This window comes from Corvus hawaiiensis, chromosome 6, assembly GCF_020740725.1.
Source record: "Corvus hawaiiensis isolate bCorHaw1 chromosome 6, bCorHaw1.pri.cur, whole genome shotgun sequence".
Taxonomy (NCBI): domain Eukaryota; kingdom Metazoa; phylum Chordata; class Aves; order Passeriformes; family Corvidae; genus Corvus; species Corvus hawaiiensis.
In genome coordinates, this window is record NC_063218.1 from 14,525,285 (window position 1) to 14,669,463 (window position 144,179).

The window sequence follows — 144,179 nt, forward strand, 5'->3', positions numbered from 1 at the left end:
CAAAGCAGTGGTGACTTCTGGGAATGAGGATGGCACCAGGTGCTCCCAAGGGCCCTTCAAAGCTCCTGAGAGCTTTCTAAAAAGATGTATTTTGAGGAGAGACATTCAGGACCACCTTAAGAAATCACTGGCTGCTTTTCTGTTTTATGTTAGGCTACTACTCGGTGATGGTTTTTTTTCTCTGGACCAGTGAAACCAGACAGAAAATGGTGACATTTCAAATTTTGGGATGTTAATTACTTGACTATTATTTCCTTTCATCAGGTGTAGAGGGCACTGAACGCTTGGTCTGTCAGGGTACACCAAGGGCTGCTGCCCCATGGGAGAAGGTCAGCCAGGAGCTGAGCACTGGCTGTGGTCATCAGATTTTTTGCCTTGCTCTGTAAATTGCAACTATAGTGCAATGCACTGCTTCAAGGAGTTTCACAGCTGGACTCTTTTTTTTCTAAAAACAAAAGAATGTAATATTGTATGCAGCACCATATCAGGGTCACTTGGGCCATATGAAGAGTCTCAAGAAACAACACCCGTGTTTTGTGTAAATGGTCATATACTTTCAATCTAAGCTTGTAGTGAGGTTTGCATAATTGTATAGTACTTTAGGATGTGGTCTATTTCTCCTCTTGATCTTTAAAACAGGAGATGGGTATGTACTAGAAAGAGGCTTATAAAACTTAAAAAGCAACAAAGGATGCAAAATCCATTTGCTGGTGTTTGCACAGCTCAGTGAAAGTGGACATAAATATTATTATACAATCAAATAGAAACAGTATGTTGGCTGATGATGAAATATAAAGGAAAATGTAAAACATTCAGCACTGAGATTTTTTTAAAACCCTTTTAGGGAAATGCTTAGTTTCTGATAGAAAATGTAGATGTAATATTCCTCCGTGGTGTTTATTCTTTCATCGGTTAGGCAAGCTTTAGCATCATTCTCATCCATCACTCAATCTGAAACAAATCAACTGACTTAAGGTAAGGTCAATGAGACAAAGAGAAAAAGCTCATTGTACAGGAAATTTCTTATTTTTCCCTGTTTGATTAGCTGCATTTTTGCGGCAGCTGAATTGTCAGCTAACTGTCAACTAATGCCCCAAACCTGTAAATACATATTCATATGCATATTAACTGTGAAGGAACTGAGCCCCTTAGTCTGAGTTATGTACATGAATAGTCTTAGCAGAGTGAGCTTCTAAATTATGTCCTGGTGTGCATTATACAATGTCAGTAGGGGTGTAAGAATGATAGTTGTGAGGTCTCACTTTTGAGTTTGAATCTGCTCAAAATATACGTGTCTGACATTGTTTTCTTTCAGCTAATGCAAACATTTCATATACTTCTCAGTTTGCTGACTTTTGTTTGAATATACACAGCTCTAAATGATGGAACTTTGTCCCACAGAATTCCAGAAATAATGGTATCAAATTATAAAAATACTGCTAACTATGTGCACTGGATGCAAAGAAAACCACTATCTTTTCCTGCTCACAAGAACAGAATAATACAACACTGACAATATAATAATTCCTTCCTTTTTCATCCAGTACCAATGCTTTTGTATTAGCTATCATTATTACAGAAACAAGAATAGCATCTGCAAAACTAAAATTGAATTTGTCGGTAAGTGGGAAAAAAAAGCAGCACATTAAAATTTGAAAACATATATAGTAAATTTTAATCCATATTTTAAGTTGACAAAGCCAGAATTCTTTATAAAGCCTTTCCCATTAATTTTGCAGGAAGTAAAGGTGAGAAATCACACCCTGCTACACAAACATTTTATTACATTTACCCACCACCAATATCAATCCACCATAACACCACTGCTCCTCAGGAGGGTAAGTGCTGGGGAAAGCAGCCCCTGTGCATTACCTCTGGCTGCCCATGGCTCCCATATGGTGTCCCTTGCTAATGCTTTTCCCTTAACACCTTGTTGGCAGAGATGGACAATGCCCAAGACTTGTTACAATGACACCTTCACGATACCGAGGCCAGATTAAGGTAACACGATATTTGATATGTTCCTGCAGACCTGGCTCCAGGAGCCATTTGAGTTCAACAAAGTCTCAGCATCATGAAAGAAATCTGCCTGAGTCTAAATGGTGACTGAGCCTGTGGAGAAGAACCTGGAGTCCAGGTAATTAACTTGCATTTCCCAGAGTATGAGGAATGATGGGTGGGAAAAGGGTTCCCATCAGCACTCTAGACAGGTGGCTTTGTCATTGTCAGCCAGAAATGGATGGTCCTGCTGCTATTTCTGCCGTGCAAAAGTCACTTTGCTCCCTGTTCTAGGAGATCAGGAAAGTCCAGAGCTGTTTACTTCCCTCAGGGGAAGGAAGTTCTGCAGCTGCCACAAGAGGGTCAGTGTGGTGCATGGGTCACCTTCAGCTGAACTGGGACAGGTTGCAGAAGGGTCCCGGTGGACACAGCTATGTGCCTTTCTGTGAACAAGGCAGAATGTCCTTTCACTCCACAGAGCTTGACTTGGGATCCAGGCTTTTGCACAGAACACTCTCTCTTGCACACTTTTTTGGCTATATGGGCCAGTTACAGCCCAGCCCCACCCCCTGGGTGTCACAGAGGCTGGGTCAGTGTGAGACCACACAAGGAGGATGGTGTGTGGTGTGCTATGCACGTGAACAGCCACCCTCCAGGTGACAGCTCCATTATGTACAGCTAGATCATTGGAAACAGTTGGGTGCTTTCAGCTCTACAAATTGCCTTTCACTCTCTGAGTCCCCAGGTGAAATGCAGATAAGCAAACCTAATGCCTAAGACAAGGAAAGTCTTATTGGATACCAGATGGCTCATATGTAGATAAATGCAGATGGAAGCATGTGGCATTTCAGTCTGGTGTGGAGGTTTTCACATTGAATAGGTTTTGTTTCTCTTGGATCAGTGGTGGGGAAAGAAACACTGAGTTTATAAGACCTTTTGGGATGAGCCTCCAAAACACACAGCCAGGCATAGAAGCAGTGCAGGTTCTGCAGAGTGCCTGCAGTGTATCTGCTGGAAATAAAGGTAAACAGATTTCTTCGTTATTGATGTTGCATAATGTGCTATTTCATACACTTGTAAATCTCTGTAAATCTGTGCATTCTGTTCCAAAGACAAAGCATCTAAGTAAACAAGAGGTGCTTGCATGTATGTGCACTGTGTTCCTGGGCTGCCAAACAGTACTCTTGGGAAGCAAGCCACTCACAGTTCTGGTCAGTGTTTTCTTCAGAAGATTGCTGCTGAAATATTTTCAATGTGGTTCTTTCAATTAGACATATTTCTTCCAGAAACTTTCTAGGGAACAATAACATCTTTTCTCCAGAATACTGGCTATCCAGAAACAAAGTACTCCAGCTAAACCTCAAACTAATTAGTAAATTGTGCAGTGCTGCCTCCCTGGAGTTTTAACTCAGTTAATTTTTATCCTTTCCTTCTATGGACCAAGTTCTCTGCATATGCCGTAATTCACACAGAAATGGTAGTTCTGACTCAGAAGAGATGAGACCTCTTGACACATATTAGATCTTGGGGCATTTGGGGTGAGCTCCAGTGTACAGATTAAGTGGAAATATAAGACACATGGATTTAAGCAACGCTTCATACTGAAGTTCGGTTGTGATGTAACTGAAGCTTTCTTTCGTATTTTGATGCCTACTGAACAAAATTTTACCTGTGGGCCAGGGGTGGGATTTTTCTGGGAATTCAACAAGTGATGTATTCCCAAGATTGTCAGACAGTAACATGATGATGATTACTGACTGTCCTTAAAATAATAAATCTCAGGCCCGTAGTAGACTGTTACATCACAGTAAAGCAAAACTACTGCTTCCAGAGGCTGCCAGGCTGGGTTTGTGTTCAAACTCTCCTCAGGCACAATGAGCCACACACTGCTGCAGAGGTGCAGGTGGAAGGAGCAGAAGGTACATAACTGAAAGGACTGCCCTGACAGCCAACACACAGGATGATACATTCCAGTATAAAGATGTGGTTCCTGAGAGTCAAGTTTTCAATATCAGTTGTAGGAACCAGAGAGGAGGGCAGTAGCTTGTTTGTCTTCTTTCTCCCCATGTTGTTGTGTGTAAAATGAATAATTTTATCTTCTCCCTTCTTGAAAGTCTTCTGTACCCACCAGCCAACACACCAGATACCAGTGGGGACAATGTCACCTTTCTGTCACCTCATGAAAATATTTTTCATTCCCATGACACAAACCATCAAACTACATATCATATGTAATCATATTCTTAGTTGACTGAAGCAAAAGGTGATGCTTTAATATCTTTTTATGATATTGGATATTAATTTCCTTCTACTCAAATGCAAAGATGGAAGTTCCTGTCACTAATGGACTAACATTCCATTTTTTAAAATTTACTTTAGAAACTATTTGCATTATGTACAAGTCAAGCCAAAAATGAGACAGTTGGATTTTTCCTTGCCAAAGTAGATTTGCAATTCAACTCTTGAAGTTTTATTCAACTGTTTATAGAGCAGCTATTGACTATAATATATTCATGACATATATGTTACCTAGTTGAATAGTTCTTACAGGTGCATTCAAAAAAAAGCATGAGGGTAATTTGGCTCCAGCTGTCACTGAGCGAAGAGCAGGCCTGCCCACAACTTCCTGGGTAGGCACACCTTCAGGTCCTTGTATAAAATATTCCTCTTCCACTGTCATTCTCGAAAAAATACTTTTCCCCCATCAGTGTTCATGAATACCAAATAAAAGGTAAAGAAATTGCCCTCGAAGGAAACTCTTCATTTTTATTTAAATGAATACTTAATGAATCTACTTAAGAATAACTTGCCCCAGGATATTTCTAGAACTATCTGTGAACAGAAACCTGTAAAGCTAAAATATTAAGTGTTAAACTTTTTATGGAATGGGATAAACCTTTCTTCCTCTTTCAGAGGAATAAAAGTCCTGTGGCAAAGCACACTGCACAGGGCTGCTGCTGGGGTAGGATGATAGTATACCTGGACACACTGCCTACATCAAGACTAACAGGCAAAGTACAGCAGAGGAAACATGGAATCCTTAGGCTCTTGATCCACCATTTCAGCTTATTTGGGCTATTTGCAGTGCCTGTCTTGTTGAAGGTGCTGGCCCGTGTCTGAATAAGTGCAACTGCGATGAGCAGCAAAAGTTCCTACTTTACTTTAGTGGGTGAGGTATCCTATGCTGTTTTACAATGCAGAGCTTTAATTTGTAATATTAGTATAAGCCCTTAATGAGATTTGATTCATTAAGCATCTTCATGCCCACAAGAGGATGACAGGTACTACCATTTGATGCAGAGGGAGACAAAGAAGTATCTGGCATGAGAGCTCATCTTTTGACTCAGAGGCTGACCCTCTAGAAGATGAGCACGAGCCTCAGGCAGATTGCTGTGGTGTTTGCTGGGAAATGGAGGGGGAGAAATTCAAGAGAAATATCTGCAGAGAAGGTCCTGGCAGGCAGGGGGTGGCCTGAAGTTAGGCTGGTGCCTGGAGCATGTGCAGGTGCTCAGAGCCGCAGGCTGTGAGCAGCAATAGTTTAAACAGAAGAAAAAATGCCTAGTGGAGCAAAATATATTTTAGCCATCAGGATGATCAAAAAGTAGAGTTTTCTGATTCCTTAAAATTATCAATAAGTAACTATAAATTAAAAAACAAGATCACCTTCACTGAGCTACACTATCATGTGCCACTACTGTTTCTTGTCTTCTCTGAGACCTGCAGCTCTACCAGCACCATGCAAACACAAATGTTTCCTCAGCCATGCTGGAGTGCATGGCACTGGCTTTCTGTGCTGTTTTCTGCTTCAAATCTCTGCTCATTTTCTCACCTCTCTCATCTGTCATGTTTTCATTAACATAAGATTATTTTTGCTCTACTTTCCTTCAGTCTTCATATTGGATTTCATTGTAATTTATTTACTGACCTTTTTTCTACTCTTAATGGTTTTGTTATTGACTGTACGATACCACAAGAGACTGAACACCTCTGTTATAAGAGGTGCCCCTCAGAATTTTCCAGGCTTGGTTTTATATCCTGCAGTGAAAGTCTGTATTTTTGAGACCATTCCTAGAGCCTGGAAAATGGTGAAAAACTCATTCTTGATTCCGGAGGGACAGGTCTGATCGCTAAAATTAATGAGACTCTAGGGTCAAAATTTTCACAGCTCTAGCTGACTTCAATACCAGCTCTCCTTGTGCATCTGAGGACGCAATCCAAATCACAAGTCAGTAAACAATTAATTGACCTATTTTTAAGAGGATATGTCAGAGTTAGTGGGCAATGTACTTAGGCAGCTTGAGGCAGAATTGAGGTCTCATATTTTTAATGCTTCGTATAGTTATAGGTACTGAACTCTGAAGAAAAATGATGATCATCATCATTGTACATTCCTGTCAAAAACACAAGTCAGAGAATTTCACTGCACCAACTCAGTTAAAGCACATGTCAGAGAAGCATAAAGAGTTAACGATCCTCACATTTAAAATACACTCTGTATTTACAATCTGGATTTCACTTAAGCCCCTCACTATAGGCTCTATAAATTTCTCTTTTCAGCTGTATAGACCTCTGCTCACTTCTCTCAGCAAAAGTACTTAGAGAGCGTGACCAGATTTTGAAAGCCACAAATTCTATGAATTTTACAATATTTTGTGAGATGCCTCAATATTCCTTACATTTGCTTTTTCTTTTTTATCTATAAATAGAGCCTTCTTTCTGCAACCAGTCTCCAAAGGTCACCTTACAATGTTTTGCTATTTCCCGTATTAAGCAGCAATGCTTTTCAGCTGACATTCCAACTTCAAGTCATGCATATGAGCATGATGTGAGCTTGCTTCAGACCACAGTGAGAGGGCTGCAAACAAGACTGCTGTATAATTGCTGAGAAAAATAACATCCATTGTCAAAAGGGGCACTTCATCAAACAAAATTTAGCTGCATGAATACAAGTGTCTCCAAATATTTGGTTCATGCTAAAAATATAGCACATTTATTAAAAATATATATTTATAAACATTGGTATGAACAGACACAGATGTTAAGCAAATGAGAAAGGAAAAATAACCATGTAGTGTATTTCTCCCAACATTTTATCAGGTTTAGGCAGACCTTGCTCAATGGGATTGTTTTTTTCATGATCGCACCATATGTTCATTCTAAATAAAAAGCTTGTCAGATTCAATGTAAGTAAAAGCAAAAACCAAGAGAAAAATCCATTTGACCTAACAGACACGTGATCTGTGCTATGAAGCTATCTTTGAGTTCAATCTTTGTGGGTATACAGCATACATTTCTAATTATATATAGTGTACAGTTTCTTTCTTTTCCTTTTTTTTTTTCCTTTCTTTTTTTTTTTCTTTTTTTTTAAATTGTGTTAAAACAACATATCCCTGGTGGATTTCTTCAAAGCTACAACTTATATAACTGCAGTCATTCTCCCCCAAACTGAAAACCAAACCGAAAGGGAGAGGGCAGGAGAGAAGAATTAAGCTTATTACTGTGTGAAAAAGTCTTGTTAAATTAATTGTGCTTCAGTCTTCGTTGCCTGCAGGCAGTGCTTTTATGATGTGTTAATATAATACAGAGTCAATTCTGATTAAAGAACTTGTCAATAGTCAGCAATGTTTGTTGTCACTCTTAATGGCCATTTTATCTGGTCTATTTGCATGCCTTCTAGTTTACAACGTTGTGTAAATATACACAAAAATGATCACAATGAGGTTCAGAATTGTCCCAATAATTCCAAGCATTGCCAAGATGGTTTCTTCTTTGCTTTCCTTTTCTTGACTGCCTTTATCTTCTTCATTTCCACTAGTGATTACCATCTTGGTGGCCAGTTTCTTTATCCTTCCCTTCAGGATAACCTAGATTTAGGAACAAAAACATCAAAATCGATTATTAGTTGGAGTATCCAAACTCATATTAATAGTGGAGCCAACTGCAGAATTTATGCCCCACAACACATTATATTAAGAATTCACTTGAAAAGGATTAGTATTTTTATTAGCTTTTTAGTAAATACTTAATTAAAATGATAGTTCAGCTAGTCTGTGGTTTACTTATAACCCTCTGTTTATGTGCCAGCAATCACTCCTAGCACACATAACTCCTCCACAATGTCATTATAAAACTGCTCAGAAAAGTACCATGAAGTGTGATTCCTCCAGCATCAGTGGGGACTTTTCCTGCACTGGGACTGCAGGAGGTCATCTTGCCATGCTGAAAACCCCATTTACACTCCAGTACCAGGAAATGAGTGCGGGAAATAAAACTGGGAAGACCTTGCTTCTTTTTAATAGAAAAAAATCATTAAAGACAAAGGCATTTTGTCTCCCAACAAGAAGGAAGACAGCAGTGACTTCTTAATAAATAATTCAAAATAAAAGCAAAACCAAAATAACATCCATCTTGGCTTTCATTTTCCTCATTCTTAATGTACGATGAGAAGTTACTTGCAGTGCAGTGAGCTGAAATGTATCGATCTGCCTGCAGGGAGAATACAGCCATTTCCCAAGCAACAGCCTGAGTCTGAAAAAAAGAAGATTCTTCAAATGTGGGACAAGCCCTGACTCCCAGCACAGCTGAAGCCACAAGGAAGCTCCTTGGGTCTTCCTGCCATGGGTAAACATCTGATTGTTCAAATTAGAAATGGATAAATTCTTATCTGTGTTTATCTAACACTGCAAATTTTAATCACATGGGCAAACCAGAGTGTCCCAGAAAACTGAAAACGGTTGGCTGGTTTCCCAATGCCAACTGATCTGCCAAAATCTGGGTTCAGGCAATGCCCTGCTGCTGTATCCCAAGCTGCAGACCACATCCCATTGTGTTTCTGCAGCAGAAAGGAGTAGGAGGGTGTAGAAAAAAAATTCCTCGCCAACAGCTCCCACCTAAAAGAGGGATTTAATTTGGTCCTTTAGTGGACCCTAATTCCTTCCTCCTCTAACTCACCGAGCAAAACCAGTAGCTCCCAGGCAGTGTACATGTTCAGGGTGATGAGGGCTCCCCAGGAATGCACCACCACCTCTTTGGGCATGTCCCCTCCAGCAGGTATCATCAGAGGAGAGTCCTGACCTGCAGCTCCTCTGAGCTGCTCCTGCACTGCACAGCCACAGAGCAGCAGCCAGAGTACTGAAAGGAAGGAGGGGACTGGGAGAGGTAAGGAAATTGTGCGATAGAGAAACTGAAAGGAAAAACTGAGGATCCAGACAAAACAGCCTGTATTTTTGTCACATCTGCATGTTGTTCATATATAAGACAGCGAGTTACTGCTGGCAACTTCCTAGGAAGCGTTTGATTCCCAGCAGGTATAAGTGATTAGTGGCAAGCAAGGCAGAAGTCAGGCTCTGCAGAAGCCTTTGTACTTATACTTGTGTTAGCAGTTATGCGTTTTGTCTTACTATAACCAGTGGATCAGAGGAAAAAATAACAAGGGAGCCAGTAACCCGAGGGTATCCACAGCAAACAGCAGCCAGCAGGGGCAGGGGGCACCAAGGAGAAGGGCATCAAGCCCCAGGGCATCAAACATCAGAGCATGATCATCCAGAAGGTTTTTGGATAACCTGTCCTGGGAAAGCAAATCTTCACAGGCATCAGGTACCTCACAGGGATATGGCTCCTGCCGTCCCTCTCCAGATTCCCTTCCAGCCCTCAGAAACTCTGTCTCCAGAGTTCCTTCAGCCACAGCCATCTCCAACTCTTCCTGCAGGACCTAACACCTTCTAGTATCGGAAAGGTTTTGTCATATTTGCCCCAGCTGGTGTCCAGAGGAGGGTTTGGCTGCACCTGGTGGCTGTCCTCCCTATCTTGTTAATTGCCACCGTGCAGTCAATGGTATCCTAACAAGCAACTTGTCTCTGGGAAATCACAGGAGAATTTCTACCAAAGCCATTTCATTAACGTCACAACCTAAGTTCATCCACTCCATGTGGCATCAGACCACAAACCCACATCCCAGGCTATGACATGCAGCCATTACTTCACCCAAAGAACCATGAGTCATTTGGATACTGTGTTCTTTTCCCCTTCAGTAACTGGAAGTTTTTCCCTCTGGTCAACTGTTTGCGTTTCACTGTTCATTTGAGAAATCAAGTAGGATTACAAATATAGTCTGATAAAATCCCAGGCCTGGAATGCAAGGATTTGAGGGGAGAGTGAAGTTCTTCTGGCTGGTTCCCACGAGAGCTGAACACTCTTCATTCAGCACTCTGGTTCCCACAGAAATATGATCATACTCAAGCATTTTGTGGGTCAAGCCTTTCTGGCTTGAAAAAAGCCAGAGAAGGTGTAATTTGACTCTGCATCCCGTGGTTTGGGCAGAGTTTCCCATTCACATCAAAAAACCCACAGAGAGTGGTGCAGAGCCCCAGCTGGGGTGGCTTTGCACTGCAGCCACTGGCACTCTTAACTTTGGTACAGTGACCCTGCACCACATACGCTAGGAAATCCTGATTCCAGCATCTGACCTCCTGTTATTAGCATCCCTATTCTTTTCTTAATAACCTTTGCAGCATGAAGTCAATATCAAATTCTCTCCTGCAGAACGCTAGATCCTAAAATTAACATCAATCTAAAAGGTAGCTAAATAATTCACAAACGAAGGAGACATATCAAAGGCCATTAGCTATAAAGACAAAGCCTCTGGCTTAGCAAATCCTTGAGTAGTGAATTTTTTGTAAGCTAAGAAATTATTCTGGGGAAGTACCACCACATCTTTGCCTTATTATTAAGGTCTCTCCCAGGCACCCATTACTGGCTAATGAGAAAGGCAGAGGTCCTTGGGCTGCACAATCTCTGATCTGACATTATACAATCACATTTTTCCTCTTTGCAAGTTGTATTTATTAGCAAGGAGAGAGTGAGTGGTTTCAAATCAGGTAACATGAATCAGAGTGCCAGGTTATTTCTGTCCCACTAAGGGGCCTTAACTGAGGGAGAAGTCCTCAGTGTGATGCAATGAAATATGCACAGAGAAACTGGTGTCTGGAATGTGATGAACATGAAGGAACAACAAAGGGACATCAGCAGTTAAGAGTTTACACATGGGGTGATGCACAGTATGATTTGTTGGAGGTCATCTCTATGTCCCTATGTGCTGTATTTGGCTCATGTATGGTGTAGCCTGGGACTGCATAAACTGCATCTTTTTTGGATGAAACTACACCCAAAAAAGTGCTGCAGGAGTTCTTCATGTGCTGTAAAAACAATGAAAGAAATTTTCAGCCCATGGCAGTAGAGTTCCAGACAAAAGCTAGTGTGAAGTAAAAACCCCAAAACACACATGGTGTGGGCACTGGCAGCACTGGTTTCCCTGGAGGGATTGCTCCAGCGGGTCGGCACTGCTCGCTATTTTATACACCACCTAAGCTACAAGAGAGACCACACAATGGCTTGGTATTAAGAGGAATTTCACATTCAACCAGGACATGACTGGGACCAAATACAATTATATTAGTACTTTGCCAAATATAGCACTGTTGAAATCAAGGTAAGCATTGACTTTGTACAGTGGGAGACTAGAATCAAAATTACTTCTCCATATGTAAGGACTGACCTTGGGAGAAGAGTAGCACTCTCCTAATGGCAGACTCAAGCCTTCAACCTTCACAGATCTTATGCCCAGAGCGGTATTTTTGCTGGCTGGGGTTTGTGGGTGTTTTTTGCTGCTGGGGAAAGACTTGCTGTCAGTTTTAGTATAATTACCCCAATTAAGAAAATAGAAAAGTCATCTAGCTTTCTGAGTACCTTTTCTCAGTCTTTATTATTCTCTTCTAGATATTGATTTTATTTATTTGACATTATTTAATATTTTTATGATTCTTATGACACATTTTTCCTTTTATATTTTTCTGGTGGTACTTCGTGCTTGACAGAAACATTCCTTTTCCTTACCCAGAACCGCTGCTAGAACTGCTGAGATACGAGGGATAGAGAACACTAAATTTACCATTTTTTTAAATAACTATCCTTCTTATTTAATTACTACCTCATTAGGAAAGAACTTTCTTGCCCAATCAAAATTAATTTTTCTACATAAGATTCGTCATTAACCTAACATCAGCCTTTTGAAAGTATATGTATTCTAAAAAGCTATCCATTAAAAGATAAATATTCTGTGTATTCTGCACTGCACATGGGAGACAAGGACAGTTCAGTAGTTAGGACACTCCTTGCACTATTTATCTCCTTGCACTTCTGCTGGCTTCTATATATCTACAGGAAATCCACGTAGTCTCTCTCTGCCTTAGTTTTTCATCCGTGGGATTCTTTGAAGAATACGTTATTCAGCCTACAGCAGAAAATTGTCCATAACAAAAGTGAGGCCTCACAAATATTTCCAAAAGAGGGACATGCTAACACGAAAAGTTTCAAATCCAGCTGTGCTATGAAATAGACCCACTACCATCTCCCCAAATCTGTGGGACATGCTGCACATCACTGCCACTGCAAACAGTCTGATGAACCAAGAACAGCATTTCTGGCAAAAGATCCTTTTTGCATCTCTTCACTCAACAAGACTGATCTAAAGGTGATGGCTTGAAGGCAGGGCTTTGGAAAAGGCAGCAGCAAGTGCACGTTTGTGAATTTACTGCAGTGTTTTTGTCACATCAAAGATACAAAGCACATCCCTCACAAAGCACCTGCCCTGACATATCTGACAGCTTTTGAATATGCTGGCACCTTGACTTGATCTTGAAAAAGTTTCATAATCTTAAATCATTTCTCCTCTAAGTCATTATTTATGAGCTCCCCAAAGAGGCTGTGAGTGGAGGGCTCAGCCAGCAGAATCTGAACTCCTGGGAACCCAGAGAAGGGGGAGATCGTCCAGGCTCTCCCAGGGCCTTCAGTGCTCCTCCTGATCAGCCCTGTTCTGTCATGTATTATCTTGAAAACCTTGAAAAACAAGAATGGAAATCTCTGCAAACCTCCCAGGGTCAGATGCTCAGCTGGTACAAAGCAGCCTTCCTTGCCCCGTTCAGCTCAGCCACCTCTGTTTACACCAGTTGAGGATCTGGCTCCTTGTTTTCAATCTACCTTGAATATCAGTGAGCACAAATTTTGTATTCTTAATCCATAATCACAGACAATCACCAGCCAAATTGTTTTGATATTTAAACTTGTTTACAGTCCCCAGGCTATTAGTTGTGATGACACATTAAGAGCTAAGAGAGCTTTAATTTTCTGAGGATAGTTCCACCCTCTGGGGATAAGAAACATGCAGCGGAAACTTGTTTTGATTAGCAAACTGAAGAGGGCACAGAAATCATACAAAGAGGAGTGTGAGTTCCCATATCTCACAAACAAGTGCTCTAATTACCAAACAGGAAGGAGAAGCTCCTCGAGGATTTAACCCCACCTGAACATCACAGCCAAGTGCATTTTTTTTCCTTTCCTCCTTATAAGAACTTCTAATCTCCTTTTCCTCCAAGGGCAAACTTGGGAAGTTGGGTGATTGGCTCAAGTCCTGGACAGTCCCCAAGCAAGATGCTGAGCAGGGCATTAATTGCTGCTGCTTGTGATGTGCGGGAGGAAGGCACGCTTGGCACACACATTCGTGCTTGTTTGCTGTTCTTTTTCTAGGGGTTACATTGTCACATCCTCACTTCTGTGATGACTTTGTATCTGCTCTTGATCCTTGTGCTGTTTTTACCAGACAGTCCTCTCCTAAACTCCAGTAACACAGGATGCTGTCAGCTATCAAGATCCTGCTCAGAGAAGCACTGGTAGGTGCAGGGAAACACATTTGCATTTATTCTTGGAATTGGATTTCAGGGAACTGAAAGGCATCATGTAAATGCAAGATAAGGCCAAGAAAAGCTCTGGGGTCATCAGAAGCTTGACTAAAAGCTCATTCAGACACAGCAGTGTGCCCAGAATATATGAATAGCAGAGGAATTGAAATGGAATGAGCAGAAATTAATAAACAGTAGAAATCAGTATACCCAAGAGAAGCAAAGACCTGCTATAAGAGAAGGGAGAGGGGAAACTAGGAAAGGTGCCCATGGGGAGGTCTTTCATTAGAGGAAAAAAGATCAGAAAGAGCAGGAATGTGAGCCAGGTTCAATAACACTCCCCAGCAGTGAGCAGAGAGACCAGTGCCTAAAGTGAAGGGATGTCTCAGCGGAGAGAGGACACAAGCACTTGTGTAGTCCTCAAGCAGGAAAATAAACCCACATCAGACTGCTGCTATGCTGCAGGTTTTAGTCAGTGGGAAATACTTGCTATTTATAGCACTACAGTCAGGATATTTCCAAAGATCTCAGCAATGTGAGACCCCCTCTAGAATAAAGGGAAGCACTCGGCAGCAAAGAGGTTATTCTGAGAGGGCAGAATTTAAATAAGTAATGTATTACAGGGCTCATCCTGCTCTCCACCTTGGGTCTGATCCAGTTTGTTTTGGCAGCAGTTTTTGTCCCCCAGGCAGCTTAGAACTCAGGAGTGGGAAAGGACTTGCAGCAATTTTTGCAGTTTTACCTTCCTTCTCCGCATTTATGTTTCTGGGACTACTCACAGCCCTGATATGCTCAGGATACCTAAGCTCTGTTGTAAAGAAACCAAGTATTTTCAATACAGATATCCTTATCTTAGAAACAAAGCTATGCTCCATAGCAGAAAAATAATTCTCAAGCACCAAACTGTTACTACTGTGCAGGCAGTGCCATCCCCAGACTCGCTGACAGCCTTTGGTTCCTCCACCTACAGCAAGGCTTCCCACGTCAGGATTCATAAGGCTTCATGAGTCCTGGTTTCCTAGATTCTGAAAGGAACAAACCTGACCAAAGGGAGAGCAAGTTACCCTTTAACCCACAGCCCTTTCCCCTTTGGTATGAGATGCACTATGAAGAATGAATTGTCATAGATCAAAATTAACAGTCTATATAAAACACAACCAGAAGAAGCATTTATGATTAAACGTCCAAATTTAACAAGTCCAGAGGTTATTAATTTTCTGTTTCAACCTAAACAGTGGTGAAAATTCAATGTGTTTCTGTTTGGTTTAGACTGGCCTATTTTGTGTTCACAACCCATTTTCCTGATAGCACTTTGCGTGGTTGCTCAGTGCCACTGCTCAGAAGCAGAATTGTTTGACTCTCAGTGGTACTGCAGCACACACTTGCCATTTTCCTCCTTTTACATACTCATTATTTCTTTTCAGACCTTTAGATTTCCTCAGTAATACTTGGGTAAGCATTGCTCAGTTTTGTAAGAAAAACTCTAGTGGTCCAACTTCTACTTCTATTTGTTGCTCAGTAAAGTGAAAATTAAATCCTGGCTTGTTGGAAGTTAGTGACAATATTCTCTCACATTCACTGAAATCAGAGTTCATGGGTTGCGTTTCACTTTAGGAGGCAACAAGAAAGTCTTTAAGCTAAATAAATATAAGCATTGATTGAATAAATGAAAAGCAATCACTTTATGCCAGGAGTAGTCAGTAGTTAAATTAGTGTATGAATGCAGCTATTTTTAGTAACGTCTTATTCTTTGACTTTGGTACCTGATATTGTTGTCTTTCTGGTTTGGTATTCTGCAATCCAGACTCTTCAGTGAACCTGTCATTACAGTGTCCTCTAGCAACGAGGTCAAAAGATAACTAAGGGACTTCTGAAGAAGTATCCATTTGTTGTTTGAACTTGTTTTTCGTTCCTCATTAGGCAATTCCGGACAAAATGAGTAATTGGCTTTCTTTCTTCAGGCCACCTAGAATGCTGTAAGTCTCTTACCATATCCCTGTAGCCATCTTTTTTCAAGACTGACAAATCCCAGTCTGTCTAGTGGTATCCTCATACAGAAGCTATTCCACACTTTTGATTATTTTTCTTGCCTTTCTTGCTGGCTTTTCTATTAATATGAAGGAGTTTTAAGCAGCAGATGGCAAAACCTTTCTGTGCTTCAGGTATTCATGTCCAGCCTGTCAGCTGAAGATGTACTGTCCTTACTCCAAATATTTTTTCCTTTACACATATCAAGGTTGGCAGAAAGGACACTTTTCATTCAAAGATTAAAAAAAGAAAAGAAAAGAAAAGAAAAGAAAAGAAAAGAAAAGAAAAGAAAAGAAAAGAAAAGAAAAGAGAAAAAAGGCTAACATTTCTCCCTCCCACACAATGGAAGTTATGATAAAGAGTAGAAGTTTGAAGCCAGAGCTCTCTCTTCTAGTCTTTTGCCCATCTTTCCTGAGATTAACAAAGCAGAACAATAAAAATCTATCACGAGCACATTTGGATGCTGAAAAATTCAGATATAAAAAGTAAATAAATGAATAAATAAGCAAATAAATAAATAAAAAGTGTAGAAGTCCTAAAATTTGCAACTTTTTTCTGGATTAAAGTAGTATTAGCTGAAAAATCTTTGTGAAAGAATGAGATGCTGAAGTATCACTATAATTTCAGACCTATTTTTCTGTTTCAAGGGCATCTCCAGGCTTCTGTTTTAGGAGCAAAAATGCATTGAAGCCCTGTACAAGAAAAAATGCAATATCCAAGTCTCAGAGAAAGATAGGTCTCTGTTATCTGCCAGAAGGCACATAACCTCTGTCATAAGCTATTTGAAGATCTGCCCTCACAACTGCATGTTGGAATGGAAACTGAGCTGCTTCAAAGACATTTAAGAAATATTAAGATAAGGGAAAGTGATATAAATTTATATTAATTTTTTGCTATATAATATCTCCAAGTTTATCCAAGGCCAGGAGATAATTTGGCCTGTAATGGATCAAACTACCTTTAGCTCAGATGTGACCCCTCCTTACAAAACATATGTGCACCAGAAGAGCGTTCAGAAGCTTGAGGGATCTAGAAGAAGAGTTTCTCTAGGAAAGAGCTGTTAGTGTGTGGGTAAAACAACAATCTGTAAAGCCTAAAATCTCTGCTTTTACTTCCATCTGTATTTTTATTCCAAAATTGATTAGTAATTATGGCTACATTAAGGGACACTACAAATAAATCCAACTGACGCTTTCTGATTTAGGAAAGTTGTGTTCAGGGGTTTTTTTATAATTTTAAAATTATAACTGTTTGGTTTGAAATTATACTCACCAGCCATTTATCTCAGGAAAAATATTTTTTTGGAAAAAAATTCACCCAGTTTTGCTGTTTATAAGAATGATACTTGTAAACCATTTGTTTTATCCTATAAAAACCTGACAAACATTTCTGTGAAATACTCAAGTATCTTTACTTTGAAGCAAGGACTGCATTCTCAATTTTATTGTGGCTGAGATGGTTTGATATAAGTGCTGAAGAAGGTTTTGTGAGCCTGAAAATATGTTTAAGTGATAAATTTTGTAAAAGAAATTACCTCTCTTGTAATTTCTTTTCCTATGTAATTACTCTGCTAGCTTGGTGCATCCTTGCAGCACTCCAATAGGTTGAAATGACATTGATAGTTTTCAGTAAGAAAATTTGAACAGCAGAAGGTTATCATTTTGCTTTTAAAAATAAATTCTTTGCAGGTTTTTGTAATTAACTTACAAAGACCACCCAAAAATGCCACAATTAAAGGTGATCCAGAATGAATTCAGCCTCCATCTCTTCATGCGTTATCAGGTAGGCTTTAGCAAAGCAGCAAATTTCAGCTTCAGTCAGAGCATCACACGTTTGCCATAGAACAAGAGAAAAAAAAAGCTTTCTCTTGTAGAATGGTTGAATTTTTTTTTTTTTTTGGTCAGAATTAAAGGTGTCAAGAGAATCTGAGAACAGGAACAGCAGTCTTTTGTCTGCAAATGTTAGACACTGCTCTGAGGAACAGGACAAGTTGCTCACACCATGCTTTTCAAACCTGTTCCCTGGTCTGTGTTTCTGGGAGCCTGCCTTGGGCCTGGGGGGTTGGAATACATGAAAGTGGAAACTACTGGCCAGTAGTGCAGGGGAAGGTAATAAGAGCTGCAAGATGTGCTGCCAGGTCCTCTGAAAAATTTACATTAGACACCCACAATTATGGATACTTTTAATCTTGCTCTTTTTTTTGCCTTAGGTTACCAGCTGTACTAGGGAGCCATGATACTCAGAATTGCTATTAAGATGCTATAAATGGAAATTAGTCAGTGTTTGCACGTGGCAAGGACCCACACGGTGGAACACCCCGGAATGCCCCAGCGGGAAATAATTTTGCCTTCACAGCAGAGTCTGAACTATGCCTTGAAAAGAAAATCAAGTATTGAACTCACGAACTGAGTCATTTATTATGCACACCAAGTGAGACTCGGACCCTGTGCAAAAATAGTCTGTGACTGATGCACCTGTGCAAGGTGGCAAATTAATGGAGTAGAGACAATTTTGCTTACAGCATTTCTTAGCTTCAAGTGCTGAGCTGTGCAACCTTGATAATGTTCTTTTCACATACTGTTTAGTGTGTAATTATTACCTGTATCAGCCCAAATTTAAAAATAGAGCACTTCTCTATTGAATGCCTCTTTTAGGACACAGTTGCAGCTGACTTTTAAAGGTTCCAATACCCTGAAACTCATGCTGAAGGCTACTGGCACTGTCACAGCAACACCATCCAAACTTTGAAAATTTCAAAGCCTCTTTCAAAGCCCTTGGACGAGCACTCTAAAATGGAGGCAGCTGAGAATCCCTTGCCACTTGTAAAATATTAGATGTAATAAGATAAAATAGCAGATAATTTGAGGAAGAAGCTAGTTTCTAAAACAAAGTTATCAAAGTAGGGTAACACTCCAGGCAACCAACTCCCACACCTTTTATCATCATCATTAGTCATTTATATTGCAGCAGCATGCAGCAACCCCTGCTGACGTCTGGGCTAGAAACCAGACACAGATAGTGAGAATGATACCTAGCCCAAGCAGCTTGCAAAGTTACAACAGTAAGAAGTATAAGAAAGGGAGGGAGGAAGAACAGAAGGTTGAACTGGGTTGCTGAAGGTCGATTTGCACAAACTGGCACAGCCGGGAGAGTCAGGGCTTCAATCCACGGGAGCAGCTGCCCCTCTGGCTCATCCTCTGAGTGAGCATGGCATGGGAGAGAGATGGTAGCTCAACTTGTGCAGGTCCCCTGCTCCTGGGGAAATGAGCTGGCTGTGCTGGGAGTAACACATTGGGGAAAGCACAAGGGCAAGGTGACACATGTCCTCTTCAGGTCTTGGGGTAGAACTCTGTGGTACAGTAGAGAACTGGGATTTGGGAGTGAAAAGGTTACAATTAACTCACAAAATGGTTTGGCAAGGCCATTGGGATGAGCAGTGAAGAAAATATCATGGGAAGAGCTGGTTTTCCTAACCCCTGTGCGCTGGCACATTGCTTTTGCACTGGCAGCAGGTGTTTGCTGCAGGGAGTTGTGGGTATCACAGGGTCACAGGCTGAGGTTGGGAGGAACCTCTGCAGGTCACCTGGTCCAACCCCCTGGTCAGGCAGGATCACCTACAGCCAGTTGCCCAGGACCATGTCCAGGGAGTTTTTCAATATCTCAAAGATGGAGACTCCACAACCTCTCTGTGCAACCTGTTCCCCTGCTTGGTCACCCTCAGGGTTACATGCTTCCTGAGGTGCAGAAGTTTCCATGGTTTAGCAAAAGATTTCACCTCACCTATGAAGCAGAGCCACTTGGATCCATTTCTTTTTTCTTATAGCTTATTCTTATTCTCTTTAAAAAGATACTACTGACGTGGCCATGGATCTGGAGAGATTATTTGCATATGTCTTCCAACTCTGTATAGTATGCCTAACAACCCAAATCTCTGTCTGCAGTGGGTACTGTACTATATAAGGAACATATTTTGATAGCTAATGTAATGCAATGTACACATCATGTGGCCTCAAGGTCATGGTAAATTGTATCTGTTTATATGATGCATCTTAACACACTCTAATGTAGTGCTAGTAATTTAAAACAGTGACCATATAAAATGTGAATTAAGACCAAGAACACAGCCACAAATTTCACTGACTTTCTGTATTAGGAGTATTCACTAGCGTATTGGTAATTCTTCATTAGGATTTAGAGTAAAGAATGTATATTTTGCCACATTTTTCTTCAATGGACACCAAGTCAAATTCCATTCACAAAACCTTGAGTAAAATTACTGCTAAAAAGAAAGCTAATCCGGATTTATGACCCCAGAACAGAGAGCCAAGTTTAATCCTGATTTTTTTTAACATATAATGGATTCATTAAAAATATTGCTTGCAATAAAGAGGCTGCTAACATAAATAAAATATTCATAGTATCTGAATTATGCAAAACTGGTCATTGGAAATGATTAAGTCTCAGAATCCTTATAACACATAGGGAAAGCACTGAGTCCCACTGAACTGGTGTGATAAGTAAATAAATAGCAACTTGCCTGGAAACAGTAGATTGGATAATGTTTATTTTCAAAATAAAGTGTTTATGTGTTATGAATTGTTGCCCAAGGTGTTCTGCGTATTCACACAGACCTGGATTTTATTCTAGCAGCTGTCATATCATCTCTGTAGGATTGATGCTTTCTCCATTAAGATACTTTGCTCACATTTGTAAAGTATCCATTTGGCTTTACTTGTATTTTTAAAGCCAGATGATCCTCTAGGGAGATTTTGATCCATTTCTTTCCCTTTCATGCTCTAAGGCAGCATCAAGGAGTGCGGGGATGAGCTGCCTTGGAGAACTGACCATACCAGTGGAAAAAAAAGCTTATGGTCATGAGCCATCTAAAACCCATGGAAAATGATAGCTCTGTTCTTCAGGCTCTGGTGAGAAAAAGGACTTTCCTCAGGAAACAAATCTGGGAAGTGAACACTTATCATAGCAGAGATATTCAGGTGTTTTCAGTTCATGACATTTGAAGAAATTCTAACAAATAGAAAAAAATCAAAGATTAAAAAAACCCCCAACCACTTAGGCCAAATTTCTCCAAAGGCTATTTGAAGGCTGAACTAAATATTAATTCAGGTTAACCTGAAAATGCTGATCAGAATCATTCATACTCTAAGTGAAGGTTTGGGTTCTCTTCACTATGTAGGAAAGAAATGGAAGGCTGCTTGATGGATAAAAGTCAGTGCTGCTCTGCTGCTGCTTCTGGACTGAGAAATGGCCCCTCCTAGTGAATACTCACACTGGTAAAGATGATTAACCTATTTGAGGACACCATAGTATTTCTAGACATTATGATTTTATAATCTATCTGTAACATAGATTAAGCAGGCAATCATACTGATAAATGTTAGAAAGGAAAAAGATTGCGTGACTGAAAAATTGAATGTGCAAAGTGCTTTAAAATACAGTGTCGCTCTACCACCAATCCAGAAAACCTGAGGCAGACGAAGGTGAAAAATTTTGAGAAGCAAACCCTTTTTCTTGGTTTCCAGATCAGCACCCTGTTCTTTGGACCACATTTTGTCTCTGTACCATCTGGTTTAAACTGATGCAGCTCAGCTTCGGTTTATACTGGTTGAAGACTTGCAGCATAAGCTTTTTAAGAAGTCACTTTGCAGCACCAACAATTTAATTCAGCTTAACAGAAACATAGAAATAGAAACAGTAACATGGCTTTTGACCTTTGCTGTTGGCTACAATCAAACCCATGCAACAAAGAGAGCAGAGAGAAAATGTTGGACATACACTCAAGAGGAAAATAAATGTTTGGGCATGTAACAAAGTACACTGGAGAAAACATTCAAGAACAATTCATCGTGCTGAGAATATTATTCCTATAAGGCTGAAAGGGTCAGTGTCATCTTAGACATTATGTGCTGCACAAGTGCCAGCCATAGAAGAAGACCTACCCACAGGCCCTACACCCTTGGGCAGGTCACTAAACACTAACAATTGATCTGTGGCTCTAGAGACTCCAAGGAGGGGCACAAAAAACCACCAAATAAAATGTGCAAAATGTCTTTTTGCTGTTACACAGACTACCTTGCTGAAGATGATGAATAAAGCCTTAATAATGACACTGTCCTGTCAATCCAGTGTTAATCAATGCCAATGATGAATGAAAATAAATTAACTCAGAAAAACATCCTTAAGTTTCCTCTCTATTTCCTCCTGATACAAGCTTCCAAATATTTGTCTTTGTTTGAAGTAATTTTTCTCCAAAGAATTCCCAGCTGGTTAATTGCTTTCACACAAGCCTGTCTAACTTAAGAACTCAAGCTAAGTCCTACTTTGCTTGTCCTATCAGTCCTTAGTTCCAAACTTCACTGACACATATGGCACATATGGCACCGACCCTTGTGCTCCTCGCAGGGATTTTGTGTCACCCTCTAAACCACTCTTTTTTAGCCTGACACCAAAAGCCGTGTTGTGCATGCCGTGGGTCCAATGGGTGATCGCTTTTGTCGCCCAGCCACCTTTTCTGTTGAGTTTGGCATGGGCATTGCCTCAGCCAGACCACAGACCTAGCTCTGCATCTCCGTAAGCCTTTCAAGCTGCTGTCTGAGATTTGAACCATACTTCTCATTTCTTAAGAACTCCAGATGTCAAGCACACTCTAATAATTCACATGGAAACACTGCACAGTGACTGGTGACTGAAGTACAGCCAGTTTTGGAGTGCAGTACAGGCAGTGACAAACCAGAGAGCCATGCCAAATGGTCCAGAGGAGAGGAAGGGATGCAGATTTTTCGTGAAGAGAGACTATGGCAAATTTGTACTGAGAAATATCTTATTTCATGAATCCAAAGACGCAACCCTTCTTTGCCAAAAACTGGGGAGCCTAAAAGCTCGTAACTCTACATTAGTGCAGCAATTATACTAGCTTTCCTGTACTTTAAAAACCAGAGACAAAAGTTTAATGTTTCTGGCTTTGCTTCTTAAACAGAAAGTGAGAGTTACACTAGACAAACTCCAATTTAAAATCTCAGCGGGGCTGACAGCTGTGTTGAAGAAGAAAGCTTTTCACAGTACTAGCTTGTGGATTGATTTTAATAATGGACATTTTCTTTCCATAGATCCAGTATTTATACTCTTGTTGTTACTTTAAAACCTGCCTGGGGACACATAAATCTGCCTGTATCATAATTACATTTACCTATATTTCATGCCTATAATCAGACTAGGACCTATGGCAGAAGCCATAGGAATATTGGGCAATCTATTCTGTATGGATAAGAAAGACTCCAGGTATTTTTCCAAAAAGATAACCTATTTTATGGATATTAAATTAACTTTGTCAGTTTTTCAGGAATGTAAGGTTTTGTCAGGAGAAGTTTTTGGCTTATTTCTGAAAGTAAACATTATGGGGACTCCTGAGTCTTTTTTCTTGAGTTCATGTGTCTCTTTCTTCCAGTTGCTCCCAAATTCTTGTTCCTTTCTCCAGTCCTTGCTTCCCTGGAGCTTGCAGCACTGCTGCAGTTCACTCTGGTAGCAGTGGAAAAGAAGACAGATGCAGACTGGTCAAGTGCTTCCAAGAGAAAGCTTAGGGTAGTACAGCTCATAGCTACACTGAAACCCCCAGAAATAATCCAAGAATCAGGCTTTTTATGGAAACCCACTGGCAGTGTTTTACTTTTCATACTGCTGCTACTTGAACTACAAATGTCAGAAGCATATCTGTAGTGCTGCACTGCTGCAGGCTGGCTTTGGGAAACCCTTCATAAAAATCTGTCAGTGAGGCTGGGTAAGTTCCCTCCTCTCATGAAGTCATCCATTCTGGTCACAGCTACACTCTGCACTGTCCCTGGGGCTAAAGTAAACATTACTGAAGAGAAAATGTGCATGACTTACAAATCCACATCACTTTGCCACATGCAGATATTTGCAAATATTTAAGAACAGAACAGCTTTCTCATAGGTACCTGCATGTACACCATGCTTAACCAACAGGTGCCACCTTCTGTACACTGCACAACCAGTTAAGAACAAGTTCTTCTACACTGCACTTGCTATTAGAATTTTGGTGGACACTGTTGCCTATCACAGGAAGGATGTTTGTGTGGCCAGAGCACCAGGTGGGGACTGAGGAATCAGGGTCTCTGGGGTCCTAAGGACACCTTTATGAGCATAGGGACACCTTTTGCTGTTGGGAAGTTGGTCAGCATGAACAATTCTGGCTCTGAGAAATGGTGTCTTTCTCCTCCCTGCACAGCAGCACTCTCTCTCCAGTTTTATGTTGCTTGGACAATGCTGTGCAGAGCTACTAAACATTTTATTAAAGCACGTGATTGCCATCTTGTCAAAGCAGTGTATGGGCTGCTTCTTCCTCACTGTTGCCAGGAAAACAGGGATTTGCAGAAATTACTGTGCTTTATAGATGGCATATTGCCCTTTATCAAAAGCCATAATCCCTCTGTTAGCACAAATCTCTGTTGCCTTCCTTCTGTTTTCTCATTCCTGACTTCTTGTAAATGCTAATTTTGATTTTTTTCCTGTGTCATTTTACTGTCAAAACTGTAAACACTAGAATATTACTAGGCATCACATCAAAGAAAGATTTACAGATGATTGGTCTTCATTGTTCTTTAAAATTTTAGCTTTTTTTTAATAGCACAGTAAACAAGATATTTAAAGCTTCCCAAACAATGCTTATAAATTCATCCTGTTGCAACTTTTCCAACTTGCAGTCACTTATAATTGACATCAGCTATTTCTCTGCTACAGTTACAGGACTGCTGTGCACAGGACTGTGCCTGAGGTAACTCCCACCTGACCAGGTGGGAGCAGAAGTCTCCTAGAAAATAAAAGGCCTGCAACCCCATGAGGAACAGCTATCTCAAACCACAGCCACAGTCCTGCTACACCCTTTAGGTGCACTCTGAAACTCATGCCCTACCCTCTTTCCTCTGCCTGTTGCTTGATCCAACTAGATCAATGCCAGCTGGGTACATTTATACATATTGTTTAGTGCAAGTGTAAACAAAGACCTAAAATGGAGTTGTGCTGTCATTTTACAAGGAGAAAGAAGAAATCAGTTCCTTTCATTATCGATCATTTTCATGGAGTTTTGTGGCTGACAAACAGGCTGCTTGAGAGAAACAAAACAAGAGGTACGTTAAATCTTGGAGATACCTAGCTGCGGAGCAGTAATTCTCATACCAGTGGAGACGTGTATGCAAAGGCACTGTGCAGAGACACATTTGCTGAAGCCCCAGATATGTGGCAGATAAATATCTGAAACAGGAAAGGAATGGAAAGTAACTTTCAGGTGAAGACACAAAGTGCAAAGCCAAGGTATATTCGTATTTTCTACCACAGCAACTTGTACGAGTGGTGAAGATGAAACCAGCCAATGATGTGATCCAGCTGTGGAAGAAATCAATGGCACAATTCTCACTGACGACCACCAGATATTGGACTAGGCTTTGAAATCAAAAATTGTCCAGATGAGCAACTGTGAGAGAAAAAAATGTAGTTTGTTGTAACCTAGTCACCCAAATTGCTAGTGTATGTACCCTACAGCCCTGTGTTAGTCCCTGAAAATGACCCACCTAGTAAGTTGTCAGCTCCAGTAACCTCAAAGAAGAAGACCATGCAACAATGAAGATTCACAGGAAGTCCCATTCTCTTGTCAGTCCTACTCTTGTTTAGTAACAGCTTATACAGAGAACAGCCCCTGCACCATGCTGCAGCATGGCTTTCTAGCTGAAGTAGTTAAGGAAAAGCACAGATAGACCCAGAGAAACATCAGTAAAGATCAGTGGCAAGCGATCCTCTCTGCAAAAGGCTTTAAAGATAATGAAAGTATTAATCATTAATTCCAAAAATCAACATAAAAATCCACATGTAATTCTGCTAACTGGGACCAAGTATGTAGTAAAGCAGACAGTGAAATCAGTTAGTATCTTTTTGGCATTCTGTGCTTGCAGAATTAGTTATGGGAGTTGCATTCACTCAGCATTTAATTCTCTAGAAGAGGCTGTTTCTCTTATCATTTCTTCAATATCTACCCCTGTCAGACCCTGATCTCAGTAACTGATATTAGCTGCAATCTATGTGATAAGCACAGGACAAAAAGGTTCCCAAATTTCAAGTGCATCCTACTCTTGGTAGGATTCACTTTCTCGGATGAGCTTGTGCCAAGCCTCGCAGCCATTCAGAGCTTCTGCAGCTCCTGCAGGTACAGCAGGGCCAAATCCTGCCAGTGGCTCACAAAAGCAGCTGCTGCTGCTGCCTTCTGCCCACAGCCGAGGACAGCACAGAGCTCTGCTCGCCTTCACTGCTTTCCATGTGTCCTTCAGGACATGAACTGCACATGTACTGTAATAGATCCAAGAAGTTTTCTTCGAGTCCATGGTCTGTACAAGCATAAATCAACATCTGTGTTGGATTCTAGGTTATGTGAAAAGCACCAGCTTTGCATATTTGTGCTTTATCACCCAATCAGTAGGCTAGAAGTAGTAAGTCCAAATCCTGAGAGGGTTAAGCCAGTCAAACTACATCAGTGAACACAGTCTGACAGGGTAGGCATTGTTTGGCATGTATCTTAAGCTGTCAGGAAGAGCAGCCAGTGAGCAATGCAGTACTTGACCTGTCAGCATGGTACAGATCATTTACATAGCTTTTCACAAACATTAACAGATTAATCCTCACCTTGGGACGCACAAGCAAGGTTCAGTAGTCCTGACAAACAGATCTGGAAGCTGTCTCCCACTGTGATTGTAACCTGATTTCCAGGAGGATCAGCATCTTTACATCTTGTAAAAGCAAAGAGGATGGGACGTCATACCTCCAGACCAGGAGAAAAAGAAGTGTGAAACAGATAGCAGCTTTGGCCCAACCTCTTGTGTTTGTGGGGGACTGGGGCTGTGGGGACTTTCTTAAGTGCTCTATCCTGGCTCCTGTTCAGTTCACACCAGCTGTGACAATCACAAGCAGGATGGTATCTCTCACCCTGGCACTGAGGACATGGGCGCGTTCATGTGCAAAGTGCTGTGTTTCATGCCCAAATCGTAAAGCAAACCAAGCAGCTGAAGTGGAAATGTCCTACCTGGTTGCAATTTCCCTACCCAAACAGCTACCCAAAGCATCTCAGCTCATCTCAGTGGGATTGTTTCATAAAAGTAGTAGTCATCATATGAGTGAAAACTGAATTCTGAGCACAGAGCTTGGGCTTTGCATTGAGGAGCAGGGAGGATCTGTGATGGATACGGCCCACAAGATCTTACTGACATGCCTCATAGACCTAGAGACAAAGTGGCCCATAAGGCCATGCTGGCTGGGTTTTTTTAATTTCCTGAGAGACCTGTGCACACATCACTTATGCAGCTGAGAGGTCTGGTCTTAGCAGTGTTACTGAGGGCTGAGGAGCTGTCTGTAAGCCACAGGGGACTGGGAGATCAGGTCCCTGGTGAGGCAGGACAGGGTGTGATCCCACAGGTGTGTCCCCTCACAGGAGGGACATGTGCATGTATGCACTGAGGGGGTGAGAATTTTGGTTTATATCCACATGCAATGCATGGATGTACCCAGATGCACTGTCGTGGGGTTTAGACATGTGTGTCCACATGGACTGGGATAGACACAAAAAGGATCAAGGGAAGATGAATCCATACAGGCATCTGATAGAGATGTGGGCAAGGAGGACAGGACACCAGATTCTTTAGACATACAGTAATTCATGTGCTGTAACTTGGTAAAAATTTTTAGCTGATTTTAACTGAAGGTCTCTGTTTTATGAAGGAAATTGCTTATTGATCCTGTCTGTCTACATCATATTCACACTGGGCTATTCATATGCTTAACCTGGAGGGACTCGGAAAGGTTGTTTCTCTCTTCACACACAACTTGACTTCTGCAGGGAGACAATGCACCTCCATGTGAGGCTGCAGCAAAGGGTAGGAAGAGTTTGTGAGATAGGGAACATTAGTGTTCCTGATATTGAAATCCCTGTGGTGCCAATTTGGTGTGCCTTCTTCATATACTCAGAATATCTACTGAAAGCCAGATGAGCGGTCACAAATTAATTTGGAGATAGATTCAGCAAAAGCATTGTAGGATTCTCTCTGTACCATTACACATGGTCTGCTTATGGTTTTTTTGGGTTTTTTTAGTGATGCTTTTGATCTCTCTCCTCTTTTGAGACATTGCAGATGTGATTTGTGGCTTTTACTAGCTGACTGAAATTCAGTGAGGAATGGAGCAGATACTCTGGACCCTTTGGCATTAAACGTCCATTGTGTGGTTTTCAGGGTGGAGACAACAACTAGACTGAAAGAGAACAGTGATCCCTTAAAATTCCTTTTGAAAGCACATGAAGAGATGCAGAATTTGTGGGGTAACAGTTAGGAACAGAAATAATCGACAAGCCCTTCTTCAACCCCCTCTAAAGCACTTGTGATATTAAAACCATGCAGTGAGGTACATCACATTACACAGTCAGGGTGTTCCCAGTGATACGACACATTAAAACATGCTGAGCATTACATGAAGTAATGTCAAAGATGTCATTACCCTTATGCTGACCCAGTAATACTTCAAAATTTCTCCAGAGGAGCAGGTAGAGTGTAGATTGTCATACATTTCCACAGCAGTGTTTTCAGAACACATCCAGCTGTGCCAGGCTTCAAAGCATTTTGGTGCAACATAAAGCATTTGCTATGGAATGAGGCCACAGGAACCCAAACCAAATGGATATGACATCACTGAAACTCTTCCTTATAGGAAAGGTTTGTTTTCTAGCTTTTCTTAATACATATAGAGGACAAGTACTGTGTTCAGCAGCACAGAAACAATACTATCCTAAGGCCCATTGTGTTCATCCATTAAGAGCCACTTTCAAGAATGCTTTAAAAGCCCTTCTGAAATCCTACCTTCTCCTGCTAAGTATTTTGTAGTGCTTCTGTATTCAGTGAACAGTTACATTTACTGTGAAAACCTCGACAAACTCCCTTTTACCCAGTGTTTTGTTTAGATGCAAGCTACGGAAAGGAATTCCAACACACAGCTCTTAGACAGGCTTGTCATCAGCTTTCCCATTCAAAAAGTTACATGGTTTTGTTTTCAAACATTAGGCTTGTCTTCCTTAAAGGAAAGTTTCTTGCATTCTTAGTAGTTCAGTAATATCTCACTTTGCAGACAGTATTGCTAGGTTTTGGGATGTGTCAAAATAAAGTCCTAATTTTTTTCATCAAATGTATCACTGTTTCACATGGAGGAGAAAGTGTTGCTTTTCAGTATCTAAAGACATATGCATAAAATGATTAATCTCAAATTTTCAGAAGTTAAGAATATGGACCGCATTAATATTCTCTGGAGCTCTTACAATGAATGAAATTCATTATTTATTTTTCATTATTTATGTTGATGGGCTTAAGTTGTTCTCCAATATTTCTTAGCTGAATAAAAACCACTTTACCTGTCAAAGTTAGGCAATTACTCAACTCCAATAATTAGATTTACTTTCCTGACTCTTAATGTTGTAGAAAATAGGCATATATTATAAATCTCATGGTCAGATCCTCAAAGGTATTTGGATCCCTTACTCCCTCTGATTTTAAAAATAAGTAGAGGCCATGTGATACATTAAGTTCTTAAGCACCAGTATGTGTTTGAACTTAAACATCTTAATGTACTCTAATACCCAAGGTTCCAGGGAAAAAATTGCCAGCTTAGCTAGAAAAGACTTTCAGAACTTCCTTTATGATATTTACAGATAACATTAGGTCTAGTTTAGTATGGAAGGTTGAGGTAGGCTGGGGATGACCCTCTGCACCATCACTGTGGATGAAATTAGATTGCAGGTGATCCTTCTGGCTGCCCTGAGCTCTGTGCACTGGAGAACATTATTTTGAAGCAATTTGTGTAAATCCTTACTATAATGGAGTATGTATTGACAAAAGCATTCCTTTCTAACATTTTTCCATTATAAGCCAGTAAAAATAAAAAAATGTCAGAAAAAATAAAAGAGCATACTTGGTGCAGTAGGGTCCATTCTAAGTTCTCTTCTTAACACTTCTCAGAAATAAAACCAAAGTGAGATGAGATTTCCAGTAAAGTATTGTTTTTAATCAGACTTTCATATTCTTCTCTATTAATAGGTTGTTGAATAATTGGGTAAGTATTGTACTTGTCAGCATCCAGAGTCATGGAACACCTGGAGCTGCACAAGGTAAGGCAGATACCAATTAAGCTTCTGAGATATTCTGCTGGAATTCGGTACTGATTCCAAAACTCTGGCACATTTGCAAAAGCTATTTTTCCTTCCTGACGTACAAAATTTTTCTGACTTTGTATTAAGATGAAAAAGTCATATTTTTTTCCCCCAACTTGAAAAGTAATTTTAGCAGCTAAGTACTTTCCATACAAACCATCTTTTCCTTTTTCATAAAGAGGATACAAAACTGAAAGATTACCTTGGACAGAGGAGGCATACCAGGGTTAATAAGAATCCCTGTTAGGTCTTATATTCTCTCTTTCACCTCTTTTCCCCACAAGTGCTGGATTCATAATGATATGTGTGAATCCTAGATAGCAAATCATAGGTCTTTTTATGTTTTAACTGGATTTCTTTTCTGGGCTAAAATTTGATTAATTTACCAAGAGCCTTCAAAACCATTACATAGCCCCACAGCTGTCCCTAAACACTGACAGCATAACCAGGTACATATGTATGTCCCCCAGAACCTGTATGGCATGTTTAGGATGTTTCTATTTAGTTATTTTCTGTTTAATATAGGATCTACTTCCCCTGTGAAGAAAAGCAATTACATAATTAATGGTTACATTCAAACAGAATGGCTCAGGAGAGAAAAAAGAATTTTTAGGACAACTGTGTCAGACTGGAAAGGAAGTACGCATCAGTAATTCCCTTTCACATTTGATACTTCAGCTAGTATTAACTTAAAAGTCCAAATGCAAGTCATTAAGCAAAAAAATGAACAAAATGAAGAGCAACCTTGCAGGGACAGTGATGAACTGAGAATAAGGACATTTGGGTTCAATTCCGAACTCTTCCCTTGCCAGTATAGCTTTGGGCAGTTTCTTTTTTCCTCAGTTCCTTATCTATTTAATAAGGATATTAATACTCGATTAATTCTACTCCTTGCCTGCATGCCTTTTGAAGGCCTCTTGAAGGTTTTTGTAGTAAAAAGTACTACTTCTGGTATCTGTAAAACTCAGAAAAATAGAGGCCTGCTTTTTGTTGAAGACACAAGAAGAATTAAAGGAGGGAATCACCATCAGAGATTCTGTTCTACCATAGACCTGGTGAGAACTGCGGCTGAGTTTCAGTAACATGCGGCTATGCAATATGTAGTGCTAAAGATGACCCTTCAGAAAGCTTCTGGTTAAAGAACTGACTTGTGAGAGCCAACAAATATTGGGACAGCTATAAAAGACCTAGTGAAAAAAATCACAACAAAACACTTCTCTGTTAAAAAAAAAAAGTTGTAAAATTTCACTGAGAAAAACAGATAAACAGATAACTGTAGAATTTATTGTAACAAATGGAGGTCTGATTAAAATTAAAGTATTTTCAAACATATTGATTTTTAGAACTTTTCATTTTTTAAAAACATTTCAATATTTTATCCTGGTTTATGAATCTATATCATTCATATATGATCTATAGAAATTACTTGACCAAGAAATATTCTTTCTATGGACATTTACACTCAAAAACCAAAACTTTAAGATTCGTTTGAGCTTTGTTTTGGATTTTTTGCAGGCCTCTCAAAAATCAGGTTTTTGCTGGATCGTGAATCAAGAGAGCTCAAGGCATTCTGAGTACAGGAGCTGCATATGTGCCACATTTTTCTTGACTAGAAATAGTTGCTGTAGGTGTGGAAAACATTTCCACTGCTCAGTATAACTTCCCTGACAATGCAGATGGTTCAAGCTTTAATTCACGTTGTTTATCTAAAGAAACCATTCAAAGGACTGAAATGAAATGCAGGTGTTCCCAGCATTAAACCTTTATTGACTAGAATCTTAAAAGAAAATGAAATTACTAATTTTCCTTGCTTTAGAATTGACGGGGAAAGCCAAATGCAGCTGTTGTGCAAGTTTTTAAATTATTTAAAATGTCACTAAAGAGTCTTAAGTCGCAGCAAATCTTTGACAGAAACGTATGCTGAAGACAATGAACACCCTGTATGATGCAAACCCTTCTCTCTCAAAATAACACACTCTTTAGAAAAGAATCCACTATTCTCACTATGTATATTGTAGGGATAAAATAAACAAATGAACCTATTACTGCATTAGTGTACTGGATACACATTAAGGTGTTATGCTTGCTTTTTTTAAAATATTCTTCTTTCTACCACAATGCATAACCTCATGGAAAAAAAAATCCTATGCAAAAAGGAACTGTTCTTTACAAATGACAGTTAACTAAATATTGCTTGTTATGTAATATATATCTTAATAATACAGACATTTATAAGCATGCAAAATTGCACAGAGAAATAAAATCCAGATGATTTTATCTTTCCTATTTCAATATATCTATATTCTAAGTTTACTAAAATTATGATTTCATATTTTGTTTCTACCATAAAGACAAATGTTCCTGGATCAACTAAAGAGCTCAACATCACGTATTAACTAAAAAATGAACATATTTAATGCAGTAAAATGCTGGGTAAGTATCCTTAAACCTAATAATAGTGAGTATTTTGTAAGATCAGTGATGTTTCAAATGAATCAAGGATGGGTTCCTGGAAAAATTGAAAATACCTAGTAGCAATGTTAATACTGTCAGAAAAATAATAAGGCAATGAATGATTCCAATAAGAATACACTTGTTCAATTCGGAGGCCACTAATAAAGGTAAATTTTTGCATACTCTGATAATTTTTCACTAACAATGTATCTGTACAGTTCCGTGATCTTTAAGAATGTAATTAACCTATTTTTCTTTCTCTAATTACAAAGTAAAAGATTCGCATAGGTAAAAAGAAAAAATATTTTCTTTAGAAGGGAAATCGAAGTTATGCATGAAGCCTAATAAATTTGTTGCCATGACAATCAAAGAGCCTGATCTTATAAAATCTTTCAGAATTTATTCACATGAGTAGTTCTTACTCACTGTGCTAGTTTTGACCTCTCCCATTCTGAGTGACCACCATAAGAGGTGGAGCCCAAAGTCATGGAATAAATGAACACAATGGACTTTTTGTGAACATTTCTAGACATTTTACAAGGGTGGTCCATAGACTAAGGGAATGTTATCTGCATGTTATGTGTAAATATGGGGAGGGGGGTTGATTAATGAGGATGTATTGGATAGTGTGGGACCTGAGTATGATGCAATTGGTATAGAATAAGGGATAGAGAATGTGCTGGGTTTAGCTGGGATAGAGTTAATTTTCTTTCTAGTAATTAGTTTGAGGCTATGTTTGGTGCTAGAAACAGTATTTACAATACAGAGATGTTTTAGCTCTTGCTGAGCAGAGCTTCCACAGTGCAAAGGCATTTCGTGCCTCTCATCCCACCCCACCAGAGAGTGGGCTGGGGGTGCACAAGGAATTGGGGGGGGGTCACAGTTGGGACAGCTGACCCCAACAGAAGGGGTCATTCTGTACTATATGGGATATTCTGTACTATATGGTGTCATATAAAACATGTAAAACAGCATATAAAACAGGGGAAAGACAAAGGAAGAGGGGAGAAGGACTATTCAGAATTATGGCATTTTCTTCCCAAGTAACCATTACACAGAATGGAGCCTGGCTTTCCCAGAGATGGGTGAACACCTGCCTGCCCATGGCAAGTGGTGAATGAATTCCTTGCTTTGCTTTGCTTGAGTGCATGTGGCTTTTGCATTACCCATTAAACAGTCTTTGTCTCACCCATGAGTTTTCCCACTTTTACTTCTCTGGTTCTCCCTCCCATCCCACCAGGGGAGGGTGAGCAATCAGCCCTGCAGTGTAAACACTGGGTTTTAACTGGGGTTAAACAATAACATTCATGCAAGTTGTCCCACTGATTGACACAGAGCTGCTGATGTGAAGTTTGCAATGGGCAACTTGAATTCAGGATGCAGTCCTTGTTCACATAGAGAGTTGAGGGGATGGCTTCCACAAGTAAGAGGTTCTTTCTGGCAGTGAAGATGACATTCATGGGTTGTGTTGTCCTTCCTCAGTTTTGCTTATTGGTTCTTACACTAGTCACACATTTTCCGTAGTAAAATACACAAAAATTCTGCTTCAATGCTCAGATATGTGTGTTTTGAACCTTTATTCCTAAAATCAACGCTGATTCCTCTGTACCCTACTGAAATATTTTCACACTACAATGTGTTTTTTCATCTGTGCTTCCACCTGCTGCAGTGATTTGAAGAAGTTGCATTACTATTTTCTCTTTAAAAACAGCCTTATGGAATCCTTCATCATACAAGAAGGAAATTTATTGGGAACTACCACAAAATTACATCTTTTGAATAGTATTTAAGCTCTGATTCTTGTTCATGAGTCCTGCTGTGGCCTGGCTTTTGTGCTTTGACTTTATTCATCCTTCCCACCCTGAAAACCTGCTGCCAGGAGCCTGTTATCTCCATACCCGGCTGCACAGCCCATGAGAGCTGCCACACAAACCTGCTCCTGATCTTTTTCCAGCTCCATCAAAAGCAGTCAGATTTCCAAGGGGTTGCCCTCAGAGTGGAGGCAGGTCCTTACCACAGTTTACTCAAGAACCACTCAACTTTTCCTCTTCCAAACTCAGTGATCCACCAGGATGTGTAAGAAAATACATATGTTTCACATTGCCAAAAACCTTTTAGTTCTACCCTAATTTCTGAAGCAGAGACCCAAATAATCCAGCCTTCCTGGAAAAGAAACCTGTTCTTCCAACTCAGTACATTCATTGTACAATTCCTGATCTGCTTGACAATTTCTTGACAATGACCCATGCATTTGTAATTCAGGTAGTTAATAACATCTCCTTGCACTCCCCTAGCACCTTTCACCCAGGAAGATGAAACCACATTACAGCTGTTAACAAAAAGTATCTTGCAATGCCCACTGAAGATATTTCTAATAATTCTCAATACTCCTCTAATACATAGCAAAAATTACTTCATATAAGAACATCCCATACTGGATTTGTTTATTTTATGACCTGGATAATAATTCACTGTGGTCATTTTCGGCTTTCTGATGTGTAAGAGAATCTGTCTCCCACTGTTTCTAAAACACAGCATCCAAGTCTGCACTTGATAGGTGTTTCCCATGGAAACAAAATAAAATAGATCTTTTGTACCTGCCAGTATTGCAGACATTCAAAACCTTTCTGCAGCTTTCATTTACTAAAATAATATAATTCAGGACCATTCTTGCATTGACATAGGATTTCTTTTACCTCCCATTTTTGCCTTCTAGTGGTCAGTGCACAACTGAGGTGCAGGGAAGGTATAGAACTATGACCCCAGAGAAACAGACAGAGCAAGAGAAAGAGGAGGCAGGAGGAGGGGAATGGAGGGAGGGACGGAAAAAGAGAGAGAAATGTCAAAGCGAATTCCTAAACATCCTCTTTAGCATGGAAATATGTACAAAACATATTTCTGCAGATGTTCCAGCTGCAGATGTTCCAGTCCAAATGCAAATGACAGCACAGGTGTGCACAACACACACACACACACACACACACACACGGAGTCACAAAGCGAGGGAGAAAGGCAGAAATTATCTTACAAAGCTGCTGCAGTGATCAGGACACTTGCTCCTGAAAACAACCATGCAAACAAACATTCTTTGTTACCTTTCTACATTTTTTCAATATTCATTTCACTATTGATATTATTTTATACCTCTCACCATATCGGAAAGATGGTTATTATTAAAAGGAAGGAAAAAGGCCTTACCATGCAGTGCATCAGGAAGAGATGAGAAGCACAGAGCATGCTGCAGAGATTAAGCTCAGCATGGCATTCAGATATCCTTTGGAATTGAAGAAAATTGTCCAACCCATTCTTCCTAACAAAGCGGACAAGTTTTCTCTAGGCTTGAATTTTTCACCAGAAGACAGATCCTTACAGTGCATTATATTTTCTTCTTCAGGAGATATATTTCCTCCAGTTAAGTTTCAGCTCCGCAATGCCATTTCCAATCAGCTCTAAGAAGTTCTTCATTCCCAGATTCGCGGTGTCATCAGAGGGACTCCAAAGAAAATCAAAGAAAGAAAGAAAAAAAGAAAATAATACCTTACCAAAGCCCTGAAATTACTATACTGAAAAGGAGAAGATATAAAAATCCCACAACACCCCCTCATTTACTCTATTATCTAGGTGTTTCACAACAACCAGTACTACCTCTTTGGTCTCATATATGCAGTGCTGATCATTTGTAACATAGGAAGAGGCAAAAACTTTCCCAATTTACACATGATGCATTTTCATTACTGCTGCTCAACTGTGTACTACCAAGCAACCCTTTTCATCCTAAGGCATCTTTAAAACCATGTGACAAAAACACCAGCTCTCCCTTTCCTTTCCCAAAGAACAAGAATATTAGAATTTCCAGAAAAATGTTGGAGAAGGTCTGACAAATAACCCAAAAATACAAATCAGATCTAAAAGCAAAACCCTTGAAGCAGGAGGCTTCTTGAGCAACGAGGTACTTTGCCTGAAGAATTTGGGGACACACGCATTAAGTACCATAGGGAAGGAGAAAGGGGGAATGAACGGTGGCTAACGGGGTGTTTGGAGAAGATGGGGTGGGACCAAATGGGTGTCAGGCAGGAGTGGGATCCTGAGTCACCCTCAGCCTCCTGCCTGCTTGCTGACAGCAGCTCGGGCTTCCCCTGCACTTTCTGCAAAGCATATTAATTGATTCTGGTTGCTGAGCAACTAACTCTGGGGAGCCACATCGAAGGCTCCGGTTCCAGCGCAGCTTCAGCAGCAGCAGCAGAGAGAGGGGATGGTCTCCCTGCCTCTCTCCTCCTCCCGGGATCAGTCACCCTACCCGGATGTCCTTAGCTGCCCTGCAGAGAACCTTTGCAAAAAAAAGGAAGAAGCCCCCAGTAGTGCAGCAGGGAGAAGGGGTGGGATGCTCCTCCAGCCTGCACTGCACTGGCAGGACTTGGGAGAGCAGCCCCACTTCACGCTGACAGCAACACCCCTCTGCCACCCTGCTTGGGGTGCCTGGGCCAGTGGGGCTGGTAGCCACGGGAAACCCAACCAGCTATGTCGACAGGTAGGTGAATCAGGGTGGTGCAGCCGCCTTCTGGAAAGCAAATATCATCTTCAAGATGTTAAAATGACAAGTCACACAGTTATCACAGAAATATAGAATATCCTGAATAGGAAGGGACCCACAGGGATCATGCAACTCCAGCTCCTGGCCATGCACAGGACATCCCCAAGAATCCCACCATGTGCCTGAGAACCTTGTTCAAATGTTTCTTGAATTCTGTCAGGCTGTGACCACTTTTCTGGGAAGCCTGTTCCAGTGCCCAACCACCCTCTGGGTTAAGGACTCCTTCCAAATATTCAATCTAAACCTCACCTGACACAGTTTCATGTCATTTGTGAGTTTCTAGTTGAACATGTGGCCACTTAAGCTCAGTCCCTGCCATAACAGTAACTATTGCTCATTCCTGAGCTCTTTATCATGTTGAACTTCAGACAGAGCAGACACTTTTCTGGCTGAAAGGGTGCATTCTAAACCAGAACCACCATGCAGAGGAATTTCCTAGGTATCTTTGACACTTTTTTTTGAGACTGAAAAATGGATCTCTCTGATAAAACCTTATAATTGCTTTAACTGATACATTTAAGTTCCATGGAAGAGTGAAGCAGCAAAGAGGCCATTTAGTTTTGGTCCACAAAGAGATGGGATAACTGAGTAACTGGAGCTGGCTCAAATGGGTTTCTCCTAAAGTACCTCAACTGATGGCCCAGTAGGATCAACGCAGAGGATTGATGCCAAGGGGATGGACCCTGAACAGGGCCTGACCCCTGCAATTTGTGGAGGGCTTTCACTGACTTCTGTGGCTCTAGCGTCTGAAAGAACACCCCAAAACACCACGGTGTCTGAAACAGGACATTTCTCTTGTAGTGTATAAATCCTTAGTCAGATCATGGCATTTGTTCAGCACTGACTAAGCTGAACAGGTTCCACAGGTAAGATTTAAGAAATGAAAAGACCTCAAGATTTCTCTCCCTGTGACCTGGCAGTAAGTGCAACACTAGATCTTGGCCAAACTGCTCATGCATGATTACTGTCAAAGATCTGAGCTAGATCAGCTCCTTATTCTGTTATAGTGATAGGATAAGTTAAAGGGCAAGGCCATGAGAACTGCCTTAGCTTGCAGTCACACAGCATAATTATCTAATTCTCCCCTTGAAAAAATCCAACCTCTATCTAGTAAGACCTAGCTAAGTGGCAAACACCAGGTGTTTGTGAAAAGGAGAACAGTTATCTTAAGGAAGAGAGTAACATTTCTGACAGTAGCTTAGCGGCAGCACACTCTGCTTTCATGCTTTATAAAGAAAGATCTACAGTTTAGCCTCATTTTCTTAGCAAAGCCAGATGCTTCACATATATTCAAAGCTCAGGAAGTATCATTAGATCCTGTTAGCAGAGCTGCTGTATGAAGCAGATTACAGAACATACTCAGTTCATCCAAGATGTTTATTGATATGAGCATATACTGGGAATTCCTAATCCCCCAAGTACAACACCCAGAGAAATATGGGACCATTTAGACCAAGGGAACAAAGAGAGGTGGAGAGATTTCACAAATTCTTGCAAAGAAATGATTAAGTTGATATGAATGTATTTCACCAAACACATAGTAAAGAAAGATTTCTTTCAGCATGATAACTTGTAGTCATTTTATCTTTCCACTATTACTCCTTTACATTCATGCTGATGCCTATTGTTATCCCCAACAGTACAATCTTTAAAAAGTGTGACAACAAAGTATTAATATTTTAATGTGCTTTTTTTTGTACTTTATTTTTACAAGGCAGAATACCAAACAGTGTTGAAGTTCTCTGTATTGGAGAAAATATCATTAGAAGTTTCAGGGAAGGGCAGGTGAAGGGCAAAACAATAAAACAAAACAACCATAGAACGAAAGCAAGTCAACAACAGGTGATTTCAAAATGAAAGCAAACTAGTATGTAAGAAGGAGCTATCAGATTATTAAAAAAATTAGTGAGGTAGGTTTGGAGATGTCGACATTTGGGCAACTTTTTACCTTTTTTTTTAGCAAATACAAAGCTGCTTAGATAAAATTCAGTTTCTTACAGAAAGCAAGTACAGTATCTCTCTTTCACTTACACAAGACTTGAATTTAATCTCATATAAATGTCTTTTATTACTCATTGAAAAGGCTGGCTAATGCATATGTTCTATTCCTATTCCATTTTCTATGTATCTTTTCTCTTTCCACTTTTATATCCTTTCAATAGTAGCATTATCCTCTTTGAGAAAATGGATGTCCTGTGAGCTGAAGGACCAGAGCAAGCTAGGACCCAGTCAGCCCTCATTCCCTGAGGGAATGGTATTGCTGATGTCCCATCAAAACCTGGCAGCACCTTCCATGGTGCCCCCTACTACAGGACCTTGGATACCAAAATAATGGGGACATGAAACAAGCCATGGCACCAGGTTGGGCAAAAGCCCATTTCTGATCTTAGACTGTATTGCCAGCACCTGATAGTGTGAGAAAGTCCCCAGGGAGACAAACAGGAAGAAAAAAGACACTTCTGTCAATATGTTCTAGTCCAGAGTGTAGGTAAGGGCCAAGTGGAAAAATGGCATTTGAAGAAAGCAAGTGGGTGCTGAAGCAAGCACGAAGTGGTGGCCGAGGCCAGGGAAACAGGGCCTTTCTCTGGATGAGTGAATGCCTGGGCTGCAGGGACAGAGGGCAGCCAGGGTGGATGGGCTCCTTACTGTGCTGGGCAATTGCTCTCCTCTAACCTGAAGCAAAGCAAAGGCCCTTGGCAACCCGGAAGATGGGGGCACAGTCTGTCAGACATTTAAGAATTTGAAGCAGAAAAATCTCTTGGGAAACTCCCTGCAAGTCAGGAACAGGGAGACCAGAGAGCTGGAAGCAGAGGTGGACCAGCCTTGCTCCTTGTGTGCTCAGACAGCTTCTGCAGTGCCTGTCAGCAGCAGGTGCCTTCCCGCAGCACAGTGCAGAGGCCATCAAGTGACACGGGAAACCTCCTCCCCAGCTGCCCCAGCTGCCTGCCACAGCATGGCCCACACACTGAAAGCAGATGAAACACCTTGCTTCCCAAAACATTAGCCTTCATCATCAATCACAGCTTAATAATATAAAGACCATCACTTTTTTCCTTGCAAGCCGAACCTTCTCCAGTACCTGTGATTCAAGAAGTGAATTAGGTTTTTAAATGCGGTATTGTATGTAAAGGGTACAGTAATTTAATTAGAAATACAAAGGTGTGTCTGCATAATGAAAATTCTTTAACATATGAAATAAAAGTTGTAATTCAATTATTAACCAAATTTTGATTAAAAACTTGTGAAAATTATTTGCAAGTAAGTGTTCTGAGTATGTTCCTCATTTTGACCTTTCAATATCCTGTGTCACATTTGCTATTCAGTCAATTACAGCACAAACAACTGAATTGATTTCTTGCCTTTTTAGTTTAAATGCCATAATACACGCAGGAGAGTCTGAATCTCAGTGAGTGCATTTCCAGATCATCAGCAATTAATTGAAAAATCTTACCATAAGAAACAGACCTTCATTCAAAAAAATATCCAAAGCATGACAGAGGATATACACATAGTTTCATCTATCTGCAGAATATTTAGCATCCTTAACCTCTATCTTTAACATATTTTAAATATAATGTTATTGTAATAATTATTTTCTATATCCTATATGGCAACTGGTCTCTTTTTTTTTCCTGGATTCCATCAACGCAAATCATAAGAGGATACCATAGTTGTCAAAAGCTTGCAACACTAAGAAAATAGCACATGGTAAGTAAATGGTAAGTAAAGTCAGTAAAATGAAAAACATTTAAATTTGTTATTCTCTTTCTTTCTAAATAAATGCTGCTTTATTACAACTTAACTGCCAGCTGACTAAAGAATAATTAAAGGTTACAGCTTGTGTGTGATAATTGTTGGGTTTGTTCATACTTCCACAAGTTGGTCTGAAACAAATATTAGTGGATCTGACTTGTATTTCATTTATGGAAAAGGAAACCTCTTACATTCACTGATTTCAATGAAGTTACCCTTAATTTACATCGGTGTAGCCAGTACAATTGATTGCAGTACTAATTTTTTGTTCATTGAAGAGTTAGCTTCAGTTTACATTTGTTATGTACCAGCAATATAACACTGCTTCCTTACATCACGCTAGCTCTAAAAATAGCATTTCAATACAGCTGTATCAAAAATGTATGCACAAAAATATGACTACCTGGCTAGTAGCGCAGCCACTTCCACTGCAGAAAATATATACACTAAGCATCTTTTTTTCTTTAGAAAAAGAAAACCTGTTTTGAAATAAACTTCTTAGGATGCAAAAGAAATACAAATGAATTTCAACCCATTTAAAAATTGATATCTTGTCCTAGACTTACATTCTGTATATGCAATATACAGTGGCAGTTGTATTTTTGGGGGGAAGTCATTGATATTGAAAACACAAGTTAGATATCAAAATAGAGAGTTTTATCCTAATCCTCTGCAATAGGTAGAAAAATACTTCCTTATATTTGTGGGAAGATGACTGAGCCGTGTTCTTAGGAGATTCCTCCAGTCTCAGACAGAAACTGCTTAGCCTGTTGCACCAAATAGAGGCAGACTTGCCCCTCTAATGCTGCTGAAATGGACTAGTTCTGTGCTTACATTGCCACTCCAGAAGACAAGTACTATTTTCTGAGAGGCAATGATGTGTTTGCAGTGCCTGTGTGCTAAGTGGAATCTCATTAGAAAAACAGTAATCTTGTTGTACAGCCATGTAGTAGGATAGGACATGCAATGCATGAATTCACTGAATCCCACGGGTGATCATCTGCCTGAAATTCTTTTCTAGATAAGTGTGTTCACACGTGGCAAAAAAAGCTCCCAAGCAGCAATAGTTATTACTGCTGAATAAATATTCACATTATTTCTCAACAGGCAGTATACCTACTGGGCAAAAAAATAAGAGTATGCTAATGAGGGATTAGACAGACATGGGCTAAATTAGTCCTCCTACAGTTCTGTTAAGCTCTTGGGTGTGTATTACATGACACTACTATTTAATACCCTAGAACAAAAATTTCTCTCTCCCCTCTTTTTTTTTTCCTTCTTTTTTCCCCTTTCTTCTCTCTTTTACTGTTTATTTGGGTTTATTCTTTTTTTCCCCTTTAGTAAAAGAGGTGGAGATTTCCTTTCCTGGGTTAACTTCCAAGCATTAAGAAAAGTAACATAACCTGAATATTTATAAGATTCACACCTAAACCTCTTAATTACTACACAGGATGGTGCTGGAATTAATATTGCATAGCAGCAGAAATAGTCCTAAATTATATTCAACTCTCCAAAATATAGAGTATCGGTGTTGTCATGATAGTGCATAGTATTTGAATAAATGCACCTTGAGGAATTTGACAGAAGCCAGATTTAAGTAACTGCTGGCGTTTCTATTCTGAATACAGCTGATCTCCAGAATACCAGTTTTCTGACTGGTAAAACCTCTCAAATGCCTGTTCATTCTTTGTTTCACAAAAGATGCAGAAGCCAGTTTGGTTTTCTTTTTGCCACTAGTAGAGGTGTCTTTGTAAGCATCTTTCTGGTGAAAGTCACTGGGAACAGCTCAGAAAGTCTCTCAAGTAACAGAGAATGCCCCTTAGCTAGTGGGGGGAAAATCTCCATCAGCAATCCTCTGCCAGGCTCTTTTAAGTCCTTCCAAAATAGTCACTCCATTGATTGGTATTTTGAAAACTTTACTGATTAATAAGGTCCTGGTATTCAGAAGGATTCCACAGAGCTAAATGATACCAGCAAAATACAGAAATATAGATCCACAAGGCACTCTGAGCTGTCGCCTCTTAAAAAGAAAAACCAGCAAAACAAGACAAATCAAAACCAGCCTGAACATGTTAACTCTTTATGATATATCTATTTCTTAAATATCCCAATTGCTTTCAGGCTTTTCCTTGGAGCTGGTGTCTGTTTAATTAATTAATCACAGTATTTGCACATCTTGAATGCTTTGTTTTAATGTCTCACTCCCTTCTGTGGATTTCCCTGCTGTGAGATTTTAATGAGACCCATTTCTCATGTTTTTATGCAGAATTATGATACGGAGGAGAAAGTGATAATAACTCAGTCTTCTGTTAATTACACTTCTAATTATTCTTAGAAGTTTATTTATAATTGTGTCTGCCAGCAGGATTTGTTTCAATTATCACAGCCAGATTGGAAATGGAGCTTAAGTTAATTCTTTCTGTAAACAACCATATTTTACAACAAGCAAACAAGAAGTATTAATATTTATTTTTAACTCAAAATACTTCCTTCTCTGACAGTCATTCTTGTAAACAAAAATCTTAGAGAATCATGTAAAATTTTTGCCCTTCAATACTAATAATATATAAGGTAGAAAATGTTCTCAGAGGACACAAAAAAACTTAATTAAGACAAAACCTATTTATGGTCAAAGGTTTTTCTTTTTTTTTCTAAATGGTAATAAGGGCTTTTATGTTAAAAGTCTTCAAATGAAAAGCCTCACCTCTAGAGGCACAGCAGTGCCATTACTCAAAGAGAATAAGTGTTCTTTCAAGGGTGAAAGGGAAAGAAATATCTATTTTTGATGCTTTTAGATTCCCATTTGCAGGCTAGGAAACCCCTTGTTTACCACAGTATTTCTACAACAATGCAGACCTCATCTGAAAAGTAAGCTGCCCAAAGATCTCAGTTCAGGAAATCCTGTTTTCAGGGAAAAACTGTTCAACAAAACTCATCTTTAGAAAGCACAATCCTATGCATATTATTTCATTTTTCATATGAAATAACATTGTTTTTACCAGAGCAATCGATCTAGAAGTATTTATAGGATGACTGAAAGAGATTTAGAAATGGACATTTCAGTATGCACAGATGATTGAAATACACATTCTCTTCCAACAGTATTAAGTGTGTAAAAGTTAGGGTTTAATTTGGAGTGAGATTCATATCTTGCCTATGGAAAGAAGTAATAGCTATTGTATAGGTAATGGATTTGTAACCTGACAGACAGAAAACGACAATGTGCAATACTGCATATTTAAAATCTAGAGACAAACAGTTTGCCTTCATATCGAACATGTTTCCCTTCAACACCGGTCCCCTGCAACCCCCTGCTCCCCCACCAAAATGAGCACTGGAAGAGAAGCCTGTGGGACTTACCTGTTTGCCTTCAGAAGATGAAAAAGTTTAAACCATCAAAGTTCTTGTAACAATCAGCCACTAGCACTTAGCTTATGTGGAAATAATTACATTCTTCCATCTTTTAGATTTCTCAGTAAGTGAAAGCTGGTGATGGATGCCAGCAGCCTTGTTAAAATATCACTGTAATCCGTTCTGGAGATTGCTTAGAAAACCAAGTCATACACATGCAGTGTCTATAGCTTCACAAGCAGCTCAGCATTTTCCAAGCGTGTACACGTCTTCCTTTTCCAACACTGTACTTCACAGAGCACTCTACCTATCTTCATTTGAGTAGAAAGAGCACAGTTGTTAAAAGCAAATCCTGTGTGAACAGAAACATTCTACGTGTTTGTTTTCTCACATCAAAGAGTTATTATTTTAGGAAAGGAGACACCCGTTGCGTTTTTTGGTTGCTGCTGTTTCCTCATCAAGAAAAGAAGAATAAAAAAAGCTTCAAATAGAGTAGCAAGAAGCAAAGAAGAGGATACAGCAGTTCAAGAAGCAGCAGGCAAGGTTGGGTGTCTTGTGATTGCTTTGAGTTAATACTCCTCGGGGGAGATGAAAAAAGCACGAATACAGCAAAATCTGTCTTACAGAGTAAAAATCTGTTGTATAAGCCAGTCTCTGGAAAAGTAAAACAGCATGTGCATTTACTCCATTAATTTCTAGCATGCCAGCATGCGAAGGAAATTGGTAGCTTTCTGTTTATTAACAGGAAACAGGTAGGAAGGAGGAAAGAGAATTCAGTATATGTAACTACTGAAATTGTTTCTGCTCTCCTGAGAAATGTATCAGATGTATTGAGGCTGTGTATGTGAAAGCAGTATTTATCAGTACCACAGAAAATGTTATCGTTTACCAGTATTTTCTGGAACATATGTGGAGGATGAACAATTAAGAATGCTGCATCCCCTAGATGCAAACAGCACATTCGTGACTGGTCTTTCTATAGCTTAAACATAACAGGTGTTTGGGCTCTCTGGGAAATATGACTATGAAAGCCCTTACAAGAATCATAAGTGCTGAACACTTTGGAGTAACTGACCCAATTACTGGCACGAAGTGATGGGATCTTCAGCCTAAAAGCCCTAATTTCAAATCTCACTGAAGCCCATGAAAATAGATTTTGAGAGGCTGTGGATGAGGACCTTTGCCAGCTGGCTCCTGTGTCCCTGGGCATCAAAATACAGCTAGATCACAAAGTCACCAAAAACAACTTGGAAGGAGCTGGTTGAAACCCTGCTCTGAAGTTGTCCTGGATGTGACAGTGTGATGCTGGGTCTGAATTTGCTCAGATAATATATGCAGCACAAACACATGCCTGTTCCCTTCAGGGCCAAAAAGAAAACAGTCCATTTATTTGTCTGATGAGTCCAGTCACAGACCAAAATGCCACTGAGCCAAATGCTATTCAAGCATAAAACAAAGAAACTCCTCAGCTGCATGAATTTACTGTCCAGCTGTCACCTTTCATACTTTCCACACATACCACCCACCTGCAGCACCACCAAATCTTGCAGAACACAGCGTTCTTGACTTTAAAGCTTTCTAGTTATTAACCCTGCCATACTTTGGGTCATCTTTCCCCTTAGCAGAGCTTGATCTAGCCCTTTCCAATCAGTGGAAATACCATATTTTGGAAGAAAAAAAAAAAAATTAACCCCTCTTTCCACTATCCCTGTTGTTAGAGAGGCTGGAGTCAAAGTGTATCTGCGTGATACACTGGAAACATAAAAAATGGGGAAAAGAAACAGAGCCATGTTTCATATTTTCTGGGGAACTGCAAATGCCAGATACAGCAAATACCACATCCTTGGCACAGAAATCATCAATAGCTCAGGGCTTTGCCTCAAAATGCTGTAGCACTTAGTTTGCATGTTCCTTTCTTTTCCATAGTCACAATTCTGCATTTTGCTGCAATCTTGAGTATTCTAGGCTTACATATTCATAGAAAACTACCTTCCATTTGAGGGAGCTTTGGCTGCTGATCCTGTAGAGGAAGAATTTGCTCTTATCTCCCTAAGCAGTAGATATGCTAACTACTCTGTTTCTATATCTGATACCCAGGTGGAAGGCAAATATTCTTTCTAGATGCACAGCAACCCCACTGACCCTGGAAGAACCACAGATAGGAAGGTGAGAACAAGAGTTTTTTGAGCATTGCAGAGAAAATCCCAGCCCATGGCCCAGTCCAGCAACTTTCAGTGACATCGTGAGTTGTAACAACTCCATTCAGACCCTACTAGGTCCTTAAGAAAATTTCCCTCTTCCTTGTCAGCTTTGCAATTTTATTGGATGTTTGAGCCTTCCCACTGGCACAGGGCTGCTTTCCAGAGCACCACATGCAGCACCCTCATGATGAAAAGGCAGTAAAGCAGCAATTGCATCATCTAACACAGCACATGCAAGCAAACAGCATTTCCACCCACAGAGAAGCTGCCACTGGTGCAGCATGCAGTGCTTTTTGCATGCCCACCATACACTGGGCTGAAACTACAGAAGGGCTACGCCACTGCAATAAAGTCTCTGGTGTCATATGGCAGAAATCTCAATGCACATCCTGTTTTCAACTCACAGTTGACTTCTAAATATGCTTGCACTGTGTATTTTTAGCTTGCCCAAGGTTCCTATTTTGGGTTACCAGCCTGAGAAATCTTTGAAGAGGTCTGATGTTGAATGAACTTTTGAAAGACTGGTGCATTTTAACATTGGGCAGTAGGAGAAAAAAAATTAGAATGACAGATATAAGATATCAGTAGCTTCTTCCAGAAACAGAGGTCAGTGGCCATGAAATTTGTCACTATCTTGTTAAGCATCAAGGACTTCAGTGTTTTGACACTACAAAGTGCACCTGCCTCTGGTAATTATTTTGAATGTCTGAATTATCCCTCTTCCATCAGATACAATAATCTTTGTGCAAAGATATTTGCCTTATATTCTTTACAAAATACTTCCAGCACTCAAAAATACATTTTGGGAATAGAGGTCAACGTGTGTATGTCCCAAAGGCAGGATATTAATAACACTGGAGGATCTATAGTTTTCCATGAGACATGGCATTTCAGCTACTGACTGTAAAAAATTGAATTTGTTCCAAGGGTTGTTTTTGCATAGGAAGGTGACACTACCCTTGCAGAGGACTTATGGGTATTCCCTTCTCATCCTGGGAGAGTCTGACTGTCCCAATAAGGACTCTGAGCATCTTCAGTGCCTTTTGAAGGTCAGAAGGGACTGAGTAAGGGTATATAAGCTCCTCAAGGAGACAGGATCCTAACAAGCATAATATAATGCTGTATTGTGTCATCTGGATTTTCTTATGTACTATTCTAGCATGATAAAAGCCTTTGACAGACTGGGATCAATTAATTTTATGAAATACATGCACCAAAGACTTCCAAATATTCTTTTTCTTTGTATCCTGTTCAGAGAATCCTCATCAAAGCAATTCTCTCTCTCCATCTTGGCAAGTTGTTTTCACTAAATAATATATCCCACACATTTTCCTTGGTGAAATGTAATCAAATGGTAAAACAGTCCCAAGACCAAAAAGAAGATACTAAAAAACAACTACTAAAAGTTAGCACAGTCCAGGGTGCAAGGTCTTGTTAGAAGGAACAATAAACAAGAAACACAAAGATAAACAGAGGTGGAAAATGGTGTCTTTAACAATAACATTACTTTTATTTCTAGCCAGAAACATAAATCCTGATGCACTCTGTGCATATCCATATTCATATCTGGAATAAATTTGCTCAAAGAACAAGTCCCAATACAGGAGATTGAGGAAGTTGAGTCCGCAGCCCCAGGTTCAGTTGTGGCTGAAGTTCACCCATATTTTAAAATAAAAATTTGTGATCACTTCTACTCGCAGCAGCAGCAGCAAGAAATTAAAGAACTGTGTTTAATTTTGATTAAGCTCAAACAATTCTTTTATGTCAGATATTAAATCAGTTCTAACACTGCAGAGCTGGACAGGCTGCCATTGGGCTATCTGGTGTTCCCTGTAAGAGAGTAGAGCCTGTATTTAAACATATCTATGTCATGCTAACACATGTGTCAACATGAATCTAAACTAACAACTTTTTATTTACTATCCTGTGCTCAGTATAAGTACCCAAATATCTAAGTCAAGCTTGAGGAAGAGGCAGAATTTTTTTCATGGTTCAGGGACAGAAACCCTTTATCAAAGGAAAATTATTCTGGTCTTTCAGCTGCACTAAGAGAAGGTTACAACACGTTCCTTTCAGACATCATGCATGTGATGAATGGGGAAATATGGCAATAAGCTGCCAGGATATATCGATATAATGCCATTTTTTTCCTCAGATTTTCATGAACTCTATAGGGTCCAAAAGTACATTACACTCTGAAGTGAGCTAAGTCCATTAACTCTTAAAAAAAAAGTTCTAAACTGCTCAATCACCCCTCAGAACCCTGAAAACAAAAGATAAATTACAAAATGGAGGTGAAACAGAAAGAGGATGATTGAAGGCCAACTCAAGGATAAAAGTAGTGGTGGAAAGCCTAAGAGCAGGGCTAAAAAATAGGCATGTCGGGGGGAAAAAAAGATCTATAGGAAGAGGGTTGGAGAGAACTGGGGTATAGGTTGAAGAGGGAAATGTATGACAGCATTGAAACTCATATAGAAAGGACAAAGGTGTGAAGCACACAGCCTGGGATCCTGAATTCAGGTAAGAAGGCAGAGGATTCCCCAAACTGCAATTTGATCATGTCATGGAATTAGCTGCCTAGGTCAAATTCTCTTCTGATTTACTCTCCAAGATCCAATCCTTGGCAAGAATTGGAAAAAAAAAAAAAAGAAAGTGAGCATTATTTAGATTGTTCATATTTTTAAACAGGTTTAGCCATCTTTCTGCACTAAGATTTTACTAAGATTTCTTACTGAGGGCAATTCTTTCCATTCTTCTGTGTTTTCTACATGTTGTAGAGGTGCCTGGTATCTAGATACCTAGGACCAAACTACTTTCTCACTGAGGACTGGGTTAAGTTCTTGAAATCCGAGCTGGAGCAGCTTCAGAAAATACTGCCTCACCCTTTCAATGCCATTTGCAAACTAAAAGTCACCACCAACAAGCTGTCAAAGCTCAAAAGTATGGAAAAGTTAAGCATGGTAGCTCTTTAACTTCTTTTGACTCCCCAAACCACACCAGTTTATATTTTTCCTTGCTTCAGTTTTAATATCATGCATTATTTTCCACCAAGTGCTATTCTTTTGAGTCCTCATGAGTGTAAGTACTGTCCAGCTAGAATCCCAAAGGGATTACAACCATGGGTGTAATGGCAACAAGTATGGAACTATTATATTTTACAAATATAAGCTTATAGGTTAATTCAGGTAGGAACAAACCTCAGGAAGTCAATGTTTGACTCTGACCCAGTTTTGCCTGCTTGTCAGAAGTACCCAACTTGCTCCCAAACTTATCTGTAAGTGAAGATTTTTACTTTTGCACATCTTGAACAGATGGGAAAGAATTTGTTTTATTTCATCTCAATTTTTCTTTGACTGCATTCCTTCAGGAAAAGACAGTGCTTAAGTATTATGAATGTATTACAATCATTCTCACTGCATGCTAGACTGTAAGGTTCATAAAACAAAAATAAATGAACCACACAATGATTCATGCATTGCATGAGGAAGATTTTTGGAGTTGTGAAGAAAAGATCACATATGGAAGATGCAGCCCAGTCATCCATTCATACAACATTTGCATTATAGAGCACCTGTGACCAGTTCTTTCTCCTGAGCACTTCAAAGAGTTTGTGCAGTGACATTTTTTAAACTTTGTTTGAACAAAAAGAATGTTTGCATCTCATATGACTCATTAACTCTACAGAGCCATAATGTATCAATCGAGCTACATATAAAGAGGAATATAATAGCACAATGAGTCTGTAGTCCTATTTCTAATTAACATGGCTTAACTAGACACAATGAGCAATCTCACTGTGTAAGCACACTCCTGTGACTGTCATTTTAAAAATAATCTGGAAAGGTTCAAAGGATTTCAGTCCAAAAACCTGGTTATTTTTTCCATCATCACAACTCAATTTCATTTCAATTTACAGCTTTTGAAGTGAACAGTCAAGAACAGTATTGGAAGATGAGGGCCAGTATCATCATTACCCATATGCAAAACATATACTTCCCACAAAAAGACACTCCAATGTTTTCATTATAATTAATAACATGCCTTGCAATCCACAGATGGAAAACACGGTCTAAAGTCAAACAGTTCTGTTCATAAGAAAGATTTTGCTTTTCAGTCCACAGACTGCCACTTATTTATTTTGCTCTTTCTTTTTCCTAGAGAATATTCTGTTGTTCAGCCTTTAGTTTGAACTTTTATCCTCATCCTTGGAATCACACTGGGTTCTGGCACAATGCTTTGCACATTTGCTATACTGAATTTTAAAGAGCCCTGCCATTTTATGAAGTCAGGAAGCAAAATTCCAGTTTTGGAAATTCTAGTACCATATACATTGCAAAATAGGGGGGTTTAGGTCTGCAAACTCACAATCTTCACTGAAAAGTAACACTACTTGTCTCTAGTGTACCAGGTTTTTTTATAGTTATTCTATTTTTTTAATATCTCTTGTTTCTCCAAGAAAAACAAAATCAGAGACTTAAGCAAGGAGCAAATAGTACCCAGGAACTCATACCTGAACTGTATCAGCACTTTGTCAGGAGCAGATATTCTGAATCTTCTGTTCTGGGGCATTAAACCAAAGGTCACGGTAACTTGTGCTCATGAAAGATCGTGTGGTTTTTCCCATAAGCTTCAGGTGACAAATGCAGAACCTTGGACAAAATCCAACTCAGGAAATTGCCTTCTAACTACATAAAATAATTTCTACAGTTTGAATTGAGTAATGTATTTTCCTGTGCACTCCATCTTAAGCTCTTGTTGTTGGGCAGCCTTTAGTAACATGAACATTTTACACAAGAGTTGTTTTGAATTCTAAATACTCCTAAACAGTTAAATTTCATGAAATATTTTAGCAACTGGTTTCAAAGGAGCCATAAAACCTCAAGCTTTTCTATTGCCATTTTATGTTAAAGAATTAACTTCTTGTGCTAACACAGCATCTTCCTAAACTCTGTATTTAACTTCACAGTTGGTAATTTCTTATTCTTTTTATATATTTTTCTCCTACATATGTTGGAAAATAACTTCTTTTATAAGCTGTCTTGTTAGAGTCTGATTGGGAATTCTTAGCATATGGAAAGAAAAAACTTGTTTCTTTGCTTTTAGCATAGCAGATCTAATGAACAGTATGTTTTTTGTTGTTTACCATTAAACTGAATTAGTTAGAGGGGGACAATGGTCAAAGGGTGGATACTTTCAGCTCCTTGAAAATGTAAGCAGAGTCCCTGAATTAGCTTGTAATGCTATTATGAGCCTGAAATTTACAGGAAACATTAGGACTAAGGTTCTTTGAATATTATGGCTGAAGGTTTTGGAAAAGCTTAACTCAGCAAAGACACCAGAGACCATGATCCAAGCTTGCTGTTCCACGGTAATTTCCCAGCTGAACATTATCTGCCTCTCTCCAACAGCAGCCTCTGGGCAGTGACCCCTTCTGAGGAGGCCCCACATCTCTGCTGGCTCTGTTCCAGCAGCTTGAACAGGGTGAGGTCTACAGTCAGTGAAGGGGGGGTTGGCTGTCTTGGTGCACAAGGAGTGTCACACTAAATCACTTTTAATAGGTTTTGTTTTGCAGACACATGCCTAGACCTGTTGGAAAACTCAAACAGTTCCATAAATGTTGAATGACTTTGTCCCAGAAGATGTGTGTTTAAAGGCTACACCTTTTTGTAAAAACATAATTCCCACACTTCACTTGTGAGTTTTCCTCTGTACTATAACACCTAATCCTGGATGAAAAATATATTTCTATTATGTGAAGAAAAATTATCTCCTGTGACACCATAGCCTGTAAAGTTCTTCTTCTCTACATAGGCTTATTTCCTTCTAACTGCACATATTTTTTCTGCAGTCAGTTTTAGATAATCATATTATTCTCTGCTAAGTTTTTCAAATTATATATCAAGTGCTTATTTTATTGAACAGCTGCCACCAAATAGTCTTAAAATGGAAGATTAAGATCCTCAAAGTCAGTCAGCGACAGCATTATAATTGCATATACAATCTTAATACAACCATGAGTGTAGCAGTTTTGAATGCGATTTGCATATACTACTTCATCAGTATGGGATCTCCTTATGATTTTAAAAATATACGTGAAACTCAGCAGAAAATAAAGACCAGGTAGTATTTTCACAGACAAATTATGGTAAATGGAAAAATTTTTGTCCATGTCTTTTGAAATCCCATCTATTTAATAAATTATAGCTTCTAATATGTGCAAGTGAAGTTGGGGAGGTGGGGAGGAAGGACGAACTGGAGGTGTCATGGGATAATAACCATATTTTAGAGAATTGATAATCTATGAGGAAGGTGCAATTTACTAGAAAACTTTAGCCCATAAATGCAACCCTAGTATGATACACAGTAAGTTGCATGCTCAACAGTCTTCTTTAAGGTTTGGGGGTTTTTTTCTTTGCAACTTTAATGGTCTTCTAATGCTCTTTTGTGTTGCTTTGTTTTGTAATTTAATATATTATACACACGCTTATGAAAATAAGAGAACCAACTAGGAATATATTCACAAAAATATATTTTGTTTCATAGAGTGAAGAATAATTTGTATGAACACATATCAAGAACAAATACCTAGTTCTGTAATTTATTTCATCTCTGACATGGTATTTCTCTTTTTAAAATCTGCTGTACAAACTTTTCCCAACCAAATCTCATAAAGTACAATACCATTGCATGGGTGATCATTTTATTTCTGATTTAAACTGTTTCAAGCTGAACAAAATAAACCAAATTCTTTTCTCATTTATACTGTATTGCAAAATTTTCTTAATAAGTTAGTATTTAGCAGAATTCCGCAAAGCTTTTGTGATGAAATCCAGAACAAGGAGAGAACCCTCACTCATATCAAATTTACAGAAATGTTTCCTCCAATACGCCCATTTCTTAGAATGCTGTTCATCTCACAAATCTTACACTTTCAAGTATTTAAATATCAGAAACCACAGTGGTATTCATAACAAATAAAATAGATATTTTTCCACTTTGTTTTGTTATCTTTTTTGTTTCAGCTTTGTCCTTCAGCAAGTTATTTAAAACTTCAACTTTTTCTGCTCTAAGAACTTATTTATTCGTGTCTCTCCTTGGTGAAGTTATAAGGCTAATTTATATGCAGCAAACATAATAAATAAAATTCCACAAAGAATAAAAATAAATAAAAATTCCACAAGAATCTGCATAAATATTTTTCTATCCTTTCATACAATATTTCATTGTTACAGTACTTGATTTCTCTACAGTTTTAGCAGAATACATGCTCTATACCTCTTAATAAATCATAAGAGAATACCTCTTAGATAAGAAGAAAGAAAAGTTTGAAATGCTGATATGAGTTTCCTATATAAAAAAAAAACCTGTTATTTTTCCTATTAAAAAAAAAAAAAAAAAAAAGGAATAGCTCCTAAAAAAAACCCCTCTATCAATCTAACGGTTTTAGAGTTCATATTATGCATAGCCTAACTCAACACACAGCAGAGATGCCCTGCCCATCAACAACTGGAAAGCTCTATGGTTTTCTATCAGAAGGGCATGTTACAAAGAATAAGGCAACAAGCAAATTTCATCTTAGCAATTCTGTTGGCCTATGCTTGAGGAAATTATAGCAAATAAATCAATTTTTTTTCCTCTAGTCTGGAATTTCCCATGCTCTCAAAAATTATTATAAAGGGTTTTCTAGGTTTTTGCATTTAAATAAAAAAATAATAATTGATCAATTTCAGGAAATCTATGAACTTCTAAATTACTGTAAAGTAGGGCAGATGCACCAAAAGCACCTTTAGAATGGTGACTTTTAGTTTTCCTGTTTCAGCATTAAAATTTAGAGACAAAATTCTGTTCTATTTCCCTCTAGTGACTACTTTCATTGTAATAGGATTTCATTCACATTTATTGTGAAGTAGCAGAATGGGAGATGACCCCTTAAGGCAGTCACTCATTTCTCTTGTAGCAAATTATGTAATTCCTGAATTTGATATCCAGTGCACATGAGGCATAAGATATACTTCAGTTAAAAAGAACAGGGATGAGGATCTAACATAGAGAAGGGCTTTACTGAAGTGCTCTAAAATGGAATTTCTGAAGATGTTTTCAGTTGCGGTATCTGCTGCTCTGTGAACATGTTTTTTGAGATCGACTTCTGTGAATTCAAGTGAGAATTACCATTTTTCTCCAGTTAGGACAGGTTTTAAATAGTATGAATCAATTACTTCCACATAAAAAGGTAGATGCCTATTTGAGACACACTTCTGCCTATCTGGGGTGATGCTTTTGCAGGCATTGGAAATTTTGCTCCAGTTTTATGACCTTTGGGAAATTTTCCTTATTTTTTCATTCTTTGCTGTTGGGAATTTGTACCTCTGCATAGAAATGTAATAAAACACCAATTCTGAGAATAACATTGCCAGAATTTTCTGCCCCCCCCCCCCCCCCATTTTTCTTCCTATTATACTCACAAGTTTTATTAAAATTAAAATTAAAATTTAAAAAAACAACAGTGCAGGGAAAAAAATTTACAAGAAAACAAAGGGGTTTTTTTTTCTTTTATGACTGCAAGAAGAAACATTTAGAAATTCCCACAAGGAGTAATACAAGGCAACACGAGTAATTATGTGTTCAGGTCTACTGTCATTACTAAAGATTATCTCTTGTATTCCTTGAGAAATATTTTTGACATCAGATCATTGAATTTAATGAAAGAATCTTCATCTATAATTCTTTGCACAAGATGCTGTGCAAACCCACAAGCCCAGACACCAGCACTGAGTCAGAATACCTTTTTCAAAGCTGTGGTAAGATGTGGCTGATTCCTAGGTCATCCTTTCCATGTGTTTCTGAGATTCCAGTCAACAGATCACTTTAAGCCATAAAATGTTCTCCCTGGCACAATGTTCTCTTTTCCAGAAAATTTATTTGAAATGGTAAAAAGTTAATATAGAACTAAACAAACCTTTGCACAACTTAGTAGACCTTTCCTGATGACATTTGAGACCCAGAAGACACAATTGATTGATCTTTCTGGGTATTATGCCTCTAATCACTGTGGCTGGATAATCTTTCCCCTTTAGCCAAACGTGTTAAATTAGATCTAAAGCATTAGTAAGTCAGTTATGTAGGTTCTTCTTGGTTTCTTTTGGTTTTGTACTAACCAGGAAAGAGTACTCCAGGTTGGACAAAAAATTTTCCGTCCTTCCGACCCTCACTGCATTAGGTTTGCCTACAGCCCTAATACATCTTCAGCTACCAGTGAACAAAAACATGATCTATCCACACGCATCTTTGCCTGTCTCTCGTCAGGTGCTCCACTGAAAACAGAATTATAGGAAGTACTTAACAGAAGACCCTTTTGTAGTGAACCCATTATCTTCTGAAATGTCTTTATTTCAGTGCAACTGCCTTTCCATTCACTTGATTTGTATTTCCTGTCACAGTCAAAGGAATTTCTATATTATTTTCATTACATAAATCCGTCATATGAGATAGGTTTAAGAAAGTCAAAAATATTGTATTTTTTTCCCCTTTCATCTTGAGAAAGAATACTTTTTTGAACTTCTACATTAATGATGAAAAATTGACTGCAGTTTTACAGAAGAACTTACTTATTAAAATCTGAATTAATCATATAAAAGGGAAATCCTCATTGCCCTATAATTTAGTAGCCACAAGATCTGAAAAGTGATTTTATTTGTACTGGGTTCTGTCTTTGCTCTCACAGTCTTGTTTATTTTTCTCTGCAATAATACTACTTCTGGTCTATGAACTACCCTGGCTATAACATTTAAAATAATAATTACATGGGTCAGAAAGTATGTCCAAATGTTTCATGATTTCCTAAATTCAAATCGAAACTTAACTTCAGGTTTTAAGAAAATAAATGTATTTTTTGTCCATTTTCAAGGGGAAAATACAGGTCATCTTCTGCTTAAGAAACCATATTGAAGTCATGGGATTTATACCAACAAATAATTTGACTCAGAAGGTACCAGGCTTTGAACGCTTCAGTACTGCCTAATTTAATTATTTAGCAGACATAAGTCTACATATCTTGTTCAGCTCTCAATGAAAAATAAAACAAAGGACATATTCTCTGTGTATCAAAGATAACTGATATTATTCTGAATCCAGGTGATGTAGGAATAAAAACCTGCTAAAATGTTGAAGGTAAAAGGACATTGTCATGTTTTGAGTCTGGTCACAAAGATAAGGTGGACGATGCATTTTCTGGGCCACCAGCAAAAGTATGAAGAACACAGGACAGGTCTGAGGTGGACTCTTTCATCATCCAGACCACTTGGAAAGGAGAGAAACAGGAACACATTGGTAACAAAGTTTTATGGTGACATATCCATTTCTACAAAAGGCAAAGAAAGCAAGTAAAGGAAAGGGCCTCTGATTGTGTTTCTGGCCAGCCTGGAAGAACAGGTTGAGATTGTGCAGACGCAAAGCAACCTGTCAGAGTGACCATGAAATAGATGACAGAATTAACAAGCCTCAGACGGTTCGAAGGGAGAACACAAACATCATAAATCATGGAGCTTAGGACAGCAGAGTGCAATAAACACTTGGAGGTGGCAGTGCTAGATTTTTACATAATGTCAGTAAAAAGGGGAATAGGAATTGGAGAGAGCTGGTAGTGCTATTAAAACAAACAAAAGGAGCAAAAAAGAACCATTCATAGGCACAAAGTATCCTGGACTAGAGTGTCAGCAGTCTGGGAATAAAGTGAGAAAGGCGAAACATAGTGACAAGTAGGAGAAAATACTGCATATTTATGTTATTAGTATTAGAATATTTTAAAAAATGCTAGCCTGTTCCTCAACAGGAATCTTGAGAAGGTCACAGTGTTAATGTCATCTTTGCTTCCATCGTCACTAAAAATGTCAACTGTGATCTTACAGCTAAGAAAATGAGCTGCAGAGATAGAGATGAATAATAAAACCAGAACAGTGACAAACAGATTGGAAAATAGGTAAATGAGAGGTTCTAAGATAGCCTCAGTGGAAATTCTCTGTAGGTATTTTCCTTAAGCCTGCCTTTTGTCCCGTGGATGATAAATGATTATGTTTTGAAAACCTGTCAAAAATAAATTAGGCTCCACCAAACTTAGAAACGCCACTCTTATATTTAATTTAAAAAAAAAAAAAAAGGAAAAGAGAGGATAGACAGGCTAGAGGAGAGAAAACCACTCAGCTTACTTTCAATTTTAGAAAAATCCTGCAATGAAGAGTCAAGCAAACCATTCAAAAACACCTAAAAGACAGAAAAGTCATGACTGCCTGCATGGACCTTTGAATATCAAATCATAGTAAATTAATCTAATTCTTTGTATGAGATCAGATTTACTAAGGTGTAACAGTGAAAAATAAGACAAAAACAATGGGTCACAAGAAGAGTTGTTGGTCACAAGATAACGTGAAGTTGGGTGGGAGTGTCATGCTGCTGAAGGGTAGGAAGGCTCTGGAGAGGGATCTGGACAGGCTGGATCCATGGGTCAAGGCCAATGAGGTTAACAAGGCCAAGTGCCAGGTCCTGCATTTGGGTCAACAACAACCCCCTGCAGCTCTGCAGGCTGGGGGCAGAGTGGCTGGAAAACTGCCCAGCAGAAAAGGACCTGGGGTGCTGGTTGACAGCAGCTGAACATGAACCAGCTGTGCCCAGGTGGCCAAGAAGGCCAGTGCCATCCTGGTCTGGATCAGCAATAGTGTGGCCAGCAGGCCCAGGGCAGTGATTGTCCCCCTGTACTTGGCACTGATGAGGCCACACCTTAAATCCTGTGTTCAGTTCTGGGCCCCTCACAATGAGAAAGACATTGAGGTGCTGGAGCGTGTCCAGAGAAGGGCAATGGAGCAATAGTCCTGTGAGGAGCAGCTGAAGCAGCTGGGGCTGTTTAGTCTGAAGCAAAGGAGGCTCAAGGGCAACCTTATCCCTCTCTACCACCACCTGAAAGGGGGTTCTAGCCAGGTGGGGGTCAGTCTCTTCTCCCAAGTAACAAGCAACAGGATGAGAGGAAATGGCTTCAAGTTGCACTAAGGGAGGTTTAGATTGGATATTAGGAAAAGCTTCTTCACCAAAAGCGTGGTCAAGCATTAGAACAAGCTGTCCAAGGATGTGGTGTAATTACCATTCCTGGAAGTATTTAAAAGACATGTGGAGTGGTGCTATGGATATGGTTTAGGGGATGGCTTGACAGTGCTAGGCTGATGACTGGACTTAATGATCTCGGGAGCCCTTTCCATTGTAAATGATGCTCTGATTCTATAAGTCAAAATTAAACTTCACTGATTTGAGTATCCTTTCTCTGACAGAAGCCACTAGCAGTTGTCAAGGAAGAACATAAAAAAAGCATAGTAAGTATATACTTGACTTTTATGTGGTAGGCTGTCCTGATTTCAACAAACATGCAACTTTATGACTTTCAGAGCTGGAAGTTGCATCAACAACTATTTTAGGATATTCCATTCAAAATGAAAGTATATTTAAATACAATATTGCAGAATCTGATATTATAATATATTGTCATAAATCACTTATATGACATTATAGATATAATATAATAGTATATACAGAGATAATACCAAACTTGCAGAAGTTTCAAGCACTGAAAGGTCTAGGAGTAGAAGTCCAAATAATCTTAAAAGGTTAAAGAATATTCCTGCAAAACCAGGATTCATATTAGAGGGAAAAGAAAAGAAGTTCTACACTTAAATTACACTACACAGATGAGGATAGGAAATGACAGATCTGCTCTGCTATAAGATATCTAAGGATTAAAATGGATCAGATATGAGCACATGCCAATAACATTGCCAAAAGCAAACCTACTGCCTAAATGAAAGGCTGGCTGTAAGAGCTGGTACAGCATCCACTGGAGTAGGTTCTCAGTTACAAGCACTACTCCTTGAGAATAGTCTAGGTCATCTGAAAGAAGTTAAGAGAGCAGAATGACAGAATTCAATAAAATATTGTTCAAGAAGAGTTGAATGGGTCATATAATCTAAAGGAAAGAAATCTGAAAGGAACTTTAACAGTTTTCAGATGTGAAAAAAGTAGCTGTAAGGAAGACACTAAGCAATTCTCCATGAACACTTGGGATAAAGCAAGAAGTTTCACACATAAATACTAACAAGGAAAATTCAAAGCCAGGCCTTGGAAAAACTTTTGCACAACCAAAGTTGTTCACAAAACAGCTCAGTCTCCATCACTGGAGTTTATCAATGAAAAGATAGACAAACACCTATCAAAAAATGCTTAGGCATAAATGACGCAGCTTCAGATTAAGGGAGTTGGCATCCTGGGTCTCTTCCTGTTTTATTTTCTGTGTCCTTTCAGGTTTTTCTCTCTCTGTTTTGCAGAGGCAAATAACTGCTAGAACAAATCATCAATGGATGTTGTAGAGTCTCAATTACTTCTAGCTGCATTTGGAGATACAAGCCCTTCCTATGAAATATACTGTCTTGCAACAGATAATATATGTGGCTTTATGCAGAAATGACTGACAGTGTCTTTATTTTTTTTTTCTGAAGGAGATTAAACTACAGGGTTCTAATGCTTTCTTCTGGCCTTACCATCTAGACATTATAAACAGATTAATTGAATACTGTTGAATACTGCAACACATTGCCCAGAGATGTTATAGAATCTTCAGCCTTGAGCAATATGCTGCAGTTGACCCTGCTTTGAGCACCGGTTTGGACTGCACAGTCTCCAGAGGCCCCTTCTAGTTTCAGCTCTTGTGATTCTGTGAGATCCTGTGATTTCTAGATTGCAACTACATTAAGTGCATCTTATCACTGTGAATCAAGAGAAAACTCTCAAGCATTCAAGAATGAAAAGAAGAAAATTCCATGTGAAGAGCATTTTCTCTCCTGTAACAGTCCACACGGCTTTTTTTTCTGATGTATCCTAATTATTTTTGTTCCAACTGGATTGCTTTTCAAATGAAAACTAGGCTGTTTTCTGCTGTTACGAGTGTGGGAAATGAATCTGGTGAAAGTTACAGACCTTGGGAGATGCAACCCTGTATGTATGTGATAAGCAGTGATACAAAAAAGTAGAAGGTGGTTTGGTAAAATGGAGAACATGATGAGATGCTCCACGTGAATTGGAAATTATAAAGACCAATTTAGCACAATAGTTTAGAATGGATAATATTAAATTTAAAATAAGAAAAAGAGAAGTTTCCAATGGAATATGCTAAAAAGAAAAGTAGACAAAATACTGGAAGATGTTCAATGTGCAAAGAAAGACAGGGAATGGAGGCAAAACCAGGAGGAATCAGCTTCCACAGCCCAGTGAGGCTGCTGTCAGATTCTAGGCCCTCACCATTGAAATCTGGAGTTGTGACATATATAGGTCACATCTTTGACTGATATAAACCCAACCATTCTGTGAATAAGAGTTCTTCAGTAATGGTTCTTTTTAAATGCTGAAAAAGAAGGCTTGCCTTTATCCCCAGTGTAGCAGGTTGGGTTTGTAACTGGGTGGAAACACCAATTTAGTGTAGTGGTTTGGTCCAAAATACTCATTACTGTTTACCTTCTGTGAGATAAGAATTTGGAGAAACGCAAAGCAGGCACCAAACTTGAAAGAATATAAAGAAGTTTATTAACAGACCTAAAAGAAGGAAAAAAAATTATACCACACCTTCAGAACACTTCTCCTCCCCCCATCTTCCTCCCTTCTCCCAGTGACAATGTAAAAAGACAACCTTTGAGATGTTCAGTCTGTTACCACTTCCATAATAACCTTGTTCAGTCCATTTAGGAAGAGGAGTCTCTCTTGCCCATGCTATGAAAACATTATCACAACGAGACAGCCGCCCGGGTTGGTTCTCTGCTCGCATGTGAGTCCCTTCCCACGACTTGCAGCTTTTCCCACAACTGCTTTCAAGGGTCCACTCTTGAAGTTTTTTGGGGTACAACTTTAAGGTTGAGCCGTTCAGAAACAAAAGTTCTCTTCACCCATCTCTGGGAGCATTTCATCTCTAAGAACAGAGGCCCTTCTCCTTCCCTGGGAGCAAAGGGTCCTCAACATCTTCATCTCTAGGACTATCTCTGGGAGCATCTCTAGGAACTGAGGTTTTCTCCTTTCCCATTTGGAGCAAAAGTCCTCATCACTTCCATCTCTCCCTGTTCAAACTTCTTATGAAATTACAGCTGTGTCAGCATCTGCCTATCTCAGCGCAGGTGCTTTTGCTCACAAGTACAAGTTGAACGCTCCACCCCCCATGCCTTCATGAAATTACAATGGGTACTCTGATACATCATAGCTTTACAACAGAACTTCAGCTTTAAGCATTTCCTGTTTCTCTTCCCTCAGGTTTTCAGCTCTTCACAGGACTAAAAGGGTTAATCTCACCTAGGCCTGGCAGCTGGAATGTTGCTTATCTTTGTTGGTCACACGATCTCTGCCGGACATCGGTGCAGCTTCAGCTGAATCTTGGCCACCCTGGACGTGGGGGAGAGCCGAGCCGCTCCGGCTGCCCACAGCAGGGCTATGGGGGGGGGGGGGGTATCCACAGGTGGAACAGGGCCCATCGGCTCCAGGATGGCCGTGGCCTGGCCCGGCCTGGCCCAAGCAGGGCCTGGGCTGGGCCCGCTGGCCCCAGCACGGGGCCCGCAGCCACCTGTCCCAACACCAGAAATGAGACAGAGTTATGGGGAGAGTTTCCTATTCTTAAGTGTGGATCACAGAGGCGGTCACAACTTTAAGTGGCTTAAAGAATTGTCCATATTCAAACTGGCCATCTGATAGGTTCTGTTAGGTCACAGAGGAAGCTGTAAGCACCCCTTTGCAAGAACATCACTTCCGGGACTATGCTTGCTAACCCATGACAGCAGAAGCAGGACAACCTAACTAACCCTCTTCTCTGTGAGAGCCTGTATTTTCAGAATAAGATTCACCTCCTTTGATTTATCTGATCCCTCAGAAGAAACCACAGACATAGACAGTACAAACAAACCCTTCTCATGATGCAAGGAAGAGATAGATACTTCTAAATGGGAGTGAGAATCACAAAGCAAGCACTATATTAACCAGAGGTAATAGTAACAAGATGACATGGTGTCCCCTTATCGAAACTTTGAGCTAAAAGCTTGTGCAAGCCTGACAGTTAGAGACTCAAACCATCTCCTGGACATTGGTATTTATATCAAGTACTTTGGATATAATGTACTTGATATAAATGTTTCTGTTCTATAAATGTTCTGAAACAGAACACTCCTTAATTCACTTAAATGGCTGAAAAATGGATGTGGTGATTATAATTTATGTTATAGATTAGAAGTCAAGTGCTCTCATGCAGGTTATAGGAACTCTGAATATGAGATCTTCTCCAGCCTAGTGGCTCAAACTCAAAATTTCCATCTTCCACCAGCATGGCTTATCAATTTTAGAAGCTTTTGATGGGAATCGCTTTCCTGAAGAAGCTCTGTCATCATGCAATAAAGAATTCACTGTTCCCATAAACTAAGGAATTTGCTGCTCAAATTTACTAACAAATTGAGAATGTAATTTCATTTGAAAATGAAAAATAAAGGCAAAGTCACTGTTAAAGAGAATTCATCTGTGAATGGCAAATTGCTTCCCGAAGCAAATGCACTCATTACGCTCAAAGAAAGGATGAGATCTCCCACAGTTAAATAAAACTAGTAGGAAAAATAATTGCTTGATAAATCAGAGTAATTAAATTTTGCACATGTGAATGCTACTGCACCTCTGTCTTCAGTACAACAAGGCCAGCCCTGTAGCAGAGAAACAGCACATAAAGCTCAGCATTTACTACCTGAAAAATCTATTACTGAAAGAAATAGCACACCTCCTCCCTTTTAACTCTTCATTAATGAGGAATGGGAAATCTTGCCCCACAAAGCTTTTGGGATCAGAGCAGCCAAAAACTGTGGTGATGTTATCTAGCTCCAGTTCACCTCTTGCAAACATCCCATCGATCATTAGTGTGTCTTCTAGCATTTAAAAACCACAAAGCGATAGACTCTGCTTTTCTTTGGGAACCTGTCTGACAGGTCATTTGTTAATTGGTCTGCCTTATATGTTAATTTTTGTATACCAGGTAAATAACAGTTTCCCCTTATAAACTGCCATAGGAAAAACACCCATGAGGCCTTTAAACTTTATAGGTACTCTGATTGCTCTGTATTGGTTCTGAAAAGAAGCTTCTGCTGCTATCCTTTCAAATTCCAAAAGTTAATTCCTGACCATTCAAACTATTTTTGTGTTTAGGCTATTTAAACACAGTTATCTACATTTAGGCAGGCACACATCTGCCTGCTGCAGTCAGCAGTAATCCAGCCAATACAACCTAGTGCACAATTCAGTTCACCCCAACCAAGGGAACCAGCAGCTGCAGAGCTGAATCATTCGCTCAGCTCCAGTGAATCCAGCCTTGATCTTTATTGACTCTAATAAGGGCTTTGATAGGGAGGGCTCAATCCATTGCCCACACAGAAGGAGCCAGTGCCATTTGAGATGGACAGCATAACCTGTCTGTCCTGTTGGCAATACATCTTGCAGAGCTGTCAAGGTGCCTTGCATACTCCAGGGCATCTGAAATGGCAGCAGTTCCTGTGTGGGGGTGACTGAAGCAAGCCTTTAGGCCACAAACAAACTCCTGCAGGTAGGCATAACAAATTTAGGCAACTCGGTTGTCAGCTGAATCTCTGAAATTTAGGAATTTGAACCGCTTTATCTGGAAAGGCCATGATACTGCCACAGTATACGTAGCACTCATAAGAAGTAGCTTATTATGGTTTCCCTCCTATTCAAGAGACTGACAAGAGAAAAGCACAGCACAAGCTCATTCATACATGTTCCTTAGGAGTACAAGGATGCATTGCATATTCTGTCTTCAGAACCAGTCAAGCAGAAAGCACCAGCAATTACTTTCACAAGAGTTATAGAAGAGTGATTTTGGGCTTAAGGGTCATTTTAAGGCACAGCTATATAATCAGATTTAGATGGTCATAAGTTAACTCCACGTTTTATGTCACCTCAGGTTCGCAGTGCATTTAGACACATTATCACAGGATAACATTTGAACTAAAAATTCACACCTCTCAGTTTATTCATGCAGGCTCAGTACATGGCAAGCTTGGCTATGATCCAAGCTGGAACTGGCCTGTGCTTCAGATTCTTGGGCAGACATGGCATTAGATACTAACCTTTGAGTATTTAAGTATATTCAGACCTGTGGTGAGCCCCTCACTGCAAGATCACCACAAATTTGGTACATTGAAACATCAGGCAACAAAAGACACAAGAAGCACTGAGAGAGCATATCTATGTAGAAACACATATTCACGTTTTGACAGTCCATTTTTGACAAAAGAGAAGTTGCCTTTTATTAAGAGATCTAAACAAAAAATGGTAATTTTTCCAACAGCTTAATGTTCTGTAAATATCAGTTTCCTGACCAATTTCCTTAAAAAAGTTCAGACAATCCTATTACTCAAGTGATCTCTGCATTTAGCCTCCTTTTAACTTCTCCACTGCAGCATTTTTGTAGGAATTGACCATAATAAACATGATTATGGATGCAGTTTACACAGGTATAGTTCCTGATATAACTTATCCATTTGGTGGTTAGCTATTCTTTTAGACTAGATACTGCCAGATGACTGAGCGAGTACTTTGAGCTTCTTCCTGACGTGCCTCTTGTGTGTATGCGTCATGTCTGGTAAAAACTGTAGTGTCCACTGAGAAAAGAAGACATGTAGCAGATGCTCGACTGCATTTCTTTTCCTGCTTGACTGCAGTGACTGCTCTGAGAAGTAAACAATCCACTCGGTGAAACAAACTGCTGCAAATGCTCACTAAGGGTTGTATCATTTGATTATTACCTTGCTTATTCTCTTTCCCTAAACAGGTTTATTTAAATTCCCCTGCCAATCTATGTACTCCTGAATTTTTATCAGCTATATCTCATCTCTCCAGGCACAGCCCACACTTCCTATTGCTCCAAGACTGTTTTATCTATACATAGGATAGGATTTTTTGTTTGTTTTTGTAAGATACTTATTCTTGGAATTAGTTCCTGCTTTTTTACTAAGGGATGGCATGTTTTATAAAGTATTCAGTCTCTAAATCAGACAGTGAGAGAAAAAAGTATGATGTCTCCCATTTTCAGATTTGAAAGGGCAACTAATGTCAGAAAACAAGATAAAAAAGGTGACCTTAAAACAATCTGGTTCATGAAGACACTGCCTTTTAATCTCAATGTCCAATTTATGTCAGTGCACATGCAGGGTGAAGACTGCAAAGTAAGACTAATGAGTATGGCAGAAACATATGCAGTAATTCACCATCATAACAAAGCATAGCACAATTATCAAGAATTTCCTGTAGACTTGCCATGATTACATGGAAACAAATTGTTTCGTCTGCTCAGTTAGAAGTGCAAGAATGCTGAACCAAAACCCAGAACGGGATTGTTGCCACCTACATGCACAAATCATCCTTTTAGCATACAACAAATGTACAGTTCGTCTTTTGTTTTGGGTTTGAACACTGAAATTGCAGTCATTCAGTGCATGGCCAAATGGGTCTCCATGTTCTGCAGCAGGACACATCACAAAAACTATGAGAAGAAGAGGCAGTTGGCTGCAGGGTTAAAGGAGTTAATGGATGTAATCACGATACCTTTTTCATGCTTGCCAAAGACTTTATTGAAGCAAAAATTTCAAGTAGGAATGGAAGGAAGGGAAACCTTTAATTAGTTGGAATTTACTTACTTAAAAAAACCTCATCTCTGCTGGGTGTATCTTCCTGAGAAAACACTAACATCAGCATCACTTTGTGAGTAATTGGGTTTGGTCCTGCTCCTGGTGTTCAGCTACCTGGAGTACAGTTTAGGCTGCTGTTTATTTGACTCTCCTCCCTGAGGACCACTCTTCTGTAGGAGAATTAAAGCTATGCAATGCTTACACAGACATTTCTTGCACTTCTGCTGGAGAACAAGACCCATTCTGAGTAAGCACTAATAATAGACAACACTGCAAGTAGCTGCTTGGGGCTCACATGCCTGAGAGACATAATATTAAAGAAGAAGTAAGTCACTGCTGAAAGGAGCAGATAGATTGCATTTGCTATCACAGAGCTCTACTGTGTTTCAGTGATCATGCCACTTAGGTAAAGTGGGACTCTGAGAGCTAAAGTCTAATTAAAATAAGTGGGCGTTACATAACCATGCTCAGAAGGCAAATTTTCTGCAATATTCCTTTGTGACTAGAAGCTGCCTTTCTTTAAAGCATTTATACAGCTCAAGCTCTAACAATTTAATGGTTGGAAGATAATAAGGAGATAAACTAGATTTTGGTACACAGCAGTCAAATTAATTCCAGGGGTATATGTAACTCTTAGCACTTAAGTCCCATAACCACATCATGACCCATATCAATTGTAAGGTCCTAGTTTTTCAGGGAAGGTTGGATAGCACGCATCACACAACCCCTTTTTAGAAGATGACATCATGCATCATGACAAAAGTCATGTTTCAGGGAATACCTTAGCTCCACCAGGGTATCCACTATGGCCAGGGCTGCATTGCTGAGGCTCCAGGGATGCATCTGGCCCAGGGAGTGAATTTAACCTTCCTGTCCTTTCTTTTGTTTTGTTTTAAGTGGTTTTCCTCTGTTGCTTTCATGTTTTTCTTCCTCACATCATTTCCTTTATTGCTCTTGTTTTTTCTCCTTTTTCTCTCTCTCTCCTGGTTACTTCTAGATTAGCTCCAGGATGGGAGGTCCCATGGGGAGCCCCACTTGGCCCCTTTCTGCTAAATACAGCAGCCAGTCTTGGCAAAGTGAAGACATTCTTATCAGAAGCAATGGCGAACACTGCTGGGAGGGTCTGCTTTGGGTGTCACAGGTTGGTGATAGTTTATCACACTACTGCAGTCCAGGTAACAGTGCAGCCACTGTGCTCTGCCAGCACTTCTCTGAATTACACCCATGAAGGAACCACGTAAGGTACAAAGAGCTAAGTTGACTCACTGTGTCAGAGCCTGGTTTGCCAGCATTGCTTTCTTAAGGAATGCTGCACAAGACTCAGTCTCCAGTGAGGGGGAGCCTGCTGCAATCAACCTTATGGAGGAAAATATGTCAGCCTCAAATTAATTTCACTGTATGAATGAATTCTGCCAAGTTCCTGGAATTTTCACAAACCAGTTTAACCTACCCTTAATTTACTGATCTACTTTTTAAAATGTAAACAACTTTCAAATAAGATTTTATTGCATTTGAATATAATTCTTGTCATGTTCTGTACTTTTCTGCTTCATTTCCAAAGAATGTTGTGATGATTAACTCATGCATTATGTGATGCCATGTGCAATGCTCCCTTGTGACAATAACTCAAATTGTTATTTTCATGCTATCTTCCTGTCTCTCACTCTTGTTTTATTTGTACTCTATCCTTTTACTCATTTGAACAGAAATGTTTTCCAGAATATATTTCTGTCTCCTTTTGCCAACTGGCTGCCAGCTCACAGTCTAGAACAACGGGTAAGTGAAAGCATCCAGCTACCACAGCTTTGTTTCCAGTTGCTACAGAGCTCACTTTCCCAGGAATTCTCCTGGACCTTCATCTGCAGACCTCAGTCACTCATCAAAACATCAGCAAGTTGTATGTGAGCTCTTTGAATGCCTGGCTAGCCAATGAGGCATACAGCAAGGGTTTAGTTCAAACAAGCAACGACCAAGCTCCTAGCTTTACAACTTTGTTATATTCAAAATAAGATGCAGCACTTCTTAACCTTCATTCTGGACATCAATAGAGAAAGAGAGCTTCTGGACATTAATTGATCACGTACTGGATTGGAAATTATTTTTTAGAATATCAATTATTCTTAACCTGAATAAAGATGCAGATAGATCCATCTCATTTTACCATTTGAATAGAAGAAATAGGGCTAAAATTTTAAAGTCCCATAATTCTGACAGTGACGTAGGAACTCGTGTAACATGCATGGAGAAGCTACAGCAAGTGAAAATCCTGAAAAATCTAGGAGAGAAGAAGCTGACAGCAGAAGACATGCAATCAAGGGAAATTTGAGGATTTTTTTGAAATCTAGTTGTCCTTGATCACACCAGTAGCAGCCTGTTACTGTTCACAAACTCCATATCCCAAATCTATCTAGAAAATGGTAAGAAAACTGAAGATAGGAAAATTCAGCTGTCAGGAGCAGGCACAGATTAATCACCTATTTTCCACCAAGTGTTCCAACAAAGGAGTAACCAGAATAAAACCAGGAAAGTCTATGCAAATAGATGTTTGAGGTTAATAGCTCTTGTAAGCCTATCCAGGGCTGGCACTAGGAAACTCTGTCATCCCATAACAAGAAATACAGTCAAAAATGATTAATTAAGAGTATTAAGTCCCCCCCCCTTGTGAGGGCAGAACTGTTCTCAAAATACTTTAAGCAGTAGTTCTAGTTTAGCTTTAAATACACGAAACAATGGCTTTACTATTCCTTGTCTTGAAATCTATCCAAGTTTAGAATTCAGTATCCAGTCCTCAGTGGCTTTTGCTGTTCTCTACTTTCAGTTGAGATATATACAACAGAAAAGTGTAATTTACATTAGGTGGCCCTATATGAGTGTGCTGAATCAGTAAAAATGTTTTCTTTTCTGCATATAGAGGCTATATGGATGCAGCCTCAACAGCTGCCAGACATTAGGATGGAAAAGGCCTTAGTCTTTCACATCACAACCTGATCACCTGTTCTTTTATCCTATTAATCCCACAGAGAGAACACCCCAAGGAACATCCCCAGTCAGACTGTTCCTCCTTGCTGTCAAGGTCACTTGTGGACGTTAGTAGATATTCATCCTTAGTCAGTAAACTGAAAGACATTTCACTTTCTTTGTACATCCTCATCTAATAATGCTTCTCTCTGAATTGCCTCCAGTTCACTGCACTGTTAATTAACTTTTATGCACTACCAGAGATGAATGCATCTCAGCAGTGACTTAAGTGATTTCCCTACAGCTTGTGTTTCAGTTTCCATTCATAAAACACTTCAACCTATATTAGTCAAATTTTTCTCCCCTTGTAATGCTTTTGCATTTCCATAGTATCTCTATGTATGTAAAGTAAAAAAAGGTCAGAGAAACAGAGGAAGTAAAAATTTAAATACCACTATTTGTCTTTGCCTGAAATACTCAGTTAGGGAAAAAAAAAATTCTCTGTTTGTCAGCTCTGTACTTTCTATGAGTCATTTGCATTATAAACAACAATATCTGAGCCTTGCCTTAAATAACAATATAAGAGGAGCTTAGTTGTTTAGAATATTGTTTTCAGCCAAAGATTCATGTTAAAAAAAACCAAAACAACTCAAACCATGTAAGCATTACAAAACATGTCACTGTAGCAAGGATTTCTTTAACAGCCTGCAAACAGCACACAGCTTTTCCTGCACGTTTTAAGTTCACCTTATTATTAGAGAGACCATTTGCAAGAGTAAACAGTTCATACACTGTCTGAACCTCTTAGCATTACAATGAACATGGATATAAAATTATTTAGTTATATAATAGCAGAATATGTCTGACTTACACAAATGTTGAATCATTTAGAGTTTAAAGCAGAGGTTTCCCAAACTGGTGGTCTACAGACTTCTGTCAGTGGTCTGCAGCTGAAGGTTTATGGCTGTCTGGGTACACAGTATTCATTTCCTATGGATAGTGGGGAGAGAAGAGATTAATAACAAACAAATTGAATAAGAAAAAATACATCATTTTATCAACAGCAGTAAAACATTTTTTGTTAAAGGAAGTAGCCCTACAATTTCTGTTAATAACTTTTGCATTTTATTACAATTTTGTCAAACAGGTTGTTTGTACTGAAATTTTCTTTATCAGACTGTTTCCTCTTTTCCAACCAAGTCATGGGAAAAAGACTACACAAGATGCTATTTACAGGATATTTGCAACAGGCAAAATACCATGAACTCAAAAAAAGGTAAAAAAGAGAATTGTCATCTAGCTTAGGAAGCCTGATGACACTCATGATGGCTAAAATGCAAAAAGTGAATGTACAAGAATTTAAGCAAGAAAAGGGAGGTAAACAATTAAAACTTAATATTTTGGGACAAAATCAGGAAAGACATAACCATCTGGTGCTCAAAGACTTCACGAAGAGGGATACTACAGGTCCATGAGCCTGCAAAAGGAAGATCAATGAAAACATGGGTGTGCTGAAGGGCAGAGAACTTGCACTGAAAAGGTTAAATGCCTTTCTTGCCTTTGTCTTCACAGGTAAAAGCTGCTCCTGGACCTTTGTGTTTCTGCAAAGAAGAGGAGCAATCATCAGCAGGGGAGCAGTAGTCCAGGAACTGCCTACAGACTGGACATACTCAGTGTAAGGGGCTCCTTTAGTTGTCCACAGAGATCTCTAGCATGACTGTGAGGTTACTGCCCATCACCTGGGGAAAACTGCAGCAATCAGAGGAGGGCCCTAATGAGTGTAAACAAGGCTAACATATGTCCATTTTAGGGAAATGATGGCTACAACAGATACCAAGCCACAATCCAATACATAGGGACCCTAATAAACTCAGGAAACAGGACAGCAGAAACCTCATGAAGTTCATCAAAGTATCACCTTGGAGTTCTAAGCAAAATAAATTAATATCTTTTTGGCCCATTTTGGGGTAAAAACATGATTGGTTTTAGGATAGGCCCAAGAATGTTTTTTAAACAAATAAAATGTTCAATATTTATGTTTTGTCCTACTCTAGGTAAAACATGTCATATTTCAGTACACATAATTTCCATAAACAGTTGCAATGCTCAAGAATCGGTCCATATATATTTCTTTCCCATGGGCCTCCTTGTTTGACACATCATGTTACAGAATCCCCACTGTAGCAGTTGCTGAATTTGGCACATTATTATATATAGATACAGAAAACCTTTGGCCATGGTTTTGTTAGACCTGCCTCTGTGACTGTCACAATTCCCCTTTATTCTTCTGTCATTGTCTGCTCATCTTATTTAACGTCATCATTCTAATTTCCATGCTAATAAACTCACATTAAAAGCCACAGATAAAAAGAGGAACCAACATGTACTACTACACAGAAAATATACCTTCAAACTGCTGTCTTGCTGTCTCAAAAACACATTTCAAATTACGTTTTCTTTCTTTTTTTAAACTAGTGATGGCTAAAATCAAGTTCAGGAATACATTCAAGAATATTTTTTTATTAAAACATAAAAAATTTCCACTGCCACAAAGTGGAGACTCAATTGCTCAACAATCACAACCAATTCCAAACTTTCTCAGGTCTAATGAAATCTCTGCTTTAACTGTATTAGTTATCCAAGTAGTACAACTTGCACTGCAGGATATAAAAGATTCATGTCAGTAGAGATTTAAGCTCAGAGAAGTAGAACAATACTTGATGGTTAGTGAACTGCATTGGAATATTCCTTAAAGCAATTTCTCTTTTTCTATGTCTATGTTACAATATATTTTATTTCATCCAAGCCAAGTGAAAACTTCAAATACTTAAACAAGTTAGGGGTTTACTGCTACTCCAAAACTCAAGAAGAACTTGTGGACATCCACACTTGTTTCATAGAGAAACTGCTTTCAGAAAAGCAAGAAATTTTGATATTTGCTGATTAGCCCTAAACGTATAAGGAATAATGAAAAAGAACAACTCTAATGAAAGCAGCGGATTAAGTAGGAAGAACCTTTCCAGAAGTGTAATTTTGGATGCTGAAATACACTGTAGTGAGAAGGAACCTGCATGAAAGATACACTGCAGTTCTTTCCAAAGCCTCTGTTTTAGTTTTCACCTAGTGAGACAACAGTGAACAATGGAACAATGGAAACAATAATTATATTGGCGTCCCGTATTTCTATCTTTAAGTAGTTTTTCCTCTCAAATATGTAATTCTAATGCTGCATTCTCTGAATATTTTAAGCTTGATTATTGAGCTCCTGCAACCTATTTTATACTGTTTGTGCCAGGCAATAACCCTAAAGAAGGAAAACAAGCTAATACTTGGAGAGGTGCTGTGAGAATAGCTACCTACCCACATGTACATAACCAGAATTCACAGTGCCATCTATGAAATCTAATGCTTAGGAAAGTACAAAAACTTTGATTCAACCATCAGTCTGTTGTCTGAGTTCACCACAAATTTTCAATTTACTCCAGTTACCTTAGTGTCCACAGGAAAAAAAACTTGTATTCAATTGACACCTCCCATTTTTTACACTCTTCAGATTGTTGCGCAGCTTAGGCTTACATACAGTGAGGTCAGGCAGATCAAATCTGGCAAAATTGGGGCTTTCTGCCAGATTTGATAGACAACATCATTCCTTTCAGAGCAAACAATTCTGTCTTCTCAAGCCTGTGGATTTCCTTTCATTGTCTATCATTTTGCTTTTCACACATATCATACTTACCCATGTATATTTTCACCTAACCATACTTGCTTGGGCTACAAGCACATGTCCTGCTTCAACCTCACTCTATTTTTATCCCTATTCCATGTTGTTAGCAGCTGCCTGTTGGGACTACTGTTCCCACTGTAACTCCAAACCTGTTTTGGTACACACAGCTCCCTGTTTCTCCCACCTTCAAAAATCCAGCATGTTCCTATGATAGTTTATGCTGCCACAAGGATTTGTGCAGCCCCACACCAAACCATGTCAGGGAATCAATGTAAATCAAAGTTTAACAGGCAGAAAAGCAGTGAGACTCTTTCTTCAACAGTGATGGATTATGTCATCTTCAGCTACTTATATTACTATGGCATCAGCATTAAGAACTCTAGCTTCAGGAATTCTGACCAGCTCTGATGCATGAACAATTAATGTTCTAAATATCCCTTAACATACCAATCTTGTTCGAGATCACAATGTCTGGAGCAGGAAAGTTTAATCCTCCCCAGCTTCAGCCTATCTGCAAGCAGTCCAACTTTTTATTCCCAGGACATGTCTGGGAAGCATCACAGCATGTTAGCTCAGAGACAGCAACCTCTTCTCTGTCATTGCCTTCTCCAGTGGGGAGTGTGATGTATCCAAGACTTGGGATCCCTGGTTCAGCTTAACCTGAAACACCTCAGGAGCTTCTCCCATGGGTTCTCTTTTCTTATGCATCCCTTATGCTCTCTGTTCTTCTGTGAGCAGCAATTTTTAAACACTGTTGAGACAGACAAGAGTTACAGGCCATTTTATTTTTGAGATTGGTGTGGATGGACAGAAGAGAGACATAAATTTCAATCTTTCTCTAGACTTCATTTTTGTTCTTTAACAGTTTAGTCTCCTAGTTTAAATAGATAGATAGGCAATTTGAACTTGAAGCATCTGTTGTCTCAGGAAAAGCATGATCATCATCCCTCTAAGTATTCTGCTCATGTGTAGTGATCCATACCAGGCCTTATACTTTGGAAGGTTTGTAGTTCGAAATGTTAATTAACAGTTATAGTCCATTTCCATATGTCTTCCTCTAAAGGTTACTGCAACAACATTTCCTGAATATCCTTTAACAATTTAATGGTAGCCTGGCAGTGGTATCATGACAAATAAATTTAACTGACATACAGGTTGCAGTGGCAGAATACAAAGTATAATAAAGCAATGTACTTATTATAGAAATGTGACATGAAAAACATTGACCTGTGGTCCCAAGTAATTTTCATAAGACAAAAGCTTTCATGGTAATAAAAAAAATCAGTCAATGTTCTGAAAGACTGATATAATAAACCATCAGGAAAGCTATTCATCTGTGTTAACTCCATTTAGCAAAAGAGGAGTCATTATTATTCAAACTTTGTACTTAAAGTTTGGTGATAACTTTAGCTGCACTATGACAAAGTAGCCTTCTTGATTAATAGGAGATACCTCCAGAAATGGCAGTGGGACTCAACATGGAAACATATGCTACCTTTCTGATCATATTGAACAAAACCAGTTTGACATTAGGAGCACAGGACTGGACTTAAATGACAGAATATTAATCACAGAGAAGCTACAAATAGTGCAGTGGCCCTGCATGAAACATTGCCATATCCAAGACTTCATATATTGACAAGCAACTAGAACATGAGGAGGATGGAAGAGGGGTCAGGAGTGCAAATAATTTTTATGGGAAGGAGAAAAAGAAAGGAAAAAAGTTCTTTCAGTCCATGAATCCCAAACTGATTCTCAACAAATGCATACTACACTGCTTTTCGAGAGAAACAAAATTGTGCTTTACAGTTTTATTTTCAAGGTGAAGAAGTTGTATTGCTATAGCCACTGAGAAAGAGAGCAATTAAGTGAATTACAAGCAGTTTGAGGTAAAGGTAGGAAAGAACCACAGGTTATCATTATAAACTGTGCTTTCTAGACATAAGTTCATCCTTACACACACACTCAGCAGACATCATTTCTTGAGGAGCTGAAATGTCATAATGATTCTTTTCTTTATGAGCCTCACTCATTTGCAAGCATCTTTGTGGTTATAAATGAGACAGTATTTGGAAATATCAGGGTACCAAATAACTAGCTGGGAGTTTTTCAGAATACCAAGAAGATCTCCTTTTTATCCACTCCTTTCCTTACCCTGCACTGAATTTTGGAGACTTTACACACTTAACAAACCAGTTTTGTCTTTATCTATACCACAAGCAACTCCACCTAAACCCAGTCAGGGTTTTTTTCCAATTGCACAAGGTCCACTCAAGTATGCATAAAAGCCAAACACAGACTGTCAGCTGAGATTCTGTGGAATATACCACAAAAAGTTGTGAACTGTTTATTTGAGAAGGGATAAATAGGCATGCAGTGCAGAATAGAAAAGCAGAAAAAAGGAGGTAAATGAAAGGAATGGATTATACAGGCAGAGCTGAAAAAGGCATTACAGATAAAGATGTGCAACATCTCTGCCTGATTAACAAAATATAAGGTAGTCAATCTATGACTGAATCTTGCAAAAAACAAGGGTGTTTGAAAGTTCTTCAGAGGACTTTTTCCTGCTGATGCAACATGAATGGTTAATTATGATGAACATAATACGGAGGGATTCCACTTGAATTCAGATCTACCAGGCACCACACAAGCAAATTGGTAGACAATTTCATGCCCTGTCATCTTAAGATATGAAATGATAGGGGTAGACAATGAAACAGATCTGAGAAAAAAAATTAGACAATACCCGTGTTATTTGATCTGTGTTTAAAACAAGATTGTCAATAAGCCTCCCAAGACTTCCAAGAACAGCAGCAGGTGCCACATTAAAATATATCATAGTAAGAAAATTAAGGACTTCACCCCCCAGAGAAGACAAAGCACTCAGGTATTCTGGACTGCAGGGAAAAATCCAGTCTCAGCAAAGATGAAAAAACTACTATCCATCTTTAACCAAGTGTAATATTTAATAGTGACTGCTCTTTAAAATCTGAATGACTTTTCAAGGGGAAATTTTAAATACTCTAGTATTTTTTCATATCATACATCTTTAAAAAATAAAATTAAACTTCCATTGCAACTGAATTTACATAATCTAGATAACAACTGTAGTTTCAATTCCCTAGGAAGAATGAATATAAAAAAGCATCGTCTGATTGCAAAAGAAGTTTCCTTTAAGAACTAGTTACTCATACTATTTATTAAAACATTTTATATACTTATATCAGTTACTACCACTTGGATACAATTAGGAAATCCTGTACTTATTTATGGCCATTATTCAACTTTTCATGAAAAAGGTAATTTATCATAAGCATTACAAGCTTATGATAAATTAACCTTCAAAGGGACTCTTCAGACTTACAAAAATAACATATCATCCTTATTTTTAAGCCTCAAATTGTGCAGCTGATATGAAATAAAAACAAAACACAAAGAAAAACCAAACCAAACATCCCAATATGATATTTTGTCTAACCTTTATAAGAGGCTAGTTGAATGGTTTTTTCTCTTACTGTCACTCTTAGATCAGCTCCTTGTTACAGATTTGAACATGAGCAGTGAACAGAGAACAGCAGAGGGGCATCTGCCATTCCTCAGCCTACATCCCATGCTGTGCCTTTCATGTAAGTTCAGCAGAGAAGCTCCCATCAAGAAAGAGAGAATGCAATGATATTTTTGTATTTCTTTGAAGCCAATTGGCTGAGTTGCTCAGTTGCTTATAGCCTACATAAACTCCAGGGGGCTGGTTCTTGTGGTTTTCTTGCTAAAGAAAAGAAGTGGTGTGCCTTCTTCCCAAAGGTCAGCCCTGCATCCTGTTCCTGGCTCTCCAAACTCATTATCTCTCTGTGCAACATCTTGTCCCATATTCTTTCTGCTCTTTCTTCCCCATAACATAAGCACCCCCAGGCTCAATCTTGTGGGCAGCAGGATCTGGTTTTTTACAGTGCTAAGAAACCTTGAATCAGCTTAATTTAGAAATATTTCTCTACAGCTTTCTCCAAAGGGAGCAAATAGGGTGTGTGATCAGACACACTCTTTCTCTATTCTCCAAAATGAAAAAAATACATAGAAGGGTGAAGTAGATCTCCTTTATCACTACTGTCACAGCAACTTAGGGAAACTGTATAGACAAACAGAATGTAGACTAACAGTGAATCACTTTGCTCTGGAAGGAATTATTCTCTCTTGATATCACCTGGAAAGAGAGGCAAAAAGGTCTCATAAAGTCAGATAATCAGAAATAAATTTAACAAGATAAAGCAGATGGATGCTTGTCTTGCCATTTTATTGTTTTAGCTTTTAACTTCTGCACAAAGACCTCTGCAAAACCTCAGAAAATTCAGCCAAGGATAGTATGGCTGTTGACTCCATTAAAGGAGTACAAAGATTGTAATGCATTGAAGAGTTTCAAATCCCCAGTCTCCTAGATGTTTTGCAGATAGGGAGAGCAGCAGTGGGACATCCTCTCTCCAGGCAGTAGCTCCTAGAAGGTGATCACAGTACCATGGCCCCAGTCACAGTCATTCTGCAGAGATGACTTTCACTGCTTTTCCAAAAACACTTCTCAAGAAAAACCACTCTTCTTTGCCATAACATAAGCCTTTGTAAGAACTCACAAGTGAGTTAGTCAAAACTACCCACGGTTACAGCATAGGCCCTCTGCACATTTGTGAAGTGCAACGGGAAAGAAGTAGCCACTGCCATAATTAATATATTTATCTAACATATGTCCCAACAGCAGGAAAGCTTTACCTTTTCCTCCACAATATTCTCCATGACTAGGACAACGATAGTCTCCTTGTGCCATATAACTTCTTCAGCCCAGCCTAATGTATGCCCAAATTCAAAAGAGACTACTTTATTTTTATTTTTTCCAGTTCAAACACTATGAAAACTTCAAACACACAAACAAACAAACCTTTTACAAATAAATCTTAGCTATTCTACTGAATAATTTGACCTAATACCAGCCTGATTGATTACCATACCAGAGTGTCTGTGACATTGATATATTTTGAATTGCCCTTATAGAGGGGATAACTGTTTACAGGATATTACGTATATAAGCAGTTTTTTCTTTTAGTCTTAGCTCTGTGAACAGGGCTAACCCTAAGGCAAAGCCTAAGGCAGAAAGTGAAATACATTTTTTGAAGTCTGTTTGTTAATTGAGCCTTAAACTGCTTTCCTGTTCCTTGCCAGTTTTATCCTAACATAAGAACAAATCAATGTTAAGGCAGTCTGCCAGATGCTGGCCAACTCAGACTACTCTGAGCCTCCTCTCTTCCTTGGCAGCTGAGATCTCTCAGCACTGTTCAAATTTTGCTCAGCATCTAGCAGCATTCAGCCCTAAATGGACTGCAATCTGCACATGAATATTTTAATTACAGGCTGCTATGCAAAAAGAAAACAACCAGCTATGCACAGGCAAGTCAGCTAAGAACTTGTAAGCTCTGTGATAGCAATGGATTTATAATTTCAGTCTGTTTATTATGCTTTTGGCATCTCCCTCTAAAATGTTGTGTTTAAAGGCACTGCCAGCTAGGTGCCTTGTTTTAAAAAGAAAAGTGCAGTTGTGTTGTTGCCCTCCTGCAGTCAGTGCAGAAACTGATGAGAAAATGAAGGAATTTCTCAGACCACATACCTGAAATTCCCTGTTTTCCTGAAGGCCATCGGACTGAAGGAGGATGATCAGTAGCTTTCAGGAAAGAAAAAGACTGCATCTGGCAGCAAGAGGAGGAGGGCAAAGAAGGGTTGAGTACCAGCCAGGCTGTTTTCAGACCTGGATCAAATGTACTGGAGTGACATGAAGCACCCAACTCCCGCCTACTTTCCACAGTGAGACTGCACAAAAACAGGCTCTACTAGGGCTGGAGTCATTGCCAAAAGCAGCAACTATCCAGGCACCCTATTTTGGCACTTCACTTCCCCTTTAGGACTCTGTGATTCACTGCCTAGGGATATGGACAACCAGAAGATAAAAGAGGAAGAGCCAGGAGTAAAATAGCAGGGAGGAGTTTTCTTGGAGAGACAAAGCCTAAAGGGATAAAGGTGAGAGACAGGCAGTTATGGGGAGTCTACACGGAGATTTGAGCTGCAGTAGGATACAGGGGGATGGTGAAGCTGTTAGGACGGATGTGAAAATGGAGTGAGGTGACCCTGGCAGAGATATCCTTACACCGTTGCCAAATGGCCTCTAAGAAAGATCTTGATTGAACAGTTACCCAAATACCTGCATTGAAAGGAAAGAAGTTAGTAATCAAAGACGAAACAGCCTAAAAGAAGTTTTCAATATTTTCTCCTTGAGTCTCGCTCTACAAAAGTAATTTTTTCATCTCTTTACCAGCCTACCAAACAGCCAGACAAAGCTGGAAAATAAGCCTGTTTGGAACTACAACAATCAAGGTAATTTAAGAGGAGAGAGAGAACTGCTTGGCTAGTTTTTCTCATCTTTATTTTTAACTTAGCAGTGAAAGGGAGGGAAAGTTTCTTGATAACAAAAATAAAAACATTAATGCCTTTCAGAGCCATCACCATCTCTTGAAAAGGGCTCGGCCAGAGTGTAGGTAAAAGCTGTGAGACACCTCAAAAGATAACGAATCTGACACTTGCATGACATTTCCAGTTTAACACTGAACTTCTACTTTCCCACTAGACTGAAAGGTTCATCAGCTACCAGATGCTTTTAAGCGCTTGGGGGAATGAAGAGAAATATTATGTTTTCCTGTCTAGGTGCTCTACTTTAAACTGTCTATGATCACACCTTTTTCCTGTTAAAAGCCACTGTACATTGCTTTAAAAAAACTTCAGGGTTGCCAAAAAAAAAAAAAATTCAAAATTCAGTATCATCCTGCTATCAATTCAGACCTAGTCTGCTTTTCATCAAAAAGCTTCTGTATCTCCTAAAAGCTTTGATGAACCTGATGAGAGACAAAGGTTGAGACAGAGACCAAGTGAATCTCAAGCACTTAGTAAAGTTTTGTTCTCACACTGAATAAACTGCGAGAGAATTGCATTGAAGTTTGTTGTAAGTTTGATGCTTGTTCATGTTCCTAAATCAAAGAAAATTGCAGAATGTTTGGTCACAGACTTTTAGAGGCCATTAGTTTTACTAGACTTTATTGCATGCACACAGTCTCTATAAAAATACCTAACAAGACTGAAAGAACTTCCACATCTAACATAAATGTGTTCAAATATAGGAAAACAAAATAGACCTGAATATGAGGATTTCTAATCCAATGGACAATTCATGAGCTTGGACTGTGTCTTTGTAAACGTATGCCTGATAATATTTACAACTATGAAGAATAATATCATCATCAATTCAATTTTTCCCATCTTTGGATAATACCTTCCTCCTAGCAATGTCTTGGATGTCTTTCTATAAATATACACAACACTTACTAGATCCTCTATACTGTTCAAGACAAAACTTATTAAAACATTTGGTAACAACAACCCCCTGCAGCTCTAGACTGGGGGCAGAGTGGCCGGAAAACTGCCCAGCAGAAAAGGACGGACCTGGGGTGCTGGTTGACAGCAGCTGAACATGAACCAGCTGTGCCCAGGTGGCCAAGAAGGCCAGTGCCATCCTGGTATTCTGTGTCAGCAATAGTGTGGCCAGCAGGCCCAGGGCAGTGATTGTCCCCCTGTACTTGGCACTGGTGAGGCCGCACCTTAAATCCTCTGTTCAGTTCTGGACCCCTCACAATGAGAAAGACATTGAGGTGCTGGAGCGTGTCCAGAGAAGGGCAGCAGAGCTGGGGATGGGTCTGAAGCACAAGTCTTATGAGGAGCAGCTGAGGGAACTGGGGTGTTTAGTCTGAGGAAGAAGAGGCTCAGGGGGGGACTTTATATTCTCACTACAACCACATGAAAAGACATTGTAGCAAGGTGGGGTCAGTCTCTTCTGACGTGTCAAGTGAAGGGTCAAGAGGAAATAGCCTTAAATTGTGCTTAGATTTCTTTTTTTCTCCCTACTTAGAGGGCTTAGGCATTGAAATTAGTTGCCCAGGGAGGTGGTGAAGTCACTGTCTCTGGAAGTATTCAACGAGGCATCTGGAAGTGGCACTTGGGGATATTGTTTAGAAGTGATTATGGTGGTGCTGCGTAGACAGTTGGACAAGATGGTCTTGAAGGTCTCTTCCAACACTGATGATTTTGTGATTTAAAGAGGTGGGGTTTTGAAGTCATAATAAATAGCAATAGATGGTTCTTACATGAGTGTATGGCTGAATTCAATCCAAAGATTCTCTTTTCAAGGTGTTAGTGTTAAGCCCCTTGAGCAAATTACCTCTTTTATCCTCACTCTATGGCCATTAGTTAAGCCCTTATATTTATCAGCACTAGTAATCAAAAAATCATCAAGTACAGTCAGAGATAAGCAGACTTAATCTCTAGATTCAGAAGTGTTTGCAGTCCTTGCCAAGTAAGGCCTGTCCCTCCTGCTTTAGCATTAAGTTGCAAAATAAACAATCCCACAAAATTGCATTTCTCAGCTTGGGAACTGCAAACAAAGCCCAAGTGAATGAGTATTTATTAGAATAAGCTTGACAAATAATGACTTCCCACTTCCCAGACTATCCATGATATATCTATAGATTGCTATCTGTGAAACCTCCTTAATAATATATTTTGGTACATGGAGATTGTTGACAGGTGATGACATGGATGTTCACTGGAAAGGACTTGAAAATTAGAATTGCGATATATATATATTTATTTTCCAAAAATTCCAAATTGTAAAGATTGAGTTAGGCACATGAGTTATTTTGGTTTTGTTTGAGGGGCTTTTGGCAGAACTATCTGCCTACAGAACAGTTTCTTGAAAATTGGCTTAGACCTGAAGAAAAACAACCTAAAGCTATGTAGCAATAGGTGCGCAGGACTGAAATCCCTCTATCAGCACACACATTCATGACTTTTTGATGATACAGTCAGCATCTTCCAGTGTTCGAAGTGAAGCTTGATCAAGTCTCCTCTTTGCCACAACTTGTCAACAGCTAGTTTATTTCTTTACATTTGGTGATTATTTTGTAAATGTTATGGGTTTCCAAGGCATCCAGCATCTTGCAACGTATCATTGCATTTTCCATTAAAAATGCTGAAAATTAAAACTGCCAGCTAAAATATGTTTTAGAGTCAAGTTAACTGGTCACATCTCACTGATCAATGTCAAGGTCAATTAACTGTGAGTTCACACGGTCCACAAGGAACAAGTCCCTAAACCCAGAACATTCAGAATGCAGATGAACAGCAGATGTGGAGAAGCAAAAAAAGAAAGAATTACATGAATACTAGTTTTTCTATGATTATACTATGCTCAGAGTTTACAAGGGGGAAACTGTTCCAAACACAAACAATGTAAGAAATTAACTTCAGAAAAGAGGAATAGGTAAAACACATAAAAATCTTCCCAAAAAAAGCTGATCTAACTCCAACTGACTTAGAATGATTCATTCTCTTCACTGAACCTTTTTAGAAAAGCAAAATAGAAGACATGCAGGCTTCCAGACAGATCCTTACAAAACGGCCAGTAACAAAACACTCATTTTCTGGTTATCTCAACAGGACAACAGATTACAATTGAGTGTAATTTCTGTAAATTTTAAAAGAGAAGCCTGAGACAGAGAAGTTGAAGGAGACAGGAGCAGTGTCTATTTCTCACCCTCTATTACCTCCTTCAACGGCTTTTAGAGGTGGGAGATGAACTCTAGAGAGGGATTTATCTTATACAGGTGTCAATGATATGCATGTTTCTCTCTAGAAGTGTATCTTGAGCTAGTTACCTGAAGCTCTCTAGTGTGGACGGTATCTTTTCAGCTTTATACCGGCTAGCGCTTGTATTTCAATGCCTTAGAAAGCCTTGAGCAGCCTAGAGAGGTAGCACGGGCGATCTAGCACTTTAGTAGCTCTAAAATCGGTACCTGTATCAGCTGCAAAGCAAATACCATCAGCAGAAGCAAAGAGGGAGAAATATAGCTCCCTGCTCGCTCAATTCTCTGCAGTTAGAAGCTTTCAAATGAGACAGACAACCAGAGATGTTCACAGGAAAGTAGCTGAGCTGAGAGAGAGGGGGGAGCCTCCCCTCGACCATCTTTTATTAGGAGAAGGGGGAAGGGGAGGACTGGGGGCGGACCCGGGGTGACCGGCCAATCAGACACTGCTAAAGAGTCGGAGTTACATTTGGCTTTGCCCGTGCTTGGAACAAAGGAGCTCGGAGCACATGGGCAGGAGCACGTATCTTTGGGAGGGGGAGGCGAAGCTCAGAACAGGCAGCAACACTCTAGAGGAAAGAAATATGTATTTTTAGGCAGGATTCACCCAACCTATTTTGCACATCTGCTTTACAATACAATTAGACTTTGCTCAAGACAGTCCTGTTCCTTATTGTCTATAAAGGGAATCTCAAAGATTCACTCAGAAGCTGAAGTTTACACTAGAGATCTCTAAGATTAGATATGCCAAAGCTTACCCCTAGGGTCTATAGAATAGCATACAAACTTGTCTGGTATAGAGGAAAGTGAAATCTTTGCCAGAGGAAATGGCAGGAGTGTGTCGCAAAAAGAACTATGAAGTTTTCTGTCTGATGTCTGCAATCAAGGTGACGTCTGGCTCACATCATGCAATTTGCCTGTTTGACCTGAAGAACTCAGATCTACTTCTTGCAAAGCCCAGGTATTTGTTCTCTAAGGCATAAATCTATAAAATAAATTTTTGGAAGGCTGAGAAGGGCAAATCTCACTTTCCAGACAAGTCACAACCTCTAAATAATCCTTTAAGATGGTTATGACAGGGACCGATGGTCATGTAAATGGAAAGAGCCAATACTGATCAGATTTTTTGAAAGAACAAAGCAAGGTCCTGGCCCATGAAACATATTAGGATGCTGCCATCAGAACTGAAAGAACAATTTTCAGAGTGTCCTTGCACATACTATTATTACTGGGAGCTCTCCTTTCTGTATTTCATTTTGGATTGCCATCTCTCCCCAGGAAAGCCACCATGAATCACTCTGCAAGCCATTCATGTCACCATGTATGTTCTCTGAGACCTGAGCCTATTCATGGATGTAGCCTAAACTCCATCTGTGACTTGGACCATCCCTCCACTGAGTTCTGGAAATACATATTTCAAAATTGCATCTTTATACCCATTATGAAGTTTGGAATTTCTATCAGTAGATAAACAAAGAAATTATTATAAACAAATTTTTATTCCCATCCTCTTTACTCCCACACAGTGTATTTAAAGAGTCCCTTAAGTACATTATCAAATACACAATAAAACCATAGCCAATGATAATGATGAGTGATGAGAGAAAAGTGTCCTGGCAGGTGTCTAATAGAACAAAGTCACTCAGCAGGAAGTATCTGGTACCATTTAGTATATATAGCTCTCAAACTCATTAATTTTTTTCAGATTTCAATATCCAGAAGTCATCAATTCTATTTTTTTCCAGTGAATAAAATTTTTCTTCCTTTTGTCCACAATTATTGACAAGACTATTATCTAAATGAGTATTAGCTCTTTCTTAATTAGCAGCCAATTCAGCTGTGACTTGCATACAAAACCTTGTCTATTTTAATAAATGGTTACATTGCTTTACCACTGCTGAGCAATTAATTAACTCAGAAACTGCATTTGGTTTTTTATGCATTTTCCTGGCATTTGCATTGTGTACTAACCCATGCCACTGTCACATTGACTAAGAGTTTTATTCCCAATCTAGATTGCTTATGAATATCAAAAAAAAAAAAAAGAGTCAATTAATGGCTTGGAACAGGAATTCTTCTCTGACACCAGTTCCTGGGCAGAGCCCCGGCCATGCGGCTGGAGAAATAAACATCTCTCTGAAACAGCTATCAAGAATCTGTCTGTCCGTATATATTTCCTTTCCACGGGACTCCTGGTTTGATATATGCGTGTTGCAGGATCCCCACTGCAACAAATGGTGGAGATTTGTGAGCAGAACGATCCCCGATCCCTAAGCGACTGATTTGTGTGAGTAAACCCTGGAAACTTTGGATTCCTCTTCTTGGTTTTGCTTTGCTATTCCATATCTAAACTATGGAGGAACCGTGGGAAGACTCTTGGCTCTCAGAGCCGCATATGGACATTTATCTTAAACTTAAAATGATTCTTGAACAACGATTTGTAAATTTTAGCTTGATTCAAGCTCAAAAAGAACTGAAACACTTCCTGGCATGGTTGTTTAAGAACTTTTTCTATGTTTCTTGGGATTTAATTATTACCAAGGGCTTTTGGAAAACCGTTTGGACACAGTTAATACTGGAGTCAAAATATATGCCGATGGAAGAATATTTTCGTGAATATTATTTAGTTACCGAGACTGTTGAGCAATGTCAGCTGTGTCCTGGCGAAGGGAATCCTGGCGCAGGGACCGTGCGGCCCAGGCCACGTGCACCGAGCGCTCTGCGAGCAGCAGCGAGGCAGTTCCCGCGTGCGGGCGGAGCCACGCGAGCCGCAGTGTCGGTGGCGGAGCAAGGAGCGGCGGGACCCGGCGGTGCCCGAATGGCCCCGTGCAGCGCGTGGTGGAGCGAGCCCCGTGAACGCCCGGCCGAGAGGGGCGGCGCGCGGGCGGCGGCTGGCGGCGATGGCGGTGGAACGGAGCCGCGCCCAGCCGAGACACGCGCTGGAGCGGGGCGCGGGGGGGTCATCGCTCGGGGGCCTGGCCGAGATGTGGGTGCAGCGCCCGACAGCGGCAGCGAAGCTGCGACCAGAGGAGGCGACGCACGGAGAACTGAGCGGCACGGCCCGGCCCGGCCCGCGCAGCCCCGAACGCGACCCCGGGAAGAGCGCGCAGGCACCAGCAGCCCCGACAATTCCAACACGGGAGCGACCGAAGGAGAGAGCAAAGACGCAGCGAGACAGAAAACAGCAGCCACTCGGAAAAAGGAAAAGATCATAGCAACTAATACCTTAGGGATAGTAAAATGGTATAATGTTAAGCAAAATTATGGTTTTATAACAAGGTGTGACAACCAGCAAGACATATTCGTGCATAGAACTGCTATTAAAAAGAATAACCCTGAAAAATGCATCCCAAGCTTGGGAGATGGAGAGGTGGTGGAATTTAATATTGTACTAGGGAGAAAAGGGTTACAAGCATCGCAGGTCACTGGGCCTGATGGTGTTCCTGTAAAAGGCAGTATATATGCAAAAAATCGTAGTCATGTTAGACAGTATCTCTATTGTAAGCCCCCCCTACAGTTTCCCTTTCCTAATCCCACCTTTCCCTTTTACCCTATGTCCTATTACCCCCAGTGTATTCCCAATCCATTTTTTCATCCATGGTTTCCCTCACAAAACCATGCTTTTGCCAATTGTTTCCCCAAAAATCCCTTTCCAATGCCGAGTGGGGGATGAAAAGGGGGAGGGAAGAAGTTAAACCCTCTCCTGCCTCAGTTTCCCCACAAAGCATGCTCAGAGAATTCTGTCTCCCTTCTGTCAGCCCTAAGATGTTCCAGAGAATCTGTTTGGACATTTAAAGACTCAGGAGGGTGGCTTGTTTTGTTTTGAAACTGTTCTTGTTATGTTTATCCAGTTGTTTTCATTCTCCTTTTATTAAAATAAAACGGGTGAGGTGTTGGGGTCCCTCCCCTGCCGTGTAGCCCTGGGAGAGGGGCCCTGAGGGCACAGACACGGGGCTTCCCTGTCCCTGCTCAGCCTCGTTCCCATTGGTTGGTTTGTGTTCCCTGCGCGGGCAGAAGGACCCTTGGTCCCGTGACTGGAACAGTTCCTGGGCAGAGCCCCGGCCATGCGGCTGGAGAAATAAACATCTCTGAAACAGCTATCAAGAATCTGTCTGTCCGTATATATTTCCTTTCCACGGGACTCCTGGTTTGATATATGCGTGTTGCAGGATCCCCACTGCAACAGACACCTATTTTTCCTACTCTTCAAGAGCAGCCAGCTGACGTCTATCTGCCTAAATGGAGTCCAGTTACCTGCTCACATGTCTGGAAACCTGTGCAACTCAAAGTATTTTGCAAAATATTTTGCTTTCCGATCATTCCCCCTGATTTCCTATGTTTATTTACTATGAATAAAGAAGGCCTGGGACCTCAGACCCGATTCCTTGCAGTCATTCACAGCAGTGAATATCACACAGATCTAAGCCTTCACAGAAGCTGCCCGTGATATTTGTCAACTTCAACAAGCTGTACTAACTTAGACCAGCTTCAAACCTTGCTTAGGGTATTTTACATCCACTTTGCCATAGCATGCACGATTACACAAGCTGCAGGGCAGAAAAGTGAATAATTCAGCCTCCTTTCCTCCTCCGCCCACATCTTTCATTTGTATGTAAAGCACCTACTCCATTCCCAGAGATATATAGCTAGGTAACATAAGCAAGCTAATGAGGTATAGCCTTGAGGCGTGTCAGCTCTATGTGCCTTAAAAGTGCCTACCTTTCCAAACATAGAATTGCTATGTAAATACTGTCCCTGGGTTTTTTTTAACTAATAATAAAACCACATGAAAGTATAGTACCATGTTACCCACTGTTTATAAGCTCCATGCAAGATGAATACATAGCTTGAGCAGGCAGCCTGCACACCCTGTCCTGCCTACTAGGGTTTTTAGGATTGGTTTTTCATCATGCATCTCAGGAAATATTTTTCTTATCTATGAGCACTGTGCATAGGCTGTCAGAGCATACTGCAGTCCCTTTTCATGTGGGGTTGTTTTGACTTAATAACTCAAGTAGAAGAATGCAAGTAATTTATATGAGCACTTTGCATTAGAGTATTGAATGCATTCTGGTTTTAATTAGAAGGAACAAGAATTGGTTGCAACAAGATCTAAATGCCTGTTGCAGCCCAAAGGATATCAAGGGTTCTCACATTAAAACTGGTGCATGGTAACTGATTCTGATTCATGTCTGTCCACTCTTCAGTGGACACTTCAGATATTTCATCTGTGAGCTTCTCTTTTATCACTGTGGCCCGTCTTTCTTGTCTCTACATCCATATGCATTCTGTTGGGCTTGAAGCTTGCTCTGAATCATTCTGTTATCTGATTCTAAGGAAATTCACACAGCGCTTCAGAAGATGCAAAGTGCTTACCTTTTTCAAATTAATTTTGAAACTCTGGGCATCAAATAGTTTTGTCTAAGGTGAAAGATTTAACATGGGATGTACCCAGGCAAATGCCAGCATCATCCCACCAGTAAGGACTGTCTGTCTTGTAATGGCACCTGCTCTGTCTTTATCAACATCACACAACAAACTAGTAACAACCCTTCAAAGCATGTCTTTCCACTAAGCATTTAAGGGGCTTCATAAACCACAGTTTATACACAGGCACAGACATGCCTGTGATAGTTACCAATTTTCAGACAACAACTCTATGAGTTAAGAGGTTTCATGAGATATTTAAAGTTACATAGCAAGAGAGCTGGAAATAAAGTTCATGCATTCAACTCCTAGCATGGTGTTTGCTACTTAACAATCTTGTCTTAAACCTAGAACCTGACTGGAACAGCAGCAGGATGCAACTTCAGTGTGTAGACCCAGTTTTGCTCTAATCCATGTTCCCTTTTACTTTTAAGTAAAGTGCTGAGAAATCTAGCTCAAAAAAAAGGATGGGGCTAAATCCTCAGCAGGGATAAACCACCTGAGCTCCATTACAAACAGTAGCTATCTTGGTCCTCAGCATAAGTAAAAGATTATTATTCAATTTTTCTATCAAGCAAGTAAATATAATTTACATTCTTTGTAGAATGCTCTTTTAGTGGGATGACAAGGACTCTATGTAGATGAAGTCTCTTTCACTAAACTGTCAGTTTATTAGTTAACAGGCATTCTTATCTGACTGTTAAAACGTTGATTAAATGTTTTTTTCACTTAACCACCCTATTTTTATTCATATGCTAAATACTCTTTCAATGATCATTTATTTTCAAAATCACAGAATCATAGAATATTTTGAGTTGGAAGGGACTCAAAGGATCATCCAAGTCAAACTCCTAGTCCTGGTTCTATTTTACACACAGAGAAACCACTAGAGTACCAGAACAAGCTTTTCTCAAAGATTGATCTACCATACTTCCTGAACTGGTAGGTTTGATTGCTGATAAAGTGAATAACCTTAGAAATTTTATGGCGTTCCTCAGTAAGCCTCACTAAAGTTCTAACATTAGCATGCAGGCACATGTGTGCCTTAACCCCTCAGCTGCCACTCAAATGCAATCCTGCTGAAATAATGATAGCTGCGGTGTTTCATCAAAATGTAAATTCCATGGCAAACGACTGCTGTGATAAATGACACGAGCCAAATAGGAAAGTCCGCATGGGATCAGGCTAAGGAACCCTGACTCGTTCATTTGTAGCTATTATCAGTGCCTGAGGAGCAGTGCAGAGGTTCCTTAGTCCTGTTGCTGGGATGGGCTGACAGAGACCTAGGAGTCACTCGTCTCACCCGAAGCTAGAGAGGCACTGTGGGTTTAGATTAGCATCCTCAGCTCCTGAGCCTGCATTTAAATAAACATTTCTCTTAATTCGGAGACATGACGTGAAGCCTCTCTCCCTTTCTTCCGTGCCAGCCGCTATTTTGAGCCCTGATTTGCCTGCTGTTGTGAAGGTGGCCAAGAGAGGGCACCCGGCCCTTGGCTACTCCGCTCCCCCTGTGCGGGCCCAGCGGCTCCGCTGTCCGGCAAAGCTTCTCCCCGGCCGGCGGAGAGGACGGACGTGTGCCCTGATGCGCAAGAATCAACCAGCCACCGGGCAGCGAGCGCCCGAACGCTATAGGAGAAGGGAATTTCTGGCCTGGCTGCACAGGTGTCCCTCATGAACTGGGTCCCATGCACGGATGAACGGGCGCACGAATTACTTTCTCCAGAAATACCTGGTTTTGTTGAACAGCGAGATGAATCAGAAACAGCCCTGGTGGATTTCATGTCTCAGGTGCTCCGGGAAGCAAGCATGTGTGCTGGTGCTGAGGCTGACAGGACAGGACAGGTTTATTTGCTTGCCCTTCTTGATATAGTAAGTGGCATTTGATAAATCGTTGTCAGACCACTGAAATCTAATAACATAGATCACGACAAGATGATTACAGCCCCTGAACATTACTAGCACTACACGAGTGAATAACAACCTTGCCATTTTTGACAAGGGGATACATAATCCTCAGGGTATTCAGGGACAAGGCGTGATTTCCAAAACTTGGTCAGGAAAGGCATTAAAAATTATAACGTCATTGGCTGTGAAGCCTTCCCTGTGGATTTTAAAGATTTGTGGCTATGATAAATAAAATCACTCTCTTAATCAACCCTTTCCAGCGTAATTTATGAATGCACTGTTCAAAACAGCGTATCATAACAATACGGAAGAAGGCTGGTGTAGAGACACATTGATGCATATATACATATTAAAATACAGATATTGCCAGTACAAGGATAAGATAAAAGCAAATTGACATAAATAAAATCCTCTTAAGGACATTTTAAAAATACAGTTTCTTAACACAATATACCTGCCAAAGTATTCAACGGATTTTACATCATGTCAGGTAATAGCTAACAACACTTTCAGTTGCCCAGGAAAGCTAGTGATCAATGAGTAGAAACACAATTCACCATGCTTGATAGGTGAGCTAGCAAGGCAGTAATACTTCTGAGAAAATGTCAGGAGTGATATGTGCACACTCTTTCTGTCTTGAGTGCTGAAGCCTGACCTGCTTTCAAAGGCAAACTGACACTATAATTAAAAGCTTTTTCTATTGACATCAGGCAGAAATTATCAATCACCTTCCAGAAGAAGGCAGGTAAGATTGACCAATAAATATACATTTCCTCATATTTTGCAAAAAAAAGGATATTAGACTGGTTTTCATACCTCAAAAAGCCTTTTCATCAATTGCAAAGAAGACATACACATATACAGATCTCTCCTTCAAAAGAAGCATACTGAAAGTAGCTACTAGATCCAATTTAATATCCTGTTATTTTTAAATACTCTTCATAGCAGAAGTAATGTAACCACAAAACATTTAAGTAAGACCTGGAATAATCACTAATCTGTACAAGTTCAAGTGCAGAAATCCGTGATGCAAAACCTCATCTGCGAGGCAATACCTGCCAGTAGTCCCACTGAAAACAGAGCACAGTCTCAGAAAAATGCTATTGAGGGAATGACACAGGGAAAAGAAAAGCTTGATCTTTAAAGCATCCAGTTTAAAATTCTCATAATGTCTTTCACGGATAGCCCTGACTGCTGCCCCAAGCTCCCACCACATGTGCCAGCACCTTACACCTGTGTTAGCAATGCCATTTCTCTTCCCCAGGATCGAACATCCACCCAAGTTTTTGCTCCCACCCTGAATCCTCACATCGCTCCCCCTGGAAGCAGCCTCAGCACCAGCTGCACAAGCCAAGGGCTAATTGTGCTCACAGAAGCACAGCATCAGGTCCCAGTCAGTGCTCCTTCGAGGACACTGCCTGGCTCTTCCACTATGCCCACGCAGGCTGTCTAAATTAGGAGCTCTGCTTTTGTTCTAGTTGCACTGTTAACACAAAAAACCCCATGACTACAACAAGGGAAACATCATTTTGACCCGTTCTTGTGTGTCTCAGTACCATCGCAGAGCAGCTCAATGACTAAACTGTGACTCTAGGGAGAGGTCTCACCATAATGCAAAGCCTTCGGCCTGCTGGCCTGAGAAACTCCTCAAGACACAAAGTTTTCCCCAATGCCTGAGGAAGAGGAGACAAAAATGCATTCGTCATCAGCGAGTTGTATTGTCCTCCAGGTCTGTCCTTATCCCAACCCTATCTCCTCCATGTAGAGGCCTACCAAGACGGACAGATGTCCCTGTAACAAAGTTTGGCCCCTGGATGCCTGCAGGTGGCCAGTACACCATGGTGGCCATTCACGCAGAGAAGGGAGGGAGGCAGGCGCAGGGTGAGGCAGCGGGAGGGCAGACCAGGAGGGAGGCCTGGCAGGGCAGCACAGCAAGGAGACAGAGCCCAGGCAGTGCCCTCCCTCACAGGTACGGTCCCAGCACCTCTTCTGAGGAGAAAGAGCCAGGATGAAGGCATTCATGAGGTTCCTGTCCAGATTCAAACTGGACCTGAGGAGAAAGGCTCTGGGAACTGGTGGAGAGGCAGCAAACCCTTCCTGGCAGTGTTTTCAGGTGCTGGGAGGAGGCAGGTGGAACTCCGAGGAGCCTCTGAAGCTCCAGTGGTGCTTCTTATCAGGGAGGATGCCCTGCTGGCCTGTTGGGCATCAGCTCACTCACTGAGGCAGAAAAAAGGTCCCTGTCTGTTCAAATCAGGTGCCCCCATACTTCTCTCACTCTAATGTGGATGTATCTAAACCCCATCATATAAAAATACCTTGGGTGCTGAAAAAAACCCACCTCAGAACACCTCTATTTTCAGACAGGAGAACAAACCGAGTGACATTCAGCTGCTCAGAGTCAGACATTTATGGCAGGAGGGCAAAAAGACACTATTCTCATAACTAAGTTGAAAACCTAAAAAGAAAAAGGCAGCCACATATGGCACTTATGCAAAGTGATGTCTGAAGTGCACCTACTTTCTCTATAACTATTAACATGGGGCAATTATTACAAAGCAGTTTATCCAGAGGGGCCAAGACTGTTATGAAGACTATACAAACAAGTAAATGGTGAGATCCCCAAGGACAGGAGTGGAGGTGCTTAGGAATGTAATGGAAAAAGGTCAGAAGCTACAGCTGCAAGAGCAGGATAAACACAGCTATCTACATTTTGCTTTCACGTTTTCCTAGATAAACATATCTGTAGGTATGTGTCAAAAATTGTCTGCAAACTCGTGGCAGGTACATCCTTGTTGTACCCATGTGACATAAACAGGCTTCCTTTGTAAGGTTTTTCGTTTTCACTGAGGTTGAGACAAAAGCTGCAACCTGCTTTATTGGGGAGTTGATCATACCCAGGCCTAAAGAGACACCTTCTGCATTGCCACTGACTGACAGGTAGGTATCTAATACATCAGGAAAGGGAAGGAATGCTGGCTGAGAAGTTGAATGTGACCCGACAACCTTCCCCTTCACCTCGGAACTATCAAATGTATCCTGGGCTGCTTCAAAAGAGGTGTGACCAACAGGTGGAGGGAGGTGATTCTGCCCCTCTGCTCTCTTCTTGCAAGACCCAGCCTGAGTGCTGGGACCCTGTTAGAGGCATGGACCTGTTAGAGCAAGTCTAATGGCTTCACATTGAAAGGGAACAGGTTTAGATCAGATAGGAAGAAACTCTTTATTGTTAGGATGATGAGACACTGGCACAGGTTGCCCATAGAAACTGTGGCTGCCCCGTTCCTGGAAGTGTTCAAGGCTAGGTTGGATGGGGCTTGAAGCAACGTGGTCTAGTGGAAAGTGTCCATGTCCATGGCAGGGGGGTGGACCTAGATGATCTCAAGGCTAAAAATAGCTTTTGTGTATCCAGGGGCTTTAAATTTTAAAGAGTGAAGACCGCTGCTGTATTGGCTACATCCAGCTAGTGATTTACAGTGGTAATTCTGAGTACTTTAAAGGAGAAAGAATATGAGAAAAAAGAAAAAAAAATACATTCCTACAGAAATTTTGGTTGTCTGCACAGCACAAGAGCAAATCATTTGGGTGGAAGCAATAAAAGAGCAAAGTCGTTAATGGGAAAGAGGCAACATGCATAACCATCTCAGAACTCTATCTCTGGGTTTCAAAACTGCTTCCCCCACATGCAGCTGCTTCCCTCCAGCACCTATATGGAAAACATGATGTGGCTAACTCTGCTCTTCAAAACTGCACTGCAGTTTAATGCCTAATAAAAGCAGTGTAAAATTTCCATATGGAGCTGAACAGATCCTTGCAGACCGCAGAGGATGGGGGTCTATCCACTGGGGCCACTCTAGCTGAGTTACGGAGGAACTTTTAGATTTGCTGCAACTGCTGCTCATCCTAGAGACAGCAGAATAGCGTCCTCAGGAGAAAATGATTCCATTTTCTTCCAGAGGATTTTACCTTAAAGACCTGCCGCTGTATATTCTAGGTGTGAAATGAGAGAACCCACAGTGTTCTCTGAAGTTTAATTTGAAGAGTGTAAGGGGAAAGGAGAACAGCTTTATGTCTGACTTGAAAAACATCCCCTCACAGTGTTTGTAGCCCAGGTCAGCACAGCACTGGAACATTTTATTCAGGGACTAAACTAAAGAAGTTGATTTCTTGCCCAGGGAAAGAAGAAACAGGAGAGTTTCTGGAGATAAGCGAGGAACAACAACAACAACAATTTTAAACTCCTTTTGGTTTGAGTCATAGATGAAGTACTTTTGATAACAAAGACAGATGTGTGGATGTGTGTGTCCTGATCCCTTATCGCACCCAGACTTGGCTGGTAGCAGATGGGAGCCCTACTCCAGCAGCTGGTTTGTGTCAGCCTGAGGCTGTCCCAGGGTGGGATCACCCATGTACAGATAGCTGTGCCACATCAAGTCAGAGGCTGTGAGGATCAGAGCAAGATAAAACCCTTCTACTGTGCAGTGAATCTCAAAGAAAAATCTCTCTTCCATTCACCAGACACTGGGAAATAGCAGGGGAAGTGTGTGTTTCATGTTTTTAGTCTAGCTACACCCACTTTGAAGGCTCTGAAAAAAAGGAGCGAGGAGCTGATTTGTGAACAGACTACCTAATTTCATTCAAATAATAATATAATAAATTTTCCATTTTTGTTTGACCCAAAAGTTACTTCAGCTTAAAAAAGAGGCAGAGAGAGTTCTCATGTTATTAACTTTTATATCCATGTCAAGCAAGCCATAGTTTCTGGTTTTCCTTATACCTTTTGCTAGTTCTTGAAAGCACTTAAAAAAAAATAGGGTCATACATGTGGAAGGAGGTAATTTGCCATGAACAGGATGGAGCAGTGCTTATGCACAGTAGTGCTATTTATGATGTTCTTTGTTTTCATTGAACAATGCACAAGGACCACTTATATCTCAGTGAGTCAGAGCACACAAATGTTGCCTACCTGTTCTATTATTTCACTTTTCCTTTGTTTCCCTGCAAGCCTCATGCTTCTGGAGGTAAACCGTGGCATAGGAATCCAGACAAGGTTCAGCTCACCTCAGCAATGCAGCTGGGGTTGCACATGTCCTCGGCTGCAGTCTCTGGGTCCCCATTCTTCACATTTGACCAGAAAAAAAAAAAAAAACATTTCCCTTAAAGTATATTAACCATACAGGACCGACTATTATTTCTCTAAGCTTGCCTGTAGTTTAAGCATCAGCATCTAAGCTGTGTGAAGTATGAGATTTGTTTCCTCAGAGAATGGGGTTCCATCCATTGCACTGATCTCAACTCCACTTTTAAGATCCTTTTAACCAGCTTTTTGTGTCCTTTTGCACAGTTACATAAGCAGGTCTGAGACATGACATACAAGCTAAATAAAGAGGTTTCCATTCACAAATCTGACTTTGGCACAGAAATTATGTGTTCAGGCAGGCTGTTCCATTTGTCCACAGCATTTTTTCAGAAGCTTTTGCATCTGTTTTGCAGAATAATTCATTAAATGTGAGGCTAAGCAGCAAACAGGAAAAAACCCAAACAAACTAAAAATTTAAAATATGACGGACATATTAGTTCTCAACACAATATTTTAGTTTGTGCTATGAAATCTAAATTCTACTGTGGAGATGTTATGGTGGTACCAGCCACAGATACAGCAAGCATGTTCTCTCAGTCTATTAAAATATTATGAAAGCCAGGCATATTTAAAGAAGCTTTTAACATACTAGTTGCTATACATTGCAGGCAACATTTGTAAAATATTAACTGCTTTATTGCTAATTTTGTTTTGAGCCATATATTGTTTAATTAGGATTTTACTCAGGAGCAGATGGTTGTCTTCATTAAATCATAATATATTCTACCCAAATAGAAGCAGCTGTTTTTTTGAATACACTATAATTTATTTTCTGCATGCCAGAAACCACTCTGAAGGGAATCCAGGCTATAATCATTCAGTTTGTTTTCACTGCAGCTTATTTACAATAAACTTTGAAAGTTTTTAGAAAACAGAAGTCAAATGTAGGTGACATTTGTTAGCAATAGCAATTTTCTATTATTGAACTTGGTACTAAATCTATATTCACAGAAGTACTTCCAGCTGTACATAAATGATAATCCTAGCATGCTACGTGTTGCATACCAACATTGGTACAAGAAAACAGCGTGCAAAGAGCTCCCAAAATATATAACAAAACAGACAAAAGAAGTTTAGTCTTTAGTTTTCCCATTTGATGACAAAACCAAAAAAGAAACGTGGATGATAAGAAACATCATCAGAATCCCAAAGACTCTCTCTGGCAGCCAGAATGAATCTCTTACAATTTCACTCAACTGAGCTGCAAATGCCACATGTACCAAAATGGTTTGTAATTCTTTTCAGTGCATTTAACAAAAGTTTTTCTTAGGAAGGCATTTTCTTAAATTACTGGGTTCCTGTCTTCTCTTTACAAAAGAGAGCAGAGTTGGAGTTCCCAGATTACATTCTTATCGCTTCACTTACCATGCACTGATATGCAGAATCATCAGAGAGCTCAATTGTACAGGTGAGGATCAAGAGCTCCTGCTCTCCTATGCTGACAGATTTCTGACAGTTTCAGTCACAGAACCTATGATCTCTTGGCACATTGAAAATTTTAGATGTTCCTCAAAGCCTCAGGAATTACTGAGGTGTAGAGCAGGACTCTAGATGATAACTTCCAAAAATACATTGTTTAAATATGGGTTGACTATTAGGCACTTATCTTAACATTCTTTGTAAAGTATTACTCCTTCTTCTGGATTCTTGTTTGTGCTTCTCTCTTTCCCCTACCTCTACAGGTCAGCTTTTCTGCACCCTATTTCACATCTCATGATTTTTACCCCCTCCTTCTTTTTTGACTGAGACTCTTTTGACCTTTTTGTCTGAATTCAAACAAATTCTTCTACATACCATTTCATATTAATTTATATATTATAAAGATGGAAACTAGCCACTAAACATCTAAGCAGGCACTGTGCATGTATGTGTGTGAGCACTGAATTTAAAAATTAGACAGTTACAGCACTTGTAAATATCGTGTACAACCCTTGTTAGGAGAGTGATAGAAGGTCTGGTTTTACTAATGACAAGTTCAATTTAGATTCCACATTCCTTCTTTAGATTTGAAAAGAAAGTAACAGTAGATAATCATATCATATCATATCATATCATGTCATATCATAATTTGTCTAATTTTCCAGAAATATAACTACCTCATTCTAAAAGTCCAGTTTTATTTAGATGAAGCCAGGGCATCTATACACAAGAGCATCTCAGAAAAGTGTATGTTGTGATTCAATGCAGAGACAACCTCTGAAACTAGAGGCATATCGAGATATATTTATCCATCAGAAGTTTTCCCCAAAGCATCCACTACTGAGTTGCCTTAGTGTGCTAGTATTTTCTATTTTCAACTCAAATTCAGTTTAGAGAGAAAATATTATTTCAGCTTGTGTGCTTGTTCGCAAATTGCCTAATCCAAAAGATAGAAATTCAGTGACTGACTTCTAAGACAACATTCAGAAAAAGGCTTTCAAAAGAATTAGATTTCCTTTTGGAAACAAATTTGATTTAGAAAAAGTTATAGGACAGGAAATCCTATTAACCTAAATTAAAGGACACTAATTATTTCAAGAAAAGTGTCATTCTCAAAACACTGCATGACCATGCCAGAAGTTCACTGAGCCTTTCACCACTTTGTCACTGATTCTATTAATGTGTACATTTTACCATTCCTTTTCTAGCAAAATCTGAGAACAACATTTTTCAGACTTGAGTACCTAGCATGTTTCTGTACCAGCCCTTGTAAGGAAGAGAACAGCACAGATAGACCATGGCACCTCACTTTGGTAGGGGTGGGAATAACAGTAAGCAACAGTGAGGCCAGAGGATTATGACTGAGAAATACTTCTGGGTAAAGGAGACAAACTGAGTATTCAACAAATGAGCAAGCATCCTATTACACCCTCCTGGTTGTCTGCACCAGGTCTCTGCACAAGCCTTCTCACCCAATAAGAAAATCATACTTTCCCTCCATTGCTCTCTAAACAGCAGAATTGTCTTTCTATACCTTGCTTTTAAAACAGTTCTTAAAGGAACGGTGTTACCTCAGGGAAGGTACCAGGCTCAGGAAATTTCTGTTCCCAAGATGACAGTTTTATATATTTACAAACAATTTAAAAGCAGAGGGCTGCTCTCTGCAACCGTAACTGTAGGAACAGAGACCAGCACCTGCATTGATAGAGGACTGGGATTCCACTCTGCATAAACTACCTCAGCCAAAAAATGCTTACCTACTGAGGCCATACAATTAAATAAACATTATTCCAGTAACTCTTTACATCAGTGATGTGGAGCAATCTCCTGCTGTCAGGGACAGAACTATAGCATCACAAACTTGTGGCTGTCAAAGCCCCAGATTTGTTTAGCTTAACAGAGAAGCCACCTCCCAACTGTTCTTCCCATTTTGTTTTCACTTGTCTTTCTCTTTTTGATGCTTTTCATCTTTTTCAGCCATATTCTTCATACTCCCCTTTCTTGCACTTCTCCTGCTTCTCTGCAAATAATGTCGAGGAGAAACCAACCTTAAGGTCACTGATTGTGGGGAGGGGTTTTTTAAGGTGACTTCCCTGCTCAGTACTGCTGCTGTTCATGTGTCCTGTCCTCTGTTAGAAAACAAAGGATGATACACTGTGCTATATCCTGACATGTATCCCCCATACTTTAAGGTTTTCTATCTCCACTACTGGCTGAGACACCAGACTGCCAATTTTCATGACTAACAGGGAAATGGCACCACATGTCCTAAAGCTAAGGGCTCTATTGATGAGCCATATGCATTATGTGGTGTCTGCAGCACACAGAACAACATTTTGTTCAGTAGAAAAAGTGGTTATTTTGGATTATTCTTTTTAATGTAGGATGGATGTGAAAGTAAATAAGCCCTACTCACTTCTTTCAAAGATAAATTTTCTTGTACTTCATAGTAATAAAAATATAACTGCATTTTTGAATGCATCTGGCAAACACAGATAGAGTGATAGTAAAACTGACATGCTGAAGTAGCAGTGATATGCTAAATTTGACATCTTACTCTTGCTAATGCATCAGGACACCAGAACCAATCATTCATAAAGTCTCCTTTGAGATTTGAGGAGATCAGGTTGAAGCAACAGTCAATGGTTCTTGTTTTACATCTATTGGAATGTAAAGCCAAAAAAAATCCAAGTATGCAAATACAAAGAATCTACTAAGCAAATTGTGTTGTAGTGTTAGGCTAACAAAAGCAAAAAACAATTTAAAATATCATTCATACAATCCTATGTCCAAAAAATCAGAACATTCACAAAATATTCATATTTTGAGCTATTTTTCTTGTAGCCTGGTATAACTTCCAGACATTTGTCATGAAATGATTAGCTGATATAACTCCTTGTATTTTAGATTTCATCTTAGTTCTTACTGCTGGAAAGTTGGAGAGGGGTAGAGAGAAATCCTGCTAAACAGCATTTACTTTCTCAAATAAAAAAATGTTCAGTCTTCAGTCTCAAGGTACCTGATCACCTTGCTACAATTATATGAATTTACTCCAAGAGTTTCTTTTGAAGTGAACCAACTACTTCCAACCAAGACAAAACTGGAGCATAGTCTGGAGAGCGTTTCACTCCAGGGACTGCTTGCATCCGGCAGGAGGAGCAGGATTGTGCCCAGCTGGGATCTCTCCATCCTAATGAGTCATTCAGTCATTTCTCACCAGGCTTTGAAACCCCTGTACTTTCCTGCCACCTCTGAGTGTGGGCAGCACACCGTTTGGTTTTAAAACTACAGGAACGTGCCTCTGGCACACTGTGACACTCCTTGGAGTACTTAAGGAACTGCAGAAAAATTACCTCCAACACTCTTATTTCCATCTTGCCTCAAAAAAAAGAGACATTTTGGAACAACAAGGAACATAAAGAAAACTGCTGTGGAATGAACTGCAGCTATTCATACAGTGTCAGGTGCCATTCACCCCCAACACTCTTCTCTAGTTGTCAAATATGTATGTGAATAGATGTTTTGAAGTGTGTGTCTATTACTGGGAACAGGATGCAGACTGTGTGCATTATGCTTGCACAGTGCTCAGCACAACAGATGCTCAGTTCTCCCACAATTTCTGAAAGCTGTCTTCATTAACCCATTCTTCAAGTCTCACAACAGCAACAACACACCCACTGCACAGCAGATGCCCATTCTTCTCTGTATCACGGGCAAAATCTCCCCACATTGAACACATGACACATTTATAAAAGCTGTGCTTCCACACAGAAGCTTCAGACCTTGTGCTTTCGTAGTGGCTCTTAACAGCTCTTTATGAGAAGGTGTTTTTTAGGACTTTTTTTTTTTTTTTGAGAGATGGTAATTTTCTAGTTACCATTGATTACCTTCTATTCTTGTGGAATGACAATTCTTAGAAAGGGATGGTGCTGATTACCCCCTAGTGTCTCCCAAAAGCTCTTGATCCAGATTTAATACAGATTCATAGAATGTTATGGTTTGGAAGGGACCTTAAAGATCATCTAGAGCCAGCCTCCCCTGAATTGGGCCGGCTGACCTCTCACTAGACCAGGTTGTTCAAGCACTTATCCAACCTGGCCTTGAACACTGTCAGGGTTGGGGAATCCAGAACTTCCCTGGAAAACCTGTTCCAGTGTCTCACCACCCTCTGGGTAAAGAATTTCTTCCTAATACCTAATCTAGACATCCCCTCTTTTAGTTTGTTCCCATTACTCTTGGTCCTATCACTACAGTTCCTGACAAAGAACCCCTCTTTGGCTTCCCTGTAGGTCCCCTTCAGATACTGGAAGGTTGCTGTGAGTTCTCCATGCAGCCTTCTCTTCTCCAGACTGACCAGCCCAAACTTTCTCAGCCTGTCTCTGTAGGGGAGGTGCTCCAGTCCTCCTATCAACTTCGTGACCTCCTCTGGACTTGCTCCAACAGTTTTGTGTCCTTCTTAGATTGGGGACACCAGAACTGTACGCAGCACTCCAGGTGGGGTCTCACAAGAGCAGAGTAGAGGGAAAAAACCCCTCCCTCAACCTGCTACCCACACTCCTTTGGATGCAATCCAGGCCATGGTTGGGTTGGCTTTTGGTGCTGCATGAGCACATTGCCAGCTCACATTGGGTTTTTCATCAACTACCACCCCCAAGTCTTTCTCCTCAGGGCTGCTCTCAGTCACTTCTCTGCCCAGCCTGTGGGTGTGCCTGGGATTGCCTCAACCCAGGCATAGGACTTTGCACTCTCTTTATTGAATTTCATGAGGTTTGCACTGACCCACCTGCCCAGCCTGTCCAGGTCCCTCTGAATGCTATCCCTTCCCTCCAGCATGTCAACTGCACCACGCAGCCTGGTGTTGCCAGCAAATTTGCTAAGGTTCACTCGACCCCACTTTCCGTGTCACCAACAAATATGTTAAATAGTATTGGCCCCAGTGCTAACCCCTGAGGGATACCACTCCACTGGTATTCATGTGGAAAATGACCAGTTGACCACAACTCTTTGCATGTGACCATCCAGCCAGTTCTTTACCCACTGAGTGGTCCATCCACCAAATCCATGTGTCTTCAATTTAGTGACAAGGACGTAATGAGGGACAGTATCAAATACTTTGCATGTGAAAGACCCCATGCAGGGGCAAACAAAGCAAAAAAAAAAAAAAATCAACTCTGCCTTTATGTTCAAACACTTGCATAGTTGGAGGAAAATTACCAGAAAAAAGACTAGACCAAAAAGATCTCTGAAGCTGACACCATTCTGTTCTTTGGACACACACTGATCTAACTCATATTAAGCAAACTAAAGTAATAAGGAACGACCCGAGCGGGAGAGCGTGATCAGATCAGTAGCAAGAATTTGGGGGTTTTTTTAATTACTATATTTATTACATTGGTTGTCTGAGTTCTCTCCAAGATAATGATGCAAATGCATCGCAGTTCAGTGCAACACAGGGACTATCCCAATTGGAAGGACCTCATTTAAAATACGCTGGCTAAGATCTTGTAGCCCTTGGTTGCATTGGGAATGCACAGCTTCAAATTAGCTCCAAAAATGCTGTACAAGAAAACCAGAGTCATCATGTTTATTACACTTTGCTGAGGCTTGGAGTGACTTTGTGCTTGCTGTTGCATTTCAAAGCATACCTTGTGGTTTTAAGTCCTGTTTCCTGAACTGACTTCCAGGTATTTTCCACACTGTTGGCAAGCTCAAGGATATAAGAATTTAGGGATACTTATTACCTTGTGAAACACCTAACTTTACCTCAGGCTTTTACAGAAAGAAGTTGAGAGCTGAGTTCCTACAAAACATTTCCAAAGGCTGCTGACAATTTGTTGCATATTTCTGCATTGCCTTTTAAAAGGCAGTGCTTGAAAGTAATGTTCTATTTTCCTTGAAATCTCAGCAAAAATTCATAAGAGCAGCAATAACAAAAGAAATGACTGAGCATGATACTGCTTGATGTCTTAACTCCCTGCATCACAAACAAATTTTTAATTAGTGCAAGTTTATTTTGGTATAGAAAGAAGCTACTGCCCTTGCTGATCAGGGTTACAGACTGAGGATCAATGGCGATATACTTTACTGCTTGAAATTAAGGGCAGTGGCCACAAGTAGTCACCTTATCACTTCCTATCCACTTCCACCACTTCCTTAATGTATCAGCTAAACCTTCGTAACTGCCCATCTGAGTGTCTCTCATTTGCCTCAGATGCAAATAAAATGTATCGTGAAGGACTAATTGCATACCACTTGTCACATGAGCTGGTATCTGACCATGTGTGTGATTTTATGTGCACATTAATTGTGAATCAAAGCATATCACTTTAACCCACCACACATCTTCTGAATGCATCAGGCCAGGGAGAGGACCTTGGGGGATTCTGTAGCTCAGCTGATGTAGGGTAAATCATCAAGTCATGGTAACACCAAGTAGTTGTTTTCCATACTCTTGGAGTCTATGAAGGCCCTGTCAGAATAATTTATTCCACATGGAGTATTACATATAATACTCAAGCTGTGCTTCAGCTCAAATTCTGCAAATGAAAATAGTTGTGTGAGAGGCATTGTCAATACAATCCACTCAAATATCATGGACCAGGCTCAAAATAAATTAAAAGATTGCCAAAAAGTTCTGAGTTTTCTTACGTGCCTCCTGGATTTGTTTTGATTGCAGTTTTTTTCTAAATCCCCCTAGAATATTTTCACTTTTTTTCCCCTAAACCCTACATACTGAAGTCATGCTCTTTAATGAAAGAACACGGAGATGCTTGAATTTTCATTCAAGAACAGGGATTAGCAAAAAGCTATTAATTATCATGAGGATTTAGGTAAAAGTGTAGAAACTATAAATGCAACAAACAAGGCAACATTTTAGCAGCATGTACTTCACCAAAGTCATATGTGAATAGGCATTAGAAATAGTAGCACTTTAGAATAACAGCAGAGGATGAAAATCCACAACTAAGCATGACATTTTCTTGCCTGGGTTTAAGGGATTAAGAAAATAAAAGCAAGGCTGGTTTTAAAAAGTTGAGATTCTAGTTCACAGAAAATCTCTGAAAAAATTTTGGGTGAACATTATCAGTTTGTATTTCCACAGAAATAGATGACAGATCAGTGATAAAAGACAAACTGCAGTTAGCCAAGGAGAAAAGACAGTCTCGGACTCTGAGACACAACCTGAATTTACATCCACAGACATTCACAAAAGTCAGGTTTAACATCATGAACTTAACTTCCCAGGCAAGAAGAAACAGAGGCAGGCTCCACCAGCATGATCTAACTTAGCAACTCTTTTCAGGCCCTTGGAAATCTTTTTCTCTCAGGAGGAAGTCTTAAATTACACTTACAAGAGAATTAATGACCATCAACTTCTGAGTGGCCTGAGATAACCCTGTTAAAAAAACACCAGCTATTTAACATTGTTGCTTTAATGGTGTCACTGGTTATATGTCAGCATAATTGATGCTCTGTCACTTTAACTTAATAAGTAGTGTAATTGATGCATTATTACTTTAGTTCTTCTTCATTACAAAGGTTATTAAGGTGCACTGTAAGAGTAATTGGACATTTCAATTGCATGGCTAAGGAATTTGGAAATAAATAGCTCTAGGATCTAGCACTGATGCTTACCTTTGAAATGTGCATCACATTTATATATGTAAAAATGGATTGGTTTTGTCAGGGGTAGAGAGGTGAAAAAATATTAAATTAAGATGGTGTTTAACTTTTTGGATTCTATTTCATATAAGTTTGCAATCCATCTCATTTGCTCTTTTTTAAAGTTCCACAAGTTTCTAAGCACTCTAGAGATCCTGAACCTCCGAAAGAGTCTGACATAGGGATGTACTTTTCCATTTTTCACAGATGGCTCTGCACTGCAAGAACTAAGTATTGCAGAGATAAGGATCTTTGTTCTGCAAGTAAAGATGACCTTGTCCTGTCCACAGTCTGCCTGACAAAAGCAGTGTGACCATAGGTGCCACACCCAAGGCACCTCACTAATGCAGTCAAAACTAGTTGTGTCCAGACCTGATCGCTTGTAACTCCACACCTACCTACACCAAACTATGGTCTCAAATATTTACCATCCTCTGCAACATGTGGGAGACCAGATCAGTCATGCATTTCAAATTGCATCCTCAAAAAGGCAGCAATCTCTGATGGGAGAAGAACGAGTGAGTGCTGCACAAACCTGACTGAGCACCACGCGTCAGTCCAGCCATAAGGACACCAGCTGCATATTGAAGCCACCAAGTTTCCAAGACTTAGCATAACAACTTTTTTGGCAAACCAGAATGAAGCAGCAGTTGTAGTATGAGAGACTGTCAGTAACAGTAACCTTACTGAAAATTTTTATGCTTAATCCCATTTCATTTGGAAAAGGAGATTTTACAGGTTGATTCTTATTTGAAGAGACAACCCTGCCATGGGGGATTTCAGTGGCAGCATTGAAGAACTGCAAAGACAGGAAACAATGAAAGAATCTTCTTGATTGAGAGATGAAAGATTTTCAAATTAATCATCTTCTGTTGCTGACATTGAACTAGAAGGACTTTTCTGGCTTCTATGGGGAAGAAAAGCAGTGTGTTTTCTCTGCCCTCTGATTTTTTAGTGCCCCACTAAGTTCCTAGACTTTAAGACAGAACATAGAAGACAGCTTATGCAGCTATAGGGCATAGGTTATTGTGATGAGAGAAGGCTGCCTCTCAAGATGATCTCAAGAAAATGGCTTGGCACAAATAAATAATAGAGTTTGATCCCACAGGTAAGACTTTATGTAAGTTATTTTACAATACTAAGTGATCTATCTCCCTCTATTGCTCTGTGGCAGGAGAATGAAGAAGAGACACGACTATATTACCTGAGGATGCAGTGAGACTGGATGGGATAAACTAGTCTATATCATAATACTAATGAAATCACGAGTCAGGAATTAAGCTGAACAAATGATTATTTTTCATTCTTCATGCTGAAGTAATTGGCATGTTAAATCACATATGCAGAGGAAATATTGCAGACAATGTTCACAGTCATAAATGTGGATCTTGGTAATTAAACTGGCATAAACATTGCTTTTATATATGACTGGACTCACACTTTTGCAAATAGCCAGGCCATCCAACAATTTTAGAACCACCATATAAGTAAATAAGAAGAGTATCTATTGTACAGTATTGCTGTAAACTACAAGAATCAATATTCCTGGTGAAGCAATCAGTCATAGGAAGGTACAACACAATGGGCATAGCAGAGCATAAGTGCAAAAGATGGGCTTCATCTAGTATAACCGATGCCTTAAGAGGCCACCGAAAAACAGAGACTAGACAGGACTAAGGGAATAAAGGTAGGTACTGCCAAGATGGACCCCAAGATGGACCATGGGTCACGCGTTCTTCACACTTTTATAGGTTTGGTTCATTTGCATATCAGAGTTAATTCTCCAATTAAAGCTTCAGTTTAATGATGTAATTCCCCTCAGCTTGCCCCCCTCTCAAAGGCTTTTGGTTTATACTTTTTGGGCCTAGGATGGTCTGGGTGTCCTTGAAGAGCAGGCCTGGAGAGGCTTTATTATGTCTACTTAGCACGAGAGAGCAGAAATTAACAGGCTACAAGAAGCTTCAGAGTTACACATTAGGCAGTACAGGATTTGAAAAATATAAAAGTTAAAACCTAAGGCATCGTAACCAGGTCTTCCCCTGAGGCTTGCACATCATTACTACAAAAGGTTCCATTAGTCTTTTATGTGCTTTTTACATATGATTGTTAATCCTTTACAGACTATAAATATAACTTTTCATCTGCATAGTTTACAGGAACACATCTACTTCTTTAAAATAAATTCTTTGCAAGGTCTTTCATCAACACGTACTTCATCTTTTGCAATTGTGAGTTTACATTAACGTACACTAGTAAAATACATTTTAACACTGATTGACACTAGTTCTTAAGCCTTTTTTTATATTTTGTCCCCTATGCCTATTTTTCTGACAGCCAAAAGAGCTTCCCCTATTCCTGCCCTCTCAGAAACTAATTCCCAAAGACCCCTTTGTGCAAGTGGGGGGGTTGAGAAACACTCCAGTTCAGTTACAAATAACTTTAATCACATCCTTGTATCACGGGTCCCTAAGATTGCCAGAATAATATTTAGTCTAATTGATAAATAGCAGAGACAACTAGTTCTCTCTGGCAATGGCTTAGTTACATGGACAAATTTATTTGAACTGCCTGAAAGAGCCTAACTCAATCTGTGCTGGATGGCCAAGCAGACTGCAACAGCTTTCAATCCCCCAATAGTCAGGGCTGAATCTGAACCCTGCTTCAACAGAAAAGATCCTTTTCCAAATTTCTTGGCTTAATATTCGGACTGCATAGTCTAGGTCTTTGCAGCCATCACAGCTGGGGATACAAAGGAACATTCCTATTGCCAAGGTGAAGAGACCCCCTTTTCCAAGGTTATCTCAGTACATCTCATTTTATGACTTTATATGGGCAATGCACGTTGGTGACAGATATTGTTGTCCAGTGATGACCCTGTAAGGCTGTATTTCAGGAAAACTGTGGGGTTTGGCTTAAAAGGATATCTGCAGTACTACCATCAAATGACTTTCAGATGATCAAACAGACCTGAAAGTATGTGTGACTTTCTGAATATTTTGGTGCTTAATTTCTGCAAAAGTAGAACGTAAATGTTGACTGCACCCTGTCAATCTGCTAAGTAATTCAGAGAGGTTGAAATGCCTCTTCCAGCAATGCATGGAGCAATTACAGGTTATAATCATACTGGTATCAGACTGCATAAAACCAAGAATATGTTAACATTGTGAGAGTCTAAGTCAGCCCAAAAACTTATTCATTCTATTCTAGTCAAACTTGTTCCAAGGGCTTTTGAAAACAAGGACCTGGCACTACTTTTTGTTCCCCCAAGCCAAAGCACACCAAGTGGCTATGTAAGTATTTCATTTCATTCTAGAATTAACATCTCCCACTAAGCATTTTGGGAAGAGTCCTACCACAAAAACTAGCACAACAGCAAAAAGAACTGGTGGTTGATTTCAGCTTTTTGTAGTCTCATTGCTCTCCTTACTGGGTCATCTTACATCTTCTGTATGTCACAGGAATATTCAACAAGTGGAAAAAAAAATCAACTTTCCAGGAACAGTGATTTACTATGTGCGTATATGATAGGATCTGAACCACTGGATTTATACCACCGGAAAATATTAACCCTAGAGTTACACAAAGCTGGGGTTAGGGAGCTGCCCACTTGCAAAGAGAAGAATGGAGCTGGAGGTATCCTCCCAGTAAAGGCCTCTCGACTTATTTGGATCATCCAGGAAAGATACTTTAAAGTACTGTTTCTAAAATTACTCTACAGATAGTTGTACAAGGAAAGAGAAACAGAAAGACATGAAAGCTGTTAATTGTTCATGTCTAAACCAGACTAATATAACTATTAAAGGGGAAAAAAAATCAGATGGTGATCAACAGAGTATATAACACAACAGTAAAAATATTTCCATCTGTGAAATTATAGACCTACAAGAGCTTTAACTTTTTAGTATGGTGACATTTCCCCCCAATATTTCTACAGCAAGTTTCAGATTTCCCTGAAAACTACATTTGTAAGTTAAACATAGTTTTGGTTTACAGTTAATATGCCTTGAGTTTGTCGCGCTTCACGCCTCAGAGAGGCTTTGGGAACAGTGGAGTCTAAGCACAGACCCAAGCCCTCAGCAAGGCCTTGGCCAGTGTAGGAGGGAGTGGGGAGCACTGGGAGAAGCATTCTCAGAAACACACTCTGCCTTATTTTATAGGGTTGTAATTTTCTGTGTATGAGCATTTGAAACCACTTAGTTTTCCAGCATGCGCATATAAGCAAAACCCTGTGATTCAAGATAAAATGCTTCAAACAGGACTTCATATCATTTCCCCTGAAGGGTAAAGGACCAGCAAAACCTTCCAGCATGAGTCAAGTCTGGTTTTATAAATGCAGCTAACAAAGGAGCGAATCCCCTCTGACAAGCGCGTGAGGTGTTTGTGCTAGACAAATTAGAGGTACAAAGCCGTGTGTTTAATTCTGACTGAAAGCAATTGAGAGGTACAAATTGTACCAGAGGAACTTTCTAAATTGAAGGTAATGCGGAAAAGAGACTCAAAAAAACAACACTAAAATGACCTCCACACAATGACAGTTGAGAGATGATAAAAGCTTAGCAATTTGGAAGAGGGAAAAGGAACAAGGCAAGGCAGGAGGACAGGCAGAGAAGTAGTCTGAAGTTTTTAATGGATAACTTGTTTTTGGGAACACAAAAGCCCTGCTGCCATGCCTTCTTGGATTATTTCCACTGTTACAGATGAACCCACAGCTTAGTGAAAACAAAAGCCAGGACTTTTTTCTTTGGTTCCCCTCTTCTTTTTAGCACAAAGAAAGACAGCAGTCATGTCAGGAAAGATTTGGTGGCTTTAACTGAGCTGCGGTTGTATCCTTTTCTGTGTTTTCTATCATGTCAATTTTCCAAGTGGCCATCAAGTTTTTGTCAGCTGAAGCAACCTAAATATACAAGGGTGACATTTAGAATAGCTCCAGGATTTGCCTTCCTCCTGGCAACACTATCAAGAAGGGCTTTAAGCATGCTTAAGTTGACTTTAAATCAAGATGTCAGTTTTGAAATCAGGCTGTCTTTGGTGTTCTTGTCAATAATGCTGAATTTGACTTAAGTCCCATACACCTTCATGCATTAACCAGCCAGTATTTGAAGCTATGTTCCTCTAGTACACATCACAGACTTTTGTCCTTTACTTAGGATTTGGGACATTTACAGTTTGATAGGGTGATATTTTTTTCCCCTTCTCTTTTAATGGGAAAGCCAAATGCTTGCCCTTGCAAGGGCAAGCAGTGGTAGGACAATGGGGGCTTTATGATGAAAGAGATTAGATTTAGATTTCGACTGGATATTAGGAAGAAATTCTGTACAGTGAGGGTGGTGAACAACCTGTCTGGAACAGGTTGCCCAGAAAAGGTGTGGATGCCCCATCCCTGGAATTTTTCAAGGCCAGGCTGCATGAGGCTCTGAGCAACCTTGTGTAGTGGAATGTGTCCCTGTCCATGGCAGGAGAATTTGAATGAAATGATCTCTACAGTCCTTTCCAAGCCAAATCATTCTATGATTCTATGAAACATTTTTCAGCTTGAATTTTGGGGAGAGTGGGGCAGATGTTGCATCAGAACTAAGTCATAATAAAAAGTGAAGATATATGAGTCTTTGCATAACTGTGTTTATGTATCTTTGGGTCTCTTCTGTGGCAGAGTTGAATGCAAAATGGCTTCCCATGACCAAACACCTTTGGACACTTTATGTGTCTATTTTGAGATGCTCACAATGCATAAAGGCCAAAAAAAACCAAGAGTCCAGGAGCTCTCTGTAGCAAATAGCTGCTATCTGGACAGAGAAGGCAAAGGTACAGGATTATTCCTCTTTCCTCTTTCATTAGTTCTGGGCTATTGCATTATAGAATCACCAAAGTAGTTTGTTATCACAGGAGTTTTGGGAGAAAGTCCAAAACACAACATTAAGGTTCAGCTTTCTAGGTCATAGCCATAGCCCTGACCACAACTCTCCTTCTGCTTCAACCCATAAGGAATATAGCAGCATCTGTGAAATGTGGTTTCTGACTCACATTTCAGAAGTCAGATATGTGAGGACCGCAGCTATCCAACTGAGTATTTTGGCTTGTTTCCATACCTTTTTATACCTTTTGCATTTAACACTATGAAGAAATATTTCAAAGTTTCTCAGTTGTCATAAGCTGGCACTGAAGTCAATGAAACCAAGACAATTCAGCCTGAATATACAAACTGCACTTTTGACTCGGGTATAAGAGACAATTAATCCAGATTAAGGGAGAATAAAGGGGGACAGCACAGTAGCTATTGCAGAATCTCTCCCACATGGAGACAGGAAGAGCATTTACAGGAGAGCTGTTCTACAACAGTCATCACTCAATACATTTATACTGCAACAACTTTTACAGTTAATTGCATGGTACAGACAAACTTCTAAAGCAAGAAATTAGCAATCATCGTGAACAGAACTTGAAAGCTGTTTCTGTTCTGGATTGAAAACAACGAACTCAGAATATTTGTTTTCTGTACACTTTTCTCATTCCAGAATACCCAGGAGTATTTCAGAATATATGGAACCTTAGGTACAGGCATGGACTCCGAAAAAACTTTCTTAGAAAGAAAAGAACACCCCAAAAAAAGCATCAAGAGGTAAATTTCATAGAATTAAAATCTGACTATGGAATAGATTTAGTCAAAACTATAAAAACCTATTTTACCCAATCCTGTAAGGAAGAGAAGCTTTAGTCTTTCACTAGCATAAAGCAGGTTACAAATATGAAGAATCTGTAGCCAAATGGAAGCAACTGGGTAATAATATACAAGATGAAACTTTTAAATAGCAAACTCAGCATTGCTGTGACAAAAAAAGTTCATCAAAACTTCATGGAGATATTAAGATTACTTCTCCAGTCACTTTATTTAGTGAATTCCCATTAATGTCAGTTTTCTCATCACAACTGTTTATGGCAGTTTCTTCCAAAATGACTTCTCAGTATTCTGCAGGAGTTCTAATCTAAATATAATGCCAAATGAGCCCTGAAATAAGTCATGTGACCAAAAGTGACATTATTATTAGGAAAATGCATTTTAAAAAATATTATTTTTCCAACATCCATGAGGACAAAAGCTAAGGCAAAGGAATAAAAGATTAAGCCATCAAGTAACACCACACAACACAAGTCAGCACATCAGCCTGAACTGAGTCCTCCCATACACTCATGTGTATAATAAGCAGAAGGTTAAATTATCCTACTTGTATTCCTTGCCACAGTGGGACTACCAAAACAAATAAAATAAAGATTTGTTGAACAACTATCAAAACTGGTGTTTGGAGATAGGCAAATTCAGAGTAATGATTGTATTGTGGTGCAATGCTCCACATACAGAAATAGTCTTGGGATGGAGACTTGTACCCAAGGCAGAGTCAAATGGAAAGATTAATTTTCTTGTTGCTTTACTGTGTTCTTGTAATTTGCTTAAGAACTTCAAGTTTTCTATAATGAAGTTCAGTGGAGATGGGAGCCGGGGTAAAATGATGAATGGTTGAATCTTTGGGGAGGCAGAAATGCAGCTGATGTAAGCTATGCTTTTACTTGGCAACAGGTCTAAAGGAAATTCTTCTGTCTCTGTTGCTGCACAGGAAACGCTCTTTTGTAATAGAATGAAGTTTGACAGTAAGAGTAGCTTGTGCCAGGGTAGAGTTTGTGTTCTCCTTGCATCTATCACTCACATGGCAAATAGCACCACACACAAAGATTTTTTTTGTAGTAGTATAAAACCATAAAACTTCACTAAAGCAGCCCTACATTCTACATTTAAAGCAAAATATCTTTGATTTTACTGAAATGAGGTTTTTTTGGCGGTCAGATAGCTTGTTTAACATGCCACTAAATAAACTGAAATTTTAGCAAGTATACAAATCTGAAAGTTGTCTCTGGCAGTGTGAGGAGAAACAGCACAAAGTCTTCACAGAATCAGAGGCAATTATAGCCCAAAGAAGCATGCATGAAGCAGGCATTCACGTTTCATAAGATCATCAAAAAGTTCGCAGGCAAAGACCCCAAGAGATTGCCAAGCACACATAAGGATGGGATATAAACTATCAATTATATTTAAACAGACAGAAGTTTGTTTACCTTGTACCTAGAGCTCTCCAGGGATGGAGATTCTGCTGTACTCAGCCACCTACTTCACTACCCTGTGTTAGAAGGAGGTTAAACTTAGGAGGAACTTAAATTATCTCATTGTACAATCCAAACCTCTTCCATTTCTTTTATCCCTCATACATAAAGCCTTCTGAAATCTTTAAAGCTCATTCCTATTGTGAGGCAGTCCTCTGCCCACCTTCCAAACAGAAGCCGTCTCTCCTCAGTATGAACTGATGTCCCATCTTACATTCTCTCAAGGGCAGGAGTTTGGCTTTTTTTTTGCTAATTGCAAGGTATCATGTAAGCTGGTCGCTCCTTTCCAAGTAATAATAATGCATTCTCTTGCCATTCTCTTTAGCCATTTAAATTTAACAGACTTTCAAAGTGTCTGGTGTCCTTCTGAGCCATGTCACGTACAGCAGAGCGAAAACTTTCCTGACAGAATATAAAGCTGTGTACTTTTCTATTATAAAGTACTGCTCCTGCAAACGCCTCCACATTCTGCCACACTACTGAGAAAAGTATATATATTGCTAATGTGTTTCATTTGGACCAAGTGAGTAGCACTTTTGTAATCTCTTGCATGCATATGAGTCCTTTTAAGTGCATTAACTTGATTTATAATAAGCAATAACATAATAGGGATATGAGATTCTGAAGTTAAATCAAGGTTTCTTAATAAAGTAAATATTAACTCTGATCATAGACAGGGAGAACTGAAGCACAAGATACCTCATCTGAAATGACATAATCAATGCAAGCACTAGAGAAATGTGTAATTCTCCAGACTCCTCTTTGCACATCTCCCCTGTGTAGTGTCTGTCCTTTTAAATTAAGAAAATAAGTCTTTTTTAAAAATTGGATTAGGGACTCCTAGCATGCATTTTCATGAGGTAAGAGAAAAAGTTTGGACTTTAAATTTCAAATGCACTTTAAAAATAGCTGAAGTGCTTTCATAGTTTTGCAAAAAAAAAAGTTTTAAAGCATCCATTTTCATTAGTTGAGATCCATTTTGACTGGAAATCAAATATAGCACTACTACTTGTTTCTTAAGGATTTTTATATGACCCCTCAAAATGCAAAAAGCTCCAAGATCAAGCTATCATTTAATCTCATGATTGTACAGCTGGGACAAGAATATCAGTGTTCTCCCACATAAAGATATAATAAGGAAAAAGTATAGTGCAGAATTATGTATGTCTGGGTAAATAGAAATCATGTTAGTTCTCCAAAACGGTCAAAATATCCCAGCAACAAACACAAAAGTAAAGCAGTGCAGTCCTTAGGGCGTAATCTTATTTACTGGTTCCCACTGGAAGGTACTGCATCCCCTCCCCAGCCCCTTCCTGAGGGGTTTGCAAGGCTGATCCATGCAAAAGGATCTGAGTGGGTTTCTCCACACGTCAAGGTGAATGATTTCCCTGGACAGTAGGCAGACAGCAACCAGTATTCCTGCTAAATTAGTCCCAGAAGGGGCCAACTGGACATCATACAGCATGAATTAACCACTTCTTACTCCTCCCCTAATCCGTCTTTATTATAAGCCAGAAATACCTGAATTGAAATCTTGGTTAGAGCGAGATGAAGTGACCAATGCAGAGCAGGATTGCTAGGAGAGAAACAAGCTGATGTTTTGGAGGAGAGCTCAAATAAGTCAAACAAGCATGGCAAATTAATTCATTCAGAGCTAGAACACAGAGCAGAAGCCATTGCCAGAGGAGGGAGAAATAGTTAAAGGATGCTTACAAAAAATGCCTGGCTATAATACCATGTCTTGGAAAACGTTACTGCCCCAGGAGAATTATGAAACCAGTCTGTCACAGGACCAGTTGACACTCAAGTCAGAGAATCCTAGAAAAAAATTAAGGAAGGCCTTGGTTGCAATTAATGGCAGAGGACAGTCCGATAGAGAGGAACTCAGCTGAAAGAATGGAGTATTAGGACTGATCATTTAACTCAAAAATACTGAAAAAAAACCAAACCAAAACCAAATATTTTCACTGTGCAAAAATAAAACTTCATTTGAGCTGAGATCATCTAGAAGACCAGATTGCTTCTGACCCACATTACAAACAGCGAAAATATGTTGGGGACCTTTCCCAAGAAACAGACAAAATCCCTGCCCAGAGACAGTTGCCCTGGCAATACCAAAAGGCATGTAACAGATATTTAGAACAAGAAACAGAAAATCTGCCAAATGCCCCCTGCCGGTAACATGTGCCAGGGCTGGGGCAGACACAGGCAGATCAATGCAACTACAATGGTGTAAAGCAACTCAAGATTCCAGGAGCTGGTGAAGGAGCAGATGATCAGTGCTGTGCTCTAAAATGGAATGTGAATAAAAGCTGCTTTTTCTGCAAGATTAGATTCTGTAAATCTCAAGGTGATACTAATGAGAATCTATTTTATGCAAATAGCAAAAAAAAATTCCTCATTTGAATCCCAAGCCAGGATTCTTGTTGAAGGTGGAACTGCCACAGAGGCTCTTTGAGCTGTTGTCTGTCTGCAAACAATAATGTGAAGAAAGCTGGTTCGACCGAACACCTTGGTTGTATCCAAAGCATTCTCATCAGGAATGCAAAGGCTAGAAACACTTTGCTCCTTATACAGCCTGATGTGGGAAATAACTTTGTAAATTCTAAGTGTTAATGAGCATTAAAGGCAGGATATGGTGATCTGTATTCACAGACTTGCAGCAGCAAGTTTCTAGTGATGTATGAAATGAGAAATCCCCGCCTCATGCACAGGGAGAATTATACAGAAATTGCTATTCGGTCGGTGGTGTGCCACACTCAGGCTTGCTTCACACATACTGTTCAACTCATAGGAACGTAGAAACACACAAATACATTGTGCCCAGATGTCTTTGAACATTTAAAAAAGTGTCATTAGAAGACTGTAAAAATAATTACAAATTTTAAACCAAGCCTTATATTCTTTAACATCTATGTGATCCTGTCAAACCATTTTGTTTCTGCTCCTCTAGGATGCCCATACTGCCTTTACAAGCTCAAGAGAGGCACTGGCTCAGGGTAGATTTGAGAAAAAAAATTATACGATGGTAAGTTACTTTGAAAAGAAAACTGGTGTTAGAATTAGCTAGAATATTAGAATGTTCCAACTTCATGTTGGAAAGAAATTATTATCACTTGATGCTTCTATATTTCTTCCAGACCCACACGGTCTTTATTAATGAGAAAACAGCCACAGATTCAACTCTGATGCCCTCAGTGTCTGGCTGCTGCACTGGAGCCCAAAAGCCACACATTCTGAGGGCACAGCAAACCTTCTTCCAGAGGCAGGTTCTAAGCAGACAGCCACGTGGGAGCTCCTAGATAATTCCCGGCCAAGGTTTTAATACAGTTGTAATTCTTTTGATGAAACCTTGAAACACAGAAGGTTGCTTTGTGTGGGCATTAGAAGACTTTCTCTTGGATAAATGGGTTACCTCCAGATTCTTGTACATTACTCATATGTGCCCTACAAACAGATACGTTGGCTCTTCTATGCTTGAGGATCTCATACTCAGTTTTCAGTTAATTGTAATTCTTTACATCAGTACAAAGTGGGTGAAAAAAAAAATTAGAATAACTGTTTCCCTTGGCCTTCATTTTTCACTATTAGCAGTTAGCCCACACGTGACATTACTGTTTTTTACTCAGGCTGTCTGGTCTTAATTTTTCTCTTCCTATATCTCTATCATGTACCAGAAAGATATTTGTTCCTAATGACAGTCCTTTGTAATGCCTATATTTTTCTTTCTTTTTACATTTCCGAACAGAACTGGATGATATTTTTCACGTCCATGTTTTCCCCACCAAAAGCATAAATTTATTAATGTCCCTAGAACCTTTAAATTCAAGTTGTCTCCTTAAACTCCATAAAAATAAATTACCGAGATTTCAAAAGTCAACACAGTTTATTTTGACATTTTCAAACTTCCTCGCTGCAACTACTGCTCACTTCAGCATGTCCTTCCATTTTGTACACACTAAAACCCCTTTTCCAATGTTCCCATTCAAATGCTCCATCCACCTCATACACACACGCATACACTTTCGCACAACTCCCAGTGAACTGAAAAATCAATTACTCTGCCCCCTAGTCCTGTGCAGGACCTGGCACCATTGCACTGATACAAGAGGGGTCTAAGGAAGAGGGACTGGTGAAGGCAGGCAGGGTGACAGCAGCACCAGGGGAGCTGGAGCAGAGGTGCCTGAGCTAGCAGTGATCTGATCACCACAGCCCCATGGTGTCCACTGAGCTACCAAGCCCTGGGTTTGAGCAAGGTTTATCAGCACAGGGAGACTCTGGCACAGCTGTGGCTGTGCCATTTCCCTTCCCTGCATGGCAAGTGCTCTGTGATGACTTTTAAATGACTAGCAAGTCCTTGGCTGAAATCACAGCTTATCAAGGCAGAACTTTGAAGCATGGTGCAGAGGTCTGGTGGCTCTGATGAAGCGAGTGCTGACAGAGCTTTGCTCGCCAGGCAGGGCTCGCTGCTCTGCATGTACCACCCCTATCTGCCTCAAGTCCTTTCCTACAGAGTCTTGTTTCAGGTGGAAATCCTGGAACACCAGACGTCGACGTTTTGAATTATACAGCCAGTCTCTGCCTTCCTCAGTGAGGGGTCAGCTCCCTGCCAGCAAACTCATTTGTAACGCTGCACTTGTAAACTCCTGATAAAAGGCTCTAATGGAACCACGCTTTGCTGGGTAGTGGCAATAAAACTGCATGGCCTCCTTTACATTACAAAAAGCTTTCAAAACCCCACCATTTCAGATTGAAGCTTCAGTGAGTCAATGGATATAAACCCATAGAGGGGAAATTTACTATAAAACCTGCACTATTTTTAGGTGTTATGAGCCTAAAGGAAAAGTCTTTAGAAGTCAATCTACAGGAGAATCTCAGAGATAGAATGAAATGCTAAGTTTATGTTTCTTTCCATGTTTTTCATGGGATTTCAGTGACCACAGGGGTCAAGAATATCAAAAGAACTGTACGAGGGGAAAGAAAAAAGTTGTCTTATTCCAGAGGCTTGCCTTAAATACATGACAGAAGTTATCACAAATAATTAGGCTGATATTTGCTTCGAGTTACAATTGCCTTTTTAAAATTTCTAGTCTTGTTGTAGACTGTTTAATGGGGTGACGTATACCACAAAAATGCCTCTGGGACATGTGAGATTGTTTACATTCAGGTGCCAATGCCACCCTGGTAACAATCAAATGTAGATAAAAACCGATTTTCTATAGAAAAGAACAAAAAATACAAAAAGCCAAACTCAAACCAATAAAAGAATTCTGACAAAATTTAAAATTAATCGCTGAGAGGGTGAAGAATCAATGAGTAAATTATCTGGGAGAACTTCTCTTGAAATTAGTAGGCAGTGGCCACATTGAGTCTCTGTGCTGAGTGCCAAGGGAGACCCTTGATATGTCCTTTGAGATTGGGCACCATTGATCTGTGATCAGAACAGGCTTGGCTACCACAGGAGCAGGGCTCCTGGTCGTAGCAAGCACCACCAGAAATGCCCAGAGTTTCTAAGTCAGCTCACAGCAGGTGCCTGCCAGCAGGGCCAGTTCATGCCCAAGAGTGTACATAGTGCTTGGACTTGCACTTAGTGATCACGAAGGCAGGTCTTGGCTTAAGCTTTTGCTTCCTATTTCTCCTAAAAAATATATTTGGTAATTGTATAGATAGAAAACATATCTCTTCCTTCTAGACACTGTCATCATTTCCCCACCAGACAGTCTGACTCTCTCTTCTGAGCAGTCAAATAATTTTCAGGCAGATCATTGTCCCCTGAGTGCAGGAAACTGGTACAACTGTACACAAAGAAGAAAAAGATAAAAAAAGCACAGCAACACAGCCAGAAGACATTTATAATGCATATATTTTGCTTCAAGAAATGTGTATTATGGAAAAGAAGGGGTAAGAGACAGGCCCTAGAGACATTATCTCCCTATTCCTTCTTTGTAAGCACATGCCCTTAAATAGACCCTGATAAATCTCAGGGTTTGACTACATGGAATTCTGCACTGCATGATCAGACCAAGTGTTTATCTTGTCCTCGAAGCAATATCCCAACGGGAAGACTGCTGCTCCAGCCTAACGAAAAGGTTTCCTCTCATTTCCAGAACTCTGTTAGGACCACTGGCACTCAGATCATCACACACTCGCCCAGCTGTCTGCAGGGTAACCCCAGATCCACAAGCCACGTTACCACACATGCACAAAGAGAAAGTAGCTCAGCAGCACAAACAGGTTTATCCTCTGGCTGCCCAGCTCCCATTGCAAGCCCAGGGCAGCTCCTTGTTAAGCCCTGCACACCTGTGGGTGCAATCCAGACTGTTAGCATGGCACAGGGATGCCCATCTGTCTCGCCCAGGATGGCAATAAAACTGCATCGCACAAGTAGCTTTCCCATTCAGCTCCAGGTGGCACACAAAGGTCTAGTCTGTGTCAGTGCACTGAGATACATAAAACATTTATAAACACCAGCTGCCTCAAGATCTGCTAAAGATCGTTCTTTTAGGGGTGCTCCTGTGTGTCTGCGTTTACAACTTGTACATTTTTAAAAGATCAGGGTTGGTTTGGAAGATCCCAGCAGGAGAGCAGTACTTGCACAGGGCATACTGGCACACAGCAATGGCTGTGTATTTCAGAAAGTCTTCAAAGCCCTATTTCCTGGGTGTGAACCTGCATCTTGCAGAAGGAAACTCAAGCATGGTTCTCATGGTTCTCCAGGAAAACTTTGTCATAGATGATCCATGCGTGTCCAGACACAATATCACCATAGTAAGCAGTGCTTGTTGTGATGTCTATATCTCAAATGTCCTTTTGTTGAACCTGCTTTGTGGGTCTATTTGGAACATGGAAATTTCCTGATGGATATCTGCCTCAGGGTGAATTTTGGAAAATTCCCAACAAAATCATACAACTTTTTTGTTGTCTATAAAAAAACCAAACCAAACAAACACGACAACAAAAAAAAAACCCCACACACCAAAAATCAACAAAACAAAAATAAACAAAAACCCTCAAACAAACAAACAAAAAGAAACAAGAAAACAAAAACCAAACAAAAATCAACCAACCAACCAAAACCTAAAACTCTTTCATGATGACACAGTCATAAGTTTTGCTCTCTAAAAAAAATTTAAAAATAAAGCTGCCCATTTTTAAGAAGGAGTTTGGTTTGGTTTTGGAAGGGTATTGAATTTTCCTGTTTCCAGGAAAATATGCCAAAGTTTACACAATCTCTGAACAGAGAAAATTCCTGTTTTACACATGACCACTAAAGGCTTATTTGAGTTTGGCAGCTGAATGGTTTGTAGATTCCATCTGGACTGAGCATCCCCAGCCTAGAGCTGCAAAGGTTGAGCAAAGCTTCTCCCAAAATCTCTCTCACCAGCTGCTCGGGGTCACTTCTAACACTGGCAAGGATCCTGTATGCATTCAATATGCAGCCTTTTGCCTAAAAAGGGATGGTATTTGATCTAAAAAATTGGCAATATGACACACCATGCTTTGTCATGCCTCCAGCAGTGACTTTAAAGCTCTGTGGAAAAAGCTAATTTGTGCCTAGCTATTAGAACTATTTATTAACACCTCACAAGGCCTTCATGATACTTGGATAGTAAAAATAGGAATCTATACCTAGATTAGGCATGGAAATGAAGAGGAGTTAAAGGAAATGTGGCACAACTTTAGCCTATGACATTGTTTTAATATAGATAAACACCTACTTAAAAGGATTACTTTAATCGAGCCAATTACTAAACTGAGTCCAAATAAAAGGCTATCCAAATAAAGGCTGAAAATCTTCCGAATGGGACAGGGATGGTAGACAGGTGGACTCCCTCAACAGTCAAGGATGGGAAACAGGGAGTGCTAGACACAGTACACCCCACCTGAGGGCAGGCATGTGAAGCAGAACATGTCAGTGTCTGTTTCCATGGACTCTTTAGAAAGCTTTGGGTGATCAGCTAAGAAATAGCTTGTGATACACACATCGGAATATAGGAAAAAATTCACCAAAGCAGACAAAAGAAAGGTGGTAAAATTAGCAGAAATTTTTAAGACAACTGATGCAGGAATATTTACTCACCTTCAATCAAAAGAAAAATACTGCATTGAATTTCTCAAACAATCAAGACTTTTCCACTTCTGTCCTCTACCCTTTAGGCTTCTTAGTTCAAGTCCTCTTGGAAACTTCTCCATCTGTGCTGCTCAGCAAGTGCTGAGAAGTTTTGACTCAGGGAAGATACTTGTGTTGATTTTTTATTTTGGGGAGGTTTTGTGTGTGCTTGTACATAAACACCTAGCTGAAAGAGCTTGCTCAGGATCCTGTACATGTCTAGTTCCCTCAGGGTATGCTTGGAAGTTCAGCAAGGTATTAACATAATCTTTCTTCACACTGGTAATTTGATATTTTTCCCCTTCACAATTTCTTTAATTCCCTTCAAAAGCATTTGCAGCTTTACAACTTAAACTGTAATCAATCAAATGATTATTTAAAAACTTTTCAGTTATTTTTTTTTTTTTTCACATTTGTGTACATGTCTGGCTTTCACCATGATTCACTACTCCATGCCTGGCTATCACCAGGTTTCAACTGATTGATTAACAGACACATCATTGTGCTGCCTGGCAGGGAGCACTCCAGCATTCAGGTTTGGCAAATGGTTGTGATGGAATCTAGGGAAAGTACCAAACCCTAAAAAAAGTATTTCTGAAATTTCTGTTCCCACCTCAGCATTTTCCAAGTTCCCTGAAGCCAGTATCACCGCTCTCTCACGTAAGGGTTGAGTCTGCTAGCACACCATAGATGTAAATTAAATTCCTGTTTGTACTCTGGGAAAATTCAGAGCAGGCATCACATTTTGCAAACTGGCCTATTCTGATTTCATCAGCTGACATTCTCACTGTCATAGGTTAGCAAGCATAGTCCCGGAAGGGACGTCCTTGCTAAGGGGTGCTTACAGTTTCCTCTGGGAACTGATAGAACCTATCAGCTGGCCAGTTTGAATATGGACAATTCTCTAAGCCACTTAAAGTTGTGATGACCTCTGTGATCCACATTTAAGAATAGGCAAACTCCCCCCCAAGCTCTCTCTCGTTTCCGGCGCTGGCACAGGTGGCTGCGGGCCCCGTGTGGGGGCCAGCGGGCCCGGCCAGGCCCTGCTTGGGCCAGGCCGGGCCGGGCCACGGCCATCCTGGAGCCATGGACCTGTTCCAGCCGTGGAACCCCCCCCACTGCCTTGCCGTGGGGAGCCGGAGCGGCTCGGCTCTCCCCCCTCTCCACTGCGATAAGAAAAATTCAACATTCCAGCTGCAAAGCTGCAAGGCCGAGGTGAGATTAACCCTTTTACTGCTGTGAAGAGCTGAAAACCTGAGGGAAGAGAGAGAGGAGATGCTTAAAGCTGAAATTCTGTTGTGAAGCTGTGATATATCAGAGTATCCCATTGTAATTCCATGAAGATATGGGGGCTGGAGTGTTCAACTCGTGAGCAAAAGCACCTGCACTGAGATAGGCAGATGCTGACGCAGCTGTAATTTCATGAGAAGTTTGGACAGGGAGAGATGAACCAGATGAGGACTTTTGCTCCAAACGGGAAAGGAGAAAACCTCAGTCCCTAGAGATGAACCAGATGAGGACTTTTGCTCCAAATGGGAAAGGAGAAAACCTCAGTTCCTAGAGATGCTCCCAGAGATAGTCCTAACGATGAAGATGATGAAGACCCTTTGCTCCCAGGGAAGGAGAAGGGCCTCTGTTTTTGTTTCTGAACGGCTCAACCTTAAAATTGTACCCCAAAAAACTTCAAGAGTGGACCCTCGAAAGCAGTTGCGGGAAAAGCTGCAAGTCAGGGGAAAGGACTCACACGCAGGCGGAGAGACTCCTCTTCCTAAATGGACTGAACAATATTTGGAAGTGGGCGGCTGTCTCGTTGTGATAATGTTTTCATAGCACGAGCAAGAAGAGACTTCTCTTTCTAAATGGACTGAACAAGGTTATTATGGAAGTGGTAAACAGACTGAACATCTAAAGGGTTGTCTTTTCACATTGTCAGTGGGAGAAGGGAGGAAGGTGGGGGGAGGAGGAGAGTTCTGAAGGTGGTATAATTTTTTTTTTTCTTCTTTTAGGTCTGTTAATAAACTTCTTTATATTCTTTCAAGTTTGGTGCCTGTTTTGCATTTCTCCTAATTCTTATCTCACAGCAGATAAACAGTAATGAGTATTTTGGACCAAACCACTACACTCACCTTAGAAAAACACTTTTAGCAATCCAGCTAAGAGTAGCATAAAGATTTCTTTTAAAAAAATGTGTCAGTGTAAGTACCAACCATTCTGCCTCTCTAACTTATCCTAGTTTATAAGAGCAAACCTACTGGAGTATATAGTCAATGCAGCGTGTTCAATGCATCTCAAAATGTGTGAATTTGTCACTGAATTTTTTTCTCTTTAATAGTCTTTCCTTTACACACAAATGTTCTTATTGTAGGAGAACATTACATAGCTTATCACACATATTTTCTAGACTTTTTTAGAGTTTCAATAAGGATAAACTAAAAGAACGATATCTGTACAAGATTTCTCACTGAAGCCAGATAAGTGTTTCAGAGATGCCTTAGATTCATAGGACAGGAAGACTACAGACAGATCTGAAGACTGTGAACCTATTTTCTAATGACCTCTCCATCAAAATCTGATCAGAGTGATAAACAGGCAAGACCTGGAAGTCCTATTTAACTGATGTGTGCTCTGAGTTGTCAGTGTAGAAGAAAGTGTAGGACATGAAAGCAGGGGCAATATCAGAGACAGTATCTTATCAATACCCTATTAGCAGGAAAGAAAGATACATGGAGAACAGATTCCCCTTATCTATGAGGAAAAAAAAGTTACCAGGAGATAAGAAAGAGGGGTTGGGATAAGGTTCTGAATGAAAAAGTGACTGAATGCAAAGCCTGTTTGATGTTGACCCCTTCATACTGTAAACACAGAAATGAAAAATAAGAACTTCAAGTTATTGGGGTTGCTTCATCTATGACCCTGAGAAAGAGTTATAATATCTGTGCTTTCCCTTTATAAAAGACAACAGTAATGAAGGAAATTCCTTCCTGGACAGGGATAGCATGAATATTTTAAATTTTCAATAAAGGATTTTAGAACCTTGTCTTGGTCTATATACTGATCTCCATTCTTTCTTAAATCACTGGATTGTATGTCTAAGTTTTTTAAGTCTTAGTTTTATGCATTACTTGATAGGACTAAACATAAATAACTATCTGATATCTAAATCTCTCAGGATTCATGTATTAGTATTCACAAAAATGCTCGAAAACTAACTATTAATCTACAATATTTCCAGGTAAGTGAAAAATTATGGCATTTTTTCCTAAGAATTTTATTCTTTGAAGGGCACTGAACCACAGATTTAAAGTTAGAACCCTCCCCCCACAGTGGATATATTCTTGAAACTCCACTTACTTCTACTAGAAATCAACATACAGTGTCATAAGTGGCATAATAGCTGAGATACTTACATATCCACTGGACCTGATGAGATCAGACATGCATAAAAGCCCCAGAGCAATATTCTTTAGAAGAAAAGCAATTTCAGACATACCATATCAATTCACCCACTTATATTTGTACTCTGACAAGCTCAGCACCAGCAAAATAGTCATATCAAGAGCTGGGTGTATTCAACAGGTGACTTGATTTATTTGACTCACTGGGTCTCTTCTTACAACAAGGACTTGGATGTTAACTTTGCACTTCCTGAAAAATTCAGGAGTGTAAGACAAGCTATAACAACATGTTTACTAGCAGTAGGCTTCTGAGTAACAATAGACCCTTATTAAAGTGGAGTATAAAACAAATACCTAGAATATTATCTAGAAAATTATCTGGAATATTTCCACATTTCCTCTACAAAAGCCCTCAGAGAATATCAACAAATATAAAGAATTGTGAAATAATTTGGACATGAGGCTTGATTGCTACACAAATCTCAGAGGGATATGAAGACAAAAGTTAGAAGCAGAGATCTGCTGGAGATGAGAAAACTGTTACAAGGATAAAGAGTCACCTTGTCCTTGTCAGATCCCAGGTCCCAGACCAAGCTCAGTGTGCTGATTGGCATCCAGATAGCTATCATAACAGAAAAAAATCAGTGAGGATTTAGTATCTGTCAGGGTCTTGCTTGTTCACCATGGATATGAATGCTCCATGTAATAAGGAAGTTACCTAAAACACAGGTAAAGCATCCTGGCCCATCTACACTCACTGATACATCACAAACCAATGAATATGGCCCTTTATTAGTCTGAAAGAAACAAGTTATGACAAAAATTTATCTTTGCAATTCAAGGTTAAGTCACTAAATAAAAATAAAAGGTTTTTTTATGAATTTGCCTACATATTTAGCTGGCACATCTTAAAAAAAAAGTGTAGATCTTATTACAGGACACAACCCATGAGGAAGAACAGGGCCAACACACACCTAAGCACAGCTTAATAGTTTAGGAAGAACAGGGAGAAGACAAAAATGCTGTCAAGCCCAATTTCTAAGTCCATTTTTCCACTTTGTAGGTGATCGTTTCCCAGCTAATAACTGGCAGCTGCTATCCTTCCTTACTTGGGTCAGCTGGATACTGGCTGTTTGGTTTTACCTGGAAAGTTTCTACAGGAACATGTGATGAGTGGAAGAAAGTATATTGCAGTCAGGAAAGCGCAAGCATAGCATTCAAGGGTTTGGGGAGTGGGAGATTCCGTGGACACACCAGCAATTTTTTTCCCAAATATGTTGCATCATGCCTCACACTCTGGCCAGAATATCATTTAATAATTCCACTGAACACTAGAAGATCCTTTCTTAGACGAAATTTTCATGGAATTTCCTAGACTTCAAATGCCACATGATTCATTGGACTGCATATCACAAGTTAACTCAGTGGGCTCTAATGGGCACCAAAAATATTCTGCTCACACCTGAGTAAGAAGCACACAGCTTACCATTATAGCTCAGTGATTATTAACACATATCCCATCACAATGGGTCCATCAAACTTTCTTCTATACTGACTGTACTTGTATTTATTTAAAAGTGACCTCAATTTCCACCCACCCCATACTACACATTGGTGGGTTGGAATCTGCCTACTTTGTACAGCTGAAACTGGAATTCTTCCCCAGTTACATTCAAAACAAGCCACACCAGTGTTAATATACACCTTTTCTACTACTTGGTCCTTCAGAAGGTTGTTTTATACATATATAAACTTCATCTTTTCATTGAGATTGGAAACATATCTCTTCAGCCACCGAAATTCAGTCAGACTCATCATTGTCTTTGCAGATGCAGCATGTGTATTAAAGTAGAAAAAACCTAATAGACCAGCTGGATTCTGCCTTGCCAGATTAATTCCACTAGTGTCCACATGTGCTGCAGTCCTATTGTGGTAGATGAAGTCAATAATTGGTTTTGTAATCCATTTGTCCCAATTTATCCGACCTTTTGGGTCATTCTCCTTTCTACTGAAGTCAGTGCTGCATCTGCCTTCAAAGAGCAGAGCAAACTTAGGACCTCTGAACACCACTTGTTGAGCACAGATATTCTAGGATAATGTTTCTAAAAGAAGTTCAGTCTCTAGCTACTATTTCTAAGTGGGAATGTAAGGCAGCATGTGACTACACTTAACATACATTTAAATAAAGTGGTTTAGGCATGGAAAAGATCCCTGCAATTTTTACTTGAGTTATAGCTAGAAGAAAACCCCGGGCTGTTGCATGCATGAAGGTTATTCCCTTAGCGATTACTGAACAAGGAAATAAATACTTTAGAACACTTTATTCTTTTCCTGGCACAGGGTATGCTTCAAACAGAAATTCATTTTAACCATTTTTCTATGTGGTGCCTGTTTTTATTAGTCTGCCTTGGTTTTCAGAGAGTAAACTCAGTAGAGATCATTGTCTGTTCAGTATTTCTGCATTGCCTAGTGTAACATCAGCCTTGAGAAAGCCCTTAGCTATATAATAACTTTAAATTATTAACTGCCATGACAATCATTTCAGGAGAAAAATATTTACTGAGAACAGAAAAAGATGACCACAAAAACTGCAAATCATTATCTGGCACTTACATTTATGGGCTTCTGTGTCTTTTTAAATTTTTTTAAGGATTGCATCTGTCAACAGGAGCAGAAGTCTTCCTTAACAGACTAGCTTGTTCTTGATAAAGCTATTTTAACAACTTTATATCGTGCTTCATTCACCTATCCCCGTCCTTGAAGTTAATTTTTCATTTTTCCTCTGCTGGGATTGTCAAGATGGGTTCGTCTAGAGTTTAAGAACATAAATGAACTGTGTACTCCTTTTCTACTGGTTTTAACCACTCCTTGGTCTCTTGTGAATGAAGCCTGGAAACTTGTTTGTGTTTGGAATTGTACTCATACATAAATGATGAAGAACCGTGTCCCGGGGCATCAGGCACAGCATCACCAGCTGGGCAAGGGAAGGGATTGTCCCATTCTGCTCTGCTCTGGGCAGCCTCACCTTGAGTGCTGGAGGCAGTTTTTGGGTGCCACAATATAAAAAAGACATTAAACTATTAGAGAGTGTCCAAAGGGGGGCAATGAGGACATTGAAGGGCCATGAGGGGAACCCGTATGAGGAGCAGCTGAGGTCACTTGGTCGGTTCAGCCTGGAGAAGAGGGTACTGAGGGGAGACCTCACTGCAGTTACAACTTTCTGTGAGGGGAAGAGGAGGGGCAGGCACTGCTCTCTTCTCTCTGGTGACCAGTGACAGGACTGAGAGAATGGCCTGAAGCTGCGTCAGGGGAGATTTAGGTTGGGTATCAGGAAAAGGATCTTCACCCAGAGGGTGGTTGGGCACTGGAACAGGCTTCCCAAGGAAATGGTCACAGCACCAAGCCTGACAAAGTTCAAGAAGAGTTTGAACAATGCTCAGACACACGGTGTGATTCTTGTGGGTCCCTTCAAAATCCAGATATTTTATGTTTTTTTAAAAATAAGTCCTTTGAGCTTCTGTTTTACTTGAATTTGTAATTCCAAACAGTGGTAGGTCATTAACCGTTCTATTCAAAGCTAACACATGTGCAGACCAAAACAAAGGCCCTATACTTCTTAGGGGTTTAGGCATACAAAAGAAACTTTTCATTTAGCCCAGTGTTAATATGATCTCTTTTTGAACAAAACATGTATGATATTCACTGAACAGCCAAGATCTCTGTTCATTCTCCCATACCTAAAAACAGCAAAGGGGTTGAGAAGACCACAGGGACCACAGTACCAGCACTACTGCTCATGAGCACAAGAATTGGTCCATTAAAAAAAACAGGAGCAGGCACTATCATCCAGAGGATCAGCCTCCTTCCTCTAGCACAACAACATCCCAGAACAACCAACCCTAAGGGGAATTTCCAGACACAGGAGAACTTATTCAAAAATGGAAAGCACAGAAGATTAAAGATCTTTCATCCAAATTTGGTATTATGACTGTAACAAACAAACAGATAACCCCAATGCCCAACCAAACCAAAATAAAACCAACACAAAGCCTTAAAAAATAAATAGGCAACACATGTTCTGACTGAGAAAGAGTGCAGGAAGTCAAGACCCACACAGTAGAATGATGAATGACCAGAAAATACATTCTGATAAGTTTGACCCCATATCATTGTAATGCAAGATATTTTCCATATCAAAATTGAACTCTTAGGTAGAAAACAGGGGAAAAAGTAATTGGCTTTTGTGAAAGTGGCCAATTTTAGCAGACAGCAATTGTTTCTGGTATGTAAATCTGTTTCTGTCTCCAGATAATACGGAAAACAATTACTCACAGAGAGAATGCTTTTAAACATGTATCTTTGGCAGGATCTCTCTCAAGAATAGTTTATTGCATTGAGTCTTGGTGGTGAGAGAAGCTAATTATTTCCATCAAGAATCTGTAGGATAATAAACTAACTCCTCATCTAGTAACAAGCATTAGAAATTCATTTGAGTATTAAAAATAGAAAGCAATTTATGTTTTATTCAATTTCACACAATAATCTTGAGATTTTCCCAACTTTAAGGTTATTTCAAACATAGCTTCTCTGGTTATAAAAGTTGTGCAAAGATACTTGGAGACTGACTTCCACCAGGGAAAAGCTTGGCAAGTACAGAGTAGGTTGGAGCAGAGGCAGGCTCCCCTTCAGTTCATCTTGCTGGTTACAGACAGAAAAATGCATAAGTTCATATTTCAGCTGTTCCAATACTCAAGGTATTTGGGCAAAGGAAAGTCTACCGGGCACTTAATTCAGCTGCTCTGGAAGACTGTTAAGCTCAAAGACAACTGTGAAGGAGTTGCACACAAACTCCAGAATGCAGTTCTCAAACAAGCTTCATGAGGAATAAATTTCATTGCACTAGTGCAATGTGTTTTAACAAATGGAAACCCCTTTGTTCCACCACTTACTTTAAGGATGCTGGCCACCTTTGATGCAGTGAGGTGTGCTATGTGTCCTTAACTTTCACTGCATGGTCACGTAAGGAATTTTTTTCCCCCTTGCTTTCTTTTTTTAAGCTTTACTAATAGAGAAAGAAGAAAAGGCACACCCAAAGACTACAGAGTCAAACAAACACAGGCAGCCAGTCAGGTTTTACAGCTCAAAAAGCATCACTGAAACATGGTTATACTGAGTCCCTGCAGCATTCACCACTGTTGCTGTCACTGTGTTGACCAAAGCACAATGTATTTCTTGCCTTGTGGTCCACTACCCCACATTCCATAATGCATTTATTTGCGGATCAGGACTTTTGACTATTGTAGCAGCTCAGAGGCAAAACTGTGAGATAGCTGCTACATATCAGTGTCTTCGAGTTTCCTCGTTGACTTTTCTTGACTATGTAGTTGTTTTTCATGTAGGAAAAATGCATTGAAGAGTCTGAAAACACAGCCATACCATTTGGTTTTAATGCCTTTCCTGTATTTATCCACAGTTCTTCAGCACTTATGAAAGGGCTATTGAGCCACTTCACTGCAGGAAAGGAGGGCACATGCTGCAGCCAGACACTGTTAGATATGGGAAAACGTAGCATAAGGAACAGCTTGCTCTTTACCACAAAAAACCCCAGTGTTGTTAAGTTCCTAATCTTAGGTTTTCAGTAAAAGAGAATCCCTCATGAGTGTCGTGGAAGAAAAAATCTCTGAATGCACCAGAAAAGTTTGTGTGGTGGGTTTTGGTTTTTAGTTGTTGTTATTTGTTCTGTTTAAAAAGGTGCAAATGCTGTTCCATTATGATTTGTTTTAAACACTATTTCACTAGATAGCTGGCTGATAAAAAGCATTGCACCAGCTGTGAACGCTTCTTCTTTTCTTTCCAGTACCAATTTCTTGTGTGGTTAAGAGCAAGTGGTGGTGGAGTGAAGAACATACGAGAACTTGGAGACACATTGAGACATTTCAGACACCTTCTGCCAGTGGATTCAGTCCAAGGAGAGAAGAGGGCAACTAGTTTTTCCTCACCTTTCTATTAAGAATTTCTGCTGATCTGTATGCCCCATTACAAGGCATTTAACAAAAATAAGCCTTGAGTAATTTCACAAAACTTATTCAAATTACTCTAGAAAGTATCCCTTAACACCAGGAGGCTATTAAAGCAATGCTTGATTTCAGATTCTGTCGCATTGCTGAATCCTGGCTTCAATACAGTTACACATTTAAAATGCAGTTTAAATAAACATTGAGGATTCAAAAATCCCACAGCATCCACTTAGCTCATTCAGCCCACCCTTCATACTTATCCATCAGCAATTAAAGACAAGATACCATGGTGACTGAAAGAGGTTTCACAGGTTTTATAAGCAACTGCATCTTCTTTCAGTACTTCTGTGGTTTATCAGGTATTTTCATTTCAAATGAGGGAAATTTGAGACCAAAAGTGTTTCAAGTCCATTCTACTGTACCAGAGCATTTTGTCCTGCTCCTTAAGTAGTATCAAAAACCCTGCAGTTATCACAGTTCCTGGCCACCAATTAAATAACTGCAAAAGTCCAGAATTTGTTGTACGTGCTTTGGATTGCAGCCGACACAAGATCCATTTGTTTCTGATGAGCAGCACATATTTAGATCTAGAAGAAAAATATTCTGTGATGAAAAGAGGAGCAGCATTTTCTTGCATTGCTTAGTCTGAATTCTTCTCTGTACTGCAGATAGAAATAAATCTTTGGAACTGGAGGAGAATAAATTTGGATGCAAAGAACAGCCCTCAAAGTAATTAGAAAGCAAATAACACTCCAGATGCAAATGGGGATGTGAGATGCACAGAACTAGAGGCAGGGTGATACCACACAAGACAAAGTTTAGTAAAGGATGTTAGAGCATAGCTGGAAAGATTAAATGGAAAGAAAAAAGAAAGACTTTACTAAAAACTATCCCCTGATAATGCCTCCAATCATGCATATAAACATGCTTTTAATTTGCAACACTATAGCATTTCAAATGTTTCATGAGTTGTGAAATTTAACAAGAGCTATCATGCTTTAGGCTGAATATGTTTTGTTTTTGCCTAGATTACTGAGCCAGACACAATGAGTTTCAACTCAATGCAGCATTCATGCGCTAACATTTTCCCTGGTTAATGTTTTCTTATGTATGGACGGACAATCAATGGGAAGTGATTAAACAAACCAATTATTTATCTGCTACACTTGACTGCTTCTCCTCACCCTTCAGGAACTACACCAAGTCTGATGCCACATCTCCCTTGTGAAACATCTCGGTCATTTCTGCATGCACGCTTCTCCGGTGTGGCTCAGCCAAAGGAGAGTGAATGCCACCAAAATGCTGTCTTCATGTATGGACTTGACAACTGGTGTCTTAAAACCATTTAAAACTTTGGGAAGTGGTATCACAGGGTGCTTGGATTTTACTCAACAGAAGCAACAAGCTTTGCAACAGGAAATCACACCATGTCAAAGTATTTATATGCTTGAATATAAATCATTAAAGTTGGAAAAGACCTTTAAGATCACCAAGTCCAACCGCCAACCCAATACCATCACCATGTTCACCATTAAACCACGGCTCAGGTGCCAGATCCACACTTCTTTTGAACACTTCCAGGAAGGGTGATTCCACCACTTCCATGGGCTGCCTGTTCCAATGCTTGACAACCCTTTCTGTGAAAAAAAATTTCCTAATATCTAATGTTTCTATCAATAGAGTTTCAGAAATATCATTTCAGTCTATAAGAAAAGTAAAGACAAAAACCCTAAAATTTGCTAGTGAAAAATACATTTTAAATCTCTTTCTGTGTATTTTATCACACACTGGAACATGAAACGTATAAGAAGAGGGAGTCCTGATAAGTTCAGTTTTACAGCTGAGGCTTTGGACTAATGGCTATTATCAGGCAACTGATATGACCTTCAACTCTTACACAAGATGCTGGTAAAACAAAATATTCTTGCTTAGACAGTCAGAGGAGAAGCCTGCCTGGAAACCCAAAGAGTTCTAGAAATAAATGCTGGTAAAGCAATATTCTTAGCAGATTGGTATAAATATAGTAACCCATCACTCTTCCAAAGAGCACAGAGCAAGCTGGGGACCATAAAATTGCAGACCAGCATCCCTGCCAGAAAGATCAGAGAATGTTGTCCTGTTGGTAACTCTCACTCCCTGGCCTATTTTAAATCATGTCTGAATATTATTCTAACATTAGTGTTACTACTAAAGCCACAAAGATTTAATTTACTGGCATTGGGGAGAAAAAAAAAAAAAAAGAAAGACAGCTAAAAATATTAAGACAACATAAGGCCAGATTCTGATTGAAGCTATACTGAGCACATGCATTAACCCCAGTGACTTCAGAGTAATTACACAAGGTTGCTAAAATTAGCATCTTGCCCACAGCACCGAGCAAATTAGAAATGCATAGACACAGATGAAAGGAGAGACAGGAACTGAGAGCAGCAAGACACTGCCCCCATGTAGTCTTTGCTGTGTTGCTGACAAGCAAAAGGAATTTGGGAGAAAAAGCCATTCCATCCCAACTTCTCCCCAGGAACCTGAGCAGGAGGGTGCTGTGGGTGGAAGGTACCTTTTAACAAAAGAGAGAGGCATAGTGGAGAGCTCAGGAAGCCTTTCAAAAGGAAAGACAGCAAGTTTGCCTGCCAGGCAGGTTTTTGCAAGATCTCATCATTCTATTTATAACACCACATGCCATGTTACATTACATCACACCACGGCAGATGCACACCACGTGCAACAAAACGCATTAGAAACACTGTGGGTTCTCTCCAGAATAAATGCCCACAGCTCGCTGTAGCAGCTTAAAGGCAAGTTTTCCAGGAAGGATTTGAAATTCCTTGGCAAAAATTTGTAACCTACGGAGTTAACTTTCACATTCTGCCAGCTCAGCGCTTGAGAACTCAGAGCATCTATCAACGCCCCCCTGTTTTACCTCCTCACCATTTTAGTTTGTTCAGGGTTTATTCCTGCCTTTTTCTCCAAGAACAAACTGCAGTGTAGTTTTTCTTACATTTAACTGAGTTTAATTCCTCTGTCTATTCAGAAGCTCGTCCAGGAATCCTGTTTACGCCATTAAAGCAAACAGTCACTGGTAACACTGCAGCAAATCTGGGATGTCCCAGATGTTCTGGGGCAAACCACAGGCTTCACTGCACTCAGGATGGTGACTGGACATAACTCTGGACAGCCTTACCTAGTCACACCTCTTTTGAAGTGAGGGTTGTATTGAAGTGGATGACCTCTGGAGGTTCCTTCCAGACTGAATTGTGGGTTTATGATTCTCAATATATTTCCTAGTGATGTAGGTACTGTCTGCCACTAATATAAAAGCCACGTGTATCACTTAAATTATTTACAGTATTTGCTTTGCTTTGATTTACTGGGTTCAGCATTCTCTAAAAGTAGAACAGGCAACACTAGCTGATTGACTTGAACAAGTGCTTGCTCTTCACAGGAACACATTGATAAAAATGAGTCCAATGGTTCATTTCAACTTCTGAAACCTGAAAATAGCAATTGTAAAACAACAAGATGAGAAATTTTATGAAGGCAGGGAAAAATTGAAAAAAAAAATGCATCCCATTGCTATAGAAGTGAGATACAATCAGAATCAACAACTGAAGGAGAGAGTTGCCATCTCCTTCTAGGGCCTATCCAGATACAAACAGCTTTGCACTGGTGCCAGTTAAGTCCTCAGAAAAAATGGAAGGTAAACATGCAGTTAAAAAAACCCTATCACTTTGAAATCCCTAGGAGATTATGCATGAAAATCCTTATTAAATGCATATTACCATGTTTTGAGAAAAGGACTATGTGAAGACACAATTAATTGAAGACTGCATCACAGCAAATGTGCACAGTGGCACTGAAGAAAGATTGCAAGGCACACTCTCTGTTGTTATTCCCCACATTCTGTAAGCTTGATGTTGTAAATGTGTTGCTGTTGGTTTACTACAGCACTTTTTTACAGAAATAATATTTTCTGTAGTGTCAGAGCTCATCCCTAAGCAGGGTTTCCATTTCACTTACGAGATGGAAAACATGGAAGTAGTAGTTTTGGCATGAATTTAGCAAGTGGCATAAGGTTGCTAATACTGCAACATGAAGGAAATTTTAATGAGAATTAAGTAAAAGCAAGCAAGCCAAAAGTTATGCAAGGAAAAACAAACAAAGAGGTTTTAGAGATATTTTGGAAAAAGCAGCCAGCATGATTTCTTTCTGGTATTTTCAGAACATGTGGTATTATCTGTGTTTGCTCTGGTGAGTCAGGTAGCCAACCAGCAGCCTCAGTTCTCGGTGCCTATTTAGTGTCTGAGATAAGCAGTGTTTAGTGAGCAGTGTTTGTTGATTCTAAGCATGAAAGGATCTCATCTCTCCACTCCAGTTAATAGGATTATATATGCCAGGCAATTTGTGGTGTGTCAAATGCCACATTGAAATCTTTACTGAAGTAATTGTTTAGTCTTCAGATTTTGAGTCACAATCACAGACAGTTTTTGCCCAGAGCTTGTCTTATGGAAAAATAATGTCTTAGGCTACCAGCAGAGCAAGTGAAAGTAGGTCTTTAATCAGTTTTTTTTAAATTTAAACCATCTAAAGCTATACCTGCTTATATTTCATCTTGCCCAAAAGTGTATCCAAAGAAAATAAGTGGTATTCCATGACAACAGATGGGATCATGGCAGCTTTTGTGAGGAAATGCCCTGACTCAGTGCCAATTGCCTGGACCTTTACATCATATCTGTCCTAATACTACCAGTTCACTCGAGTGGAAGAGCCTCAAGGAAGCTATGATTCATTTCTGGGTAAAGCACTAGACAATAGTGGAAATTTAGAAAAGGGTATTAGGTCAAGACTGATGCTTTCCCTTTCTCCAGTTCTCTACACCTTAAAAGTGTTTTGGAAGAAGACAGGGTGTGATCCAGACAAAAGGTTGGTGCTTGATTCTTGCTGTATGTCCCCTGTTTTTTGTGCAACAAATGTTGCAGCAATTTTCTGCCATAAAGAGGATATTCAGGATCCTAAATTGCTGCCTGTGTTTGCATTCACGTAGTTCTTAAACCTGACAAAGACTCTTTCAAAAAAATAAATCTATAATCTCCAAGCAGGGATGAAGGAGATTGCATAGGTGCCTGCTGCATTTTCAGAGCTCCACTCTTATTTCACTGACAGGTGGATGAATGCAGATGCCTCCTGCCTCTCCCAGTTTCACCCATAGCACACAGTTCACGATGTGAGCACGAACCAGTGCAGAGATTCTCAGTAAGACTTCTCATCCCTCTTGCTTTCTGTGCTCTTCTCTCTGAAACAGGGTTCTGCAGACAGAGTGCTGAGCATCCCTGACCTGCTTCCTGCAGGTTGACCCACTGTCACACTAACTCTCTGCTGAAATTTGTAACCAGCTAACGAGACCACCAGCAACACTAGAGTGCTATTTCTTGGCTCACAAAGCTGGGTTTCTTGAAGGACAGTGAAATTCACCTGTAAACAGTCGGGGGGTTCTTGGTTTCAGTATTCAAGGGAAAGGGAAGTGTCCAGCAAAACACAACAGTTCCCTACTGGCTACATTTTTACTTAGTTTAAAAAAAAAATTAAGGAGGATTGCTTCACTTTAATCTCATTGCCATCAACGAAAACTTACTTGCAGCAAAATGCCCTACAAATTCATATGTGTTTCTCTGTTTACATTCCCCTTATTCAGCCACATGTAGTCCTTCCACTGACACTTGTCTGGGGATAAATCAGAAGTTTGTTTGCTTCTAAAACGCTGGCTGAAACCTCTATCCAGAAATCCCACTTTAAAAAGATAAGTAATTTAGCTTGCCAATCACTATTAAAAAAAAGTACCAATAGCAGTGTACATAAACAAAATTAAATACAATATTTCCTTCTCAAACTATGTTAATTTCACAACCTTTTCACCTCAATAGTTAATTTTAATAGATCCACCAACTTAACTCAATTTTTCATTTTCATAACCCCTCTTAAAATAACACTGAACTCATAGTTTTAGATTGCTGAGTCTTGCAGGGTGGTGATGCCCAAAGTGGATGGCCACCAGCCTGGTGAGAGGAGCCAATTCAGCCCCAGGAGCCATTCCTGGTTCACCAGCAGCCTCTGCTCTGGCACCAAAAGCAGTACAGCCCTAAGGAATGGAAGAAATTCCTGAAGGGCCTCCACAACAAAAGATCTCTGCAGAAAGCCTCCTGTCTCCAACTCTTTTAAGGTTCTAACTATTTTTCCTGATAAAGGCCACTACTGCTGTATGTTTAAATAACAGCTGACCTCACACCATGTGAGCTCACCTAGTCTAGACTTCACATGTTCACCAGCTCCTCACTCCATAGCTCACTGCAGAGTTGCTTCTCAAGCACAATAAAACAGCATACCTAAAATGCACATTTCCAGCCTGCCACACACTCCCTGTCTTCCCTTGTCCCTTCTCCATCACCTCCCTTAGACCATCTCCCACACAGGCTCCTCTGCCACAGGGGGACCTGACAGAGGGAATATTTCTCTTGCTTTTAGCCTGAATCCTCAGGTTTGAACAGGGCTCTGAGACCTTGTACTGCTTGCTTTCATAGCCTTCCTCCACACATGTGAAAGGAGGACAGCATACAGCATGCTGTCCAAATGGAGGGAGGAATTAACAAACCCAGACTCTTCAGTGAAACTCACCAGCACAGCTCTCACATCAGGGTAAGGACCTGGAAGGTGTCTCAGGTACAGGCTCCCGAAAAGCATCCTTCTACTAGGCAAGCCTAAAGCAATCTCCTACTTCACTCTCACACACAGATGTGACACGAGACTGATAAATCTGTTGTTGTTGAGGTCAGTAATTTTGCCTGAGCTCTAACACTCTCACGGGATGCTTGCACAACTGGTAGAAGCCTTCTTACCATTGCCATGTCTGTCTTAGCAGAGATTATCAGGAGAAATTGGACTATTTCTTGTGATGGCAATCCAGTTTGCTAATGCTTATGTTTAACAGGTGCCAAGATTTGCTTTTCTATCAGACAGCTTTAAGTGACAATGAGTCAGAAATACACAAAAAAAGTCAAAGAATCAACACAGCCTTAATCTACATCTACAAGGTCCTGAAGTGGAGATTAAAAACTTTTGTTCATGTTGCACAACAGAATCTGCTTAGCTGATTCTCACTGGCCACAAATTAATTTATAATATATGTAAGTGAACTCCTATGCTATTTTTAATTATTGCAAATGCCCTGGAAATTTTAATGGCAATAACTGTTTGGGGAAGATGTTGAGACAAATAGGATTTTAAATTTTTTTTAGATATCATCCACAGCTGGAGAAAGAATATACCAAATGTTTTAACACATCTTTGCCAGTCAATGAATAAGCTGTGACAAGGTGAGAGTGTTTGAGTTGTTGGAAGGTTTTTTCGTCTGATCAAACCCAGCTACATCTCTGTCAATGGCAATATTTTTCCCCAGCAGCTCCTGCAGGTACAGATGCAATTTAATCCTGAGTCTCCCTTTCACAGTAATTCCTCTTCAGTAACTTGCTGTCTCATGTGCAGTCCAACCAGCAGAGAGTGAAGGCTGGACGTTCAGTGGGAACATCCCTGCAAAGACAGAGCTGAGGGAGAGCTTTGCCTGCCACCATCACGGCATGTTTTGCCTCTGGTCAGGGAGATGTGGCCACAGGCAGAAATCCAGTCAACTGCATGGAGCAGTGACTAATAGCAAGCTGAACTCAAGCTAGAAAACATTTCACATGACTAAGTACTACTTTAATAGGAAAATAAACCTTTATCCAGAACCACCCAAAACCACTTATCTCCAGTACAACGTGGCTCTTCTCTTCAGTACGAAGAGAGAAAGGAATATTATCCCCATTTTGGGACCCAATCAATCTATCACTACTTGACAGAGTCCTGTTTGCCAGCGAAGCTGTGTGCACTGTCAGCACTTGTCACACATGCAAAATAAAAAATACATGAAGTCTGATCTTTTCAATTGAAGCTGATACTATTAACCTCATGCAAGTGTGGAGTAAAAAACCTGCACACACTTGGTTGACAGATGGTAACCTCAGGAAGCAGCAGTTCAGCTGGAACTCCGAGCCAGCATTCGGGAAGATGAGCTACATGGAGACAGACCATTGGTCACATGGAAAATCCACAGGCAAGGAAAGGACCCAACATAAATTTCTCACACCTTCAGTCATTATTCTAACTATATGGTCTCAGCCTCAGGTTTGAAGGCACCTTTTAAACAATTACAGCATGGGCAGGTTTTATTACATGGTTTATTACTCTGAGGGGTTTATGTTGCACATTTTACTGAATCAGTGCTTCCAATGTTGTTCTTCTGGACAGCAACTAATGTTTTCATAGCCAACAATAGCTTTCAAGGTCTTTTAAGAGCATAAATATTTATTGATACATAAATTTATAGTAACCTAGTATTTTTAAGCAGTCTTTCATGATCCAAATACTTTACAAGATTTTTCTTATTTGCTAAAATACAGAACCACAATATAAACATCAGATATATTTGTAGAATTTTGGGAAAGAAGACATTTTCATTATTTTTATGTTATCTAATTTCAGTGCATTTGTTTTAGATTTAATCCTACTGTAAACATACATGATATGTGCTTGTTCCCTGTGACAAATTATGTTTGGGACTTGGAACAGTCTAGCCCTGCAACCTCTGGCAAAACACTTCCCATTTTTTCACAAGTTCCACTCAAACCTCCTTTTATAAATTATCAACACTTGAAGGCAAAAAGGTTCATAAACTAGGGAAAAAGTATCCTGGATGATTTTCTGCCCTGAAACATTGAAGTGAACATAGCACAGAAAATACTCAGTGTGGTAAAATAAACCTCCCAGAGCAGGGTTAGAGACCCAGATTCCACACACTAAACCCATGGGCATTTGTGTACGTGGACCAAGAAGGCATATTGATAAGCATTTGTGATGGTCCATCTATTACTGGCTTTGTAAAACCTTACAATCCCTATGTGTAGAGATAACTTTCCACTCAGCAAACCTGCTTTGGCATTTTCATTGTCTGACGTCTTTCCCGCTTGAGCTTTAACCCAGGCCCCTGGGTATTCAGCCCAATGATCTACCACAGGAGGAATTCCAACTTGCAAAAGGGCAAACAGGCATTTTGGATGGTACATGTCAGGCATTTTCAGAAATGCTCAAACTCACCCTGGATGCATTTTTAATATTAAAATCACTACGTAATCCCACACTGACATTGTCCTCTCTGTTATTTTTAGATCTGGAGCTTTTCAGGTGAAAACAGAGGTTGCATAAGGGCTGGCAAAAGGGGATTCCTGCCTGAGTTTAAAGTGCAATGTAGATTTCTTTGCAAGTGCCAAGATTACCTCTAACCTCTCACACTCTACAGTCTCTGATATCATAATCCTAGCTGCAGTTTCTGCAGGTAACATCAGAGGAATGGTCAGAGGCCACATGCTGGTGTTTTCCAGACATACACACTGTCCCAAATCTTTGGATCATTAAAGCAAATAGCACCAGTTAGGCAAAAAGATGGCTAAGGACATGAAAGGGAGATCTATGTATACTGCAGCCTTTTGCTGAGGTGCCAAACACAAGGGTGGTGCCCAGCAGAAAGGTGTGGAGGGAGCAATGCTGGGGGAGCACCGTGCTCCCCTTGGCATGCCTTTTGTAGTTGCAATGTCCCTGGAGCTCTGGGATTTGTGGTTTTTTCAAGCCTAACTCAAAGCGGAGCAGTAAAAGCAGCCTTTTGCTGAGCTGCCCAGCACATGGGTGGTGCCAAGAAGAAAGGTGTGGAGGGAGCAATGTTGGGGCAGTGAGGTGTTGTTTCTTTGCAGTGAAATGGACCTAACCCTGCCAAAATGATACTCATTGAAATCCCAAAATCAGAGAACGAAGTGAAATGAAGAGACAGGGGAAGAAATTGATGAAATGAAATGCTAAAAGGAAAAAATTCTGAAACGAAGTGAAAACAGTAAAATGGCATGGGATGACATGAACTGCTGTGAAATGGACCAAATTTTGCCAAATTGATACTCATTGAAATCACAAGATTTCATTTCATTTCATGAAAGCAAATAAAATCTCAAAGTCAGAGAACAAAGTGAAACAAACTGACTGGGGTTTCCACAATTAGGCACTGGTATAATCCGAATACCAGTGTATTTGCATGTTCTGTTCTAACAAAAGACATTCAGCACATGGAAAATACTGATTATTGACCTTAAGCCATAGCTTCAGCATGAGATAGGTTTATCCTCCTGTCCTGGTTTTCGGGTTCATGCCTTCTTCATGCCCTACTGTTAAGTGAGGAGATATTGTCAGCTGTCCTTGGAATCATTGTGGCTCCTCCCAAGAGGAGACTCAGGTATGTGGGGAGGGAAGGAGCTCCCCCATGGCTGAGGCAGCAGGGATCGTGGGGATCATGGAGGAGAGATGTCCCAGCCACAAACCAACCCATCACGATTGCAAACCTCCTTTGGCTTTACGTGGGCTGATCAAACACAGGACAACCTGATCCACCATGGCACTGAAGGAAGTCCTGTTCAGAGTGACACTTCAGGCACTCATTAATGAAGTGAACACAGGGGTTTTCAACCCAAACAGTCTCCACTTACAGCTTGCTTTTAAGTAGGCTACAAAGACTTCACTACCAGAGTGGTTACGACTGCTAATGTTTTGTTCCACAATCAGATCTTAACAAATTTGTGAAACAAAGTTCCCTGATAAAGAAAGAAACTAAAAAAAAAATTTAAGATTAGAAAAAAGCTTTGAATAATTCCTTAAGGAAGGCTCAAAAAAGATTCAGACACTGTAAAAAAAAAACCCCTGCGTCAGAGAATAAACTGCAAGGTGAATAATAACTATACTGTGTTCAGAAATTAAAGGTTGTATATCACTCTAGGGCTGTATTTGGAAGTTCAGGCAGAAAGCAAGTGCTGACAGCAAGGAGCTCTAACTCAGATGAGATGGTTTCAAATGGGCCATCTGGCCAGCAAAGCCATTGGCAATCGGAAAACCTGAAGACACCTCATTATATCACATCACAACTGAGACTATGACTCTGTTTCCAGCTCTCCTTGAGAAAGCTTGCCCAGACACACAGAACCCAGGCAACAGCTTCTCTTGGCAGTTTAAGGAAAGAGGAGGAGGGAGGGAAAAGGGAAGGAATGAAGCTTTTCTGTTGTGGAGTCACATAATAAACCATAAAGGACTATACTTAATCTCACAGCATCTAAAGGAGCCTAGAGAAGTGAAATTGTACTGTTCTCAAATATTAAATCTTAAAGAAGATAGAGATAAACTCCTTTTTGTTCAGCACTAAGAACCAGTTTGTAGCACCTGCAAGAGGATGTTTCTAACACCATTTATTCCCCATGTTTAACGAATACATCGGATCTCTGCCCCCACCCTCACTGCAGTATAAATAAGCTTTTTGAAAAGGTGGATCAGCATGCATTTTAATAATTGCCACTCCTATGTCCTCTCGCACTGGGAATAAGAAAGATGGGAAATCTGTTTCTACTGGGAGTAGCTCACCCCTCCAGCAGCCTCTTCTCTCCCACAGCAGGCAATCTGGTGCAGAGGACATCAGCATTCACGGCCCACTTTGGAAGCCACAATATATACCTTGCTGTTCATCTGTAACAGTGAGGGCTGGAATTACCAAGACACTGGCTCTGTTTCTGGTTTCCTGCAAGTTGATGATTTAGCTTTTACCTTGTGGATTAACTTCAGCCAGTGGGAAAAGTTTATGCTAAATACCTTCGTGCAATCATGTGATGAAATTCCCAGTTGTTCTTTTTTGTAAAGTTTGCTTTGTTTCTACTGTTCTTTCTTTACATGATTTAATCTCCTTGGATGCTCTTCATAATTTATTTTTAAATTCTAGGCATTTTTATGCTTCCATCAATTTTTATTATATGTAGGATTTACACTTTTTTCTGTCCAATTCAGATGCATAATGCATTACTTTGGTTGAAAACTTCTGCAAGTTCTCCAAGACTGCACAATGTTTAAAATAAAATTATTTCCCACACTAGTCAGACCAGCAAATTTAATGCCTCAAGCACTGTAATAACATGGTTTTAAATAGACTGCTGAAATATTAATCTTAGTGTTCATTTTTCTTTCCTTCTCTATTGTTTGACTTTTCTTCTTTCTGTCTATGTTTCAATATCCTCTGGACATCATCACACCCACAGGATGATTCAGATGTTGGCAGAGCTGTGTGTTTCAAGCTTCACTGTGGAACATATTCCTTATTCTTCACATGGAGCCAGTTCTCTTTGAAACATCCCCCACCTGTCTTTCAAAAATGGCTTCTTCAAGTTTAAGAATCTATTTGTATTAAAGTTTGTAATACTGTAGGTACCTTAGGTGACCAAACTGTAGAATTATCTTTTTCTTTGGGCTTGTTATTCCCCTAGCTGTTCTGCAAAGTCACAAAAAAAGTAAATGAGTCCCCTAGCAATCCCCTTGGTGCAGGAAAGGCATCAGACTGAAGTGATGTTGTGAAATTGGGTAGCAAGAACAAGCAGCAATTTTGAACCAGTAGCATTAGAAATCAAGAAAGATGCTATTTAAAGAAAGACTGTTCAGGCAATCTTCTGGAAAAGTTTTATTTTGTACCCCAAGATGGACTGGCATTCAGACTGAGCTTAAATTGGTTATTTACTTTCAATATGCAATTATTCAATGCATAGAATTTTCAAATGTTAATAGCATAAAAGCATTTCTGTAACTATGATTTTGTGTCATCTACCTGATTTAGTCAAATGGTTATAAACTGCCCATGAATGTCTTAAGGCTAGAAATTGGAAGCCTTCAAATCATCCAAGGACACAGGTTCGGGAACAAAGACACAGTTGCAGAAATGGGAAGAAAAAATTTCAATAACTAACTTCTGGGCAAAGACACTTTTGCAAGAGGAATGGCAGTTGCCTCCAGCAGCAGGACCACAGGTCTGGTGGGCAGAAAAGCCCTCCTGTGCCTGCTTTTATCCAGAATATACTCAGTCCAGCAGAGACAGAAGATGCAAGACTGCGTCCCTTTGGGTGTAGTATGTACTATCAGGCACACAGGTTTTTAGCATTGTTATTAGCAGAGGCAAAGACTCCACTCCTGAGTGCTGAGGGCACGTGCCCTTTGGATCAGCAGCTGAGCCTCCACCAACTCATCCAGCACAGGCCCTATGCCCTGCTCCAGGCATGTTTCCTGGGTGTAAGCACACAGTGATCATCCTAGACTTCTTTGAAAGACTGGATTTTATCCAAACTAAGCGTGCAAGGCCTGACCTTGACCTGTGATTTTGATCCCCACAACAAATAAGACATTTGGTGCTATTTCTTTGGCTGTCTCTCCAGCTGTTTCTCCCTTGTAAGAACGGGCTGTTTGATGATCACCAATTGAAGAAACACTTTTGGCAACTAAAAGGGATCCTTAAGATTATACCATGCCTTGGTGAGACACATGAAAACATTTCTTTCCTTTCCTTGGGGTTTTATGCCCTACTCTGGAGGGAGAAGATTAACACAGAGATTATTGTAGTAGAATATCACTTTTTACTCAGTTACTCTACAATGCAGTCAGATGCCTGGGAACAGAAAACAAAGATACTAGCCCACAGACAAAAGTATCTTCTAAACTGAGCCACCAAACCTCTGGCATGGCCAGACCAAGTAAGGACAGAGAAGGACTCAGCCAAAGATATTTCCTTTTACTTTTTCTTAGAGACAAAGGAGTAAAGTGACTGCACTGGATTATTTTGGTCAAAGGGATTCGCATTCATATTCCTCTCAAAGCAATTTTATTACCTCTGCATACAGGTTTCATAATAACCAGCAAAGGAGAAAGGAAAGGCACCAGAAAAGTTCCAGGTCCAAAATAGCCACAACTGGACAACATAAGGGCTCTTTATATCATTTTATAGATTCTGCTAATGGGTGGAAGGAAAAAAAGTAAAAGAGTCTTTAAAAACTGTTTTAAAAATTGGAGATAGAAGGGTACACTTAAAATTTCCAGCCACAAGCAGTTCAGTTTTACTTTCAGTCTGCAATTATCTAAGACCTTATCTCATTTATATGGTAATAACTTGTGTCGTGTCAGCTCAACAAGCAGAGAGAGCAGCTCTGCAGCGCCGGCTCCTTGAACGCTCGGGCTGCGGCTCCCGGCGTGGGCTGCCGGTCCCCGCTGGGCTCGCAGTGCCCATCAGAATTGCCAATGAGCGCGGCCTCCGGGCTCTGAGGAGCCTACAAAGGCGGGGAACTTCTCGTCGCTATGCACTTAACGCAGCTCTTCTGGCTGCTACACACACCCGGCGTGAAAACGTTCTGAGAGATAATTGTTAGCCCAAGGAAGAGGAGACTTACTGCAGCAGTTTGGAATGAGCTGCGCATCAGTAAGGAGCAGCAAAACTCATGGCAAGGTTCAGAAATTATTCCTGAATGATTATTACAG

General features: G+C 39.9%; 1 long non-coding RNA gene across 2 annotated transcripts; it reads right to left on the reverse strand.

The window, feature by feature from the left end:
- Positions 1 to 1,645: 1,645 nt before the first annotated feature.
- Positions 1,646 to 94,875, reverse strand: LOC125327551. 2 transcript variants are annotated; one of them, XR_007204303.1, is made up of 4 exons: positions 94,804 to 94,875; positions 69,940 to 70,058; positions 35,671 to 35,965; positions 1,646 to 7,862 (listed from the first exon to the last, which is right to left on the reverse strand). It is a non-coding gene; the product is annotated as an uncharacterized LOC125327551 (long non-coding RNA). The 2 variants fall into 2 exon arrangements; XR_007204304.1 differs by lacking the exon at positions 94,804 to 94,875 and adding an exon at positions 78,437 to 78,457.
- Positions 94,876 to 144,179: the final 49,304 nt, after the last annotated feature.